Here is a 114,168-nt window from a genome sequence, read left to right on the forward strand (position 1 = left end):
GCTGGAATATTGCTAAAAGCGGCGTAAAACCAAACTCACTAAGTCAGTCTCCTTCATTTTGGAATTATTTTCAATGTTGACGCAAGGACATATTTGAAGTTAATTTGATGTTTTGATCATATGTGATATATTATGATTTATGTTTCGATCATACATTCATATATTGCGTTGTCACAGTTTAACCTGGTTCGTATTATATTCTTCATCATATTACTACATATTACTGTATTTTTTATGAGAGGAAATTTGATGTTAAGGGTTACCACAAGACGTCAAGGCCGCCATGTTGTGCGACAGCATGTACAGAATCCTTCATGGAGGCATCCGAAACAGCACGCCAGACGGTGGGAACACACGGAAGACCAATCAGTACTGATACAGTACGCCGACGTCTTAACAGCGGGAACCTCCATTTCCGTAGACCTTACCGTGGACCTATCCTCATCCCTCGTCATCGGTGTGAACGTCTACAGTTTGCCCTACAACACCAAAACTGGCGATACAGGCAATGGAGAACGGTTCTGTTAACAGATGAAATATAAACTGCAGATGGCAGATCAAGAATATGGCAATTTTGATAACTATTTATCACCTCAGTCTACTGAATCAGGTGGTTACTACTTCATCGGGACCCATACCCCTCTTTAAAGATTAACAGTTTAGCAAAGGTTTTTAATGAATTCAATTCATGGATTGTTATTTGTGAATGATGTTAACATTTCCAGTCGTGGAAAAAGTATGCATTCTATTGAAGATAAATGGCGTTTGGAGTTAAATTTTCAAAATCAAAAACTAACTGTATCCATTTTTATCGCAAATATAAACCTCACAAAGACCCAGACTTATGTTTAGATAACACACCTATATATTAAAGTGGTAAAAGAAGCGAAATTCTTGGTTGTAATTTTTTATGAGCACTTGCACTTTCGATCTCATATTAAATATTTTAAAATAAATGCCTGAAGGCCCTTGATTTGCTAAGTTATGTCTAATACAAAGTGGGGAGGTGATCAGAAAACCCTCCTCAAACTCTAGCGAGCACTTACACGCTCCAAACTGGATTATGGCGGAACCTGCAAAAGCATCCTTAAAGTTTTAGATTCTATCCACCATCAAGCTCTGAGACTTCTCCAATCGACAGTCTATACGTCGAGGCTGAGGAGCCATCCTTAAAACATCGCCGTATCAAATTATCTTTGCAGTATGTCCTCAAACCTTTTTCGAATCAGTCCAATCCTGCTTATGCTGTATGTTTAATCCTCTTCATGAGGATCTGTACAATAAACCGTTTCTTTCTGCTTCTAACATTGACCTAAATAATATATCTCCTTCCCGCCTGTTTTATTTTCCTCCTTGGCCACAAGTAGACTTAACACTGGCCACATTAAATAAATCTGAGTGAGTGAGTGAGTGAGAAATCTGAAACAAACGAATTACGATACAGACAAGAAGATAATCAATTAAGAAATAAATATAAACTTACAAATCCTTATTTACAGACGGATCTAAGGATGGTGGCGCGGTTGCTTGTGCCACTGTCATTGAATCCAGAACAATACCTTCTCTATGCCAGCTCTGTGTTTTCAGCTGAAGCAAATGCCATATTTACAGCATTAAAATATATTAATAAACACCCTGAACATAAACAATACATACTCTTTTCCGACTCTGTTTCGTGCCTTCAGGCTATAAAAAAATTTGTCTTCTCAACATCCACTTTTAATAGAAATTATTGAATTATATAATGATCTTGCTACTGGCCAATACGACATCGTCTTCTCTTGGTTACCCAGCCATGTTGGACTTTCTGGTAATACAAGGGCCGATTTTGCAGCTAAGGCAGCACTCAACAAATACGTGATACCACTTCTAATTCTATTCTCTGATTCTATAGCTATCATCAACTCTTACATCCGTGATCTGATGCAAAAAAAGTGAGGTGAGGTGAGGTGAGGTGAAATTGGGTTTTACGTCGTGCTTGAGAATATTTCGCTCATATGACGACGTGCATGCGTGTGTATGTGTATGTGCGGCTGCTTGTACTAGCCCAGAATGAAGCTGGTTTCATAGTGCTAGCCCACTGAGATACCATGCCGCAGTGAAGCATGAATACCCCACTCAGACACATTATACTGACTCCGAGCCGACCAGTCCTTGTTGTACCCATTAATGCCGAGCGCCAGGCAGGGACCAACAAGTACCATATTTTAACGTCTTTTGGTATGACGCGGTTGGGGATCGAACCGGGCGGACGCTCTAACAACTTCACCACGGAGGCGGTCGCAAAAGAAGTGGGTCACCCAAGTAGGTATCAATAAATTACATCAAATCAAGCCAACTATCGGTTATACCTACTTGGGTTGTCAGTCCAGATTTGAGGGGGTCATTTTGCGACGATGTCGCATTGGCCATACGCGATCTACACATGAATATTTAAAAGGTGAGGTTCCTCCGTTTTGTATCCCTTGTGATGAAAGAATCACGGTCAAGCATGTGCTGCTTGACTGTATTGATTTTTCCCTCACAAGGATGAGTATTTCAGTGTACTTTGTCTTTTTACTACTGTACATTTTAATTTAACCATTGTTTTTTTAAAGAAATGGAATTGTTGCATAAATTTGTATATGTTTTGTAAACAGATATATATTTTATAATTGATTAGTAGTTTAGATTGTCAACTGGGATTGTTCAGGGCTGTATCCTCAAAGGGGGTTTACTATACAAATATTGTCCTCCTGAGACGGTACGTAAGTCCCAAAACGTTCAAAGTAAATCTAAACTTTCTACCCCTTTACCCGCAGTATAGATGTCATTTTAATTTATGACTAGATTGTCAATACTTGCTAACATCTAAAGGGATGGTGTAAACCCAGCTAGGGTCAATGCAGGAAGCAGTTGTACTGTAAGTCCCCATGGTCCCTAGTATGGTGATCTACCTTCAGTTGTTGGCAATCCATAGCCTGCTTTTACATTGTCTTGTCATGTATAGTTAAAATGTTTTAGATTTAGTTACTAGTTTTAAATTCATATCTGTGATATTCTAGTTGTTTTATAGTCCTCTGCAGACAAGTAAATATATTCTCTAAATTTGTTTTTTTTATTCATTTGTAGATTTACAACTTTCTAAGTCACGATATGGCTAAAATACTGCCGATGTGAATTTAAATTGTAACTCACTCACTCACTCCTTGTTAATCACCGAGGACGGCTAATAGGAAAAAAACACTTACTTTAAACATTATCCTAACTTATAAAAATGTATGCAAGTTTATGTAATCGTTAATGTCAGACATTAGAGACATAAAATTTGGGTGATGTTTGTGTCGCATTTTCCTGTTGAATCGTAAAGGATCGCCACAATAGTTCCGGTTAGAAATGCAGTCTATTTATCTCGTCATTTATGACGTCTGAAGACGGCTTCTTGGAAAAGACCACTGTTCATTTGGTTGACCTTAATGATGCAACCACTGGCAAGGTTAACATGAAAGGTATCGTAAACATACCTACACAATCACTACCTTATATTAAACGACTACCTCTCAACATTTTGTTATTTACCATTTGAACGTTTTTATGTAAATCGAAAACATCAAACAATTTGTGTAATGTTTGTGTCCCTTTTCTTGTGGCTCATTAAGCTGAACCGTAATGGATCGCCACAATAGTTCTGCTTAGAAATGCAGTCTATTTATCTCTAATGTTCAGAAGTTAACAAAGTCGAGGTTACCCAGACCCACCAGTGGGACACGCAACACACTTTGTCCTTGGCCCAAAGTAGTAACAGGGCGTAGATATCGTGTAGAATCTCTCAGCAGCAGTAGAAGTGCCAGCCACAAAATTAGTATGACATCTTCCACCCGCCAGAAAATCTTGTCGCTTTGGAACTAGCCACAGAATGTCCAGGTTACTGGCAACAAACAAGGTTTACCCCCACTGCTTGTCTCACTCAGTCCACGTCTAAGATATGAGGACGTGGGTGACAAGTATTCAGATTGAGATTAACAGTATAATCTGCATGAGAATGGTGCAAACTGTAAATTTACTGTACATAAACAAACAAAGGGGCAGGGTTCAAAGCACGAGCTTGAACACGAACCTTGGAAAGTTATAAACTTTCGATATACATAGTGTAACTGAAATAGTACTATATTATGGTCAAAGAAAGCAGATATTTCCTTTAGATGAACATTGTTTTAAATATGTAGCTAAATATAACAATAAGTGTGGATAAGTCATCAGAGGAAGCAGCAAAGAGTGACAATGGCGAGTGACTTCATGCAACAACCATTCTCTTTCAACTCTGATCGATCATGTACGTTCTTTTAACCTTTGGTCGAATGAATACATAACTATTATTGTTAGTGGATGTACCCTCGGAGGGGGTTGTAGTAGCCAAAAATATTGAATGTTTGTAGTTTTAATTTATTGCGCCAAAATTCGTCAACAGCCGAGGGGATGATATAATTCCAGATAGGGACAATGCAGGTAGTAAAAGTAACGTAAGTCCCCATGGTCCCTAGCATGGTGATCTACCTTCAGTTGCTGGCGATTTATAGCCCGGTTTTATATTGTGTTGTTTTGAAATGATTAAGCATTTTACACTGAACTGAAACTAATTTTTGTTAATGTGTGATAATCTTGTTATACTGTCCCCCGCTGACAGGTTATTAAAAAGTATATAATAGTCTATATATTTATTTTTGTCGTCGCGATATGGTTGAAATATTGCCGATGTGACTCACTCACTTGCACATTTTGTTTCCTGAAGTTTGTGATGCATTTATTGCAGATTTTGCGTTTTTGGGGAGTACCAATATGAAAAGTCAAACAAAACGGGGATCGTGAGACTGGAACATAGCAAAACAAATTTGCTTGAGGTCCATTCTTGATTATTTACTGACCGCCTCCATATAGCTGGAATATTGCTGAGTGTGGCGTTAGATAACAAACCAATCCGTGTCCAGTGATCAACAGCATGAGCATCGATCTATGCAGTTGGGAAACGATGACATGTGCCAACCAAGTCAGCGAGCCTGACCACCCGATCCTGTTAGTCGCCCCTTCCGATAAACATGGGTTGCTGAAGATAAATTCTAATTCGGATCTTCAAATATTTTACGCATTGAAACAGATGTGGTAAAACTGCGTAACATTGCTGAACTACCATGGCCACCACCGCTCCCCGGTTGTCCGACAGTTTCTGACTGAGTGGACAGCACCCCGGCCGTGAGCTGGGGGAATTAGCCTTATCTGCCTTTCAAGTGGATAATAACCACAGCTACCCGAGATCAACCCTGTCATCTACACATCTATTTTGATACAGGTAATAAAAGGGAATGTACGAGGCGGGAGGAAATGTTGAAAATATTTTCACAGACGAATCAAAAACACCTGTCAAGAAATAAAAGTGTATACGCTTCAGTGGGATCGCCAGGTGGCACTGACACCAGGAATGTTTACGGTGATTTGTCGTATGGGTGTGGAATCCAGGATCAAGCTCAATAACACTTATCCTTTCTTCGCAAGCTTTTATCACGTATGTTCTATGATGTCCTGCAATTTGGAGGGCATGTCACCGATGGTTCGAATTTGATCATGTCGACATGACGAGTGAGTGCTTGAACCATTCGACATTTCGAGTACATTCTTTGTCCACTGTACGTACTACATGCCTTACAACAGATCGGGATTTTATTAATATCTGTTCCCTTTTATTTCAAAGTGAGTATATAATGTAAAACCTTATACTAATTATAAGCAATCGATCTATGTGAGTGAGTCAGTGAGTTTAGTTTTACGCCGCACTCAGCAATATTCCAGCTATATGACGGCGGTCTGTAAATAATCGAGCCTGGACCAGACAATCCAGTGATCAACAGCATGAGCCTCGATCCATGCAGTTGGGAAACGATGGCATGTGTCAACCAAATCAGCGAGCCTGATCACCCGATGTTAATCCCCTCATAGGACAAGCATGGGTTGCTGAAGATCAATTCTAACCCGGATCTTCACGGGTCTCAATCGATCTGTATTATGCTACGCTGCTTGAAACTACTTTTTGCCCCAAAGTTTATAATTGTCACGTGTTTAAGTCTTCTAAACTTCGGTGTTGCTTGATGTCTTCCTTTAATTGCATTTTATCATAAAAAAACCCAGAAACAGCCCAGTCTACACCAAAAGCCGCCATCATATACTCGTCTTATATCCATGAAAGCAGTACCTGTCCATTTATGATTGATGTGTCTCCCGTGACCACGGCCACCACCCCTGGCCGGTTGTCCGGTCGCCTGGACAGCGCCCCGGCCGTGAGCTGGGGGAATTAGCCTAATCTGCCTTTCAAGTGGGGCTATAACCCAGATACCCGAGATCAACCCTGTCAACTACACACATGCTATTTTGATACAGGTAATAAATGGGAATGTGCGAGACAGAGACGGAATGTGGACAATATTTTCACAGTCTAATCAAAACCAGTGGTCGGGAAATAAAAACATATACGCTTCAGTGGGATCGTCAGGTGGCGCTGAGACCTGAATGTTTACGGGATTTGTCGTGTGTTTGTGATATCTATGATCAAGCTCAATAGCACTTATCTTTTCCTTTCTAGCTTTGATCAAACGTGTTTTATCACAACCTCTGTCGATTGGGGCATATCACAAATGCTTCGCGTTCATTAATGTTTTTCATATATCAAATAGTGTTGCTTTGATGGGTTCAAACACAACAAAACCAGATTGTGTTTTTCACGGTCTCTGTTGTGGTGGTGTCAATCATTGCACACTCTACTCGGATTGTGTCCTGTCTGAAATTGGCAGGGATAATTCTATTGTGTATACCTATTCCACAGTTGCTTTCTGCTGGTTTTCATGGGTTGTTCTGGTCTAAATTGAAGAGAACGTTGGAATACCGTCTACGGACAAACTTTGGCTGTAAGAACGTAATGTGTTTTCTACACATCGAAATCGTAAAGACCAGTGCAACTCGCAACTGTGAAGATTATATTTGGGATATAATTGGTCATCACTAACCCATGCTTGTAGTAAGAGGCGACTAACGGGATCGGGTGGTCAGGCTTGCTGACTTGGTCGACACATTTCATCGTATCCCATTTGTGTACATATTCCATGCAGTTTCGTTGCTCGCTGCTGTTTTTCATGGGTTGTTCTGGTCTAAATTGAAAATACCAACAGAGAACGTTGGAATACCTATACACAAACATTGGCTGAACATAATTTTTCCGTTTTTCTACACATCGAAATCGTGAAACCTCGTGCAACTCGCGAAGATCCGGTTTAAAAATTGGTATTCACCAACCCATGCTTGTCGTAAGAGGCGACTAACGGGGGTCAGGCTTGCTGACTTGGTTGACACAATGTCATATCGTCGTAACCCCATTGCGTACACTGACACTCATGCTGTTGATCACTGGATTGTCTGGTCCATTGCTGAGTGCGACGTTAAACAACACACCCAGGATTGAGTATCACCGGATCCTACCAAGTCACACCTGGCTATGGATACCCTGAAGCCCAGCCCTGTTCCTTCCTGAGAATACACCAAACTTTACAGGTATTTTATGTGTCTTATTGTCTTGAATGTATGGTGAAGATTGCCGCCATATAGTGGAATATTGCTGATTAAACAACAAACAAACAAAATCTTTTTCATGAACAAGCCTTGTGACGTTCTTTGAGTGAGTGAGTAAGTGCTGATGGTTTTACACCATTAGCAATATTACAGCAGTACTCGTATCACGGCGAGGAGTGAGTAAGTGAGTTTGGTTTTACGCCGCTTCCAGCAATATCACGGCGGGGGACACCAGAAATGGGCTTCACACATTGTACCCATGTGGGGAATCGAACCCGGGTCCTCGGCGTGACGAGCGAACGCCTTAACCACTAGGCTACCCCATCGCCCCTATCACGGCGAGGAACACCAGAAATGGGCTTCACACATTGTACACATATGCAGAATCGAACCCGGGTCTTCTACGTGACGAGTGAACGCTTTACCCACAAGGCTACCCCACCGCCCCGCGACGCTTCTTCAAATCACTGTACTAGAAAGTACCGTACTCGATTCCCTTAAACATGTTTTATACAACAACAATTCCACTGTAAGTAACGTCCATGTCAACACCACGGCAAGACCATGGCAACCTGATATTTTGTACACCGGACATCACATTCCTCAGTGTTTTGTCATTCGCAGTTCAACACCTGCCGGGCGATTTGAGTCGACTTCAGCAAGGTCACGGCTAAATTGAAGGTACATTCATTGTCAATGATTCTCACATTTAATCTGTTATCGTCGTGAGATGAACTGTAAAGTGACTGTTATGGCTGTTTGTGAGTATTTAGGTAGACTGGGATACGACCCAGAGTATATTCTCTGTCATACCCATCGAGTTTATTGTGACACATTATACCTTGTTAACCGCCGAGAAAAGCCTTTGGCAGAAATACGTCATCTATCCCAATTTTAGAGGTTTTATTTTCAGATAGGATTTCGATAATTTTAACCTAGTTGTTGTTTCTTTTCCTAGTAATTCAGGACAATTTTTCATAAGGAAAATATTATTTGGCAAACAGGATAGGCATTACTTAAAATAAATCATTGTGAAGTCATCAGATTAGAATTTATTCCATGTCAACACTTAATACAACACTAACTCTACATGTAATTGTAAAATGGGTCGACAAAGGTAATTTAAGAAATTTCCTGGTAGCTGTTAATTCGAGCAAGAATTTGACTCACTCTCAAGTATATATCGGGCCTTCGGCGTGACGAGCGAACGCTTTAACCACTAGGCTACCCCACAGCTCCAGAAACAAAATAGGGATTCGAACTGGCAGCCATAGGTTTCTGATGTGCCCGTGGGAAGAGGTTTTCTTTAAGATAATTTTATAAACATCGCATTCTTATGGTAAAACCTTCCTCTTGTTTCAAGGACTTGCTCATAATTACATTTTCACTGAGTTGACAAACATTGTCCGGTTTTAACTATACATATGTGTCTGATCTTGCCAGAAATCCAAATCTTGCAAGTGTAATAAAAATGCCAGTGGTGAGCCTTCTGAATATGCGTGATAATTGTTACACAAATATATCTCGCATCTTCAAAATCTGATATTTTAAGTTGGCCGAAAGGGGGCATTATCCTGTCATTTGAGTATGATAATTAGATTAATGACCAAATAAAAACAGTGGTCAAACAATGAGACCTGTTTACAGGAGTCTTTTTAGTTTTGGGAGCAATTTTTGGTCGTCTCTTTAAATACTTTATTAGCACGCGCTTTGTGGCGGCCGGTCACACGTGACCTTTGATGTCAATACTTGTGTCAACATGCTTCATTAAAAGCTAAAGTTAATTTAGTTTTAGGTTCCAAAGTTATTAAATTTAGTCATACCTTTGTTGCCAGTATTTGTACAAATCAGTTCTACTCTCAAACTGCAAAAGCATCGTATTATATCTTGTTCAGATTTAATTTCAGATGTTCAGAGTCAGTATTTTGCATTCCTGCGAGGTCTTGTGATCAAAGTCGGGTCAACTTTTCATCCAAATCTCCTCAATAATGATACAAAACACCGTTGAGGAGGCAAAGATCTTTTCAAAAGTATCAAAGAGACCAATAATCCCCAATTTACTTTTCAATTCCACTTATCTAGAAGTAATACCCAGGTCGGACTTGATTATCTCTAACGCCATTCAGGGATGTCCCGTCATGCTACTGGACATCTACCTGAAGCTGTCGCCGCTGAACTGGGTTCTTGTCTCCTGACATCTATACTAAGAGAGCTTTTCGGTAGACCGCGCACAGCAATCAGAGACCTAGGTTACCGTAGGTTTCGCTCCCACAGGGCCCTGTCATCATGATTACCTCCAACAGGGTCATGTTAACACCGAGATCTCTATCGCAAAGCCTTCTGGGATTGTAAGTGAATTTTGACGGATATCGTCTGCTGCTTTGATCACGTGACTGTTAGAATTTTAGCCTGTAGCCATTTTGTGTCAATTGAGGAGCAAGATGCGCTTTGAAGTGACGGAGTGGTCTTCCCGTAGGCATTTAGAACACGACTTGTTGTGCAATTTGTCTGATGCATTTATAAATTATGATGAGAGATGCAAGGTCGGAGATTTGTAGTGTTGATGGTATCATTTAGATAGTTCAATGAAATCAATTACACAGTAACCGATAGTATCGGGTAGACAGTAACGTGGAATGTCCCGATTTTTAAGTTGTTCAGTGTGGATGTCGATACATGAGATGGTGGGGGAAATGACACCATACACGCCAGCATTAAAGTTTCGTGAAGTTAAATAAATGTGAACATAGACTCCAGTACAGTTTTCCTGTCTGGCATCAGACAACTAATGAGCTGTTGCTAATTCTTCTTAATAGACACGGAACGTCTAGGATAGAAATACAAAAATTGAACGATCTGTTTGAATGAAAGGCGATTTCATTCCACATCAGTTGAATACAGCTGCTGCTGCTGCTACTACTACCACTACAACTGCAAATACTAATAACTACTGCTGCTGCTACTAAGACTACAAACACTACTTCTACTACATTTACGAATACAAACACTTAATAAGTAATTGTTTTAGTATTTAATAGAAAATCGTAGTATAAGCGACATAGCACTTTTCCATAATCATAAGAAACTCTGGAATGTCCAACAACCTCTAAACCATCTTATTTTCCTTCCCGCCCATTGCTGTCTGTAATGCAAAAGCGCTAAATTACTAAATATTTCTTGCTCTTGTGTTCTGGTACCTGCAGTGAAGACAATGTGTAAACGCCTTGAGGCAATGCCAATAATAAATATACTATATATTATATAGTATGACCAGAAATTATTGAGAATTTTAGGAATATGTTTAATTGGATATCTAGTATAAACAACCTTGAAGCTATCAAGTGCTTGGTTTCATTCAAGAGAGACAACTCCGTTAACTTTTTCCATTAGTTTTTGAAGAGTTATCCCCCTTTGTTTACTTGCTAGCAGACGACATTTTCAGTGATCCTCAGTATGGATGATTTAGAGAAGAGGAAGTTGATTTTAGAGTATTATAACAAGGACATCAGATCAGCTAAAGTGATTTCAAGTAGAACAGGCATCCCTTTGTCCACTGTGTATCGTGTTTTGAAAAATATTGCAAATGGATATGGCATTGAGAACCAGGGAGGCGCAGGTAGGCCCAGAAAATTGACTGTCGGTGACAGGATTCTTGTTTCTAAAAACAAACGAAGTAGTTTAGAAAACTTAAGGCTGGATATGATTGAAAGAGGAACTGTGGCTGTCTGTAAGGAGACAATTAGAACTGAGCTGCATGCAATGGGTTGGCAGAAAAGTCGAGGAATTTCATCACCGATCATGAAACCTGAACAAAAGGAGCGAAGGTTGAACTGGTGCTTACAGCATAGAAATTTTAACTGGGACAATGTGATTTTCTCAGATGAAAGTTCTGTGTTGCTGTTTCCTAATACACTGAAATTCTGGACCAAACAAACTGAAAAACCTTTGTATCAGCGCCCAAAGTACAGTCCGAAATTTAACGTGTGGGGTGGCATATCTGTGTTAGGGGCAACGCCCCTCTGTGTATTTGAAGGGAATATGAACAGTGAGCGGTACACAGATATTGTCGAGGGACATTTACTTCCATCTGCTCACGAGTTCTATGGAAATGTTTGGATTTTCCTGCAAGACAACGACCCAAAACATCGTTCAAAGCATTCACAGGCCTGGTTTCGGACCCAAAATATGACATTATTAGATTGGCCAAGCTATAGCGCTGACCTAAATCCAATAGAAACTGTTTGGGTACTTATGAAGGAAAGTGTCAATAAGAAAATCTGACAAATATTGCTTAAATGAAAGAAGAGGTGGTCCGATATTGGGACAGCATGGACCACGACTTTCTAACTTCTTTGATCAGTAGTATGCCCCGCCGCATTGAAGCCTGCATTGCTGCCCATGGTGACTTGACAAAATACTAACTGTTCACCTGTCTTTGAATCTGGAGTTATGTTCTGCTAATATTCACATTTAATATGTGAGTAATGAGTGGAAAAAATATGAAAATTTACAATATTTAAATTCTCATTAATTTCTGGTTGTACTGTAAAATGGCTGCTCAATAGACACTGCACGTCTGAGTCCCATGAGATTCACAGAAGTTACGAACCTTTAAGATTTTACGACATATCCAAGTCACACATTAATGAGCTTTACAAGTATTGCAGAGCCTTTGAGCTTACCTACGACACATTCAAGACAAAAAGGTACATGCTTTACAAAACCCATCTTTTGACACCACCTCTTAGTCAAACAATCCACGTTTTGTTGAGAGACAGTTTAAGTCATAGCCCGAGGGAAGATGGAATTTATACAGAGAAATCCAGTCCATTTACATGTAATAAATGTGTTAATGTTTAAACGATTCATCCTGGCTTTTGGAGGTCACGAAAAGGTTGTTAAATCCTATCCCGAACATTTCCGTTGTCAGACAGTCCTTGCAAACACCTGTTGATGTTGGACTTTGGCCGCTATTAACGTCAAAACCGTGTGTGATAAGTCCCAGTTTAACGATTCACATGTCAAAATGATGTATCCCAAATGTTTTAAAGTCTTATAAAACCTGAGTTTATCTAGTTTGACGTGATGACGTCCTGCACATACTTTGAAGGCTTGTCTATTTAGTCATCCATGCATACACTGACGGAAGGGAACATTTGTAACTGCCATTTTATTGGTGTTTCTATAGACATATTCTATGCATACACCGCATGAAGTCGTTTAATTTCACAAACACAGTTTCTGAACTAGACCAAAGATAGTTGTTACGCAAGAACACGTGTCAAGTTAATACCTTTAATATTAAAGATATCTTTTTTCTACAGACATTTACCATGCATTTCATTTTAAACACATTAGCAGCTAAAATATAAATAATAGCGACAAAACCCTTTCCACATCCATAAGAGATTTCTACTAAAAGCAGAATAGATTGTACAGTTCTGACTGTACCATCAGAGTGAGTTATAATTCACTATCTCAATGATGATACCAAGATTTCGCTAAAGGATAAGAGTTGCCATTGCTTCAAACATCCAAGGCGACTCTGGTCGTGGTAATTTCACATATTGATTTATTACTTATGCCATACGTCATTACGTAATTCACATTTGACCTTTGTTCATTTTTATAATTATGAGTTGGAATAACTGTGCAATAACAGTTTTGATTTAGTGTCAACTCCACCTTGCCTTGACCTTTGACTGAATATTCAAGGTCGTCTTTCAGTGGTCACTCAGGCCCCAAGGGATCGAGTACCTTAGATCAAACGTCAAGCTGTCACACGGTAGACTTTAACGTTAAATAGTTTAAACTTTATAAAAAATGTATATATCTTTGCAAAATTCGTGGGTGAAGGCAATGAACTGTATCACCCATTCCGGGAACGTTACGCTGTTGTAACTTCGGGGGGGGGGGGGACAGGACATTCGATTTGGATCGATAGGTAATTGAAAAAATAAGCGTGTCCTACATTGGGCTCTTATGTTGTAAATGTTATGATCATTTATGTCTGCTGAGTATTCGGTTTAGATCAGAAACATCACTTGGAATATTAATGTTGTCAAAACGATTTTTATCATCGGTAGTAAAAACAAAACTTGTTCTTCTGTATTGTATTTCTTCTGACTTATGGATGTTTAAGGGCGACGAATAAGCAGAGCAAGCAAAGAAAATGTAAGAACATAATTATGTTAACCTTAAAAATTGGACTGTGGCATCATCTCCAGTTCGACAGTTGTTCCTGCTATGTAAGATTGGTTTATCCCATCCTGACTGGTCTATTAACATACTCTCGTTGTAGAACTGGAATATTGCACAGTGCAACAATGACAAACAAATAGACACAAAAAAAATATATGTGCCGAGTTTACAACATAAATATATTCGGAAAGATTAATAAAAGTACGGATTTCATACATAGAGGAGACTAAACGACCTTCCGTGTATACCAATTTTATTAAACGAGGTAATGATTTGGTATCAAAAATCTACTAAATCTTTCACGTGTTTGATAAAAATGGTATTTCCCGGAAGCGAGTTTAGTATTATGTTTATTACTCTCCAACATAAATTGATAGAAACTGCCTACAGTGTGATGACTCTCAGCTTTCCGCGAGTCAAGCAAGGTCTAATACCATTGCGACAGAGGCATTAGCATTGTGACGTCATAATTGTAACCATTATGACGTCATATGCCTAGCGGTATTACACGAGTGTAATATTGCCGTAAAAATATTATACTGCAGCATTTTCCACGGGCGTGTAATAAAATATGAATATTACGTGTAGTCAATTTTCCAGGCAAACGTAACAAATCACCTGCCTCTATAATCACAGATATAGTCCCATGGGGTTAATCCCCTAGTCACACCTCATATATCCTATCGTGCTGGGAGAGATTTGCCGCCTCGCGATTTGCTATAAGCCCTCTGTAAATAAGTATACACATTATAGCCGATCATGTTCACGTAATATCCGACCAGATTGCCAGATTCCATTGGCGTTGGCTGTGTGTCCAGTCTGTGCTAATCTCCGTGAAACAAGATTCGAAGTCAGTACACAGCCGCAGGAAATATTCCGCCATTTTATCGTGGCTCACATTTCGGGGTTCGAAAAGTGAACCCTCGTGATACTTACGTACAAAATATGCAACTCAAAAAAGGGTGTCAAGTCCACCTGGTTTTCACATTTTACTACGGTAATCTGTCATGCAGTTTAAGGATTCATTTTAGTAAAAGAAAATAACCGGATTGTCCTGAAATTCGTTTCAATTTTAGTAGTACGGTCACACACCGTTGTGTCGAACTCTGATATGTCGAATTTAAGCCCCCCCCCTAAAAACTCGGGAAAACCCAATCACTCAATAAAAACACGGATAACCCACTCACTCAATTAAAACACACGGATAACCCACTCACTCAATGAAAACACACGGATAACCCACTCACTCAATGAAAACACACGGATAACCCACTCACTCAATTAAAACACACGGATAACCCACTCACTCAATTAAAACACACGGATAACCCACTCACTCAATTAAAACACACGGATAACCCACTCACTCAATAAAACACACGGATAACCCACTCACTCAATGAAAACACACGGATTACCCACTCACTCAATGTAAACACACGGATAACCCACTCACTCAATTAAAACACACGGATAACCCACTCACTCAATGTAAACACACAGATAACCCACTCACTCAATTAAAACACACGGATAACCCACTCACTCAATTAAAACACACGGATAACCCACTCACTCAATGTAAACACACAGATAACCCACTCACTCAATTAAAACACACGGATAACCCACTCACTCAAAGTAAACACACGGATAACCCACTCACTCAATGTAAACACACGGATAACCCACTCACTCAATTAAAACACAAGGATAACCTACTGAATGAAAAAACTCAGATAACCATTCACTCAGTGAAACCCAAGGATAACCCACCCAGTGAAACCCTTCAGCACTCGTCAGATAACCCACTCACTAGATTACAACACACAGATAACCCACACATTCAAAGAAAACCCACAGATAACCCACACATTCAAAGAAAACCCACAGATAACCCACACATTCAATGAAAACCCGCAGCACTCGCCAGATAACCAACTCAAAGAAATCCACAGATAACCCACTCATTAATTGAAAATCCACGGAAAACCAACCAACGCAATGAAGACCCACAGATAACAGATAATTATTTACACTTATTGTGTGAAAACCATAACACTGTGCACCTATCACAAAATAGTGTAAACATATAAATTGAACTAGGATTGGTAAACAAGCCGTAATGGCTTATTTGAATACCTCTCCATTTCATTGATACATGAATAAAACAAATATTAAATAATAAAATATGGAAAATGATACGTTTGTTACGTTATATGAATGAATAGAATTTTATGCCGTTTTCATCAAAGTCCCATTCATTACACCCGGTGAGGGAAACCAGCTGAGAATCCTACCTGTCATTTTACCACAACCCGACATCCTGCAAAATCAGATACCTATAGAAAACATTTGCACGTCAGGTATAATACCTGTCATAGGTAACATAGGGCGTGAACAGAGTCAAGGCTACACGATACCTCGGGATGACATAGACAACCCTCTCACACAATATGCTGTATACACAGCCGTCGCGAAGGACTAGTCACAGCAGGCTCATGGGACACGTCCTTCTATACGTACATACACACCGCACGGATCAACTGTAATGACATATCCTGCTTTCAAACTATACTTTTTAAATTTATACTTGATGTAAACTCTTGTATAAAATCTTGATATGCTAAATTATGCAGGTGGTTCATTTTTTCTAGTCTACAATAGAAATATGATACACATAGAACGTTCTCACATACATCTCCAATAGAGTATAGCCATCATGAAAATAAACATTATGCCAATCGTTTTCTTCATGTCTTTCCCAACAGAGTAAATAAGTGTGACCTAGAATACGGGTTTTCACAAAGAAGCACGCCCCTCCCTGTCTCGGTCACCTCTGTAGAAGCACATCATGGACATATTATTATCTATGTGTGTGCAAGATAACCTCAGATTCAAAGATGGTATCCCTGTGTTTTCATCCCTCCAAAGAACCTTTATGTCCAGGTTCTGGTTTGACGGTTTATTATGCCAGCCCCAACTCTGTATTGCGTGCTTCTAGAATGAGTCATTTTAACAAAATGCTGTTTTAAAAGTCATGGTCTGACAAAAGGTATTGTGAAGTCTGGCCCTGAATGTGAATTCAATGATGGGGTTTAATAAGGTAGAAGACGAAAACATGAGGTTATATTGTGATGTGGAGAATATGGCAACGCTCCTTTGACAGTAAATTACCCGTGAAGTGTCACACTGACGGGGTGTATGGACGTTAATGATGCCGTGGTTGGAGGAGCGGTTGCTGGTGTCGGTGAAGATTGGACAAAGATTAAATGGGCTACAAACAACTAGATTCACGAAACCGAAGACTCGTTGACTTGTAAACTCCTAGACACACCGATGGAGTGTGGAAAATGGCACCAATTCAACTGCTTGTATGTCAAGACTATATAGAACCTATGTCACTTAATGGTTAAAGGAGCCAATAGTAGGGGCACGTTTAATTCAATACAGTCAATATTTGGGCTTGGATTCGTATCAACGAAACTGTTTAAAGCGAATACATACATGATGAGATGGTCATTGTGGCTTGTGATTTAGAGGAGAGTAGGCTTCAAAGGCCACTGTATGACTAGTGTGTGTGTAACAAGCAGGTGTTTTGCAATGAAGTGTTTTTAATAATGTGTGCAAACTGTGTCACATTCCATCACCATTATAGATGTTACGTAGGTCGAACTTTGATGTGTCGAACTATTGGTTGTCTCGAAATAAAGGCTTGGTCACCATTCTGCGTCTGTCGAACCTCGGGTACTCGAAGTTACGTAACTCACGGACTCACATGCATGCACACTCCCACGAACATACATACACACACACGTACATATACACATACAAACCCATCCATCCACCCATCCATCCATGCAATGCATACATACATACATCCCATATATCCATACATACATACATACATACATACATACATACATACATACATACATACATACATACATACATACATACATACATACATACATACATACATACATACATACATACATACATACATACATACACTCACAACCATCCCATTGCGTAGTTCGATTGTCATGCTGTTGATCACTGGATTATCTAGTCCAGACACGATCATCCACGTACCGTTTTCAGTCACCAACGACTACTCCCAACACGGTTTTCTGGAGGTAAAGGCTTGGTCCCTGGATATTAGCTTTTAGTCACTATTCTGCGACTGTGTCAACCTCGGATAACTCGAAGTACTTACGTAACTTTCGACATCATTCTTTGACTATATTAATACATACATGCATCCATACATCCATACATACATACATACACGCGCGCGCACACACACACACACACACACACACACACACACACACACACACTCATACACATATATACACTTGACCAAGTTTACAACACCTAGCCTGTAATGGTGCAGATGCGGCCTAAGCAGTGTTACTTTCACCTAATGGATCCATTCTGGTGATATTGACGTTCTGTTAACCAGAGAACCTACTTGTCTTAAGCCATCGTAACAACACACCCAGGATTGATTATCACCGGATCCTACCAAGTCACACCTTGCTATGAATATCCTGACACCCAGCCCTGTTCCTTCCTGAGTAAAGAGCAAAACTTTCATTTCATGTATTTTATTGCACTGATAACACTCACTGCCCTGTGTTCATGGATTAAACTACACGTCTCATTTATGTATGGTGTGGTTTCGAACCTGTTAGGATCATAACTCGTCACTCAAGACTAAGCACGATTATGGAACACCGTTGTGTCGAAGTTGAAGGAACCTACGTACATAGTTCGTATTATCCAAGGATCGACACAGCCGCATATAATGACCTAATAAGGAATACGCCGGGGTCCAGCCTTTAACTTCCAGACAACCGTGAGTCCGATATATCAAAGTTCAACACAAAAGTGTCGACTGTGTTCGTATAAAACAAATAGACAATGTAGTCGAAATGTCTTATTCAGTTGTTATTTTCAGAAGTGGATATTCACCCTCTTTAAGTGACAATTTCAATGCTTTGTTTTGTCTGTCTCACAGTCCCTGAACCGCAGTATTTTTCATCCGCCCATCCCTTTCTGCAGTGCTAATGCCCTAAATGAAGCAAGTTGAGATTTCCTGAGCTTCTGAATCTCCGTGGGGCTCCTTTTCAATTTAAAAGGTTTTGTTTGTTTCTGTCAAAATGATATATTATATTCAGAGACTGTGCGTTAGTCTATGTCTTATTTAAGGGACTCATTTGGACTACATTTTATCCATAGATCTCTAAGGAGAGTCATAAGGTGAACTAGTAATACACAAAAGAAGTTTTGAGTGACTGAGTGAAAATTGACAGTAATTATATAACAGATGCAATTATAGAGTTAATATCATGCAGACACATATTTTCATCATTTGTCATCTGCTGTATCTGGAGAAGGCGAAATCGTTGCTTCACACACTCATATTTTCAACCTGTATCGATTAAGTATATAGCATGAACAACAATTCACGTCATCCCGTTGAGGCAGGGTCTGTTTTCTCTAGGGAGACCCGTGAAGATCCGGGTTAGAATTTATCTCCAGCAACCCATGCTTGTCGTAAGAGGCGACTAACGGGATCGGGTGGTCAGGCTCGCTGACTTGGTTGACACATGTCATCGTATCCCAATTGCGTAGACCGATGTTGATCCCTCGATTGTTTGGTCCAGACTCGATTCTTTACAGACCGCCGCTATGTAGCTGGAATACACACTTACATATTTTCAACCTGTATCAGTGTCAAACATTCCCGTGGTGAACAACATGAGCAAAAATTCATGCCATGCCAGTCGAGCTAACACCCACTCTCTCCGGCCATGAGATGAAACCACACCTACCCTTTCTACCTTGTTCTTTCTACCCTTTCTATTCACATCATAAGCAATTGAAGCGGTTTGATAGTCTAGTGGTTAAAGCGTTTGCACATCACGCCGAAGACCCGGGTTCGATTCCCCACATGGGCACAATGTGTGAAGCCCATTTCGGTCCCCCGCCGTGATATTGCTGGAACATTGCTAAAAGCGGCGTAAAACTAAACTCACTCACACTCTACCCAGCGGGACTATCCACCTTGATGTATACTCGAACCCAGGGAAGTATATCCCACAGGGTATATGTCGTATAACGGGGAAGTCCCCTGACCTGTCATATGGTTAATGTGGCACGATCTGATTGACTCACTCATTTATATTCATATTCATTCAGTCATAGGCTGCGTACACAATGTATGTAAACCATTAACAAAACTGTTCGCTCTTTGATAGGCAAGATAAAGGTGAGTGGTACTATCATCTAAGGAATATATTTCACCTTCGTCACACAATCAGGATATCCCATGCTGTTTTCGGCTCTATCTGTTACTAGATAGAATCGGCATCGTGGGTTCTCAGAAGTGCTCCACACACAGACCCCATGGGGAATAAGGGCAATAGGTCTCTATTAAGTCAGGCTTGTAGTAATGGCCCTCTGCGTGGGAACGGACGGTTGATGCAACTAGTATTCTAGTGGATGGTAGGAGAATGGTTGGCTTGATGTGTCATTGGACCCTCACGACCTGACTGCCGATGTCGAACCCTGGTGTGCTAGGTACTGGTTATATTACCTTTAGCTGAGTGGTGTAATATTGAAGTACCGTTAAGAACTGGGTTGTGTTGCCTACTCCCTCAATAATTTGGGTTTTACGCCGCTTTCAGTTAAATGTCACGGTGGGGAACACACATTGTACTCATGTGTGGGTTCGAACTCGAGTCTTCGGCGTGACAAGCGAACTTTGTAAAAACTAGGTTACCCAACCGCCTCACTCACTTAGAAGCAACTTTGTTTACATATATATTCGGGCTAGAATTCTTCAGCAACCGATGTTTGTCGTAAGAGGCGGGATCGGGTGGTCAGGGTCACTGATGTTTACCATTGTATCCCAGTAGATCGATACCTGTGGTGTCAGTCATATAGCTGAAATATTGTTGTGTTAAAGAACAAACAATGAATTATGTATGCCGGGCAGGACAATTGACCCAAGTCCTTCAGTTATATCTACTCCTGAGACTGGATGGTATGGGTAGCACATTCATGGGAAGTTCTGTTGTACATAGAATACTACTGATAGGATGATATGTCGTGTATAGCATAGTGCTAATAGGATGATATGTCGTGTATAGCATAGTGCTAATAGGAAGATATGTTGTGTATAGCATAGTGCTAATAGGAAGATATGTTGTATATAGCATAGTGCTAATAGGAAGATATGTCGTGTATAGCATAGTGCTAATAGGAAGATATGTTGTGTATAGCATAGTGCTAATAGGAAGATATGTTGTGTATAGCATAGTGCTAATAGGAAGATATGTTGTGTATAGCATAGTGCTAATAGGAAGATATGTCGTGTATAGCATAGTGCTAATAGGAAGATATGTTGTGTATAGCATAGTGCTAATAGGAAGATATGTCGTGTATAGCATAGTGCTAATAGGAAGATATGTTGTGTATAGCATAGTGCTAATAGGAAGATATGTTGTGTATAGCATAGTGCTAATAGGAAGATATGTTGTGTGGGCATACTGCTAATAAGACGATATGTTGTGTGTGGCATACCGCTATTAAGACGATATGTCGTGTATAGCATACTGCTGGTAGGACAATATGTTGTGTATAGTTTACTGCTAATAAGACGATATGTCGTGTATAGCATACTGCTGGTAGGACGATATGTTGTGTACAGCATACTGCTATTAAGACAATATGTTGTGTACAGCATACTGCCAATAAGACAATATGTTGTGTATAGCATACTGCTATTAAGACAATATGTCGTGTACAGCATACTGCTAATAAGACGATATGTTGTGTGTGGCATACTGCTATTAAGACAATATGTTGTGTACAGCATACTGCTAATAAGACGATATGTTGTGTACAGCATACTGCTATTAAGACGATATGTTGTGTATAGCATACTGCTAATAAGACGATATGTTGTGTGTGGCATACTGCTAATAAGACAATATGTTGTGTTGGCATACTGCTAATAAGACAATATGTTGTGTTGGCATACTGCTATTAAGACAATATGTTGTGTATAGCATACTGCTAAAAGGACGATATAGCATACTGCTAATAAGACGATATGATATGTGTATAGCATACTGCTAATAAGACGATATGTTGTGTATAGCATACTGCTAATAAGACGATATGTTGTGTTGGCATACTGGTAATAAGACAATATGTTGTGTGTATGGCATACTGCTAATAAGACGATATGTTGTGTATAGCATACTGCTAATAAGACGATATGTTGTGTGTGGCATACTGCTAATAAGACGATATGTTGTGTTGGCATACTGCTAATAAGACAATATGTTGTGTTGGCATACTGCTATTAAGACAATATGTTGTGTATAGCATACTGCTAATAAGACGATATGTTGTGTATAGCATACTGCTAATAAGACGATATGTTGTGTTGGCATACTGGTAATAAGACAATATGTTGTGTATAGCATACTGCTAATAAGACGATATGTTGTGTATAGCATACTGCTAATAAGACGATATGTTGTGTTGGCATACTGGTAATAAGACAATATGTTGTGTACAGCATACTGCTAATAAGACAATATGTTGTGTACAGCATACTGCTAATAAGACGATATGTTGTGTGGGCATACTGGTAATAAGACGATATGTTGTGTACAGCATACTGCTAATAAGACGATATGTTGTGTGTGCATACTTCTTATTCGACGTTATGTTGTGTATAGCATACAGACGTCATGGGATGTCAGCATAGTTCCAACTAAAATTAAAATATAACTTGCATGATTATATTCTTATATAACAAAATGTGTGCATGATCAAGTTGACATATGTTTAACGGTTGCGTAAAACACAATTTATTTGAATATGTATAGACAAATACATTAATTCTTTCATCTTTGGATTGATTCATTTATTCATTCAACTTTTGATTGATTGACTGATTCAATTTTTGATTCATTCGTTGATTCATCGATTCGTTGATTCATTTATCAGTTCATTCATTCAGTCATTCATTCATTATAAAATTGATTTCATTCTGCAATTGACTTGCTTCCATTTTCAAAATAAAATCATCTCCAGACACGTCTCTGTTATATACGTTACAAACAACATTTGAAAACAAATCCAAGTTGAAATCTCGGTATTAAGTAAATCGTGTTTAAACGAGCTGCGGATTTATACTACATTAAACCCAACCCAAATACAGCCTGTGATATATGACTTGAGTCAGGACTCCACAGTCAAACCCCTAGCCTTGTAGCAGCGACACGTTCCCACCACGCTCGACTGGCCGACACACTCCGCTGACCACGACAACAACGCTATGGAATAAATTAATTTTATTAAATGGCAAATAACCCTCTTGAATAACAAGCGTCAACTCTGGCCACGAGGGCGACACACAGGGTAAGTCGTGAACTCCTTACAGTAATAATATTTCCCGTGTTCCATGCTTCCGTTTATTATTGGCCTACAGGATTAGCTGTACACGAGCGTTCACTTTCAGGTGAGATTTGTATGCGTTGTATAGCTGGGGGCAGTTGTTGACCACGGTTGGTTATGATACAGGTGTGGGACTACTGTTGGCGACGTTGCTAAACGGACGTATAGTCACGACGTTACTGTTGCGTGTATGTGTTTGAAGACATTTGATACCAGGAACGAATTGGGACATTGTAGGTAAGAGTCTATTGTCACGGTATGTGTGTATTGTGGTGTATTTGGGTCAGTGTTTCATCTTATAGGGTCCATGCAGAGCTGAATCAGTTTGTATCGTGTCCACTGGGGGAGAACTTTGGGAGAGCATCAGCGTTTTTACGATTTCAAGTCCAGCTGTGTTAGAGTATGTGTAAATCAGTGAAACCAAGAGAGACTGGGTTGTCTCGCCGTCAACACAAACGTCACGATCATGACGTAACATGACACCTACCCCCAACCTAGCCTGAATCTGCCCCCAAACCCACCCAAACCAAGTCTGAAACTATCACCAAACCTACATCATAATCTACCCCCAAATCTACCACAACACTGGACAAATAGATCCCCAAATCTTGCTTTATCCGTTATGCACACACCCCTCCCCTTTGAAGCAAAACACGACGCGCTTTGATCAATCTTGGTTTGCGTATAGTAAAGGATCCATTTCGAGATGTCCTATGGCTGTCCACTTTAAGATATGCCTCAAAATGAGTACAGTCATTTCCAGTATATGTTTTGAAATATCACCAACATGTATAATATTGTGAATTTACACAATTAAATCAGTATTTAGCCAGGAAAACTGAAAAAAACATGTGTTCAGCAATGTGTGTACCATGTTCGCATCAGGTTGTGTATGTCCTCATTAAATGGAGGAAACAGATGAAAACGTGGGTTTAGGAGGACGACGGTGTGTCGTGATGGATGTATTCAGGAAACAAGAAAGGCCTAGTCACGCCTGAGTTGGCGTCTGATTTATGTCCAGGTAAACACGATCTATCATACACACATTAAAACACCTTGGCAGATCTGGCGGGGCAGTTTACCTCCATTGAAACAATATCTGTCGTATGTTTTGATCATTGCCTTCTGGTAGAAAGAGAATTAAAGATACAGCATTAACGGAATGAATGAGTAGATGCAGGGAGGTGAGACTGTTTGGGAACAGCTGGGTAGGTTAGTCTGTATGTAGGTAGGTAGACAGATGGGTAGGTGTCTGGATGTAGAGAGGTAGACAGATGGGTGGGTGTCTGGATGTAGAGAGGTAGACAGATGGGTGGGTGTCTGGATGTAGAGAGGTAGACAGATGGGTGGGTGTCTGGATGTAGAGAGGTAGACAGATGGGTAGGTGTCTGGATGAAGGGAGGTAGACAGATGGATAGGTGTCTGTATGTAGGGAGGTAGACAGATGGGTAGATGTCTGGATGAAGGGAGGTAGACAGATGGGTGGGTGTCTGGATGAAGGGAGGTAGACAGATGGATAGGTGTCTGTAGAGGAGGTAGACAGATGGGAGTGTCTGGAGACAGACATGGATGGGTAGGTGTCTGGATGAGAGGAGGTAGACAGATATGTAGGGAGGTAGACAGATGGGTGGGTGTCTGGATGAAGGGAGGTAGACAGATGGGTGGGTGTCTGGATGAAGGGAGGTAGACAGATGGATAGGTGTCTGGATGAAGGGAGGTAGACAGATGGTAGGTGTCTGGATGTCTGGATGTCTGGATGAGGGAGGTAGACAGATGGGTAGATGTCTGGATGAAGGAGGTAGACAGATGGGTGGGTGTCTGGATGAAGGAGGTAGACAGATGGGTAGGTGTCTGGATGAAGGAGGTAGACAGATGTAGATGTAGGTGTCTGGATGATGTCTGGATGAAGGGGAGGTAGACAGATGGGTAGATGTCTGGATGAAGGGAGGTAGACAGATGGGTGGGTTTATCTGGTTAAATGGAGGTAAACAGATGGGTAGATGTCTGGATGAAGGGAGGTAGACAGATGGGTGGGTGTCTGGATGAAGGGAGGTAGACAGATGGGTGGGTGTCTGGATAAAGGGAGGTAGACAGATGGGTGGGTGTCTGGATGAAGGGAGGTAGACAGATGGGTAGATGTCTGGATGAAGGGAGGTAGACAGATGGGTGGGTGTCTGGATGAAGGGAGATAGACATATGGATAGGTGTCTGGATAAGGGAGGTAGACAGAAGGAGGCAGATGACGGTGGGTGAAGGGACGAAGGAGGTAGACAGATGGGTAGATGTCTGGATGAAGGGAGGTAGACAGATGGGTGGGTGTCTGGATGAAGGGAGGTAGACAGATGGGTGGGTGTCTGGATGAAGGGAGGTAGACAGATGGGTGGGTGTCTGGATGTAGGGAGGTAGACAGATGGATGGGTGTCTGGATGAAGGGAGGTAGACATATGGATAGGTGTCTGGATGAAGGGAGGTAGACAGATGGGTGGGTGTATCTGGTTAAAGGGAGGTAGACAGATGGGTAGATGTCTGGATGAAGGGAGGTAGACAGATGGGTAGGTGTCTGGATGTAGGGAGGTAGACAGATGGGTGGGTGTCTGGATGAAGGGAGGTAGACAGATGGATAGGTGTCTGTATGAAGGGAGGTAGACAGATGGGTGGGTGTCTGGATGAAGGGAGGTAGACAGATGGGTAGATGTCTGGATGAAGGGAGGTAGACAGATGGGTGGGTTTATCTGGTTAAATGGAGGTAAACAGATGGGTAGATGTCTGGATGAAGGAGGAGACAGACAGATGGGTAGGTGTCTGTATGTAGGGAGGTAGACAGATGGGTGGGTGTCTGTAGGGAGGAGCAGACAGATGGGTAGATGTCTGGATGAAGGAGAGTAGACAGATGGGTGGGTGTCTGGATGAAGGAGGTAGACAAGATGGATAGGTGTCTGTATGTAGGGAGGTAGACAGATGGGTAGGTGTCTGGATGTAGGGAGGTAGACAGATGGGTGGGTGTCTGTATGAGAAGGAGGTAGACAGATGGGTAGGTGTCTGGATGTAGAGAGTAGACAGATGGGTAGGTGTCTGGATGAAGGAGAGTAGACAGATGGGTAGATGTCTGGATGAAGGGAGAGTAGACAGATGGGTGGGTGTCTGGATGAAGGGAGGTAGACAGATGGATAGGTGTCTGGATGAAGGAGGTAGACAGATGGGTGGGTGTCTGGATGAAGGGAGGTAGACAGATGGGTGGGTGTCTGGATGAAGGGAGGTAGACAGATGGGTGGGTGTCTGGATGAAGGGAGGTAGACAGATGGGTGGGTGTCTGGATGAAGGGAGGTAGACATATGGATAGGTGTCTGGATGAAGGGAGGTAGACAGATGGGTGGGTGTCTGGATGAAGGGAGGTAGACATATGGATAGGTGTCTGGATAAAGGGAGAGTAGACAGATGGGTGGGTGTCTGGATGAAGGAGAGTAGACAGATGGGTAGATGTCTGGATGAAGGAGGTAGAACAGATGGGTAAGGTGTCTGGATGAAGGAGGTAGACAGATGGAGTAGGTGTCTGGATGGAAGGAGAGGTAGACAGATGGGTGTGGTGTCTGGATGAAGAGAGGTAGGCAGAGATGGTAGATGTCTGGATGAAGAGAGAGTAGAACAGATGGGTGGGTTTATCTGGTTAAATAAATGGAGTAAACAGATCGGTAGATGTCTGGATGAAGAGAGTAGACAGATGGGTGGGTGTCTGGATGAAGGAGGTAGACAGATGGGTGGGTGTCTGGATAAAGGGAGGTAGACAGATGGGTGGGTGTCTGGATGAAGGGAGGTAGACAGATGGGTAGATGTCTGGATGAAGGGAGGTAGACAGATGGGTGGGTGTCTGGATGAAGGGAGATAGACATATGGATAGGTGTCTGGATAAAGGGAGGTAGACAGATGGGTGGGTGTCTGGATGAAGGGAGGTAGACAGATGGGTAGATGTCTGGATGAAGGGAGGTAGACAGATGGGTGGGTGTCTGGATGAAGGGAGGTAGACAGATGGGTAGGTGTCTGGATGAAGGGAGGTAGACAGATGGGTGGGTGTCTGGATGTAGGGGAGGTAGACAGATGGATGGGTGTCTGGATGAAGGGAGGTAGACATATGGATAGGTGTCTGGATGAAGGGAGGTAGACAGATGGGTGGGTGTATCTGGTTAAAGGGAGGTAGACAGATGGGTAGATGTCTGGATGAAGGGAGGTAGACAGATGGGTAGGTGTCTGGATGTAGGGAGGTAGACAGATGGGTGGGTGTCTGGATGAAGGGAGGTAGACAGATGGATAGGTGTCTGTATGAAGGGAGGTAGACAGATGGGTGGGTGTCTGGATGAAGGGAGGTAGACAGATGGGTAGATGTCTGGATGAAGGGAGGTAGACAGATGGGTGGGTTTATCTGGTTAAATGGAGGTAAACAGATGGGTAGATGTCTGGATGAAGGGAGGTAGACAGATGGGTAGGTGTCTGTATGTAGGGAGGTAGACAGATGGGTGGGTGTCTGTAGGGAGGTAGACAGATGGGTAGATGTCTGGATGAAGGGAGGTAGACAGATGGGTGGGTGTCTGGATGAAGGGAGGTAGACAGATGGATAGGTGTCTGTATGTAGGGAGGTAGACAGATGGGTAGGTGTCTGGATGTAGGGAGGTAGACAGATGGGTGGGTGTCTGTATGAAGGGAGGTAGACAGATGGATAGGTGTCTGGATGTAGAGAGGTAGACAGATGGGTAGGTGTCTGGATGAAGGGAGGTAGACAGATGGGTAGATGTCTGGATGAAGGGAGGTAGACAGATGGGTGGGTGTCTGGATGAAGGGAGGTAGACAGATGGATAGGTGTCTGGATGAAGGGAGGTAGACAGATGGGTGGGTGTCTGGATGAAGGGAGGTAGACAGATGGGTGGGTGTCTGGATGAAGGGAGGTAGACAGATGGGTGGGTGTCTGGATGAAGGGAGGTAGACAGATGGATAGGTGTCTGTATGTAGGGAGGTAGACAGATGGGTGGGTGTCTGTAGGGAGGTAGACAGAGATGTGAGTGTATCTGGTTAAAGGGAGGTAGACAGATGGGTAGGTGTCTGTATGTAGGGAGGTAGACAGATGGATAGGTGTCTGGATGAAGGGAGGTAGACAGATGGGTAGATGTCTGTATGTAGGGAGGTAGACAGATGGATAGGTGTCTGGATGAAGGGAGGTAGACAGATGGGTGGGTGTCTGGATGAAGGGAGGTAGACAGATTGGTGGGTGTCTGGATGAAGAGGTAGACAGATGGTTGGGTGTCTGGATGAAGGGAGGTAGACAGATGGATAGGTGTCTGTATGTAGGGAGGTAGACAGATGGGTGGGTGTCTGGATGAAGGGAGGTAGACAGATGGATAGGTGTCTGGAGGGAGGTAGACATGGATGGGTAGAAAGTGTCTGGATGTAGGGAGGTAGACAGATGGGTGGGTGTCTGGATGAAGGGAGGTAGACAGATGGGTGGGTGTCTGGATGAAGGAGGTAGACAGATGGGTAGGTGTCTGGATGAAGGGAGGTAGACAGATGGGTGGGTGTCTGGATGAAGGGAGGTAGACAGATGGGTGGGTGTCTGGATGAAGGGAGGTAGTCAGATGGGTGGGTGTCTGCATGAAGGGAGGTAGACAGATGGGTGGGTGTCTGTAGGGAGGTAGACAGATGGGTGGGTGTCTGTAGGGAGGTAGACAGATGGGTGGGTGTCTGTAGGGAGGTAGACAGATGGGTGGGTGTATCTGGTTAAAGGGAGGTAGACAGATGGGTAGGTGTCTGTATGTAGGGAGGTAGACAGATGGGTGGGTGTATCTGGTTAAAGGGAGGTAGACAGATGGGTAGATGTCTGGATGAAGGGAGGTAGACAGATGGGTAGGTGTCTGTATGTAGGGAGGTAGACAGATGGGTGGGTGTCTGTAGGGAGGTAGACATATGGATAGGTGTCTGGATGAAGGGAGGTAGACAGATGGGTGGGTGTATCTGGTTAAAGGGAGGTAGACAGATGGGTAGATGTCTGGATGAAGGGAGGTAGACAGATGGGTAGGTGTCTGTATGTAGGGAGGTAGACAGATGGGTGGGTGTCTGTAGGGAGGTAGACAGATGGATAGGTGTCTGTATGTAGGGAGGTAGACAGATGGGTGGGTGTCTGTAGGGAGGTAGACAGATGGGTGGGTGTATCTGGTTAAAGGGAGGTAGACAGATGGGTAGGTGCGTCTGGATGTATTGAGGCAGGCAGATGGGTAGATGTGTCTGGATTTAGAGAGTTTAAAGAGAATGGACAGATGGGTAGGTGTTTCAGTCTGTATGGAGGTATACACATCTGTGTGTGGGTGCAGGAATGTACTTAATACAGCTTGATGGACAGTTATTGAGTTATCCGAGTGGACTGGTGCCTTTCCTTGTCCTGGAACTGAGCACATACAAAGAAATGCCATTAAACATTTATATGTGGAAGTTGGAAAATATTCCATCAATGCCAGATCACAATAAAGCAGCATTTTATTTACAGAAACATTGCTTAGGGCTGGTAATGTTGAAGGTTTTATAAGAGAATATCCCCGTATAGCCCTCATATGTCATATAATAACTGCAGTAACCGCCATGTGCCATACAATAAATAGCACAGACAACTCCCATTACATCCCAGACACGCCACTTCAGCTGTTTCAAGGTAATATCTATCTTGAAGTCCTCACATTGTGTAACATCGATGCTTTTTACCGACTGACACGCATTACACTGATCAACCAAGCTTGTCTTTCTTAAATTGTAAATAGTTACAGGCGAGTGGCACAATGTATCTATCTGTACATGTTTTTATTCCAACATGGTGTGTATAGTATCTTGTGATTGGTTGGTTTGTTGTTTGACGCTAATATAGTGAGTGAGTTTAGTTTTACGCCGCAATATTCCAGCTATATGGTGACGGTCTGTAAATAATCGAGTCTGAACCAGAAAATCCAGTGATCAACAACATGAGCATCGATCTACGCAATTGGGATACGATGACATGTGTCAACCACGTCAGCGAGCATGACCACACGATCCCGTTAGTCGCCTCTTACGACAAGCATGGATTGCTGAAGACCAATTCTAACCCGGATATTCACGGGTCCTAACTTGTGCTGTATCGTAACTATTCCCCATTTCTTAATGTAGGAAAGTCATCGTTATTATTTCTAACAGTCTCACCATGTGTCGTTTATGGTGTTAGACGTTTTGTGGCTTTCAATAGTTATGCATGTTTAAACGTGTCCCCTCTATATGAAACATGCAGCATATGTCACCATTACCTGGTTATTGACATTGCTGGAAGCGGTTTTGTTTTGCATATTATTACCGTCATCTTGTTTAAAAAAACAACTGATGTGATGATGATGATGATGATGATGATGATGATGATGATGATGATGATGGTGATTTTGATGATGATGATGATGATGAAAGTGGTGATTTTGGTGATGATAGCGGGGTTTTATGGTGTTTTTATGTCCATGATAGTGATGTTGATGATGATGAATGATATGTCGAAATGATGATGATGATGAAGATGAAAGTGATGATGATGATGATGATGATGATGATGATGATGATGATGATGATGATGATGATGATGAAGATGATGATGATTAACATCATTACACTGTGGTATGTGATATATTTCATATCCCCCTGTTTGTCCATGATATATGACCCAGTTCATTGTATCCCAACACACTGGACCTGACACCGATTAAGTCAGACCCGCCCTGGGTCTATGATCAGTCTAGATATCTATATTGATATCAGTATTAAACATCAACGAAGGAAATCCACACGGTAGTAACCAACCTGTCACATTTGGTTAATCTGAACATGTCACATTCGGTATGAAAAAGTCTGCGCCATGTTTTACAAATGCAGGTATAATTATGTGTATCTCTATACACTATGTGGTAAATTATTGTGACGGTAGTGTTTTTGGAAACGACGTCTGAAGGCCTTTTTAAATGTTTCAAAACTTTAAAGTAGGTGTATGGAGAAAATTTCGAAATTTGACGCACAGGAAAACAAAATTATTTCTGATGCAATTCTTTATTTAGTTTTGTATCATAATCATGTTCTTGTATTTGATAAGGGGAATATTTCCTTGCATTTGCATGTGTTTTGACGGGTCAGACGAGTGGGGCAGGATACGCTCACATTTTCTCGAACACCTGGTATCATCAGTAACCGACAGTGATTCCTAAACACGCTCTCATGATAAAGTCAGAATCGTACAATCGCTGCCAACGTAAAAGGCCCGTTACATATACAGCTATAATGCTGCTGAATGCGGCGTCAAACAAACACATACTGGTTTATTCAGAATTATACAATTGTAGATTTCTTATGAATGTAGAAAAGTTATTTACTTCATCAAAAAAACGGATAATTTACGGTTATTCATTCGACGTCCGTGTCAATAGAATGGGCGCCATGGTGAATATCTTGAAGTTCTTTCATAGAATTGACAACTTTAGAAGAGTTACAAAGATTGCATTTAACTGTAAGGCGTGTCACAAGCGTGTTACATCATCAACACGGTGAAAATCACACCCCGGCACCCAAACACTGCTACCCAGTGTACAGGATAAGTCTCCCCCGGGCTTCCCTTTCGAACCCTCCTGCGCTCTCTCACAGCACTACACAGGGGGCAGGCAGAGCGTCCCTCCCGAACCCTCCTACACTCTCTCACAGCGCTACACCGGGGGGCAGATTGACGGCGTGTACCTGTTGTCGGCTATCGATGTGGAGAAACAGGTTGTAGGGACGGGTTCACCTCGCTCCACGACCTGAATAACTCACCAGGCGGGAGACAGGGAAGAATCACCTTGACGATCAGGACAGGAGAATTGCGCATTTGTGCATATTGTGACCCCTTGTTACGATTTGTTTGAATTCGCTTATAACATGAACTCATGCTACGTGGTTTAAGAATGAATCTTATCAGAGCAGGTTATTTGTTACGGAAGATAACACCTGTCAATTTTCAGTAAACGATGAGTTATTGAGAAACTGAGACACTGTTTCTCTGCAATAAGGTTAGCATGTTTAAACTCTGAGCAGCAAGGTTACAAAGTGATCTTTGAAGATCGGCGGACATCATAAACTAGAGATAGCAAATTGCTAAGATAGTTGTGATCTAACATTGAACGTGATCGGGCGGAGATATTTTCCAGGTATATTCCCCCTTTGATGGTGGTTAAAGGGGGCTCAACGGGACGGTCAAGATTATTGTACTTTCTATAGCGACATACATGCGCGTGACTGCTTATAACTGTTCTGGACTTATGTCGGTTCCATAAGACTAGTCTACTGAGATATCATAATATAGTTTAGCTGCTAGCAAATTTAATGCAACATTAGGGCTGACTGCATCTTTTCCTGCTTGTTGTCGAGCATCAATCTTGAAATCAACAAATGCAAACTTTGAACGTGTTTTATATGAAGCACCAGGGGATCAACCACAGACCTTTCTCTCTCCTGGAAGAGGCTCTACCCACTACCCCACGGATGCGGTCCATCCACTGTGATGGATCTCATGTAGACGAGTTCTTGAAGAACAAAGATGACTCCTTGTCTGTGATGGTTATGTGGTACACATATAGTTTCCATGGTAAAGGGGCGGCGGGGTAGCCTAGTGGTCAAAGCGTTCGCTCGTCACACCGATGACCCGGGTTCGAATCCCCACATGGGTACAATGTGTGAAGCCCATTTATGGTGTTCCCCGCCGTGATGTTGCTGGAATATTGCTAAAAGCGGCGTAAATCCAAAAAAAGTCAGTCAGTCCATGGTAAAGTACACGACGACATGATACCCAGACCAATTTACTATTGTCACTAGGCAACCAGGGTCGGAGATAATCATATCCATAATTATTGATTTCATATGTTTTCGGATACTAATGACTAATTATGAATCCGATCTCCACTAACTACAGCGCAGTTTTATACGAAACACGCGTCGTGGAATTATATCGTGTTCTTGATTCCCGTATTTTAATCATATTCCTACTTTTATATGGAACCAGGATATTAAGACATTATTGAAATATCACTTAAGGCTTTACTCAAATATCACTTTTTGATAAGAAAACGTTTTTACTGGATTGGAACAGACGAATGACTCATTCTTAACAATGGCATAAATATACATCAGCTGTATGTACAAGGGTGAAATGGGGTTGTGTGGTAAGGTAGGTATTTTCAAGAGGGTGCTGAGTTCCATTCCCGCAGAATATTCTTGTAATTCAATCACTGGTTGCCCTCACGGTCGTGGTGCAAGTTATGACCGAGGTGTGTCTCTGACTAACTCTGTTGGCAGCCATTAGTAACTTGATCTATAATAGTAACAATACCCTATTGTCCCCCAGGTCGAGACCCATGGCTAATGACGAAGTTATATGCTATTACTGAAACAAGAGATTAGGATTATTGTTCATTAATCCTTATTCACAATGTTATGTCAGACGAGCGTGGTGTAGTAAATGTTGACCTTCTCCAACTTTCTTACAGTAAAAGATGGTTTAGGTTAAACCTCTGATCAGTGACAATTCTTCCATATTCTTTTGATCATTTCGAATCGTCACATATACAAGTACAGTTTATACCTAATCAACTTTATTTATATAAACAATAAAGTAATCATGCTAATTTCGAGTCAAACTCGCTTTTGTTATTAACGAACCGTTCAACAATGTAAAACAGCTGATTAGTCAGCTTAAGAGGAAACGAAGCTAATTAATATTCAAAGGGAGACAACTGCTATTAGACGGAATAGGAGCTCTCCCTATCGATGCCCACTGCGCTGATCTGATTGGCTGAACACCGGGTATTTGTTCAAAACACTGTTCGTGCGACCCCATGCTTTTTTACGTGACAATACTCCACGAAAGTTTTCATGGCTGCCAACTTGTTGAATGAGTATCACTCTGACATTATGTAGCCAGCAAGAGGATATGTTGGGACGATTTAAACGCTTGATTAATCACCAAGACTCTCACAGGGTAGCCGGAGTACTTGACCCAGTGAAAGTCCACAGTGAACAGGACTTAGACGTCTAAGACGTTGACAGCTGGAGCAAATCCGTGACTTGCATAGGATGTGAATAATCTCAGGAGAAATAACCAACATGACACACCTGATTTCCCAGTCTGACTACAGGATTTATCGCACAGTGAGATACAACCTTACAACCAGGACATATCGTTGAAGGTAAAAGATAAGGAACAGTGCCTGCTGATCATAAACCCGGTATTTATCATAGGTTGGAATGGGTATAAATATTTCGCCAGGTTACGATTATATTTACGGTCACCTTTCGGTATCAATATCACGTGTTGTCTCTGCTTAATGTGAGCTGTGTTTTACATTATTGATCTTATGACTGTGTAAATATATGTTGACATCCAAGAGGAATACGAGCAATGTTTCTGTATCCTTGTTTAGAGTGGCTCGTCCTTGGTGTGTGTTAACGTGTGTGACATGTTTTCATTGTTGTTCGAGTATTATTGAAGGTGTTAAGGGCTTTAGCTTAAGTGAATGCTTCTATTTACCTTTGACAAGTTTACGAGACCTTGTTATTTATGCTTCTTGATATTTAATTTTTATGATGCCACTGTATTATACATTGAGGGGAAATGTCAAACCTGTGTCCACATTGAAGCTGCCCAAGTTGTGTTGCTTTATTTTCGTATTTCGTTACTGGGGTATTGTACCGTAACAGGTTTGAGAGACCCCCTGCCTTGACATTGTATGATATTTCATCCTTCAGCAAGGCTTGCCTATGTAACTGTTACATGGGTCCCGAGCTGGTCACTAATGAACTCTCTCATATTTTCAGGCAAGGATTTACAGATCTCGGGAGAGTTTTTCTTGGCCTGCCACAGAAGCTTAAGGAAACGGTGAAATAGTGGACATTTTTCAGCCGCAAACGCTTGGCAAAACGACAGTCGCAACAATAGCTGAGTCTTATACTATTGAGATACGGATGTCTGCGTTTGTTCGACTGGGATACTCTGTGGCAGAGGCCAATCGTGACCTCTAGGTATTGAGCTGGCTTAACCCGAAAAAGGGAGGGAGCAAGGAGACCACCCCAGCCCCCTCCTCTTGGGAGTAATCAGGGCTATACTCTTCTACCTTTTCTTTTGGACACATACACGTCTGTTGCAAACACAGACGAACCGGGACCTATTTGCTTGATTGCCTGAAACTGAAATATTCTGCGGTGTTTCATCTGAATGGTTGCTTTGATGTGGACATACCTCGAGTGTCGATCTGTGGATTCCATGTGTTACTGAACGATTAGGAATACTCTCAAAATAATTACGTAACCTTTACATCTTTTGATGTCAGCTTAATTGGAACTTTATTCAATACTCAGGTACCTGTGAGAGACAGCAAAACACCGAATAACAGATTTTACTGTGAGAGAAGCTTCTGTGGATAGGCAGTGTGCTGCCAGTACATTAAACGCTACAACAGTTGTAAAGGATATCACGTATACCAGCGAGGGCGCTATCGGATTTACCTGTGAAGCCCAGGCGACTATGCATGAATGAGATGAAGTTTACTCAGGTATGTGTCCACAAAGACATTGATTTTTTTCAAAGAAACAAATTACATGCATTATTTTATACATGTGGTATAGACGTGAATTTTCTGAAAAAGCGTATATGCATTGCCTTTAATGACCATAATCTACCAAAGGTGATAGGGGTAATGCTAAATTATTACATATTGAGCCCCATTCATTAAAAGAGTTATATACTAGTCGAGAAAATAAAGAATGAGCCCCATTCATTAAAAGAGTTATATACTAGTCGAAATAAGTTAAAGAACATCCAGTATTTTGTGTAAATATAGTCTTTGTGATTACTGTTAACTTTTGTTATGTGAAAAGAATCCGGTGTTCTTGAACGTCTCTTGAGTGATATTTATCACGTATTCATGCACTAAACTGAGTATATATTATTGTCCAGGGTGCCGTTGTACAAAACAACCTTAGCGCTAAGATTACCTTAAGTGTATGTTAAGGTATGGGAGTTACGGTCACCTTAGCGCTAATTTAGCTTTGTACAACGGCACTCAGAACACCAGAACCCACCTTCCATTCCAGTCTATTCACATATGGGCTGGGTGGCATTGAGTCTACTATGTATCCGTACGTGTATTAATACTACCTAATAATACACGTGAGATTTCATCGAACATTTCTTTTTGTAATGTAAACGTTAGCTAGAAGCCTTTTACGTTCTGACTGAAAAAGGCTACCCATCTGCGGGCATGTAACGTATATAGAGTTTTGTCTAAGGGATTCAAATACATTTAACTCTACATGTAGACACAGCCAGTCCGTTCCAATATAACCGTGTGTTAACCACGCAGCCCTTTGACATGCTATGCCATTATAAACCTTTCTTGTAAAAAAGTTAAGACTCGTGTACTACGTCAAATGTTACACACAAAAAGGGCTGTTAGCGTATCATATTTACACATGCACGTTGTGTTACACTATATTGCCCGGTCATTTCAAGGTATGCTGTGACAAAACCGAAAGAATTGCAGTGTATGTACAAGGTCGTTGATGATGCTGTGTGTGGTGCTATGATATTGATGACGTTAACAGTCTCCCCTAGGATGAACCCCTTGACCATTGTCACCGAATCGTGAAGTATAAAACGTGCCTGATTCTTTGAATCATTTATGTGAAGGATTAGAAACACCGAACAAGGACAGTGGGCAGTATACGAACCATGACTGATGCCTGGGATATAGTGAATGTTTTGACCCATGGGTATTGGCGGTGTATGGTTCTGAACTTGAGTTAGTGGGTGAGTTTAGTTTTACGCTGCACTCAGCAATATTCCAGCTATATGGCGGTGGTCTGTAAATAGACAGACAATCTACAATCCAGTGATCAACAGCATGAGCATCGATCTGCGCAATTTGGAACCGATGACATGTGTCAACCAAGCCAGCGAGCCTGACCACCCGATCCCGTTAGTCGCCTCTTACGACAAGCATGGGTTACTGAAGGCTCATTCTAACCCGGACCTTCACGGGTTCTGAACTTGAGGTTATGGACAGAAGAAAACTAAAAACCAGAACAACACAGTATCTGCTGTTAACTGAGCTAAAGATGGGGAGAAAAGGATTTAATATTTGTCATAAAACACTTGGGGTTAAATGTTTCATTTACTGACAAATTGTACGTACCTGCCATTACAGTCTGGTTGGTCACAACTATGATGTGTGTTTAGTGACGTGGGTTGTGGGTAAATTAATAACTTTCTTTCACGTATCAGGTAAATTTACGAATAACAGGAGTTAGATGAAGGTCGCCACATTTACTTGCCGTGTATACTTAGCATTCAAATCAAAACGCATCATGTTGTGTTTGATGTAATTTTAATTTGTCTGCAATATAATAGATAACTTTTACAAGAACTTTGACATTTCTTATCATTATGACTGTCGAATGTAAATATGAATGTAAATAAACTATAAGTCACAATTCATCATGTATGCATATCCAAATGTTTGAATGATATATGCAAGTACATGTATGCATATCCGAAGGTAAACATCACTCAGTGGTACACCCATGAATTCTTAGGCTCACTAGAACACTTGAACAATGACCAATCTTGAACACTATGACCAATCTTAGGCTCACTAGAACACTCATGACCATTCTTAGGTATTACTCATGACCAATCTTAGGTAAACACCACTGACCAATCTTGGTACACCAATGAACTATTCTTAGGCTCACTAAAACACTCATGAACCATTTTAGGCTCACTAGAACACTCTCACTAGGCTCAATTTTACTCACTAGAACACTCATGAACAATTTTAGGCTCACTAGAACACTCATGACCAATCTTAGGCTCACTAGAACACTCATGACCAATCTTAGGCTCACTAGAACACTCATGACCAATCTTAGGCACTAGAACTCACTCATGAACAATCTTAGGCTCACTAGAACACTCATGAACAATCTTAGGCTCACTAGAACACTCATGATGAACTTAGGCTCACTAGAACACTCTAGACCAACTTAGGCTCACTAGAACACCTCATGAACATTCTTAGGCTCACTAGCGGAACATTCTTAGGCCCATAGAACACTCATATTCTTAGGCTCACTAGCTCACTAGACCAACTTACTAGAACACCATGACCAATCTTAGGGCTCACTCAGAACACTATGAACATTCTTAGGCTCACTAGAACACTCATGAGCTCACCAGAACACTCATGAACAATTTTAGTTTAGTTTTACGCCGCACTTAGGCTCAGCAATATTCCAGCTATATGGCGGCTTAGGCTCACTAGAACACTAGAACACCCATGACATTATTAGGCTCACTTGAACACATTAGAATGTGTAAGATTTATCATAACATATGATCGTGAATATCGTTAGACCAACACAAAATATCTGAACACTTTGATATTTGATATGATATATTTACTCATTATGTTCAGGTGCAAACGTATAGCATAAATTTGTAGGGTATGTGAAAACTTGAATCTTATATTACCATCAGAATATGTATATATAACTAATCATGAATTCAACATACACGAAGCCTTGGGATACACTCCTGAATCCCTGACCTAGCCCCAAACTCTTGCCGTTCCCACGACAGCCCAGCATAAGGCTTTCAGAGGGAAATGCACTGTACAATCTCCCTCATTGCATTCGCACCGTCCTCCGTGACAATAGCGAGCCACACCGCAGCTTGGGGAACTAATAAAACACTTCAATAGGGTAGCAAACCTCAAAGGCTGGACAAATAGCTTTCCTATTCATAAGTCTCATGCTGGGACTCAATATTAATAGGTAGTAAATGTGCTTGTCTGGCAGTACATATCGCTGCATACCGCTTTAACAGAAGCTTCAGAAACAACTGACACATTCTTTGTGAGCTATGTTGATCCGTTGAGGTTCGTCTATAAACATAAGTATCTATACGTGTGTGTGTTTGTGTGTGTTTTTTGTGTGTGTGTGTGTGTGTGTGTGTGTGTGCGCGCGCGCTCGCGGGCGGCTACCTGTGTGAGTGCGTGTGTGCGTGTGTGTGTATAATGATGATGTTAGATTGATAAACGTTTTTCATTTTTTTATGAAGGAGTAAGGATATACTCCTAAACGTTGTGCTCCTCATAATAAAGATGTCGACATCCATAAAAACTCTCTTCTTTACTGTTAACGCTTTTGCAAGCAGTTTGCAATCAATGTCCTCGTCGTCCGCACTGACTCCTATCCTGTGTCTGTACGCTAAACCTGGAGTCTTCACTGTTACGTGATCGATGCATATACTTTTCACCGATATTAACATTTCCATAGCTATTTTGCCCTGAATACCAAAAAGAATCCGTTTCTCAGGATAGTCAAAACTCAGTACTCTTTAACACTGACAGAATTTATTTAGGCCCCACAGAATCAGTTCCTGGGAATATTTTAGACTGTTTATTCTCTGGAATTGGTGTTTTAAATTTGCGGAGATATATTACACAGGATAGGGACAAATGTTGAAATTGAAAATAACATTGTGTCAAATATTTGTAATAATTCCAAAGTAGCACATAATTTTCGTTCACTAGAATTATTTGTTGTGTACAAATGTGGTTTAATGGCCTATAGTGTTGTCATTAAACTGACGACAGCATTATTGGTCTGGCCGTCAGAAAAAACGAAAAATCAAGAAGCAGAAAATAATCAACATGGGTTGTTGACAGAGGCCATTTTGAAATGAGCACAGAGAGAGGTTAAGTCAACAGAATGTCAGATATTAACACCCTTTGATGGCAAGCATAAATCCAGTGTGATAATCAAATGAGATTAATGTCAATATTTACTTTGTCAGCAAGATGGACTCCTAGACTGAGAAGGAATTAGGCACGTTGATGTTAGTATGGTGATAATACGTAAGGCTTATATGAAGATGGAAAGTTTAGCAAGTAGGAAGAATGACATGCCTACCTAAAGCATCCGCTATCATATTTGATTTCACACATATCAAAACAATTTATCCTACTGACTCAAGACCCAGATCACGATGTGGCTGACGAATATCTAAGTATCCTAACGAATATCTAAAAGTCAGGGTTGATGGAGCACTGTATGATCCGATGATGCAATACTGAGTTTGTAGTGAGTGAGTTTGTTTGGTTTTACGCAGCCTTTAACAATATTCCAGCACTATCACAGCAAGGGGCACCAGAAATGGGCTTCACACATTGTACCCATGTGGGGACTGAATTTGTAGAAAGATAATTGCAATCATCAACTTCACTGAATGTTTCGAAAATTATACACGATTCACACTTTTTAAATCCAGTTTTGAATTACATATGTAATTAAACATCTATTTTGTTTGTTGCTTTAAGATATCAATATGCCAGGGTGTTATGTATTATGTCACAACCCCAGTGTCGGCGATGAAATGTAGTTTTAATTATTTTAATGTATTTTAGCTGATGTGAGAAAATCTGTATGTGACATTTCTCAGCAATTGACAATACAATGTCATAGTTAACTGCCTGACTCTTCCACGATGACCAGTCAGTCTCATGTCAAAGACGTTAAAATATGGTACTTGTTGGTCCCTGCCTGGCCCTCGGCATTAATGGGTATAACAAGGACTAGTCGGCTCGGAGTCAGTATAATGTGTCTGAGTGGGGTATTCATGCTTCACTGCGGCATGGTATCTCAGTGGGCTAGCACTATAAAACCAGCTTCAGTCTGGGCTAGTACAAGCAGCCGCACCTACACATACACACGCATGCACGTCGTCATATGAGCGAAATATTCTCCAGCGCGACGTTAAACCCAATTTCGCCTCACCTCATGAGGTGTATGACTAACATGCATTCCTAATTATGCTGCCGGTGACTTCACGACGTTAATATCTCGGTTACATAACGACACAACGACGACGCCTGGCGTCTTGTCAAGGCTGAAGATGGAGTGTGCGATATCCTTCAGCGTTGCATCCACAGTGTTGGGTTTTTTGTCATTTGCGTCGAGAATATTTTTAAAAAGTAAGGCCAGTGTTCCGATGTGTTAAGCTAGGTGGTACCGTCAAGTAGATATAGGCACGCTATATAACATATAAATATTTGTATGTATGTAGCATACAGAAGAACCGTCAAAACAGAAATCAAAATGGCATTTAGTCACGATGATTTGAAAGCATAGCAAATTATCTGAAAGTTCATCAATAATATATATATGAGAGCATGGAATTGAGGCATGCATGCGTACACCCCATACGAATATATATAACATTAACTTTGTATGAAGCAAAACTATTACAAACACGTGTTTGATATACGTGTACGTGTTTGATATAAGTGATTATGTTTCTAGTCCATAGAAGTCATACACTCTTTCTTGAATATCTTCTTTCTATAAGAATCACGAAATTGTTCAAAGGTTTTATTCATTTCAATAACACTTTTAACTTTTGAACACACGTCCAGGTGTATTTCAGGTGTGTTCAATCAGTCATCAAGGACTCTGTTCACTCAGGTGTAAGTAGTGTCTTAGACCTTCTCTTCATTTCTATAAGGAATAGACTTGCCCACTGGCCAAATACCTCGTTCGGTTCTCTCAGTTGTCCATGCACAAAGGATACAATGGAGTTTCGCTCTGTCGTGTTAGGAATCTGGGACTTGGATTGTCAGAGTTGCGTTGACTTAATCTTTGGAATCCATAAATCCTGTCCAGTGTTTCTTGTTGTTTGGATTCAGCTTATGAATTCCTACGTTGTAGCACACAACAATCGGAACTCGTGCCTCAAATTTGGAAGTCATATTTTTCGTTGTTGTTGGACTTTGTAGAGGACAGCACGTATCTGTATACTCACTCACAAAAGAAACTATGCATCTGCCTTTATCAAATCATATCAACCATATTAATGTTTTAGGGTTGGTAACGATATGCATTAACATGACACGCTGTAACAGGTATTCACAATATCCCCTGTAGCAGGTATTCACATTTTTATCAAAGGAGGTAAAAAGGGAAAAACAAGTTCTATGGATAAAAAAGAAATTGATATTGCAGTTTAGGCTAGCCATCCACTGACATGTTAAGATATTTGTCGGTGTTATGTGATTATAAGATGCATCAAAATGTGAGTGAATCTAGTTTTACGCCGCTTTCAGCAATATTCCAGCGGAATACACCAGAAATGGGCGACACACACTGTCAACACGCGAGGGACCAAACCCGGGTCTTCGGTGTGACGAGCGAACGCTTGAACCACTAGGCTACCAAACGTGCATCTTATATAGTTTTCACAAATGCGCAGTGCAAATGTACTTTGAGTTATATCTGTCATGTGCAAAATGAAATGTATGTTTGAGAATACCATTGTTAAGTTTCAGACAAGGCGGAGTTCTATGCCCTTGTTACTTTAGTGACGTGTCACGCCTAAACAAAACCCTAGAAGTGTATTACACTTTGGGGGTAAAATATCAAATGTACGCGGTAATTCGGCCTCTGGATGAATTTAAAGTCAATACTGGGTTTTTTTAAATGAATATCAACGTGTTTGCTATCAGATTTTGCTTCTAGAATGCAGGCCTGCTCTAACCGAGTCCTTGGATGTGAGCCCGACAGCTGGACCCACATTACTCAACACATACCAAGCCGATCAATTGCAGTCGTGTCGCTTCCGCATATTAAAATAATTTCTAACAATATGACTTGTAATCATAACACCGTTTTGTTTGTTCGACCCCAAATGTAAAATTCGAAGATTGACGCTGACGTAAATCCAGCATAGTTCAAGGTAGCTTCATTTATGAAATGTCGTCAAAAATCGAATGTTGAAGGAAAAGGAAATCAAGTTATGCGGGGTCAGCTTACAGAGCTTCCTCGAAATACGTCGACAAATATTTAACCGCAAATTATATATTTACAATAATTTGATAAAGTTGTGTAGTTCGAAGGTTTGTTTAGATTGAAATAAGTTTATCTAAGTCGGCCATGAAGGATATATAGTTCCTGTGGGAGAATATGGTCTTAACTTATCAACACATTGCTTTGGGACAATGATAAACCATTTAAAGTCACCATTTTTCAACTACTATAACAAGAAACAACTGTTGTAAAGTGTGTAAAATTGTAAAATAATCATTCCTGTGATTTCAGTCTTTTAAAACATTTTCTGCTTATTTGCATTAGTGAAAAGAAGTAAAACGTGTCTTTGATATTGTGAAAAATGTTTAGGAACATCTAAAATTATCTTTGTTAATATTTTTGCTTGCAAAGCAACACTTTTTTATTTTCTGTTTACACATAGCAATATCGATCGCCAAAACGCAGCAATATTCAAGCAGTATTTACATCCATTTCACATGTGGAATGATTCTATAGGGTATAAAGAGAGCCTAGAAGACATGATCTGATACACAAGTACGAGAAATATGCCACGATTACAAATTTAATTATGCAACCCTGGAAACATTTTCTCCAACCAGATGAAACGTATGTGTGTTGTATATGGTTGTGTGATACAGTGGGATATCTGATATCATGGAAGTGATATTTGTTGAATAACAAAAGTATGACTTCCTATTTTGACAGACCTGGTGCAAACTGTCGTTGTCAAGGTACCATCCCAACAAGAATCTGATCTGAATGGCCGTTCTATGTCTATGGTAACGCTAATATGACAATCGGATATCGGGAGATTACACTACAAGGCGCACAGAAATTTTGTAAAAAGCGTTGGAGAAGTTTTAACTTTATGTGACAGTTCTTCTTCTTATTCTTATACTTCTTCTTCTTCTTCTGGAATATTGCTAAAAGCAATGTAAAACCACACTCGCTTCTCCTGACATCTTCTTTTCTTCTAGCTGGTAGAAGTAGTAGCCTTGGCAGCAGCAGTTGCAGTAGCAGCAGCAACAGCAACATCAGCAGTGTTTGTAGCTGCAGCATGGAACAGTACTAAAGAGCGTAGTAGCAGCAGCATTAGTAGAAGTAGCAGCAGTATGTCCCAGCAACAGTAGTAGCAGGAGCTTTGGCAGCAGTAGCAACAGTAACTATACTACCCATCAAAATTTAGACTCACTAGTGCAAATGTAGCCACTTACTTCAGTCAGCTGTTCTAAACTAGATTTTGCAAAATATTCCATACTGTTTAAAGGTACTGTTTACACATGAACTGATGTATTGTAAAACAAATTCGTAACGTTGAAAAGATTATTGTCATGAGTTCAATAAATGATGAAACTCAGTGAAAATTGGCGAATTCTTACAAAACTTTACACCAAAACGCAGCTGTTCACATGCACGATATTTGCACATGCTTTTCAGCAATTTGATGCATGATGCTCGTGCAATTCATCTGCATAAGGTTTGCAGTTGGTTCCTCCAAATTAGGGGAGAATTCATCTTCGATGGAACCACATATATATACATAACGTATAGTGAGTGCTTTGAGTGAGTCTAAACTTTTGATGGATAGTATATATACAGTGACTCATATGTTATTATAATCCGTTCAAAGCCTGATCAAACCAAGTTCATGTGCAATCCACAAAACTGACTTTAGAATAAAGTTTTAGACCGTATTACATAACAGCGCGGTCTTCACCACCCCACCTAACACCAGGTCTCCAACTACCCTCACCCACCTCTCACCAACAACCTGTGCACTAGCTACCATGGAGACAGCCACTGCATTATGTAAGGGTCTCCTTTGCTTCAGTGGAGAACCTCCTCCTGTGTTAGAATACAATAGCTAACACCTGATACAACGTCAGGCATAACAATACTGTAATGGCAAGACACGGCTAATTACAGGTGCGAACAGGTGATTTGTTACCACTCACTTGAGAGGATTAAATACGTTTAGGAATCAGGGTTTAAGGAAGTCTGAATGTCTGCTTAAAAGATGATTGTATGGAGGTGTGTTGGTCTAGATTGAAGGAACGTTACTGCATAACCCGTAACATATTGAACCATTGGCGCATGAACCATTGTATACATATTTACGGTAATCATATTTAATCATATTTATGCCTAATTATATCTATATCGTACGTTATTACAGAAACTAATACCGAAGATATTGGTATCAATACGAAATTAAAAGGCTTAGTAATTTTCCTGTTGTGTGTGATATTTCTAAAAGATATACTGAGAGAAACAAATAAAGGATCACAGGGAAATTGAAGCGTTCCTTTATTATTTTCCAGTTTTCATCAGCACAGTGCTATTCAAAGCTGGTGATAAAAACTGCAAAATATTAAAGGAACCCTTGAATTTTCCTGTGATCCCTTATTTGTTTCTCTCAGTATATATCATAAGTTTTCTTCCCATCCTTTCTCATCTGAATACTCAAGGGTAAATCAATGGTTCGACCAACTCCAGCCCCATCCCTTCCCTTGTCCTCTATACACGAATATAATTACCCATAATACGTTGGATCCTTATATATCGTAGTAATCCCATGGGTAGTGTTGGCTGGTGGCTTTAGGCGTGGTGTATTATTACTGATGAGTTACTGATCTGTCCAATATGTCACTGTCTTCACAACACAAGGTGACAAGAGTCCAGACCACTCCCGAGGAATGACTGATTACTTCATAGCACATGTTTATGGTACACACATATCACGTAAACAGCATTAAGGAGATCAAATATATTTCCGTCCTGCTCGTTGAAAAGAGTCACATCAACGTCAAGGATAGTATCTTACACTGTTCCATAAACTGTATAAAAGTATTCGTGTGACTTTTGTTCGCCCATAAGATCAGTTTGATATTTATTTTTTCCAATAACAATTATATGCAGAATACCATCATCGACAGCATTTACATTCTTTTTAAAAATGTATATTATTTCATAATGATACGTAAAAGGACAATGTAAATTAAGGGATTTATACAATCTTCCTGATAGTCTGGAAGTCATATCATTGTCCTAATCCTATCACCATCCCTGTTCTGGAGAGCAATGGATCAACCAGGAAAATTGTAAAACCGCGAATCCTGTCCATGAACCGCCGGAATATGTATCTAATGATTTGATAACATTTTCACCTACTTCAGTTTCCTTGTCAACATTTAAGAATTTCACTCCCAAACTTCCATTCATCCATACGGCATGTTACTATGGCACAGTCCAGTCACAAACCGTCGGTTCAATGACCGCAGTGAACCCTGACTCAACATCAGAGATTTAGAAACAATGTGAGAACAAGAGGATTTCTCTTCTAATCCGATTGTATGGAGATATCAGGCAAACACAAGTGTTGGACACAGGTAGGTGAGAACAAAGCAAGATTTGAGTGGAACAAACATTATTGCGAGTGCGATGGTCACTTCCTTCACTGGACTCAACTGGACCTTGGCCATTCGGGTTCTTTTAGGCTACCTGGGGGATTATCGATCTTAGAAGCAAAACTTTAAAACTTCCTTTGTTCGGAAGATTTCTTAAGATAAGGCATAAGGAATTTTATATTCCTTTCAGTTCTTTTGTCTCATGACTTAAACCTTAAGATTTCAAATAGTTTGCATGGTTCCGATAGTTTTGTGTCCAGGGGTTGTACTTCCATAAACATTTTTATAATTGTATTTAATGTAGGAATAACCATCCAACCTTTTCGTTGCTATCGCATGACTCAGAAGTATGCACGTTCCTGATGACGCCTAAAGAAAAATGTATGATGTAATCATCTGCACTTATTGGCATATGTTAGGAACTCGTGGCTGCAAACATGCCCTTTCGCACATGTTCTTTTAAAACTAGTCCCTTTCTGAAAAGAACCAATTTAATAATCTGAAATGCATGAACATGTAGTGTATTCGTACATATCATGAAAAACTGGGTGGTACTTCATCAGTGCTCATGTGTGTATAATGTTATCGGTTTATTTCATATTCTATCGTATGTTTTCACCTATTAAATACCTTTCAATTTTATCAACTTTTGCTTGTTTACCTAAAGATGTAGTCACAATCAGGTCGTGATTTATTTGCTGATAATGTCAACAGTTAGAGAAGGCCTAAATTCCTCGGTAAAATATTTCATTGAAAACATGCCTTTGCAGCATGCTGTCGACGAGTGTGTCCCATTGTCTTAGCGGTCAACATTTTATCAGGTGCGTGATCTTAGATCTGAGATAGACTAAAGCACCTCCTCGAATAACAAGTGTCCTTGTCGTATTTTATTCAGTCTTACTAAGGAATTTGTATTTGAAAATATTGGTATGTTTCTCTTTGTTGTTTCGTCAGGGTCTACTCAGTTTCCATGCTTTTCCTTTGTCATGAACACTCGGTTATTGCGAGCGTATTTCAAAGAGCGTCATACGATTCTTCTCTAAAGTTGTTTGATCAAGGTTCAACATTGACGGCCTCATTAGAGCTTTAAGGAAGATGTATAAGGTTAGGCGTGTGGGTGATATTCTCAACTTTGACTCTATGTGATAAAAAATATATCCGATGTATTTCCCTACTGTATTATGAATCACATGTTTCCTGTGGGGTTATTTTTCAGGTAAACACTTGACTTGCCTTTTCATGCGTTTATGACGTGTAGGCTTGGTAGGATATGCTCTCTTATTTTGGGAACACCTGTGTTGGATACAAACAGTAAACTTGTGGAAGATATTATACAAATGGATCTCTAAAAATCAGTGATGATGAACACCAGTTCGCGAAAAGGGTAAGCGTGTCCCAGTTTCCAAAAATACGAACCATTAAACATATCATGCTCTATAAGGGAAATAGGTTATATTACATAATAAATACTCTTACAGAGATATTCTCAGGTGATAAAGAGTGAGTGAGTTAAGCTTTACGCCGCACTCAGCAATATCCAAGCTATATGGCGGCGGTCTGTAAATAATCGAGTCTGGAGTAGACAATCAAGTGATCAATCAGGTAATAAAGAAATGTAAAAGTATATATTAATAAATATATACTATGACGAATATTTGGCCATTTAGGCAAACTGTCTTGCCAATCTGTTAAGCTAACCTGCAAATGCATGTTTAGTCTGAACTGAGATGATGTATTGGAAACTAGCATACCTTTATACCGATATATCAGCTTTGTTTTCACCTGTTGTGTCATTTGTCATTGTTGTGCAGCGAACACATGCTTGAACACTCTGTCAATTATGCCGCTATTGAAAAAGAAGACGAATGTCCTCGCACTGTAGCCTATTATGAGGTGGTTAGTATTTTGTGTCAGCCCTACAAGTTACACCCATTGTTACAAGAAAGTGTTAAATAGAGTACTTAACAGAAAGGTTATTAGGGGCCCCTCGACCCATAAACTCTTCACAGTAACCCCCAACCTGCAATTAGCGGCACCTTATCGGACTCGTAAAGTATTCCTGGGTACTGACTGTTTAAACATTAGATTCCAGCAAATGAACTAAGATAAGGGTAACGAGCACAGAGTGACTATTCGTACCAGTCGTCTGAAATTTGAAACCAGAAGTTTGATCGTAGGATACTAAGGCGATTTGTTGACTGTTGATAAATGTTCCAGACTTAAAACGTTTCAACTGCACAATTGGTTCAATCAGGGATAATCTACAACAGGGATAGGTCACTCGTTATATAGTCTCCCTGGTTCAATCAAAGAAGGAGTCCAACAAGGAAATGTACTAACACCTACCATTTTAGCCGTTACACATTCCATTTACACAAAATTTTATTGCCGTGTTTTAATTATATATATGTACCTTAGTCTTATATTTGAAATTGTGTCTTCCCATTTGTTAGGCAGCCAGTTGTTAGACAACAAACTTTTCAGCTGAATGCACAGCGAAGTAATTACCAGTTACCTTAGATAGATAATGGAATAATCCATGCAAAAAGATAACATAACATAAAATAATAGATAGCGAGCAAAAATATATTTGTCAGGCTTTGTATATCCACACATGTACAAACACTTAATTTCTTCACGTTTAATGTGCTTGGTATATATTTGCTTTTACCGATTTATGTATTTCCAATTATATATATTTCATCGAAGATAACCTGATACTGGACAATGAACTTTAGCATGTGTACTAGTGTAGACAGTTCACAGTGCCAAACCTTGTCTCCATTTCCGCGCTAAGCTTCTGAGGTTATCAGGATTCGAGTCTCCTAATTAGTGCTCAGTGGCATTTCCAAGGCACCACGGTGCTGAGCAGTGTGGCTTCAGTATAGCTCCAATAGATTACATTTGCTCACAGCATAGCGCAGCCTAGAGAAGAGGTGCCAAGATTGACTAAACACACGGAACACCGTGATTCCCTAGAAGTGGGTCCACTCTCTTTTGTTGGCTTATCAAACTCATTTTGTTAGTGTATTGAGAGGTAAACTAGCTGTATGTAGTCGGGAAACAGTGGGGAAACTCAAACACACTCTGGTTTTTGTTTGAGGACACTTCTTGATTTCCGCTTGCGTAATCATGTTCTGTATTATAGCGTTGCAGTGCTAGTGGTCAACATTTGATACATGCCGATTCTTTTGTTTTAAAATGGGATTTGTCACGTAGTCAAAAATATTAGTTATGAAAAAATATGCACGAATGGTCAAAAGTTCATTTGGACTTTTGTAATGTCCTGAATGATCTTCATATATTCATGGTCCCGTGAATCTCTTAACATAAGTCAAACTGATCGTCAATTCATATTTAGAAAAGTAAACCAATGAAGTATCGATTCAAGTGAATAGAAACCTTATATTTGGAGACCTAGAGATGCATGTATACACCTCTTCTTGCTGCATTGGTGTGTAATGTTATTTTGTCATTAAAGACAGTCACAGCTATATTTGTCCTTGACACCAAACGCAATTTGTTTCTGAAGATAAAGACTGGAAATATTTGTTTTGCATTGAATTTCTGTATTTTGCACACTGATTTACAATTTATTTCTTATACAAATGTATTCACTAATAATGCACAGGCTGTAAGTGAACAAATTATGACTTAAAAATAACTCTTTTTCTCCGTTTTAAACTATGTAAATGTATGGTCCTATGAGGGTTCTACTAGGCACTATGACCACACTGTGATACTGAGGTTGGTTTTGGGGTTTTTTTTTGGCTTTTTGGGGGTTATATATTTTTTTAATTCTTTCCCATAGTTACATATATACAAACATATTATTGCAACAGAAGTGAGTATGGTTTTACGCCCCTCTCCGGAACACTCTAGCAATATCATGTAGGGGGATACTAGAAATGGGTCCCACAGACAGTACCCCTGGGATAGAACCCGGCGTGACGAGCCAAAGCCTTACCGACTAGGCTACTCTGCCGCAACAGTAACAAGAGCAATATACAAGTAAGATAGGTTGACACATACTAGCTTCTAAAGGGCGGTTGAACAGTCATTGATTGAGAAATGGGATGAAAGGAAACCATTGTTTTTTTTAATTTTCTACATCATTGATTCTTTTAGAAATGTTTTTTTCTGCAAATATGATAAATTCTAAGGTTGATACTGAGGTTGATTCAATATGTATGCATTACCAACAACTTAGGAGGTATCATTGTAAGCTTAGCTTGGTATATTTCGGATCAGGAACTATGAAGATTAATACCCTTGGTGATCATGACACAACTGACTGCCACGAATACAGGTTACTTGACTGGTTAAATACTTACTTTAACGGTAGTAGTAACGTCGAATGTACTGTACCCAACAAACAAGACAACAATGTTGTAAATAAGTTCACCTGACCTTCCACAGCACAAACCATGTACAACAACCTAAACAACAGCCCATACCCATACGGGTTATTAACATATTCAACGATTTAACCAAAGTGCTCTTGAGCAATTAATATGTACACACATGTATAATAATACCCGTCTAGTTCAGGTGCTACAGCTCTTTCTTTCCCTTGGGAATCGTGTCACATTTGAACCTTCTGACCGCGGATCTTCACTCAAGCGAAAAAATGTTTCTAGCAGTGGGTTGTTATTTTTTCTCTGCCATTTTGGCCAATTATATACAGGGCCTCAGCCGTTTGGAGCTCCGTGCACCTCGTGCTGCATTAGAGTACCCTTCATTATTGTTTACTGGCTACACTTTGCTGGTTTTGTTATGTGTTTTGTAATGTGTTCGTTATGTTTTTAATGCAACTTCTGTGACAGTAATAGCTTTCACATTTGATCATGGCTTTGGGTGAAGTTGATCTTGATGAAGTAGCAAGAATTAGCTCTGAAACGTCGTATAAAGAAGAAAAAGGAATGTTATCCGTAAAAATGTCATGTATTCGTGGCTCTGAGTCGTCGCCATTAGACAGTCTTTCATGTACCAATATTACCGTAGAGAAACTTAATGTATTACACATCGTCTTTTATATGTCGACTGGTTTCTAGTCAAGACAATAGCTATCCTGTATGAGACACAACCTTACGTTTCCGGGTCGCTTCATTTATCATGAAAATGCGGCGTAAAACAAAACTCACTCACTTATTTATCATGTACGTGAGTGTGATGATGTACGTGGACGACATCGGCGCCATTCTACGCGGATATCCTCCCTCCAGGTAATCCTGTGTCCATACGTGTATTAAGGCGTTTATGGTTCAGAACAGATTTTCTAAGAAACGTAACGCCCTGATTAACACAGGATCAGAAGGGATTCCGCTGTGGCTTGGTGGTATTAGGGCTTGTAATCAACTTGATATGACATTCAACTAAAATATACTTTACTGGACAAGTTGCGAAGACCCACTGGAACAATTTGACATGTTGTATGTTCACAGGTAAACCTTTAGTTGTTCAAATAGTAAATATGTTTTCGTCACTTGCAACAATATTCTAGCTATAACATGGCGAGAATATTCCAGGTGAGGTGAGGTGAAACTGGGTTTAACGTCGTGCTTGAGAATATTTCGCTCATATGACGACGTGCATGCGTGTGTGTATGTGTATGTGCGGCTGCTTGTACTAGCCCAGACTGAAGCTGGTTTTATAGTGCTAGCCCACTGAGATACCAAGCCGCAGTGAAGCATGAATACCCCACTCAGACACATTATTCTGACTCCGAGCCGACCAGTCCTTGTTGTACCCATTAATGCCGAGCGCCAGGCAGGGACCAACAAGTACCATATTTTAACGTCTTTTGGTATGACGCGGTCGGGGATCGAACCCGCGACCTTCCGCTCTCCGGGCGGACGCTCTAACCACTACACCACGGAGGCGGTCCGGATACTCCAGGAGTCGTATAGAATGTTTAAAAGTGTTTATGGTTGCGAAAGCTATGTAAGTATGCAAATGTCACGCTCCTATCGATCTGCCCTTTCCAAGTTTAGATCCGGACGGCACCTCTAAAGTTGGAAACAGGCAGATATTCAAATATGAATGTAAATGAAAGGGTGTGTTTTCAATGTAGTGATAAGATTGAGGATGAACGCCATGTACTGTTGGAATGTCCGCTGTACGATGATCTACGTGAAAGTTTATATGGCCATATGTGTTTCAGCTATCCCAACTTCCTAGATTTATGTGAGAATGATAAAAATGATTTTACTATTTAAAGAACATGTTTATTTTACAGACAAAACCTGCGTTTATATACTTCAAAGAAGAAAACATCTTTTATACGGCTAATTTCATATTGTTACTTTTATTATATAAGCCACTTCTATGTAATAGTCTATCATAACCCTTAAAGGGTGGCTCATTTTATGTATATGTGTGTATATATCTGTACTTTTACATGAGGTGAGACTTAAATACAATATCTGTCTGTCTATGCTACACTGTATCCAGGCGCATGGCGTGACGAGATGACGCTTTAACAACCAGGATTTAAGGTGAAATGACGTGATACCTGTCACACACTCAGGATGCTTTGGCTTACATAGACTAACAACTAGTCTCTGAAATGAACATATTTTACAGGAAAAAAACAGTTCCTAAATTATAACCATGAAATATAATGAAAAGGAGCCCAGAGACTTGCATGGGCTTTCTTGCATAAATTTGTTTCAGGTTCTGTATGACAAACCAAGACTTACAGTGACCCGCGGATAACGTTGTGATCGCGTAACTTGTGAGACTAAAGACCTGGGTTCGATTTCTCATTCTTTGTAATGTTCGAAACCATTCATTTTCTTCTCGTCAAGATATTACGGATAATAATACCCGTGTATGTAAAAAACAGACAAAAACATAATCATAACAGATATCCATTATCCACCGTATGATTCCGACAATATCATATATATGTACATAAGAATCACAATCAATTATTGATGATCCTGCCCAATCAGTGCCATCGGCCACAAACACATGCAAATGCAGGTCAATTGTTCACATGAAGAAATGCGGTCAAAATAGGGAACAGTATCTGACATTACTTTTGTGATGCGTCAGTTTGGAAATACAGTGAAACCTGTCTAAACCGGCACCCCACGGGACCGAAATAAAATGCCGGTTTAGACGGTTACGATCATTTTCCAACATGGCTGCCATTTACACTCGTCAGTCTCTTTATCTCTATAGTATAGTGTACCGAGAGGAGTGTATTGGATTAAGGGACCTTGATTGTACTGCTCATACCCATGTCGGCTTAGAGCGTTTGATTCACCGCGCAATCACTACTTCCTGATTATCTAGCATGCCAAGAGAATTAATTAGAGTATTGGATTATGAGTCCTAGATTAGACCCCTCATACACATGCCGGTTTAGACAGCGTTAATGACAGTTATAGTTGCTTGTTTGGACCGGAAAGTCGTGCCGGAATACGGAACAGACAGGTGCCGGTGTTGGCAGGTTTTACTGTGTCCCCTTTTGGGTCTACCATAAAACGTCTTGAAAAGTATAAGGGGGTCTTGAATGTTGTCACCCTGGTCGAATAACTTTCGTCGTGTGACTCTTTTTGACACCCTGTAATTACCCGCTGTATCTAAAAAGCTGTGAAATATAGACACAAAGGGCAAGGATGTAAAGGTTGGTCAAAAAGGGAAACTGATTGTTGGAAAGTTAAAGCCATCCGGTCTTGACGGAGCAGTATTGGAATTATGTTAGAATAGCGGCATACAACTCACTAATTAACGCATGTACGTTTTATTTGTTGTTTCCCCCGCACTCAGCAATATTCCAGCTATGTGGCGGAGGTCTGTAAATAAGCAATTTGGATTTTATCCTGGTCTGTAGAATGATGGTGAAGTACTATATCCATTAAAACAAGTGTCACGATGAGCTATGAACGATTTCAAAGTATAGCTTGTCAAGGAGACTTGAACTATACCATCACGGGGGTGGCAATTTGAGCAGGATCTGAACATTCAGGACATACAATTGGTGAGCGAGTGGGTGAGTTTAGTTTTACGCATCGATCTACACAATTGGGTTACGATGACACGTATCAACCAAGTCAGCAAGCCTGACCACCTGATCCCTCTAGTCGCCTCTTACGACAAGCATGGTTGCTGAAGACCAATTCTAACCCAGATCTACGTCTAAATGTTGAATATGTTTAAAACTTTAACACATCTACGTTTAAGTTATAAATATACCAACTTTAAGCAAGCACGAAGATTCTGCATGACTACACTGGCTTGTTGCATTACCACATTCCTCGAGATTGCACATCTCATCTTTTCTATTATGCCTAAAATCAAGCCTGCAGTATCAGATGTTACTATAGAAACACGTAGTCTCTGAAACGATCCATCCACAAAATCATATGTGCAACAATGTAATGTTAGGCCTATGAATGTGCCCACTCATCTGTTGGGCTATATGAAATTAAATGAGGTGATCAGGTGCGTTGATAATGTCTTGAGTCAAACCACACCATAATGGTATAACCTACATTATCCATGTTTTTTATAAACATCACTTCAATGGTGCTGAGGCTGCCATGTTGCTACTCCAGTGAGCCTGTTGTATAGAACCGATCACCTTTCAGTCTTAATGATGTGAATCAGATTGAAACGACCCGCACATCGTCTCACTTCAATCCACATTTTGGTTTCTGTGTGGAGCTGAATGGCGCTGTAAACCCATCGCTTGAGAAGGTTCCTTAAGCTGACTATTCTTACCAGAGGCTAAACTGTTTCACAATCATTTTAGTGGTGGATGTTTATGAATACCTTTTGAAGATGGAGATGGTGAGGATTTTATAACTTTTGGGATGAGTATCATGAATTAAGAAGCGGTGACATCATTTGACTGTGGGTCTACGACGTTGACACGGAGATGCGTTCTCGACGTATGAATCACCAGCGTTAACAATGTACAGATGTTGAAGAACAGTTCAAGTTGTTTCAACGTGTGAGTCACTCGGGGTATTTTACTGGAATGATGGGTGATGTTTAAGCCTTGTGTTTACGCGTAACCATTCAAGGCTGCCTAGGTTATTTCTTTGACATAAACATAACCACCGTCATTTGAAGTCAACAATTATTGTGATTTGAGTCAGGGAGATATTTAACCCAGCTTTTAAAATGATCTTAGTTCTCCTCGTGTAAGTTTCGGGTGGGTGGAGGGAAGAAGATCGCTATCACATCGGCTCAAATGTGGGATTCTAATCTACTAACAGCGGAACCTGGTACAACAAGGGGACGCGACTCTACTCGGTGCTTCCCGTTTGACTGATTGGTACCTGTGGTCCTTTTCATAATGTATTCAACCGCCGTATGTACTGCACATGGAGATATAAGCTTTTATCGTTTGACTTGAACAATAACCTACCTACACCAGGAAATGATCTGGTTTCGTTTCGAATGAAAACAAATCATAGAGACTCTAATTAATAACACATATAGGGCTAAATTCTCTCCCTCTGTACATAAAGCAGTCTCCCACATTGGAAACTTTCAAAATTAAGTTGAAGACTTTCTTTTTTTCCAAAGCCTATCCCTAAAATCAATCTTTCTGTCATCAATTTCAATGTATACTTATTTTACTATTTTATCCTCTGTATGCATTGTATGTATGCTAGGGGCGGTGGGGTAGCCTAGTGGTTAAAGCGTTGGCTCGTCTCGCCGAAGACCCGGGTTCGATTCCCCACATGGGTACAATGTGTTAAGCCCATTTCTGGTGTCCCCCGCCGTGATATTGCTTGAATATTGCTAAAAACGGCGTAAAACTAAACTCAGTCAGTCAGTCAGTTGTATGTATGCTTTTATGTAGCGCCTTGAGCATGTATCAGTGGGTGGAAAATGGCGCGCTAAAAATATCAATTATTATTATTATTATTATTATTAAATACCGTCTGAAGATCAAAGTATCACTGATGGCCTGTTCTCTATGGTATTAACAACACTAATGTCGGATCAGTAAACAGAGCTATTTAAAACTTTTAAAAACTTATGAGACATAGCCTTTTTTTACCTAAATTTAACTATCTTAACCAGGTTTCTGTCTTGGATATAGCTTTGTTATGTCTGTAGATCATCTCATTTAACAGTATTATAGGCACGGTATATATGATATAATACTTCACGTCTCATTATTCTACAAAAGCATTTGTTGTAAAACATTGGACATCAAAGACACAGACATGTCGTTAAGAAGCTCAATATCTGCCAGTCGTCAACCAAACATGACACTGGGGTGACACTATGACGTAACGGCAGACAGTGGTGTAATGTGACTGTACGTCTTTGATGCGTATGGTTAAAGTTAAGCCCCTGCTGAGAATTGATATTTCATTGTCGTAATATACTGAGAACGATTTAGATGGTGATGTTTATGGTGTGTTGTAGATACAGTTAACTTAAGTCCTATCGACAAACACTTAGTCTCTGAAAATATACATAAAGGCATTGTATAGATGTCAACTTTATGATATATATATATATAGAGAGAGAGGCATGAATTGTATGGATGTCAACTTTATGATATATATATATATATATATATAGAGAGAGAGAGAGAGAGAGAGAGAGAGAGACAGGCATGAATTGATGGATGTCAACTTTATGATATATAAATATATATATATATATAGAGAGAGAGAGAGAGGCATGAATTGATGGATGTCAACTTTATGATATATAAATATATATATATATATATATAGAGAGAGAGAGAGAGAGAGAGAGAGAGAGAGAGAGAGAGAGAGAGAGAGAGAGAGAGAGAGAGAGAGAGAGAGAGAGAGAGAGAGGCTTGAATTGTATGGATGTCAACTTCTTTATTGTGATGGACCACGTCGTTTCCAAGTATAGACTTACTCCTTCATCACGGAGTGAAGTAATGTCGATGCGACGTAAAGTTTTAAGTCACTTAAGATTGTTACTGTCCTATATAACCGCCAAGGCTAACTGAAATAACGAAGTTAAATATGACGAAACCCTGTCTGTTACGAAACATCGATTATGACGAAGCAGGGCATTATGCAATCATTGTGTAAAATGTCTTATTTCCCGTATGTCATAAATGTTCTGTGGTTATTTATCCAACGGCAAACAGCTTCAACCAACTTACAACAGGAACGCTCTATTACTGTCATACCATTGTCCATCATGTTGGTCAAGATTTTGGGAATGAGGGTACGAGGGGCAGAATTCTGTGATCGTGGATCCCAATCAACAATTACTTCATTTTCATTTCAAATTTAAATGGAGTTTTTGTTCCTGCCAGAATTATATATTTTCAGAGACTAAGCGTTTGTCGATAAGACACATCCTAAAATCACCATCTAAACCGTTCCAGTAATCTCAATATATTATGACAATGAAATATCAACTAACCTCAGATATGATTCGTTGTTGTGCTGGTAAAATGTCCATGCATGTTTTGAAATATGAATTCAAATTCAAGAAGCATGACCATAACAAACACCAGATTATAGTTTGACAAGCCTTTGGATATATTTATGACGGGTGCCACCGGTGGGGCAGGATACGTTCACCATTTCGCGAACACCTGGTATCATCACTATTTGACAGTGATTCATAAACACATGCTCTGTCATGTCATAATGTCAATCACTGGATTGCCTGGTCCAGATTCGATTGTTTGCAGATCGCAGCTGTAATGCTGCTGAATGCGGCGTCATTCAAACACATACTCATAATATAGTCACAATTGTACAGTCGTCTCTTTAGCAGATTTCTTACGTATGTGGAAAGGGATTTGTCGTTTCTCTTAACGGACAGGTGAGGTGAGGTGTAATTGGGTTTAACGTCGTGCTTGAGAATATTTCGCTCATATGACGTCGTGCATGCATGTGTATGTGTATGTGTATGTGTGGCTGCTTGTACTAGCCCAGACTTAAGCTGGTTTTATAGTGCTAGCCCACTGAGATACCATGCTGCAGTGAAGCATGAATACCCCACTCAGACACATTATACTGACTCCGAGCCGACCAGTCCTTGTTGTACCCATTAATGCCGAGCGCCAGGCAGGGACCAACAAGTACCATATTTTAACGTCTTTTGGTATGACGCGGTCGGGGATCGAACCCGCGACCTTCCGCTCTCCGGGCGGACGCTCTAACCACTACACCACGGAGGCGGTCTTATTTACGGACAGAAGATGAACAACCTGTGCCAATATTGCCACTCAAAATGAATTATTTACCTTCGCCCGTCAGTATAGATAGGAATGGTATACATGTTTTCCTTTTAAGTTCTAACGAAATCTCTTTTTTCCAAGCAGTATGGTGAAGCTTACGCAACCACGCCATCAATATTGTTCTAAGAGACGACAGCTTTACATATGGATAACGGACTTCACCGGACTTGTAACAGAACCATTTATTTTCCTGTGTTTATTTCCAGACCAAAGACATCAAAACACATAAGCATGCTACCTGAGTATATTGGTGTATACGTGAGGCAGTACCGTTCAATGTCACAGAGTAACATGCCAATTGGCATTGCTATTTAAATGCTGCCCAAATAGTTAAAAATACTTCCAATCCATGGGATTACGGCATTAAGAAGAGATGTCTTCATTTAAACATTGTGACATTGGTTGTATTTCCACGACCAACAAGAGACTATCTGAACTACAAGGGCGTCGAATCCCCTCCATACAAGTGAGTGTGACAAGGTAGTATCAGGGACAGCCCTGCAGATTTGATTGCTTAAGGGATTAATGGGGCATTTGTATGTATTTGGACAGAGACAGGGCCAATTGTCGTTACGTGCTCGCTTCAATCCTGATTCTGAAAGTCTCCAAAATACAATACTTTCAAAAAGGTTTTCGTAAATGTAGGAACTGTTAGATGAAAACACGCAGATAATTATTTAAATAATAAACCTATAATGTTAATAGAATATGTAAGCCATCGTTCTTTGGTCATTGGTATCAATTTTATGCAGATAATTATTTAAATAATAAACCGATAATGTTAATAGAATATGTAAGCCATCGTTCTTTGGTCATTGGTATCAATTTTATGCAGATAATTATTTAAATAATAAACCGGTAATGTTAATAGAATATATAAGCCATCGTTCTTTGGTCATTGGTATCAATTTTATGCAGATAATTGTTCAAATAATAAACCGATAATGTTAATAGAATATGTAAGCCATCGTTTTTTGGTCATTAATTGGTATCAATTATGTTCTGTTACTTTGCTTGAAGATCCGGGTTAGAATTGGTTTTCAGTAACCCATGCTTGTCGTAAGAGGCGACTAACGGGATCGGGTGGTCAGGCTCGCTGACTTGGTCGACACGTGTCATCGGTTCCCAATTGCGTAGATCGATGCTCATGCGTTTGATCAGTGGACTGTCTGGTCCAGACTTGATTATTTACAGACCGCCACCATAAAGCTGTAATACTGCTCAGTGCGGTGTTAAACAACCAAACAAAATAGTTAAGACATTATTGTTATTTAGGACAAATAACACAAAATGATAATGTACACGTGTATGCTACATATAAGTAACTGATTTTTTTTAAACAAATAGTTTTAACTGAAATTTTGGAGGTGTATGTCAAACAGCTGAATTCGTCTGGAAAATGTTCATACAAAGTGTTCTTATATGTCCTCACCAACGATTGCTCTAAAGTTTAAGTTTCCGTGACAATGCGGCCTTGCCTTCGTGTGCATATCCTGATCAATCAATCAATCAAGATTGCAGTAAGATCAGCCGATCAGCTGGGAATCAGCTGGTCAGACATTAGCGTTAAGCCCAGGGCCTAGATTTTCGAAGCTCTCTTAGCGCTAAGATAGTCGTAAGTTAATGTTAATGTATGGCACTAGACTAACAACTAGTCTCTGAAATGAACATATTTTACTGAAAAAAGTTCATAGTAAAAATTTATATATAATGAAAAGGAGCCCTGAGACTTTCTTCATTTTCTGAAGCTGAGGAAATCTAGACTTGCCACATTTTCTAGACTTGCGTGGGCTTTCTTGGATATATTTGCTTCAGGGTCTGTACGACAGACTAGTATGGCACTTACGACTCTTAGCGCTAAGAGAGCTTCGAAAATCTAGGCCCAGCCTTCCTGTTCCGTGTTGCTCTTGTCAATACGTCTTAACACCTGTCTGGGGACAGACAACGATGCTCCCTGGTTCATATTCAACAGGTGCTAATTGGATGTAGTGTTTGTTAGGAGGTCGAGTGTATTTTTCAATGTTTGAATGGCTTTGTTTTCCTTATCATCTATTATGAATCTGTGATACTTATGTAGAGTTATGTTGGGCACATTTGTATTAGGTCAATTTGGACTTGTAGTGCACCTTCCTGTGTTTTAGGTGAACACATGACCAGCCTTTGCATCCGTTTATGACGGTTGCCACCGATAGGGCAGAACCCGCTCACCTTTACGCTAACATCTGGTATCAACTAGTCTGTCTCAAAGTCCTTGAACCGCAGTATTTTTCACACTGCCTAGCCCTCCCTGCAGTGCTAAATCGCTAAATGAAGCGAGTCTAGATTTCCCCAGGTTCTGAAGCTCCCAACTCACTGGGGCTTCTTTTCAATTTAAATGGGTTTCATTTGTTGCTATCAAAATTATATATATTCAGGGACTAAGCGTTAATCTAGGAATCAATCGAATCCAGGACAAAATCCACCCTGACAAAATCCACCCCAAAATTGCAGCCTAGGACAAAATCCACCCCTAATAAATTCCACCCTAAGAAAAAAAACACTAATGACATGTTTAGTCACAGAAATGAATTTTATTCATATCAGTCATTCATAATTGATAACAAAAACAAACAAAATACATATGTAAGCACATTTTGGCATATATAAATATGACAATTGCACATTTTCACATTTCACATTTATGAATCATTCATGCATCAATACATATATAAATATAACAACAGCATATATTTTCACACATTCAGACATATCTATGACTAAACATCTTGCCACATTTCAACAACGAGTCTACTTAATGATACATGAAAGAGGATTAAGTACTGATCAAAATGTGACAAATGGAGAAACCTTTAATGTTTGAAACAACATCTAGGACCAACAGCCAATTAGGAAAACGTAAATGCTATATAAACAATGTTTGCAATGCTTGAGAAAAACATAACTTTTAACAATAGCAATTTGAGAAGGGTGGATTTTGTCCATTTTTTTGTTAAGAAGAGGTGGATTTTTTCCGGGGTGGCAATTTTGGGGTGGATTTTGTCCGGTCACCGAATCAATCATCACTATTTCAGTGTTGACATGATATAGCCTAAATCGTACAATCGACTTTACTCTTGGCAGAGGCTTCATGTGAATGTTGAAAGGGTTCTGTCGCAGTTATTTATGGGTTATCATCAATCAGTCAACTTTAGCGCTGGTATCCCCGTGAAGATCCGTGCCAAATCAAATGTTTATTGTGTGGAAGGCCAGAGATCCAGATATATAACGTGCATACAATAGTCATATTTTAAACAAATAGATAATATATCAGATTTTAAATCGCGATAATTTGTGGTTGCCATACAATATAATGTGGTAACTTGTACTCAAGGTCGAACTAAATATTTACTTTGAATGTATTGCTTACAAAAGTCTTATAAAGATGGACACATGATGGTTACAGATCTTCGACATTGTCTAAGGTACGATACATATGTATGCTTTCAGATTTTGGAATTTCCTAAAGTCTCCTTGTAACAATATTAAACCTTGAGCATCCAATTCTGGCACCAGCAAGGTCGGTAGCAAATGTACACAAGGTCGAATCTGTTCAATGTTTATTGTATATCAGACTTATGTTGAAACGTATATAACATTCAAATTTAAAACTAGAAAACATATCTGTCCATTTTTCTGTAAAATGTTAAATGTTATTGGTGATGCTTGAAGACAAATAAGCGTCCATTTAAACAATCTTCAACAAAAGCGTATGCATTTATACATGCAATAGAATATTTAGTACAACACAAACACAGACACATTCCTGTGTACCATGGCATGGGCAGTCCCGACAACGAGTATTGTTGATAACAGTTTCTTTAGGACCTTATACATACACACCCTTTCAGGGTTTCTTCTTCTCCTCCTTCTCGTCTTCTTCTCCCTCCTTCTTCTTTCCATCTCCTTCTCTTGTCTTCTCCACCTCCTCCTGCCCACTTCCTCTTTCTTCTACTGACCCGGGAAGGTCCGGGCTGGAATGAACCTTCAGTAACCCATGCTTGTCGTAAGAGGCGACTAACGGGATCGGGTGGTCAGGCTCGCTGACTTGGTTGACACATGTCATCTGTTCCTAATTGCGCAGATCGATGCTCACGCTGTTGATCACTGGATTGTCTAGTCCAGATTCGCATATTTACAGAACAGCGCCATATGGCTGGAATATTGCTGAGTGCGGCGTAAAACTAAACTCACTCACACGTCTTCTAGTCTTCCTTCCTTCTCTTCTTACCCCTCCTTCACCTCCTACTCTTCTTCCTCTCCTTCACCTCCTACTCTTCTTCCTCCTACGCCTTTCTTTTCTTTTCTCCTCTTTTCTCTTCGTCTCCTCTTCCTCTCCTCTTCTTCTGCTCTTCCCCTCAATCCTACACCTCCTTCTTCCTCCTCATACACCTCCTTCTTCCTCCTCCTCTTTCCGTTCTTGCCCATGAAATTTGTTCAGCATGGCGACGTTAACTTGTCGCATCAACTGAGAAGCGTGTCCCTTGTATACATCTGACACTCAAAGCAAGGACACTGACTGTCCATCACAAGGCCCAGACTCTTGTCAACTGTTGTCAGGTTAACGTCTCCAGATAACATCTCCTACCTGAGACACTTTCCACTCAGTCACGCTTCCCAGGTGTCAAGTTTCCCAGGTGTCACGCTTCCCAGGTGTCAAGTTTCCTTTGTGTTTTGACCCCAGTATGATAGGTGCCCTGGCGTTATTAACCCCAGACTTTAATGTGTCATCTCGGCACATCCTCCCCATGATGGGGGGTCAGTCTGAGTGATGGTCAAGTGGAACGTGGATCTTGACATGAGAGGTGTGGAGGACGTGTAACTGGAATGTGTTTTGACGCCTACATGTGTACTTACCGTCTTTTTGATTTCGTTGATTGAGTGGACATGTTGAGTGGCTCCATATGCCAGTTCTTCAATCTAATGTGCCCTCATTGCCTGAACAGTCACTCGTATGGTATCCATTAACCTATTGATGTTCTCAGTGATAGCGATTTATAAGTGATCTTTGGGGGTGTTAGAATCTCACAAGTGTTTCCCACCCGTGGGCATATATGATATGAGTATGCATTTAGATATGTCCATATGATGTGACATGTATTATATGGATATGCACTGAGATATGTCCATTTAGATAGGACATGTATTATATGAACAAACATTGAAATATGTCCATATAATACCCACGTGTTAAATGTTATTCTATAATATGGCATTCTGGAACGTTCTTAAATGGTTGTAACCAAATTCGCCATGACTCTATAATATTTGGAATATATTCTAGCATAAGTAATATATTAAACCACAACTCAACATGTATACCCAACTCAGACATAGTATACTGATCCGAGCCAACCAATCCTTGTGTTAGCCTCTTTATGCCAAGCACAAGGCAGGGTAACAATAAGTACCGTGGTTTAACGTCTTGGGGATCAAACCACCGACCTTCCACTCACCTGGCAGACGCTTAGTCCACTAGAGCACGGAGTATGGTATTACATGCACGGGGTATGGTGTTACATGTACGGGGTATGGTGTTACATGCACGGGGTATGGTATTACATGCACGGGGTATGGTATTACATGCACGGGGTATGGTATTACATGCACGGAGTATGGTGTTACATGCACGGGGTATGGTATTACATGCACGGGGTATGGTATTACATGCACGGAGTATGGTATTACATGCACGGAGTATGGTATTACATGCACGGAGTATGGTATTACATGCACGGAGTATGGTATTACATGCACGGAGTATGGTATTACATGCACGGGGTATGCACGGGGTATGGTATTACATGCACGGGGTATGGTGTTACATGCACGGGGTATGGTATTACATGCACGGAGTATGGTATTACATGCACGGGGTATGGTATTACATGCACGGAGTATGGTATTACATGCACGGGGTATGGTATTACATGCACGGAGTATGGTATTACATGCACGGAGTATGGTATTACATGCACGGAGTATGGTATTACATGCACGGAGTATGGTATTACATGCACGGAGTATGGTATTACATGCACGGAGTATGGTATTACATGCACGGAGTATGGTGTTACATGCACGGAGTATGGTATTACATGCACGGAGTATGGTATTACATGCACGGAGTATGGTATTACATGCACGGAGTATGGTATTACATGCACGGAGTATGGTATTACATGCACGGAGTATAGTATTACATGCACGGGGTATGGTATTACATGCACGGAGTATGGTATTACATTAAGAACAATATCAGCAATACTACTATCTGCATGACGTTACTCCTTTTTTAAATTAAACTCAGCAATCAAAATGAAAACTGTAAGCACACTGAACATGAGACTGTCATACAGACCCTGAAACAAATATATCCAAGAAAACCCGTGCAAGTCTAGAACATGTGGCAAGTCTGGATTTCCATAGTTTCTGGAAGAAAGTCTCTCTGATGCTTTTCATAATATTTTATTATTATAATTTAGGAACTGTTTTTTTTCTGTGAAATATGTTCATTTCAGAGACTAGATGTTAGTCTAACTGAACATTATATCAAGTTAAAAGACAACACCGCGAATAAACAAACAAACATCTTACATAATCAACAAAGAACCTGTCGAGAGATGATAAATCTTCTCCAAGCTGTTCAGAAGCACCTGAACTCTCCTTAAGCAGCAGGTCTTGTCGTTTAGCCCTTCGGTAAACTTAATGTAGGACGCCCTTCCCATAGACGAATGGCCATCTATAGGGTAAGGGCAAACAGTCACATAAGCATCGGACATTAGGCATGTTTTCAATATGTTAAAAGTGCCGACCCGACTTTGTAGTAAAATAGTCTCCTACTTTTGGGTATAGGTGTTAGCACAAGGAGATGTCCCAGCCCGTTGTATATTCAGTGATTACCATTTGGATGTTTGTTAAATGTAAATATTCCGGTTTTTACCACGCTTGTTGCGATAGTTTGAAATAATTCACGGACTATTTATAGACTTAAGTATACAATAACACCATTTTGAATAGCTTGTCATAGAAAGATTTCTTTGGCCATATCAACGAGGACAGGAATATGTATTGCTGATATAACTCATACTTTTACTGGAGGTCACGATGTAATGTACTACCACAAAGTCACATGTATTAACGTGGAAATTCATTGGTGTGGCCCTCTTTATTTGACCCGAGAAGATCTGGGTTAGAACTGATCTTCAGTAACACATGCATGTCGTAAGAGGCGACTAACGGGATCGGGTGGTCAGGCTCTCTGACTGGGTTGACACATGTCATCGTATGAACATATGTTGTAGTTAAAAAAACTAAGGAAGTGCAACGGACATCATATTAGTAACTGATATACCACTTCCAAGTGGTGTACACAGTTGAAAAACGTTTTGACAGAATGAACTAAATCTTCATCATCCAAGAAAATCCGTTTTTAGAGTTGTTTAGAATCCACATTGTATGTTTTGTTTGTGAATGTAAAGCAAGTCCCACTGTAATTCCATTAAATATCATTGTTATATAATTAGTCTTTCAGATTTGTATTTGGTGGTACATTTGAATGACCAAACAAAATATCTGTTTTTATCACGGATTTTTAGGGAGCTTCTCATGCAGGCTCAAGGTCTTAACGTCAAATAAATAGTTAACAATGCTGATGCGTGTTTTTGGTACATTTCTGCTGAGTATTATATGATATGTTTTCTGAAAAGAGAACCTCCGAACTTTTCTATTATCAACATCTGGCACATGAGGCTTATTCCAGCACTGTACCAGCCTCGTATCCCCCGGACGTTTGTGATCAGTGACTGGAGAGAGATGGAACCTGATTATCGCAATCTTGTCTGGGTGACCAATCTCAATCAGGCTGCCACTGTCACAATGTCGGTTACGAATCCACCTTTAACGAATATTGTTGTATTCCAGGGGATGGCGATGGACGTGTCAATCACGGTGATGTTGTGGATGCTGTTGGCGTTGTCAGTCGCCTCCGGTTTGACTGTATATGGTACGTGTATAGAACATTCTAGTGTGAAGCTATTCAGTGATGCTACTGCTCGACGTCACGGTTTCAGAACAGTGAATGAATATTTCAGTTGCTTCCCGTCAGTTTAGTAAGGTTTAACATACAGCAGGGAAAGACCTGGGGTAGAATGGGTCTTTACCAACCTATGCTTGTCGTAAGAGGCGACTAACGGGATCGGGAGGTGAGGTTCGCTGACTTGGTTGATATATGTCAGTGAATCCCAAATATTGCGTAGATCGATGCTCATGATGTTGATCACTGGATTGTCTGGTTCAGACTCGCATATTTACAGACCGCCGCCATACAGCTGGAATATTGCTGAGTGCGGCGTAAAACAACAAACCAACCAACAACCACGTGAGCAAATAGTGTGGAACCGGGATTCGAACCCACAATAAGCATACAAGACTAATTGGCCTGCAGATAGGCACCTTGACTTTGTTCCAGAACGACAGAGTTTGCGTTCACTTTTTATGTTAATATTGCATCAATATTCAGAAATTGCTTCCTTCAGCTGAGATATCTACCGTATGGCTAATAATAAATGACATTTGTTTATTCTTACAGAGGCGTGTGTAGCCATGCCTAGTGGACAATCTGAGATATTTGTGGATGTCCAAGAGAGTGCAACTGTTGGTATGTACCGTAATTTATTTTATACATTTACAGTGACGTAACAACAGGCATTTTCATATGCAAACGTATTTTATATTTATGTGTCTGTATTATATCTATACCGATAAACAGAAAATGCCCATCCCGTATTCATATTAAATTTGTACCGACAAATGGATTGTGCCCATCCCGCGCCTATGTTATATCTCTACCGATAAATTAAATGCTCTGAAGATCCGCGTTAGAATTGATCTGCAGAAACCCATGTTTGTAGTAAGAGGCGATTAAGTGGATCGGGTGGTCAGGCTCACTGACTTGGTTGACAAATGTCATCGTATCCCAGTTGAGTAGATCGATGCTCATTTTGTTGATCAATGGATTGTCTGGTCTAGACTCGATTATTTACAGACCACCGCCATATAGCCGGAATAATAGTGCGGCGTAAAACAACTAACACAAACAAAGCTCATGAATACAATTAATGCGTGTCCTGCTCTCATATTGACTGAATGTTGCTAAAAGCAGGCTGAGTACAACACGTGTCATTGTATCCCAACTACGTAGATCAGTGTTCAGTATATCAATCACTCGATTGTCTGGTTCAATCAGAACTTGTTGTTATTGGTACAGGTTCTGTGGTAAAGAAGATGCAGTACAACGCCAGCACTGATGAGGTCCTGGTGACGGGGGTTGCTAACACCTACTTCGACTACAATGACACAAGTCAGGAGATATTCCTCATTAAGAAACTGGATGCTGACACTGGTGAAGAAACTGAGAGGTTGGAACTGAAGTGTCAGTTGGCTACGTCTCCACAACCGAAGGTAAGAACTACCTACAAAACTGCTACCAGACTGAGTACTGAGTCATTGTACTTAAGTGATTGAAACAGATCACAACTGCTTTTGAAAAGGTATATACGAAGGGGTTAAAAAGGTATACCGTGTTTACATTTTAATGGAATAGTGAAAATAGTATAAAAACCGCTGATAAAATTGATTTAGCCTTATCAAATTCAAGCAACAGTTTGTTAAAAGTACGTGGCTGCGGAATTTTGTGTAAAATAACTGATGGTTGATGGGTAAAATAAACTGGTTCAATGGGGTAAGAAATGAATTTTCAACTACAACAAGCTTAAATTCATGATACAATCAACTGAGAGGTTTAGTTTCTTTTGGTTCTCAGTTTATTATTTGGGTTTTGAACCGTGCACAAAGCTTTAAATCATAACCGTCGAGGCAAGATAATAATCTGTCTGCCGAAACAGATTCTGTTGGGTGTAGAGATTAGAGGGGTTTTTTTTCTCTATAATATTGTTAAAATATGTTCAAGCTTGGTGTGGTATACCACAATGTAAGTATACCACACTGTGACTATACCACAATGTAGGTATACCACGCTGTGACTATACCTCAATGTATGTATACCACGCTGTGACTATACCTCAATGTAAGTATACCATGCTGTGACTATACAACAATGTCAGTATACCACGCTGTGACTATACCACAATGTAAGTATACCACACTGACTATACCTCAATGTCAGTATACCACGCTGTGACTATACCTCAATGTAAGTATACCACACTGTGACTATACCACTATGTAAGTATACCACACTGACTATACCACAATGTAAGTATACCACGCTGTGACTATACCACAATGTAATTATACAACACTGTGACTATACCTCAATGGAAGTATATCACGCTGTGACTATACCACAATGTAAGTATACCACACTGTGACTATACCTCAATGTAGGTATACCACACTGTGACTATACCACTATGTAAGTATACCACACTGTGACTATATCACAATGTAAGTATACCACACTGTGACTATACCACAATGTAAGTATACCACACTGTGACTATATGTAAGTATACAGCGCTATAGGCACTATGCCTGAATGTAAGTATACCACAATGTGAGTATACCACTGTAAAGGAACTATACAATCCTATTCCAGCTTACCATCGCAATAACCATGCTGATCAAAGACTTCAACGACCACCCTCCAGTGTTTGACAAGGACAATTACTACATAAACGTCAGCGAGGTATGGTAATTCCAATACAATAGAAACTAACTTATCCGCACACGCGCACCCACATACACACACTTCCTTACTGATGATGTCTTGGAGTTTTGCCTCTGTTTATCATCTGAAGGATTGCTACCCTTTGTCTTTCTTTTTAAAAAAATTCTTTGAGTTTCGTAAACAATTTGGCTTCTGTTTATCATCTCAAGGATTGCTGCTACCTTTTTATCTTTCCTGTTTATATTTCCTTGGAGTTGCGTAGACAATTTCGTTTCTTTTCATCATCTCAAGGATTGCTACCTTTTGTCTTTTATATTGATAATTTCTTGGAGTTTCGAAAACAGTTTGGTTTCTGTTTATCATCTCAATGATTGCTACCTTTTGTCTTTTATATTGATAATTTCTTGGAGTTTCGTAAACAGTTTGGTTTCTGTTTATCATCTCAAGGATTGCTACCTTTTGTCTTTTATATTGATAATTTCTTGGAGTTTCGTAAACAGTTTGGTTTCTGTTCATCATCTCAAGGATTGCTACCTTTTTTCTTTTATATTGATAATTTCTTGGAGTTTCGTAAACAGTTTGGTTTCTGTTTATCATCTCAAGGATTGCTACCTTTTGTCTTTTATATTGATAATTTCTTGGAGTTTCGTAAACAGTTTGGTTTCTGTTTATCATCTCAAGGATTGCTACCTTTTGTCTTTTATATTGATAATTTCTTGGAGTTTCGTAAACAGTTTGGTTTCTGTTTATCATCTCAAGGATTGCTACCTTTTGTCTTTTATATTGATAATTTCTTAGTTTCGTAAACAGTTTGGTTTCTGTTTATCATGTCAAGGATTGCTACCTTTGTCTTTTATATTGATAATTTCTTGGAGTTTCGTATACAGTTTGGTTTCTGTTTATCATCTCAAGGATTGCTACCTTTTGTCTTTTATATTGATAATTTCTTGGAGTTTCGTAAGCAGTTTGGTTTCTGTTTATCATCTCAAGGATTGCTACCTTTTGTCTTTCTCATTAATAAATTCTTGAAGTTTCGTAAACAGTTTGGTTTCTGTTTATCATGTCAAGGATTGCTACCTTTGTCTTTTATATTGATAATTTCTTGGAGTTTCGTAAACAATTTGGCTTGTATTTATCATCTGAAGGATTGGAGTTTGATCAGGTTATTACGCTAGTTCTCGAACAAGTCATACATTCATTATCAACATAATCATATGTGTAACTACATATAATGCATTTCACATTGCAATTAGTAGTCACTGACAGGAAATGAAAAAGAATACAAACAAGACAATAATTCCCATCTTACTTCTGTAGACTGATGATTGTACTTACTGTTCCAGATCGAGCCAAATGGAACCGTTATTCCAACGCCAGCTTCTGCCACTGACAGGGATGCTGATAAAAATTCCAACGGGCGTATCTACTACAGCATCCCAGAGATGTACTCGGTCTGTATACAGCAAACATTCTCCGTGCTTTCTGTAATGTTGTATAATGCAAACAACTGAAAATAGTCTCGAAACATCTTTCACAAATAATCAGTCTCAAAACATATTTCGTTGGCCGTAAAAGGTAAATCACAATTAATTTTTCATTTTACGTTTAATCTAGTTTCCAACATAAACTGCGATAAAAGTTTAAAGTCAATCTCCATTGCCTGCCGAAATGTATTTATTTAAGCGGCAGTAGGGTAGCCTTGGGGTTAAAGTGTTCGCTCGTCACGCCGAAGACCCAGGTTCGATTCCCCACATTTCTGGTGTCCCCTACCGTGATATTGCTGGAATATTGCTAAAAGCGGTGTAAAACTAAACTCATTCACTACTTCATTAAATCATACTTAATTTCAGTTCAGTCAAGTTCAGTCAAGTTCCAACATAAATATTATAAACAAAACTGTATATGCTAGGATCACTGAAAATCAGTAATGAAATCAGGTGTTCGTGAAAACTAAAGACATCCTATTTTACGACATCTATATAAAGGCATTATGATCATCGCATGCCGCCAACACCTACTGGAGACAATACGGTTTTTTTCTGTTTGTGGTAGACTGGTGATCCAAACTTAAGTCTTCATAAACAAAAGCTAGGGTTTCTATTCTTACAATGGTTTTGAAAAAAAGCGATGATATTTCTTTGGTTGTCACTAATTTCGTTAATTCACTCATGTAAAAAAGTAAATTTCTTAACATGTTGTTTGCATTCTCTTCACAGTCATACTTCGAAATTAAAAATCCACTTCGGACTTCCCTTACACTCATCAGCCCGTTGGATTATGAAACAACCCCCAACATGACGATACAAGTAACAGCAATGGTGAGTAAAGCATTGTCGGTGCTAATATGTTATGAGTGTCACACATGAAAACCCTATTTCTAAATAAATATAACATCCCCTTAACCTATTCCTTTAAAGGACCCACGAAGATCCGTGTTAGAATTGATCGTCAGTTACCAATGCTTGTCGTAAGAGGCGACTAACGGGATCGGGTGGTCAGGCTCGCTGCCCTGGTTGGCACATGTCATCGTATCCCAATTGTGTAAATCGATGCTCATGCTGCTGATCACTGGATTGTCTGGTCCAGGCCCAATTATTTACAGACCGCTGCCATATAGCTGGAATATTGATAAAACTAAACTCACTCACTATTCCTTAATAGTGCGTAACACATTTTCATTTTGTGTTTTATAATAGGACCAGCCCACAGGTGGGGCGACCCAGATGACGGCAACAGCAACGCTACACATCAGCGTTATCGACATGGATGATCTCCCACCTGCTTTTGACGAACCTTCATATGTAGGAACTGTCCCGGAACTGTCACCAAAGGTACGAGGTCTAAACTGAAATATGTCGGATGTTTTAGTATAAATTTCTTTAATTGCCATATATGTGTGGCTACAAGCACTCAGTTCAATTGTCAAGGGGTTAGCCTCAGGAAGGGCATCCTCTCTAGTTTCGTGAACACCCGGTGTCGCTAGTTTCGTGAACACATGGTGCATTGTCTTACTGAGTACAGGGTTTTGAGTGAGTGAATTTAGTTTTACGCCGCCTTTAGTAATGTTCCAGCAATATCACGGCGGAGGACACCAGAAATGGGCTTCACACATTGTACCCATGTGGGGAATCGAACCTGATGTTTTAGCGCGACGAGCGAACGCTTTAACCAATAGGCTACCCCACCGCCCCTCAGGATTTTGAATACGTTGGATATAAGAAATTGAATACCCAGTAGGACTGACACTTGCCATTACGTGTACGTCACAAGCAGATAATCCGGTGACTGACATCATGAGTACCGATTCACGACATGAGTACATGCAATCAACAAAGTCACTGTGCTTGACCCTCCGATTCTCTAACAAGCACCTGTTACTTGGGGCCTATTTTATCACCCGGATATGTTCACTAATCTGGTTTTAATCTTAAAAAAAAATTATTAATTTTTTTTTTTCATGAAAAATAAAGTCTTCCATCATAACATTCGTTACATAATGACACATACAAATACATGAATATAATCATGGTTTTGATATTACTTGTATTATAATGGCGGGTTGTCATTTGTTTTCAAGGGTACAATAGTGAATGTTACTAAGCCAATCTCAGCCCGAGACCAAGACGTTACAATCAACGCCCCCCTCCGGTATTCAATCAAGAAAGGTGAGATTGTCACTGTCGCTTGTGATTTAAAGAAGAGTGTGCTTCAAAGTTGGTTGGTTTGTTGTTTAACGCCGCACTCAACAATATTCCAGCTATGTGGCGGTCGTCTGCAAATAATCAAGCGTGTACCAGACAATCCTGTGATCAACAGTATGCGCATCGATCCACGCAAATGGGATACTATGACATGTGTCAACCAAGTCAGCGAGCCTGTCCACACGATCCCGTGACTCGCCTCTTATGACAAATATGGGTTACTGAAGTTCAATTTTAATCCGGACCTTCACGGGTTACGCTTCAAAGACCATTGCATAACTAGTATTTGTGTAACAAGCAGGTGTTTTGCAATGTAGTGTTTTTAATAATGTGTGCAAACTGTGTCACATTCCATCACCGTTATTAATGTTATGTTTGGTCGATCTTCTATGTGTGGAACTAGCGGTTGTCTCGAAGTAAAGTCCCTGGATATTAGTTGTAGTCACTATTCTGTGTCTATGTCGACCTCGGATAACTCGAAGTACTTACGTAACTTCGACACCATTCTTTGACAATATTAATACAGGCAAACATACATACACACATACATACATACATACATACATACATACATACATACATACATACATACATACATACATACATACATACATACATACATACATACATACATACATACATACATACATACATACATACACACGCGCGCACACACACATATATACATACACACGCACGCACGCACGCACACCCACCCACACACATACATACATATACACATACATACACACACACACACACACGCACGCACGCACGCACGCATGCACGCACGCGAAAGTGTAATCCCAAGCCTAACATGTGTACAACTGACCACTTTCTAATTGACATTGTGTATTCATATCCCATTCCAGCCACCAACGACTACTTCAAGATTGACCCTAACACAGCAGTGCTGTCCGTCAACAACCCGCCCCCTGCCCAGGAGTTCTCCATCATGATCGAGGTAGGTCTTTACAATACATACACACATCAGTCAGTTAAACCGGATAGTATAGTGGTTTACGTGCTCGCTGTTCATGCGAATGTCCGAGTTCGATTCCCTACAAGTTTTCAAAATGAGGAGCTAATTTCTTGAGCCCTACCACGTGTGATATTACTGGAACACCACAAAAAACCGGCGTAAGACTATACTCACTCAACGTATGAGTCGTTTAAAGTTATTTTAACCAGGTAGACTAATGCTTCACTGGAATTTGTTTATATGGATGCAACGAAGACCGATTTACAAGGACAACGTATGTTAAAACAGGGATAATCTACAACAATTATCCAAAATTATAATACGGAGACTTCTTTACATGATAAGTTACTGAAACGTTATGGGCCGAACTTTGATGGAGTGGGTTGCTAAGTATTACAACACTTACCCCTGAAAGCTCTGCAGAGGTGTTGAAAAGGAGCACCACTGAGCTGTGAAAGACTCTGAACCAGAGGAAAATTGCTTCGCTTAGGGCTTTGCATTGCAGAAAGGTATGGACGGCAGAGGAAATAATGTGGTTCAGAGACTCAGACAGACTAGAAAGATTTTCCCTTGGGGCGTCAACTGTACATCATCGGTAACTGAAAGTTCAGTGGACCTCGTGTGTTTTAACAGTGGAAAAGATGCTTCTGTTATAATAACGAGACCTATTTGTTTGTTTCAGGCGACTCAAGTTGACAACTCGTTCAGGACGGATACAACCTTCATGAAAATAGTTGTATCCGCTATCAACAGCAAGCCCCCTGTGTTCCAACAGCAAGCCTACACAGCCAACGTACCCGAGAGTCTGCCCCTGGGTTCCACCATTGTGACCGTCACTGCCACAGACTCGGACTTTGTACGTAATCCCAATCTATCAGTCACTGTCGCTTACTTATATTTTTCTCTTTATTTGCTTTTTTTCTTTTGTTTTCTTTTGGGGTTTTTTTTAAATTAATTTTGGACTTACTCGTAAGACTCACTCTCTCATCTTTATAAGGCGTTATTGTTTTCTTGTCCTTCAGGGCTCTAGACTACGGTATTACTTTGCCAAGGAGGAAAACGTGTTCACAATCAACGGAGACAGGTGAGGAGATATAGAACATCTATAAACGTATCATTTTAACTATTAAACCTGAATAATTGCATTTGTGTCTCTTAGTACAAGATATTGTTTATACAAGCACCTACAAGCAATTTATGTTATAGTCATTTAAATCCCATCTTACTGGGTACCCATTTGCTGCTTGGGAAACAGAGCCAAATTCACTTACCTTGCGACACCACCTGTTGAATATGTGAATGCCCTGAGTACAAAGCTGGGGGCCTTTCACGAAGCAACCTTTACTAAGGTTAACCTAAACTCCCATTCTTTAACACTGCACTAAGGTTACCTTAGTGACTTACGATCACCTTAGTGCTTTGTGAAAGGAGGCCCAGGACTAAATCCAAAGAATACACTTACAAGGTTATATTTTGAGGCGACAAATACACTGTTTTGAAAGATAGGAACACGTTCCAAGAACCGCTAATCTGGACACGGCAGTGCTTGGACGTCTGCAGGTACCAATCTTATGTCCTGAATGTCAACAGAACAGATCCTGCTCAAATTGCATCCCCCCCCCCCCCCCAACACACACACACACACACACCCTAGTGGTATATATGCCAAATCTACTTCTACGAGCTTTGCTTCGAAATCATCCAAAGCTTACCGTTACTCTTTTTTAATGGATGAAGCTTTTCACCATCACTCCACAGACCAGGATAAAATCACAATTTGTCTGTAGTACAGTGTCATGTTACACAGAGAAACATTGTTGTCTTATCACTGATGTATATATTGCAGCGGTGTTATGCAGCTGAGACAAGCCTTGGACTACGAACGAGAAACTGGGTATTCTATCCTCGTGGTGGTCACTGATGGACAGTTTGTAAGTATCTTCTTTCTTGGAGAAATCGATATACGCTTGTAGTCTTGCAACATTGGCTCGGCCTTGTTGGGTGATAGCATCGTTGAGCACTGTACACGCTGCGATATTTGCAAAACACCTGTCGAATAACCGTGTTGCTTGATCCAGCCATGGACATAGAACACGGTTAACACAAATCATATTCTTGAAAATTGGATTTCACGGAAAACTTACAAACTTTATCAGAACGTCTGCAGACTGAAACCAGTCACCGACAACACTACAAACGTAAATGTCCAACACATTCAGTTATAATACCTGTATCAAATATATCACAGTCGAATCATTTCATCTTTGGTCCAATTCAGCCACCAAACAAACATACGTATTTTGGCTTCATAGCGTGCTATGTATACTCCCAAGATTAGATCATCTCTTTCTTGCTTGAGTTTCCAAGACACAAAACTAAAGTAGTTTAACATTATTTCGAAATGACCATACATGTGAGGCAACCGATCTATCGTTATTGTTTGATGGGCATTCTAGAAATTGGTGAATCAGTAATGAAGCATGGGACTTTATGGAAACCATCGTCATGTTTCTTGCATAGAGCGACGTTTCGTCTGTAGGGTTGTAGGTTATTACACCGTTTCACGCTCAAAGTGAAAAGCTTGAAAACCGTTTTAAGAACCGACACCGAAACGTCGCTCTATGCAATAAACAACGCTGTCCATAAAGTCGTATTATTGTTCCCCCGTGGTACAATGCATGCAACCAAGTTCTTCAGACTCCTCGGTGGCACAATGAATCTCAGTCTATGTTGTTTCTGCAATGATCAAAATGAGATTGTTTGTCATGTGTACTGGGAATGTCAGGAGACACAAACGTTTTGGAAAAACCTACAAATTTGGCATAACAATATATAACCTCATCCATTGCTATTATCAAAACATATGGTATGGTTTGGTACTCTACATCATAATATATTACTAAATCACATCATCATTGCAGCAAAAAGACACATCTACGTATGCAGTATTAAAAATACGCATCCAAACATAACTCTATTTATAAAAACTTTGAAAGAAATATTCTTTGTGGAAAACCATATATGCAAAAAAAATAATAATATAGAACATTTGAATCATAAATGGGGCCTTCTCTTCCCAGTATTTTGATGACTTTAAAATGTATCCATATTTATCTGATATCATATTTCTCTTTTATTGACTTATATATGTGTATTAACATGACATTGGCATAATACCTGTACATCATATATCTGTCTGTACATCACTTTTGTACAGATGACATTGTAATCTTGGGAACCAATAAATAAAAAAACCAAAAGGTTCTTCAGACTCCTCTGTGGCACAATGAATCTCATTTCTTGAGACATTTTATTTTCATTTATCCGTCGTAATGTTTATACAACTATACGGTTAATTGGTATGTGTGAGGGTAGGCGATGACAGTATCAGCACGTTGTTGTATGTTGTCCTGCTGTTACAGAACACAACAACGACAGTGACGGTGTCGGTGTCTGACGTTAACGACAACAACCCTGTCTTCACACAGAAAGAGATCACAGTTGAGAGAGAAAGAGTCACGGATGAATTAATAACGACAGTCGAGGTATGTATGTTGAAAATAGCATATATTGCAGGAACGAACTAATTTGATAGCATTGCTCCATTTAAATTTATTAAAGCTACTGTTTGTTACTTCTTGATAGTTCCATGGTTCTTTGAAACTTCATAATAACGGTGCATCTTGCATAGCGACAGTGCACTTTACACTGCAACACTAAAAATGAACTTCGTATATGAATAGTGATAACAAACTTATAGGAACTGCAATGTCCATTTCCGAAAAAGTTTATATATACACCTGCAAGTGACCACCTGCAAGTGACCACCTGCAAGTGATTTCCGCAGGTGTATAAGCAATAATTCATAAAAAATGAATCCAGGTAGTTCCTTTTGCCAAAACTACTTTATCTGCACAAAGTCTTTGGCCTTTCAAAGGCTCTTCAGGTGTACAAATATCTGGACTCATCTTTTAAATATATTTCTGTCTGTCTCTGTGTGTGCGCGCGTGTCTATAGTGTGTGTGTGTAGTTTGTGTGTTAGTGTATTGTATGTGATAGTGTGTAAGTGTGTACTTTGTGTATGTCAGTGTTCAGTGTGTCCTGCATGCAGTGTGTGTGTGCGTGCGTGCGTGCGTGCGTGCGTGTGTGTGTGTGTGTGTGTGTGTGTGTGTGTGTGTGTGTGTGTGTCTGTTTGTTATAGATACATAACCGTTAGTGTAACTTAATTTGTCGATGTTGTATAACCTCACAGCCTATCCATATTCCAAACCAAGGACATATCGTCATTCTTATATCGAACTGATATGTAAATCTCTGAGTGTTTACTACCAATTGTATTATTTATTTCAGGCAGTGGATTACGACTATAACACTGTGCTAAGTTTCTCCCTGGCGAGTCACACAAGGTACGCCATTTTGCATATTTCACTGGTTGTGCCCCCCTGTAACCTTCACTTCATTAAAAGGGGCGGTGGGGTAGCCTAGTGGTTAAGGCGTTCGCTCGTCACGCCAAAGACCCGGGTTCGATTCCCCACATGGGTACAATGTGTTAAGCCCATTTCTGGTGTCCCCCGCCGTGATATTGCTGGAATATTGCTAAAAGCGGCGTAAAACCAAACTCACTCACTCACTCACTTCATTAAATGTTTAACAATTATACTTTTATTATTTAGAATTGTGTGATTACAATGATATACAAACAAACGCACATTACAGGCTGAGGTTTAGAATGATTCTAATGGAAATACTTCATTGATGATTATTATTAATGTTTTAATTATGGCGTAATAATGAAATGTTTGGTGTATCGTGAGGGGATATATTTGTGCTCTGACGTAAATGTCTGCGCATATATGAAAGTAGGACAGACATGTCACATACACGATCTATTTTCATTTTAATGTCGAGAGGGTCAGGTTATCCTGTTCTTGTTTTGAATACAAACTGCACTCAACCCTCGTGTCACAATTGTGTATAATATTCAAAGTATTCCCACACAAACTCTACTTTTAGAAGTGTTAAGTTTTGCCACTTCTCCTGAAAGAACAGACAAAAGCCATAAAACCATCATGACTCTTTCCGTGGAAGATTATTCTATTAGCTTCTGACGAAAAATCAACTTTTTTTCCAAATCCGTCAGTGACTTCAAATACATGGCAACGAAGTCTCGATGTCTCGCCAATCCTACGAGCAAGATACCCAACGTCCAGCTGAATGCAAAATAACATTCCCACATTGCAAAGGCCCAATGCTTAAGTCCAGTCTCCGTCGGGCTGAATCCTCCATTGTTATGTGAAGCCGGATCGATCAAATGTGTGTGCAAACAAGTGTCAAATACCCTACCAGGTTTCAAGCAGTGTTAGCAAACAGGGCCACCTCTTTTATCAAATACAAGACAATAGAGAAACATTCACTATGCATGGGTCTTTTATCATTTATTACGGAGTGAAATTAAAGGAATGGTATTGTCAACCAAAATTGGCGACATCAGACAACGAACTAAATATTTCGATGATCAAAGTCAAATTTGGAATTATATATGCTGATTCTCCACGTGGGCAATATTTAACTAGAAAATTCACGGATGATTGATAAAAAAGGTTTTTAACAGCCGACCAGACTTCTATGAAATTTGATGATTAGAGGCACGTTGTTGAAAGGTGGTGATGCTGTTTTAACGTTTAGCCATTTGTTAATATTGTTTTATTTGTTTCATGTTTAAAAGGAAACGTTCGGTGCAATATGTTATGTTAGAATTGAAGAACTGTTCTATGTTTTCTTTCTGTTTCATTTTCCCTTCCCTATTTGTTGATATTAGACCTCTTTGACACTTCATCAAACGTTTGAACGTGAATTCAGTTTCGTGTTAATATAGACGTGATGTTAAAAGAAAGATTGTTTAGGAATGGTGCGGAGGAAAATAGTTATGAAATATTCGTCCTTAAAACTACATCCTCATCAGACGGATATATTCTTTTACACAAACGTGAATAGAAACCAGAAACAGTTACGCATTTTATGTATAACAATGACAAGGATCATATTAACATAACATTCATCTCCCAGTGAGGTTGTAGCTGCCATGTTGTTTTGCCTCCATTCCTTTCTTCGTTCTACTTTCAACGAAAGTGGCATCATTTTTAGTTTATAGTGAATTGTGTGACAGTTACTCTTACTCTCATACAATACACTAAGTCATCACTGATTTTCAGTCATTGTGCCAGTGTTGGATAATCAGTCATTTATGTGAATATACAAGCATCGGAAGTTTACTAAAAATCAACGTGTAATTGACTTAATTGGACGGAAATGTGCACAGCTATAGCTTCTATCATACTCAGTCGCATTATTGTATTCTTCTATTATTGTTTTTTTCCATATGACTGTGACTTCTTAATCTTTCTTCAGATAATCATTATCATTTCTTTCACCTAATTGATAACCTTATTTCTTTGAGAGGCATTTTAGAAGTTGTAGAGACGAAGGAAAACCAGGTTCTATGGATAGGCAACTTCTTTGTCGCAATGGATGCGGAGTGCCGGTTTAGGTACTAACACCGTCAGCGAGACTTGTCATCACTTGACTGGATAACTCTGTTAGTATCTTCACCGTCACGCCGCAGTCATTGCAATAAAGAAGTTGACTATCCATTGATCTTGGATTTCCTTGATAACCTTATTGTCATTTTAGCATGCATCGATCTTGAGGAATGACCCAATACAAAACATGTAGTACACGGAGATGATGTTGTCATGTGTGTCTAGAGAGTAGCAATCAAGATCATTCAGTGTAGTCAGTTTATGAAATAAGCCAAAAGCCAAAAGACATCAGGGCTGGTAACTTCAAAATGTTACCAGCACCAAATGGATTTAACCAGACCAGACACCAAGATACGTATGGAACATCTAAAAGTTTTACCAGACCATCGGGCTGGCTAGTTGTAAATCTAGACCGTCCGTCAGAAATCTAGCCCGTCTCGGGCGGTCGGACGGGCCTTATTTCATACACTGGTGTAGTCCATAGAATCCACTTAGCTGTGAACTCACTCAAACTGTTTCTTATTCACAAAATATGCATCAGTTTGCACTGACCATTGAACTCGTTAACCCAAAGTAAAGTAACAATACGTAACATACAACGTACAAGGCTTCAACCAACACAGGACAGGAATCTGTCAAAACAAATGTACGTAGTATAGTTTTTTTAAAGTAATCTTATAAAATGCAACTCGATATCCTCAACATTACCACAAATCCCCCCATAGTGGCAGCTCCTTGCTACAGCAGGAGCTGGAATACCTGTCGCGATTGAACCAAACATTGTGTTGTTGTTTCATCTGTTTGCGTAAGACCGAAAGGCATGGCGTTTTGCCCGTCAGGCGGATTTATTCAAACTTGAAGGAGGGGATCATCTTACTCACAAAGCTTCGCTTTTTCTCCCCTTTAATGCCTTTTGAATGGCGGGCAACGGAAATCACTATCTATTTTAACGCTGAAGAACCTGGTGTAAATTTGTCAAGTAAGACGGCCCCAAATCTTGGTCAATTTTGGCACCCGTGAATAAGCCCTCCTCTATCTCCTGCTCGACTGTTGGTGCTCTTCCGCATTCCCGTGCTGGGGGAGAGTATGTTTGACAGGTAGGTGCGACATTCTGGTCAATGTTGGGACAATCACCATCTAAACACCTTTTGGAAATATACGTGGGCGTTTGTTTCTTACATCGGAAACACAAACGGTTTATCTTGATATACCGAGATCATGTCGTGTGTCTTTTTTGTCCAACATAACATCACCACCTTAGCGTGGAAGGGCTTATGCTATTTTTATTTTTGTATTTGTATCCGAAAATCAATCGATGTTTTATCCATAGTTTGTGCTTCTTTTTCGATAATGATGCAATGATGTGCAATCCTAACACATTGGTATCTCATATATGAGATGTACTATGGATTTCACAAACCATCTCGTGATATTAAGAGCTGTTTATGTTACTAATACGATTAGATTTGTAGCGCTTACACTTAAAATGACCAAATCTCAACGCCATTCAGAAAATTATAATTTCATGTGATTAGAATGATCCAATGCATTCCATCAAAATTAAGATCAGTAATCAACCACTATAAACCATGCCTTCTAAAATTGGCAATAAAAGCGCCAAAACCATTTTTATATTTATAGGAAATCTCTGCTGAAAGTAGAGTCGATTGCACGAGTCTTGCCTTTTCATTAGCATGTGTTTAGGAATCACTATCGAATTGTGATGATACCAAGTGTTCCCGAACAGGTGAACGTACTCTTCCCCAAATGTCACAAACACACGCAAAGACCGGCAATGTTTCACCTGAAACTGATGATACTACAGAATAACATTGAACACCTGTGTTGTAACTGAAAAACAGAAAACTCTTGAAGTTTAAAACGAAATTTGTCATTTTACAGAAATCAGTGCATATTAACAAAGCATGCATTATTCATTCGGAGCCACTAACAGCAGTGAGGTGATAGTCTTACATGTATGAAAAACACCTGTTACAAGAACATTTGAAATTGGATTCATTCCATTAAAAAGTAAAATCCAATGAGATCCCTAATAACACCTCTGTTGTCAACTTGACAATACAAACGTTGAAAGTTTAACTCCAATGAAACATTCAATTGATAAAGCCTCTAGAAGTTTAAACGAAAAGTTAAAAAATGTGTTAGAAAAAACCTGCATACAACCAGTGTCGACCACATTCCATTCAAAAAGTATGATTCATTCAAAGACCCAATAAAGCCTTTATTTTCATATTTACAAATACAAAACAATGATAGTCTAACACCAATGAAAGTGTGTCTTTTCGCCTAGTGTATGCACGTCTCACAATCGTGTTACGAAGAGGGCACCTGCCTATACACACAGACAATTACCGTATTTGTCCACACAGCGGCTGACGAGGAATTACCCGTGTTGGTGCCAGGCAGAGTGTATCGATACTGTCCACTTCCTAAATATGACAGCCGGTCGTCAGGTCCTATTCCGTTCCCAGACCCTGCAGAACTTATTTCCCCAACTTGACTCTCGAATGACTGAGCAAGTCTGGATTGAATTAGCTTTAAGAATTGTTCTTGGAGATTTTTAATTATTTTTGGAATTTTTTTTGGGGTCGATAAAATATTTTTAGAAAAGATGGATTTTTTTACTGAATGTCAGTCGATGAAGGTCCAATTAGCCGAGTGTGTTATATACAACACTACACAGAACCGAATCGTTGCATTACCTGTTTTGTTTCTTTCATATTCTTTTTCTCTTTTTTTTTTCTGTGCGAGAGGGATTAGGGCTAAGGACAGTTTAGGGACTGGTCGTTATTCTGAAGAGTGGTCGGGTTGATGTGTTTCTGCAGAAATGTACACACCGAGGAACAGACAGCAGCTAGACTATGGTTTGAATGTACACTGAAAACTATCCCTACGAGAGATTTTTTGTTACCATGCTGATTATTGCTTCACTCAGCAACATTCCAGCTATATGATGGCGGTCTGTAGGTCTGGACCAGACAATCTAATGATTGATGCATCAACTAAATCAGCGAGCCTGACGGCCCAATCCCGTCAGTCGTCTCTTACAAACCACAGACTCTTCACTGTGTGGTACGGACCTGAATTGTCCGGAAAGTGATCATTTCTGACCTTGTTACAATTTACGTCGTAACAGACCTCTTATCGCTGGGTCCCGGCTAACGAAGTTTCTCTGAGGCGACAACTGAGCCACGTCCTCAACAATGTTAGTCCTCAAAAATAGACTCTCTGACACACTTCATATGTATCTACAGATTCTCTGACACACTTCATATGTATCTACAGATTCTCTGACACACTTCATATGTATCTACAGATTCTCTGACACACTTCATATGTATCTACAGATTCTCTGACACACTTCATATGTATCTACAGATTCTCTGACACACTTCATATGTATCTACAGATTCTCTGACACACTTCATATGTATCTACAGATTCGGCAAGTTCCATATTATGACCTGATTTCAGTATCACAACATCAGTATCAACGCCATTCAAACCACAACATTAGAATCCCCATTCACCACTGAACGTACTTAACAATCACACTCAGATAGATATATACTCATGCCAATAATGGTTGTAACCCCCTTCAATTTTTTTAATTAGAGAGGGGGTGGGGGTGTGAGGTGTGTGTGGGGTTGGGGTAGGGAGGGGGTGACAACCATTATTGGCATGAGTATATATAAGTATATATGGATGACAACTTCTTTTATTCTAGAGCACGACGTTTCATTCTCAGTTGAAAACGATACAAGAACCTGTATTGAAACGTCGTGCTCTAGAATAAAAGAAGTCATCCACATATCCTTGTTCTGTCTTACTTCCAGCTTCTAATATGCCACTCAGGGCAGTAATCACACTCAGGTACCGTGATGTCATCGGAAACATATTCGTCTATCATATCATATATTCTGGACTACTGCTGTGTAGACCGCCTCCGTGGTGTAGTGGTTAGAGCGTCCGCCCGGAGAGCGGAAGGTCGCGGGTTCGATCACCGACCGCGTCATACCAAAAGACGTTAAAATATGGTACTTGTTCAGAGGCCCAGATAAGCTGCGTATCAGGGTAAAATACGCATAGAAAATTTCCAATTACGCATTGAAAAATAATTGTTGCGTACCAATTACGCATTTAAAATGTTAGATACGCAAAAGGTTTAAAACAAATGCGTACGGAATATATTTATAAAAATCGCTTGCGTAATGACAAAGACATCGATTGCTATCAAGTTGTACTGTTAGTATAGGACAAGTGTTGTACTGTCAGTATAGGATGAGTGATTTTTTATGAAATCATTTCCATTATATTTAAGTTGGTTTTGATTAGGTATGACATAAGGTAGAACATACCTGCTTAGTAAACTTACTCAGTCACATAATACTTAGGTGAGTACAATGACTGAAATACGCACATATTTGAAAGCAGTGGGTAACGGAAAATGAAATACCCACTCAACATTGATAATACCCACTCCAAAAAAAAATACAGTGGGTACAGTACCCACATGAGCTAAATCTTATCTGGAGCTCTGCTTGTTGGTCCCTGCCTGGCGCTCAGCATTAATGGGTAGAAGGACTGGTCAGCTCGGAGTCAGTATAATGTGTCTGAGTGGGGTATTCATGCTTAACTGCGGCATGGTATCTCAGTGGGCTAGCACTATAAAACCAGCTTCAATCTGGGCTAGTACAAGCAGCCGCACATACACATACACACGCATGCACGTCGTCATATGAGCGAAATATTCTCAAGCACGACGTTAAACCCAGTTTCACCTCACCTCACCTTAGGAGTGACAAGTGAACGCTTTAACCACAAGGCTATCCCACCTGAGTGACTTTAGCAGGTTAAGACAAGATTTTCTCCATATGTGACATGAATATTACAGTTTCTTGATAACACATCAGACAATTCATGCTGTAAGTACTTCATTACAAGAAGAGAAGTGTTTATGTGCTCGTGTCCTTTGCCTTCAGTTTCCTACTCAGGGAAATGCCATGTCGGCCTTTAAACCAATTTCACCTCACCTCACCTCACCTCACCTCACCTCACCCCACTGCTGTGTAGCGACCAACAACGAGCAGGTACTTGTTTTATGTAGGTCGTGTGGGTGACGGGTTCGGCCCGAGGGGCAGGGCATGTCTGTCATTTCCGCAGGGCGCCAAGTGCCGTCGCTGTTGTTTAGGTGATCCATTCATGGGATTTTCTCCGCTGTTTCACCTTCCATGACCAAAGGATTCTTTTCAGACGGATAGTTGTATCTGACTGTTCTCTGGCATTCACGTTTTATATTTCAAAACAACGCCTAAAAACATTTTCCCTGTAAACATTCTAAGGTAAACAAAGGCAGTTATTTATATGTCCGAGCTTTTTCTATCACTCCTATGTAAATGTAGCATGCCTTAGCTCTACCAAACACATAATTACGAAACAATACGTTAGCCTCGCCGTGTAGGTGCGTATGTGTGATGGGGAGATGACTCGCCCCGCCATGTGGGCTCCTGTCTGACTTAGGGCTACAGGGACACAACCAGTAATTACAGTCAGTGTGGTGGGCGATCGCACCTTTGTCATCCGTCTCAGGAATGTTGACAACTGAATTATCGTGTACGCTTGGTCTGTCAAAATTGGTCTGAGAGAAAACTCGGTGTCACCACATTCTGCTATATCGTGTCACATGTCCAGTGACTGTAGAATCCGCGCAGACTCTTCATAACGGTTAACCAGTGACATGGTGTTTGAAGCACATCTAAAGCATCTCGTCCAATCAGCGATCGCTATTGGACCCTACTTTTGCCTGATTGGTTTACATTTCAGTTTATGCACGTGATGCACGTTCGTGTTATGCCCAATGTGAAAAAGATTGGGATTAAGGTGGGGAAGCGAGTGAATGTTCTTCTCCGTCGATAGGCGATGTATTGTGCTGATATCACGGCGGTGTAGATAACCGAGACTGGAAAGTTAAACGAGTGGTTGATAGCAAGATCAAAGTTACAGAAGTTAACAAGTCGATCCTATTCCCGTCATCCTGGGCCCGGTTGTTCAAAACTCGGTTATCTTTTAACCTTTAACCAGCCGTTAAGTACATTTAACTGACTGTTACCTAATAACAGAGGGTTATCTTGTTGTTCAAAACTTTTAACAGGCTGTTAACGTGACGTTAAGTTAACACACCTTAGGACCTCCGCTAACTTTTTAACAGTGTGGTTAACTCGCAAATGGCGTTCATGGCTAACGCTGCTTTCATGAGGCCAGTTCAGCAAAGAAAGGATAGGGTGTATCGTGGACTGGACTTCGATATTGGAAATTATTCTGACGAAGAGTTACATACGAAACTGTATCGATGCACATCATAGGAACTAAAATACATGTCGTACAAGAACATGATGCCTACGTTTCATCTTGTGTAAAGGTTTATATATGTTTTACTACACTAAATGTGTGAATTTCTTCTGTAAATATTATTCAAACAAACACTTTCAAAGAATCAAACACGTACACCCTATACCCACGAATGACATGATATTGAACAAGACTAAATGTAGATAATTAAATTAGTTTCATGAAAAAATATCCGAATGATTACATTATGATACTGAAAGTGTAATCGGCGACCTTCACCTCAGAGAAATTGCAGATTATGTACAACAATGTTGACGTATGACCACACTACCGTTGATATTTCTTAAAAAATGGCGGCTGACATGGGTTTTGCGAGGACCCTTCCCTTGATTCAGGCATCGTTTGTACATAAATATGAGATGTAAGTAAACAGAATGATTCTGACTATCTGTGTATTGTTACATGTTTTTATCGTTTTCATTTTAAGAAAGAGAAGAAGCGGCCAGAAATGCCGATTATTACCGTTGTCGTTCTGCGTGATTTTGCGTCAGTCACGACGTCACGCTGCACAGAAACTTAATTGACAGTTTCGTATAAATTTATATCACATTCCTGTATTGTATCTATTTTTAATTTCCTATTTCTTGCTACTATGCTCTTTCGTTGCAAATGGGTGTCTGAAAATTTGAGAAAATGCTACACAGTATAAAGTCTGAAATTTTCTTTGTTTACATTTCAAACAGGTGTTGTCTTTCGAGCACAGCATTGTTTCCACCGCCAATATCTTTCGTTTCAGTTTATCTAGACACTTGGTATTGGTGACAAAGACCAGTTGTAATTAGATTCTAAAATGTATGAGGAATTCAGTAGGGCTGGGACGAGTAGGAAAAAATGGAATCGAGTACCCGGATATGTAAGAAATACATTCGGGTCAACCTCTGAATATTCAATCACGATTTGACAGAGACTATTATAGAAAACTTGAAAAAGTGGCAATAAGACATTAAAACTGACCTCAAGCTATTGAATTTACGTCTGTTTAACCAATATAGAGAGTAACACCATTACTTACATTCCTCGTTATAACAACGAACGAAACGTTCCTGCTGCTACTGTAACTTAACTACTCACTGCTCATGCACAGTTAAATTACAGTCATTAAAACTATGCTCCATTAATCGGACAATACCAATGATGTAAAAACCCGTGAATTTCCGGGTTAGAATATTGATCTTCAGTAACCCATGCTTGTCGTAAGAGGCGACGAACGGGATCGGGTGGTCAAACTCGCTGACTTGGTTGACACATGTCATCGTATCCCAATAGCACACATCGATGCTCATGTTGTTGATCACTGGATTGTCTGGTCCAGACTCGATTATTTACAGACCGCCGCCATATAGCTGGAATATTGCTGAGTGTGGCGTAAAACTAAACTCAGTCACTCACTCACTCATTGATGTAAATGTGTGTTATGTCAAAAACGAAAAAGACAAGCTATTGTCTGCCCTTGTCATTACAGAGCTCTCTCCCGTTCCGGGTACCCGATTCCTAGAAATAGGACTCGATTCTAGCTGTACCCGACCCGGATTCGAGTACCGTAGTACCCGTCCCAGCCTTAGAATTCAGTGATGCATTTGTCGCAGCTGAATATGAAATATATGTGATGTAATTGGCAACTCAATACCGGCCTTCGCGAAACGTTGTGAGTTGTGAGTGATATGCAGGCCTACTTCGTAGTCACTTTGATTAAATGTTATATTTGAATATCGAAACCTTTTTGTCACAGCGAACACAACACTATCTCTTGTCATTTTACACGATAATGTTTGGAATTTTAAACATATTTTATAACAATATCTGAATGCTAATGTTATACACTGATGTATTTTATATAAGGAATACAATGGTACAATAGTATTTCTCTGCCGAATCGTTGCAGCGTCCTATAATACACTTATGAAATATAATACATGTTTTCCGTCCTTGAAGACATTGAAAAGAACTATCTATGCATTTTCAATAGTCCCTTGTGAATTGAACTAAATGGAGGTTCATCTGATCAATGAGTATCGAGGAAATTATGTTCATCTACTACAGCGTTCTATAATATACTTATGAAATATGATACATGTTTTCCGACCTTGAAGTCATTAAAAAGAAGTATGCATTTTCTGCAGTCACTTGTGAATTGAACTAAATGAAGGTTCATCTGATTAATGAGTATCGAGGAAATTATGTTCATCTATACATTAGACGCAGCTTCATGTTTTTCAAGACATCTTTCCGGAATATGCGTCTGCGAAGGCGTTCAGATAATGACGATATTGCACAGTTTTATTCATGCGATTCCTGTCAACAGTAAGGTCGAATAATAAATCGATTTTATTCAGCAGTGTTGGCCCTGGGGCCTATAGTACAATTACAGTTTGATTACTTGCACGTGGTGCTAGTAACATATTAAGTTTCTCACAACATTATATTATTTTGATGTTAAAAGATTTCACAACATCTGTATTGTGTGTTCATACATTTGGCAATGTTTTTACATTACAATTTTGACTTGGCAAATAATTAATAAATGACATTGATAGCATCTTAATGACTTTGCCATACAGTCATGACAATTTAAGGAGTGAAAAGTGAGCGATAGGTCTTGTGGGAATTCAAAGATTCATTAAGACTGTAGCCGTCTAAGCGTAACTCCTGTGTGTAATATTTGTAAATATTCTATCCACTGAAAACATGCTTCTACTATTAATATTACATGTATTTTCATGGATTCATTATATTTTATCTATAGCTGTGCTATAGTTTCTCATTAAAATGTCTTTTCTGTTGTCGGAATTGAAGTAAGTCCCACACAGAACAGGGATCATATGTCTTTGAAATATATATGCAAACGTCTGGAACCTTGTGTTCCAATACAAGCGTTCGTAGAGCTACGACATTCGCATGCCTATGATAAACTATAGAGTTGGTCTCAACCATTGACTGGATTACATTCTCATCGTCAGCAGAGAAATTTCGACTTCTCTTTTTCCTTGGGGTGCAGGCGACATTTCGCGATTCCATTTTTGGTAATCCGGAAGTAAACAGAAAACGGAATTGTGGGATATATGAAAGCTAACCAGTGACGTTAACCACACTATTAAACTTTGACGGCGACGTTAGCTAACGGCATGACTAACCATGTTTTGAACAACGCATATTTAACGTTCGGTTACCTAACGGCCGGTTAAGGATTTAACCGGCCGTTAGGAGTTAACCGGCGGTTAAGATAACCGAGTATTGAACAACCGGGCCCTGGACGACAGGGTTTCAGTTAGATATAAAAAATACAAACAGCACGTTCCAGGGGCACATGACAGGATTTGCTGACACTGCGCGAACACCGGGTGTCCTGACTGTTTACACACAGTACAATGTTAGGGATACTGGGGATCTAACCTGCTAGTTCTAGCCATAGTAGATAACTGTATACTTTTCCTGGAGTTGATATTTTAGTGATTTTCAGCATCATTTTTATTGTGTTCAATTTATTGTAAAACAAAAGATATTTTCTGCAAAACTGCTGATACGGCGTTAAACAAAACTCACTAACGGTTTCCTGTTTCTCTAACCCGTGAAGATCCGGGTTAGAATTGATCTTCAGCAACCCATGCTTGTCGTAAGAGGCGACTAACAGGATCGGGTGGTCAGGCTCGCTGACTTGGTTGACACATGTCATCGGTTTCCAATTGCGCAGATCGATGCTCATGCTCTTGATCACTGGATTGTCTGGTCCAGACTCGATTATTTACAAACCGCCGCCATATAGCTGGAATATTGCTGAGTGCGGCGTAAAATTAAACTCACTCACTCACCTGTTTCACTAAGCTGTTAGAATTCTACCGCCTGGAGGATAGACCCCATGAACATTGAAGTTATGACGCTTGTGCTTTAAAAGCATGCACGGGGTATTTGGAAGCTGATGTCCTCATTATTATAATGGGGATGAACAAAATACCAGGTTTGAGTCAGGCAGCTCGAATGGGCTGGGGTGTCGCCAACGTGTAATTACAGACGTGCACGACGTGACAACTGCTGCGTCACGTCACGGTCCACGGTCCACAGTCTACGTCAAAGCACCTCGGCCCATGTCAATCGAAATGAGAACAACCATAGCTCACAGGCATGACTGGGCAGGTTTCCTTCAGCCCTCTTCAATGTGATATCCTTGTAATGAGTAGATACTGAGCCTCTCCATCAGATTAGGGACACGGTCGACCAGTCACGTATGGCGCGGGAATTCATTGCAGAGTTGCTTCCCTTTATCACCCCCCCAGAAACTTATCGGTGCTCGACTCTCACTTCACCCCGATTGTTACAAGGTCGTCTAGAACATACCTAAGCTCTTTGGTTTCACCGAAGTAGTAAAGTTTGAATTACTTCAGGCTTTCCTCCACCATTAAGCTGACAAGCTGTCGTATAACTGGAATAAAGTTCAAAGGGTCTGAGAATTAAAATCACGTGGATATTGATTCCCTGACCTGGGTATGTCAGCGCTTAGGGCATGCTTATGTGTGGAGGCTCTCGTCAAATTCATATCAATGACTTTATAATGATATTTCTTGTTTGTTTGTTTGTTTGGGGAGTGCGACATTAAACAACAAACCAAAACAAACAGTTGTTAGTATTCCATATACGGAACTAAAAACCCTCAGGAATCATCAATATTTTGTGTAGGACTGGGTTTCTTTGAAGGTTTACCGTATACAGAAATATTGCACGATACCTAAACCTTACAGCATGTCATACGTATCAGGGCCTACCAGCTGAATTTCCATAAAACAACAACATAATAATAATAATAGTCCATTTATATTGCGCGTTTATCCATGCAAATTGCATGCTCAAAGCGCTGACATATTACCCCTGGTCAACGAGTACAGAACACTCCATGTGGAGAATACAACCGGTCGCCTGTCAGGCGCTCAAGGTTCAAATTCAGACTACCATCGTATCATACCAGGTACCCAATTTTACTGCTGGGTGGACAGAGGCAATTTTGAACAAACTCACTTGCCTAAGGTGAGACCACATGCGTCACATGTGCTTCGTTGTGGGGCAGGACTGAAGTCCTAGAAACTGGAATCAAGCTGCCAAACACGGTCACCAATCCGAGGACTGTCCGCGCCCAACGTTGCTTAACTTCAACTGAATGTGACCTGAGCTCTACGCACAGGACCACACACCGCCAGAGACATGGCAAAAAACGAATTGTTCTGTACAGAGGAAACAGTTGAATGCCTTGAAGCAGTGACTGCCAAGATTCTTTCTCTAAATAGAATTCCAGGTTGAAAAATAAAATGATCGGTCCCTAAAGCCATGCTTCATATTGTCATTTCATCAAGCAAACTATGGCACACGTAAACCCTCTTAATCCAGGCAGGGTTATGTAACTGAATTGGCTGTTCCTAGATCAACCGATCGTTGGTTCAAATCCAACATTCAAATGAAACAAGTCTAGATTTTCCCGGGATCTGAATGTCCCCCGCTAACTGTGGCTCCTCTTCAATTCCATCAATACTATACTCATGCCAATAATGGTTGTCAACCCCAACCCCACCTCACACCCCCACCCCACACCCCCTCTCTAATTTAAAAATTGGAGGGGGTGACAACCATTATTGGCATGAGTATATATTTATAGACTAAGCGTTAGTCTAGTTTATGATACTTCATGGTTTATCCAAATTACCACATACACCTTCTACCTAGGTGAAGGTTAACGCCAGCAGCAGCCATGACGCATCTTACCCGTCCATTCTTGTATACTTGCAACTATACCTTAATAACTTATTTCATGTACATTTCCAGCCTATTCGCCATTAACGCACAAGGAGAGCTCCGAATATCGGCCGATAAAGACAACCTAACGGAAAACCAATACGACGTGGTTGTCATAGTAACAGACAATGGCGTTCCTTCCCGTCAATCTTCAGCGGTAGTGAAGGTCAAGTTCCCTCCACAGAGTCCAACCATCGGGAACGTGACGATGCAGGAAGGTGGAAGCGACGTCGTCTCCATCTGCCTCGGCGTCGTCGCCGCGACTCTCCTCATCATTGTCATCATCCTAACAGTCTACATTGTTAGACGGTACGTTTTCAAAAGCAAAGTCCGCCATTTCATCTAATACTCCGTCAAAATACTGCTAAGTGTACGAAAATAATGGCAAAACGTACATATACTACTAAAAGGAAGTAAAGAATACATGATTCTTTCATATTACCATTGTTAATCTGTCATTTAGTTCGCAAAATATGTAAAGTGCATACGATTCTTTCGTGGTGTGATAGATTAACTATAGTATTATATATACTGAAGTGTTTTACAAAATGTACGTCCACTGCGCCTCATGTTCCTCCCATGATTGACGTCGTTTTGCCAACCAAGGTGTTTATACATTGTCAACACAAATAATAAGAACAATGATCATAATAATCATAATAATTATTTCTTGGTTTGTTTTCGAGATGTTATTGTCGAACAGAAAAAGCGATTGACTTTACGGTACGTTTTAATTAAGATGTCATGTTCCGATAGCAAATGTGTCAGTCATTACGTTCAGCTGCTCTGTCCTACATATCGCTACTAATATTCCAGCCTTTCTCTGTTCAGAAGACTACAGAGCACGGAACAGCTGGACAAGGCCAAGAACCGCAGCTCCCTCGACCCACGTGGCATTATGTTCAAGAAGCACCCCGGCTCAAGAGCCCCGTCCCGGGTAGCCATCGACTTCGCCAACGAGGAGTCCACAGACGGAGGCACGACACTAGCAGAGAACCCGTTTACCCTGGATGGCAACAGTAACTATGGTTACATGCATAGCGACGAGTCCGAGAATGACAGAGACGTTGACGAGATTCAGATCGAGACTGCTGTAATTCCCTACAGAAATGTGGGCAAATTTTCTTCCAATGGACCAGTATTTCCTAATATGGAAGATGAGGATGGGCTACCTATTAACGATCACTCGTATCACAACAGCTCCCTCAGCACGTTCAAGGATTCTAACGACAGTCTCCATAGCGACAGCACGAGCAGTAAAAAGGGACTTATGAAAAATATGAATGGCATCGGGACAAAGTCTCTTCCGAATAAAAAGTTGTCCTGGGCGGGGAATGGCGAGATGCCGTCAAATAAATCACTGGTAAGTAATAGATAAAGTATGGGATGACCATTTGATATTGTCTGAAGTTAGAGTAGGAGCTGACAACTTTATATGCTGGTTGTTTGGGTAGGAGTGGGTGAATCGTGGCTTCATTGTTTTGTTTTTTTAAACATTACTGTTCCTAAATTTGTTGAAAATATAGAATAACTGGATGGATGATGGAGGCTTTGCTTTTTTAAACAATAATCCTAGCTGACATGGTTGACACATGTCATCGTATCCCAATTATTTGATCGATGTTCATGCTTCTGATCACTGGATTGTCTGGTCCAGACTTGATTATTACAGATCGCCGCTATATAGCTGGAATATTGCAGAGTGCGGCGTAAATATCAAACAAACAAACAAAACATTTTCTCTACCCGAAATTGTTCCACAAAGCAACAAAATACATTAACATTGGTGGTTGACAATTCCAGGCGATTCCAGTTCAAATTTCTGCTTTTGTTGTAATCACCTCAGATTCCTTAGGAGTGAGAGCTAACCGACGAATCGGCATAGGTCCTAAGGAGAAATCCCCGTCCGTTTCTGTCTGCAATAGTTTAACCGTTAGAGAAGTGTTCTGTAAATGCACCATTACTAATATTTGGTTTCTACTTACAGAATAGTCTGGATCATGACCCGGGCATTTCGCCGATTGACGAGAAGCCAGAAATAACGGTATACTTCTGAACAATGATGTATTATTGTGTGTAACCTTGACCTTCGTGAGGGACTCACGGATATGTTCATGTTCACGTGCAATTCATGGATGTGAGGACCCAGCGGTGACACGTGATATTGTACAACCACCAGCTTATGTCCAGACAGTTGACAGTATTGCTACAGGACACAGGACAACTGGATGATATACCTTCTTCCAAGTGCTGGTTTTGTTGTTGCGGTAAACTGAGGACAACTGATGTCAGGTCATTATAGATACATGCTGATGGCCAATGTTGGTATTGAAGTCAGACTGATCAGTGATTCGCAGAAAGATGTCTTGGATCTTTAACTGGACTGCTGACGTATTCGTGTAAAGTGAGTGAGTGTGGTTTTATGCCGTTTTCAGCAATATTCCAGCAATATCACGGCAGGTGACACCAGAAATGGGCACCACACATTGTACCCACGTGGGGAATCGAACCTGGGTCTTCAGCGTGACGAGCAGACGTTATTTGTGTGAAGGACAGCTGAATGAAAGTTGTAGGATAATTTCAAAGGAAAAAGGTCTTTCGTCCTCAAGAATAGAGCGAATCAGTTCATCTTCAAAACATCTGGTTGACGAAGTATCTAACCTGCTGACAGGTTCGTTTCAAGGAATACAACGAGCTGATTCACTTACAGAGCAGCTGATTGGCCCTTTGTCATGACTGCTGATTGGTTCGTTACCAGGATTTCCTTTTTGTTTTGGTTTGTGATTGAACGGTTTTCAGTGCAGCTGATTCCTTCTGGTACCGAAGGGTGATTGTAAGTGTTTCCTGTTGGTTAAAGAATAGCAATACGAACGTTCTGATCTCTTCAACTGGGGAAACTCTTCGTGAAAGCCTTCAGTGACCTCCCTTGTTCTTATGGACCATGTGACAAAGCCAAATTTCCGGGATTTGAGTGTATCACCAGAACGTCAAGGCCGATATAAACCAGGCGCCTCTTGAACAGATACTCCCCTAACGTCATTATACAAGACAAATTTAGAAATGTTTAGAAAATTTTACTTTTAAATTTCATGTTAGCATTTGTTATTTCAACAGAACAATGGCTAGGACAAATCAACTGATTAGGTAACTAATGAAATCATGTGGATTGACAGTGCCATCAAGTGAGTGAGTGAATGAGTATGGTTTTATGCCGCTTTTAGCAATATTCTAGCAACATCGCGGCAAGGGACACCGGAAATATATCCATATGTGGGGTGTCTCGAATCCGGGCCTTAGGCGTGACGAGCTAACACTTCATCCACAGGACTACCCGACACCTCTGTCACTGACAGAATATTCTATAAAGCATCAATTAAAAGAAGACTCGAGATTATACCAATACAAAGTACTAGAATCTGTACTTTACTGGCAAAGTACTAGAATGTGTACTTTACTGGCAAAGTACTAGAATCTGTACTTTACTGACAAAGTACTAGAATCTGTACTTTACTGACAAAGTACTAGAATCTGTACTTTACTGACAAAGTACTAGAATCTGTACTTTACTGGAAAAGTACTAGAATCTGTACTTTACTGACAAAGTACTAGAATCTGTACTTTACTGGAAAAGTACTAGAATCTGTACTTTACTGACAAAGTACTAGAATCTGTACTTTACTGACAAAGTACTAGAATCTGTACTTTACTGACAAAGTACTAAAATTGTACTTTACTGAAAAAGTACTAGAATATGTACTTTATCGAGTAAGCGAAAATTAACATGTTATGTTACCAGACCGCCAAACTTTTCTAGATTTCCACGATTTCCAGGTTTCCGTATGTCAGAGCTCGCTGTACGACAGAGCACCACGTGTTTGCAAGGATTAGAAGGAACGTAGTGTTGCAATATACAAGTGCTTCGATGTATCAAATAATACAGATTAATAATTATGCATCCAGTTAAATGAATTGGTCTCAAAATTCTGAACTGATTATTGTACTAAGTTGCGCAATAGGACGGGACCCAGTCAACAGGAAACGAGACTGTTGTGTAATCAATGTTTTGACTTGAAGGATCCATGTGAATGGGAGTACAACTTACATCGCCTGGACCTATATACTGGACCCTGTCATCAGACCCTCAATCACGCGTCGCCCGCCCAGCCCCACCCTTATGTACCACCTTGTACCGAGATACTTCCTAACAAACGTGCCTTAATCAGAATGAAGCATTCGCGTCTATCTTGCCCAATGTGTATCATTCACGTCAGCATAATTCATGCATCATGGCGCTCTGTATCCGAAATATGTATAATATATTCATCCAGCGTCATGTGCACGCTTCTGTACATAGCCAACATAATTTCATTAACCAAAGATTGTGGTGATATTTTGTATGATACATACACGACACTAATCAAAATGCATCATGGGATCATTATACTAAGATATCTTAGTACGACTGTTAACACGTGTTAAGACATCCTTAATACTCAGACCGATTTGTCGTAACTTTCCATTCTATCCAATTATCGTATCCAAGAAAAGGAAAGTTTCCAATTTTCGTTCCATGAAATAATGGTCATTTATGTATTCACAAAGTTACAACGTTCCTGAAAATGCTACATTCATTTTTGTTAACGATTAACGAAATTAATTCTAAAGCAACATGATCAGGACAGCCAACAATGAAGATTTCAAATTATCAATGTAAGAAATCATTTGAAGAATTCTATCGTTGATAATTGTTTGACCATAAATCTGTTAACATCGGCGGGATGCATGTTCCGCTTATCATCCTCCATATACTCTTTCAGCATGTATATATTTCTAACACTTGTTTATATGATCTGACCTAGTATTTCAGCCGTACATTCATATGATCGTTTATACGAGTATAAGCATTGTGATCCTACAGACGATACTCCAAATGTGATTTCACGAGAAGATATTTCTTGGGAAATAAAGTCTTTCCACAACGACTCATCGTCGGCACCCTTTGTTCTTATCAGTACTAAGTGAGTGAGTATGGTTTTACGCTGCTTTTAGCAATATTCCAGCAATATCACTGCGGGGGACACCTGAAATGGGCTTCACGCATTGTACCCATGTGGGGAATCGAACCCGGGTCTACAGCGTGACGATTGAACGCTTCAACCACTAGGCTACCCCACCCAGCGTTATTGCCTGAAGTTTCAGATATTTGCAGGCCCTTGTTGCCTTCAGTAAATTATCTGTCAATTTTTGTTTTTACTGGAATCTTTCCCATAATTATTTTTCTTTATTAACGTTCGGGAATCATCCATGATCCATCATGTTACGAATACTAGACAGTTTCACTTCCTGGTACTTCAGCCTGGTTCCCTGGGTCTGTTGCGCCTGCGTTAACGCTCAGTGTCGGAGCGTTAGCGCAGGCGCAACAGACCCAGGGAACAAGGCTGCTGGTACTTCAGCACTTTGCGCATAGGAATGTCAACACCAGTCTTAACAAGTAAATTCAAACCTCTCTCCACCATAAGCTTCGCTAATTGACTTTGTAGAAACCGTGTGAAACTGTGTACAGTGTAGTCTATTTTGTTTTTATTGGTTGGACTTAAAGAAAAGAGCCTGCAGATTTCATTCAGGGAATGTAGATTTTAAAGCCTGCTGGCGGCCGCAGGCCCTGATGGTCAACTGGCAAATTCAATCAACCTTTATTTCCGTTTTAATGAGGCCACAGGCCTTTAGTACATGAAACATACATACATTTATATTCGCCCGAGTAGTAACTTTTACATTTTTTCAAATATTATTATTTATATGGAATATAAACATTGATAAATGATAAAATGTTTGTACTTGTTAGTAATGATATAACTGTAATAACGTTTGGATATCTATAAAAAGATTCGGTAAATATTTTCTTCTAAGGTCTAAGTACGGCGGACAACAAGAAGGAAATGGTACTCATCCTCGACAGTAATTAAAACACATAGTTGGCATAGTCTCTCTTGTCGATTAATATTAGTATAGCGTCCAGTTTCTATAAATAAATCATGAGATGAACATCAAAAACGTGATAATGCAACTGGGAACTTCTTTACTGTTATCTACTGAGAGGTACCAGGGGCGGTGGGGTAGCCTAATGGTTAAATCGTCGGCTCGTCACGCTGACGACCCGGGTTCGAATCCCCACATGGGCACAATGTGTGAAGCCCATTTATGGTGTCCCCTGCCGTGATATTGCTGGAATATTGCTAAAAGCGGCGTAAAACCCAACTCACTCACTGAGAGGTACCATTCCAAACTTATTTGCTCTTTAAAAATTTTGTAATAGAAACATTTGTTTGATAGAGTCAGCGATTCAAACCAACTGCAAACACTGCCCCCTACTGCTCCTCTCAGTACCGACTGTAGTCTCTCGTACAGACCCTGAAGCAAATATATCCAAGAAAGCCCACACAAGTCTAGAAAACGTGGCAAGTCTAGATTTCCTCAGCTTCAGGGCTCCTTTTCATTATATATTTTTTTTATTTACTATGAACTTTTTTCAGTAAAATATGTTCATTTCAGAGACTAGTTGTTAGTCTATACTGACTGTAAACCCTGTCTGCAGCCATGGTGGCCCAGCCGAGATACTTCACACCTCCAGGCTAGCTTCCTGGATACTGTCTGTTGTATAAGTTTAAAATCCAGATTCGGATTTCGAGTTTGTCTGCTAAAGCTCGTGGGTTACATGATCTGGTTCATTATTTATAATGCGCCATATCGCATCCTACGGCATGTTCTAAGCCTACAGTATTACGGCGGTCAGTGGGTACGTGGTTTTCAATCTCAACTCCTAAGTGCAGACAGACAGATTGTTTATTTGAGTCTCACCTTGAACATACAATATTTACAGACGAAGCATACACTGAATAAAAGGTAATGCACAAGCAATTCCATTAGGGATTATGACTGACTGACTGAGTTTAGTTTTACGCCGCTGTTAGCAATATTCCAGCAACATCACGGCGGGGGACACCAGAAATGGGCTTCACACATTGTGCCCATGTGGGGATTCGAACCCGGGTCTTCGGCGTGACGAGCCAACGATTTAACCATTAGGCTACCCCACCGCCCCTAGGGATTATGAGATACTTACACATACATATATATTCAGATAAAAGGCCAATATAATACTGTTAAAAAGTAATAGGTTATAAGAGGCCCATCATTTGTATAAAAACCACTTCCGTCTTTGAAGAATACTAAAACAGGTTTTGGCACAGAGATCAGTTCATTTTGACTAAAAAGCATTGAAAACCTGCGTGAGGTTGGTGAGGTGAAATGCCATAGGGACATATATGTCCTTCCCCTTCAACCCTCAATTTCAAGTCCAATAAAAATCAAAATATCCCACGCACACAAATACACTTCACAGTTTCGAATTCTGCGGGAAATTTACTGTTTCTTGATACCATCCACTATAATTTTCGACAAAGCTCAAGTGCTGAAAATGACCTTTCAAAATAGGCTTCATCGAAAATGTCTCCATTTTTGACACAGTACGAAATCGCGATTCACAGCGTTATGTGCTGTATGATTTGAAATGTAAAAATCGGATAATTACTGGGAGTATGGAATTCAAAAATAACATATTCATGATCACTGATATCAGTTTTACATGAAATCGCTAATTATAATTCTGAAACGTTGCCGATGAATCTAGAATCGGTTGGGATGTTTTCGAAAATGCACTTACACGAACGCCGTAGAGCGCTCCAGCCATATTGGATAGTGTTTACAATATCACGTTTCGCGAAGGCCGGTATTGAGACGCCTATTACATCACGTATATTTCATATTCAGCTTCGAAAAATGCATCACTGAATTCCCCATACATCTTAGAATCAAATTGCAACTGGTCTGTGTCACCAATACCAACTGTCTAGATAAAATGAGACGAAACATTTTGGGTGTGAAAACGAACGCTGAGCTTGAAAGACTGCGCTTGTCTGAAATGTAAACAAAGCCAAATTCCGATTTTACACTGCGTAGCATTTTCTGAAATTTTTCAACATTCATCCGTCTATTCATTGCTTGCAAAGGCTCAATACCTTTGGAATATGCATGGAAAGAGTATCGTAGCAAGCAATGGAAAATTATAAATAGATACAATGCAATGATTTGATAATTCATAAGAAATTGTCAAAGTTTCCGTGCAGCGTGACGCGATGACTGACGCAAAATCACGCAGAACGACAACGGTAATTATCTGCATTTCTGGCTTTTTCTCTTACTTATAGTGAAAACGATAAAAACATATAACAATACACAGATAGTCAGAATCATTCTGATTACTTACATCTCATATTTATGTATAAGCGATCCCTGAATCAGTGGAAGGGTCCTCGCAAAATCCTGTGTACCCTTGTCAGCAAAGCCGCCATTTTGTAAGAAATCGGTCAGCGGTAGTGATGTCATACGTCAACATTGTTCTACATATTAGGCAATTTCTTTGAGGTGAAGGTCGGTTAAACAAGAGTAAACACAATCGCCCAATCCTTCCGATTACACTGTCAGTATTATAGTGTATATTTTGCGTAAAGTTCAGATACTTTTTCATGAAACTAACTTCAGTATCTACATTTAGCCTCGTTCAATATCATATCATACGTGCATATAGGGTTTACGGTGTTTTATTCTTTGAAAGTTTTTGATTGTTTGAATCATATTTACATAAGAAATTGATATATTTAGTGCAATACACCATATTCTAAACCTTTACACAAGTGTTAGAAGATCAAACGTAGCCATAACTGCACCTACTTTAGTTCCTATGATGTACAATATTCAATTTATTTGGACTAATATTGCAATTTCATATGAACAGGTTAATGAACGGTGATTTAATTCAACCTTATATGTAAAACTGATAATATTAATGAAAATGATTTATATATGGTATGAAATGTATATGCACACATATTTAAAGGAATTGTCTTGTTCATTGCATAATTTTGTGTCGTTTTATAGACAAAAGAATGATGCATATTGATCGGCCAGGTGCGCGTTTGTTGGAAACGTTTTATGATTCGCTATCATTGTTTTCGATAACATAATCAATTCATATTCGATTAAATAATATTGTGATGACAGGATATCAAACTCTAACTACATTTATCGGAAAATTGTTGAAAAATATATATACCATCTCATGTGTTAATTCGGACAAATCTTACATCCATATTCTAATATATAGTTCCATATATAAAAAGATATCTTTTTGCATCTTTCATTGCATACGTATGAAGAGAAATAGCTACATAATCATAAACAAACAAAATTCTTATCCCAAACAAAATATTCGAGTGTTGTGAAATATTATTTTTATTTACTTTAAATTGATGCCAAACAGGTGCGCGTGTTGTTCACAATAAGATACGCTGTCAAACCGTCTAATTGTTGATATATTCAGGACACTATTTAAATGGAAAAGTCAGTCATTTTATGTTTTGTCTAAAGAGTGTTAAATTCTGACGTAAAAGCCGAGACCTTTTATACAATTAATGGAAATTAGGTGAGATATATATACTAATCAGCATACCAATGTCGTCTTTTTCCGACGTCGCAAAATGCATAAAACAAGCAATGACGTCAACTAACATGTTGTATTATTTTCAGCAATTTCATTACATTTGAAGATATGGCTAGTATTCTGGTAATAACGATGCAAAATCTACACAAACAGGAGAATATGGGAATCTAAGAACTAACTTATATATCGGATAGGGCCATCCAAATCGCTATTACGAGCTTTCACATGTAATACGTTGTCATTTTTCTTGTAAATTGTGAAACTACCAAACTGCATCCGCTCACATTGGGGAACTTTGAATTGGAATAGTTTGGTACACTATGAACATAAAATAACGCAAATATAGCGTCCGTATCCACAACAAATTCTCTCCAAGTGATTTGAGTTACATTGACCTAGTGTTAAGCATAACGGAGTTATGCCTCCTTATCATTATACGTGTATGACCTCTCTGTCGTCGTTTGACGTCATAGAATAAAATCCATTTTTGACATTTATTGCGAGTCATTTTTAATGTTGAGCGTATAACGTTATGCACAAGCACATAAACCCAATTCATATACACTTATGTCGTTCAAATATCAGGCTGTATTTTCTTCGCTGACACTTTCCGTAAAGATGCCACATTAAATAAATCGTAGCACAGTGCTTTTATCGGTGCGCGATAAAAAGCTGAGAAATTTACTGTTTTTTAACGCATAACATAACATTTAGCAGTGTCTATTTCTCAAACCGCCAAGGTAGTTGCACTTATATTTATACCAACGGATAGGACATTTAATATTCTACATTTCTGTGTAATTGTATAGCCGTACGTAGATCCAGGACCACGCGGGCGCAATTCTCGCACAACGTTCACTTTTCAAACCGTATGAAAATGTGCGCCTGAAATAAAACTCGGCATCAAGGGGGGTTAACGTCGTACTTAAGAATATTTTGTTCATATGACGACCTACATGCGTGTGTATGTGTATGTGTATGTGTATGTGTATGTGTATGTGTGACTGATGGTACTAGCCCAGACTTAAGCTGGTTTTATAGTGCTAGCTCACTGAGATACCATGCCGCAGTGAAGCATGAATACCCCACTCAGACACATTATACTGACTCCGAGCTGACCAGTCCTTGCTGTACCCATTAATGCCGAGCGCCAGGCAGGGACCAACAAGTACCATATTTTAACGTCTTTTGGTGTGACGCGGCCGGCGATCGAACCCGCGACCTTCCACTCTCCGGGCTAACCACTACACCACTTAGGCGGTTTGAAAACAAGCATGTGTATGTGGGTGTAACAGTCACTGTTGAGTAAATGCGGCATGGTTCGACCTGTAACTTGCCTCAGCAGACACAACATGTGTTGTATGCTTCAGTGTGGCTTAGGAACGAAGGAACTCTATGCAGCTTCTACCCGGTACAGCGTTGCTCAGCTTCATCTGATTTCCTCACCTTGGGATTATTATAGACATGTCGATGTGCCACCCATACAGCTGTGGCGGACACGTCATGGTCTGGCGGACATACTGACCAACATGGCGTTAAGCAGAATCATACTGACTGACTGACTGACTGAGTTTGGTTTCACGCCGCTGTTAGCAATATTCCAGCAACATCACGGCGGGGGACACCAGAAATGGGCTTCACACATTGTACCCATGTGGGGATTCGAACCCGGGTCTTCGGCGTGACGAGCCAACGCTTTAACCACTAGGCTACCCCACGGTCCAGCAGAATCATAAACCTGCGCTCGGACTATCAACTGTGATGCTGTATTTAAATCAACTTACCATTGCACCCTTACAAAAACTGAATATAGGTGAGCGAGTGCGGTCGGCTGGCGTGGTGTGTGGGTGTGCTTGCCTGCGTGTGTGCCTGTGCGTTTGTGCGTGCGGGTGTACGAGCTTGCATGTTCACAACGGTCCACAAAGAGATTTTAGCTTACGCTACAAAGCTCGTATCGCTGTCGGACCTGACAGCAGAGTCTATAGAACAATTCATAGACGCAAAATGTCCGGTCGTGGCCGAAGTGCAGAATCTGTACAAGGAAGGGAAGCCTTATGTTTTTGGTCTAACACAGATTTCAGTTTGGGAACGTGCAACAAAGAACACAGTCTGGTTCCCTGGGTCCGTTGCGCCCAGGGAACCAGGCTGCAAAGAACTGGCATAAAGTCGTTTATAAATCATTTACATTCGGACAACTACCTTAACTCTCCACAAGGGAAATAAGGACATATTGGCATGCCGCATAGTCCGTAGAGATTCCGCTGAGGATACATTTACCGAGTCTGACCTCCAAAGACTCGTCTCTTCCAAGCAAAGGTTCCAGGAAACAAATCCGAGTATCCGAGCTAAGACTGTGTTTTTGAAAGACCCAGGGCCTAGATTTTCGAAGCTCTCTTAGCGCTAAGATAGTCATAAGTTAATGTTAATGTAGGGCACTTACGACTATCTTAGCGCTAAGAGGGCTTTGAAAAATTCGACCCTGTTGTTCATTCATCTTTAAACAAACTTTACAGAGAACTTAGTTCAACCACGCTATGTGACGTCATAAATCTGTGGAGTAGCTAGTACTGTGACGTCACGTTACGACAACGTCACAATGGACGTCGCTGGGGTAACTTGCCACACACGTCTTATTACCGTGTCGCACGTCTCTGAGAAGTTCGGACTTTATTTGGATTAATTTTACGTCCGATCATTTCACACAGTGATACACAATGTACATAAACAGCGAGCGGAAGAAAAGGGTTCATTGGGATGTGAGCATCACAGACATTAATGATAGGTAAGTTCAAACCATGACACGCATTGGTCTGTTCGCAGCCAACATTCTTAGTAATTATTTGGCGTAGGGATCCGACTACTCAAATGTTCACAGGTGTGGACTTTGATTGTTGAAACTATTCTTCTGGGACGGTACGTTTGCCTGCGAGGCAGGATTAAATCACTACCCCTAAATTTCACTCTTGGGAGGGTCCGTCCTAGGATAGAATCACTCTAGAGTGATATAATCCACTCCAATTATTCAAGGATCGAATTACTCCCCTCTCAAGGTCAAACACTCCTTTCAGGATGAAATTAATGTCCTTAAGGATAACATCACTCTCTGGTAAACAAAATCTATTTTATGCTTTTGGAAATAGTGAAATAGAAGTGTGGTACAACAGGCCACATTACATGTAATTATCAACAGGGGTGTTACCATCGTATTGTGTCTATATATGGTGTGGATGGGAGTAGTATTCATATGTTGACGAATCATATTTTCCTTATAAGAAATACATTGCTGCAAACGGGGTTCTTTTTCAAATAACCTTTGCAAAACGAATGCAGTTCCCGAAAGAGAAAAGTGATACTAGTCGCCTATTTTCTCAAATCAATTCATCGTAAATAACTTTATACAATGTATATGTACGTTTATCTGGATTAATGTCATAGATATCATTATCAAAGTAGTACGCCACGGTATTATATAGTTGTAGGAAGCAATAACACAGAAACTTGATGAGCATTGAATATTAATGTATGTTAAGATTATACTTAAAAAGATGGGGGTAGATACATAGGATACTTTGAAATAGTTTGAAAAACAGTTCGGAGTAGTAGCCATTGATAACAAGGATCGGAAGTGAGGTGAGGTGAAATTGGGTTTAACGTCGTGCTTGAGAATATTTCGCTCATACGTGCATGCGTGTGTATGTGTATGTGCGACTGCTTGTACTAGCCCAGACTGAAGCTGGTTTTATAGTGCTAGCTCACTGAGATACCATGCCGCAGTGAAGCATGAATACCCCACTCAGACACATCATACTGACTCCGAGCCGACCAGTCCTTGTTGTACCCATTAATGCCGAGCGCCAGACAGGGACCAACAAGTACCATATTTTAACGTCTTTTGGTATGACGCGGTCGGGGATCGAACCCGCGACCTTCCGCTCTCCAGGCGGACGCTCTACCCACTACACCACGGAGGCGGTCAGGATCGGAAGTGCAGTTACCAAGTATCACCATATTGTTAATCATAACCAATCGTAATCGATGACTAGTGGCCATATATAGTATGACCAGAAATTATTGAGAATTTTAGGAATATGTTTAATTGGATTTCTAGTATAAACAACCTTGACCAGCTATCAAGTGCCTGGTTTCATTCAAGAGAGACAACTCCGTTAATCCTTTATCATTAGTTTGTGAAGAGTTACCCCCCTTTGTTTACTTGCTAGCAGACGACATTTTCAGTGATCCACAGTATAGATGATTTAGAGAAGAGGAAGTTGATCTTAGAGTATTATAACAAGGACATCAGACAGCTAAAGTGATTTCAAGTAGAACAGGCATCCCTTTGTCCACTGGTTATCGTGTTTTGAAAAATATTGCAAATGGATATGGCAATGAGCACCAGGGAGGCACAGGTAGGCCCAGAAAATTGACAGGCGGCGGCTTGGTATTCTTGTTTCTAAAAACAAACGAAGGGGTTTAGAAAATTTAAGGCTGGATATGATTGATAGAGGAACTGTGGCTGTCTGTAAGAAGACAATTAGAACTGAGCTGCATGCAATGGGTTGACAGAAAAGTCGAGGAATTCCATCACCGATCATGAAACATGAACAAAAGGAGCGAAGGTTGAACTGGTGCTTACAGAATAGAAATTGTAACTGGGACAATGTGATTTTCTCAGATGAAAGTTCTGTGTGGCTGTTTCCTAATACACTGAAATTCTGGACCAAACAAACTGAAAAACCTTTTGTATCAGCGCCCAAAGTACAGTCCGAAATGTAACGAGTGGGGTGGCATATCTGTGTTAGGGGCAACGCCCCTCTGTGTATTTGAAGGGAATATGAACAGTGAGTGGTACACAGATATTCTCGAGGGACATGTACTTCCATCTGCTCACGTGTTCTATGGAATTTCTTTGATTTTCCAGCATGACAACGACCCAAAACATCGTTCAAAGCATTCACAGGCCTGGTTTCGGACCCAAAATATGACATTATTAGATTGGCCATGTTATAGCCCTGAGCTAAATCCAATAGAAAATGTTTGGGGACTTATGAAGGAAAGTGCTAATAAGAAAAATCTGACAAATATTGCTGAAATGAAAGAAGAGGTGGTCCGATATTGGGACAGCATGGACCACGACTTTCTAACTTCTTTGATCAGCAGTATGCCCCGCCGCTTTGAAGCCTGCATTGCTGCCGATAGTGACTTGACAAAGTACTAACTGTTCACCTGTCTTTGAATCTGGAGTTATGTTCTGGTAATATTCACATTTAATACGTGAGTAATGAGTGAAATTTTTTTTAAAATTACAATCTTTAAATTCTCAATAATTTCTGGTTGTACTGTACAAATATCCATTCTCTCAAATGTGTTTCATTACTACCTTCTTGTAATATTCAGTGCATATTTTATCGCGCATATTCATTACAGCTTTTGAACAAGTTAATGGCTTTTCCTAAATCATGAGGTATAAATTTTCAACCTGTATACGTACATGTATAATCACTAGCAAGGTTTGGATAAGTAACAAGTTCGGTTGGGACGGTGATTAGGTTGTATATATCTTGTCCATATTATATATACAGGAAGTATAATGGGAGTGATTCTACCCTGGGGGTGGTTTCATCCTGCAAATGGGGAGGAGTGATATGATCCTGGCGGGAGTGATTTGATCCTGTGCAGTGACCAGATCCTTCTACAGCTGTCTCTTCTAATGTAAAGCTCTTTGGAAATCTTGACACCCAACTTTATAATCATAAAGGGGAAGAACCCCCAACGCCTAGTTGTAAAAATATTGAATAAAATCTATTTCAACTTAATTTAGAACGTCTCATTTTCACCTAAACGTTTCACCATGGTGTCGTTGTTCAAAGTTCAAAGCGATCTTGGTGCTAAGGTGGTCGTAACTCCCAAACCCAGACTTAAGAAAATGTAGGCGATTTTTCGGTGATTATTTACTACAAGTGATTACATAAGGTACGCGGCCGCCTCCGCGGTGTAGTGGTTAGAGCGTCCGCCCGGAGAGCGGAAGGTCGCGGGTTCGATCCCCGACCGCGTCATACCAAAAGACGTTAAAATATGGTACTTGTTGGTTCCTGCCTGGCGCTCGGCATTAATGGGTACAACAAGGACTGGTCGGCTCGGAGTCAGTATAATGTGTTTGAGTGGGGTATTCATGCTTCACTGCGGCATGGTATCTCAGCGAGCTAGCACTATAAAACCAGCTTAAGTCTGGGCTAGTACAAGCAGCCGCACATACACATACACACGCATGCACGTCGTCTCAAGCACGACGTTAAACCCAATTTCACCTCACCTCACCTTACATTAGGTACGCATCCGTTCAAGTATTTACGGCACACCAACATTCCCAAAAAGATATTCTGAATTATTTTGCCCATTCCTGACGACACTACAACCAAATCTAACTTTTTGTAGAATCCGACCATCTGATACTCCTCCCGATCCGCCCAAAAGCAAGAAACGAAAGTCAAGACCGACGGTTTTAAAAGATTTTCAAACGGCCAAAGAAAAGGTTGTAGAACTAATTTACAAAAGCAGATGTTTACAACTTGAGTGTTACCAGCTGACAGCGGATTTTCCCAAAATTGAAGGCGATTTCATCATAATACAAAAGCTTCCTCTCAAATAAAAGAACTGCTAGGAAGAGGCGAGCCACCATTCACGCGCAAGTCGCTCTTTTAGTGTTGACGGAGTTATCTCCCCGTGTATTGCACCCAGGCGAGACGCTCGCGCTCGATGTTGAGCAATTTCTGCTGGCAGACGGGTAAGAGTACTGAGACAACTTCAGAAAATGCTTTATTACTGAAAGTCAGTTCTCCATGTGATCAAAATAAACTTGTCTTGTATATCACACTCATTCTCAATAAATCGTTGCATTACTGTCGCCGACAGTTTTCTTTTAAATTTATGGCTATGAACTTGTTATCGTATGTTTTATAAAAGCACAACAACTTCATGATTCCATGCAACATAAGTTAGATTTTCCTTGTTGTCTTCAAACTTTTCAAATTTGCTTTTAATGACCAATTTTGTAATGTACGTTACTGTCGCCAGGCAACATTGAACGCTTTTGCAGATTTCTAAAATCGTGTTCACATTAATAACTCATATGACTGAGGTGAATACATTTTCCCTAATATATAAAGAATCATTTATATTCATGGGAGGCTCCAGTGAAAGCTGATACTTCATTTTATTACACTCCATACCTGTGTCGCTTGGTTTTTCATAAAACAACTAAACATATATGAATAAGGAAAATGCTCTCATTTGAATGACAAAAAAAGACTGTTAAATGTTGGAATAATATTGCCTTGTGAATGATAAAACCGTAAATAAGACCATTATATAGCAAAACATCACCGTAATGAAAATATTGGACATCAAAAGTGAAAATCTTAAGGGTTATGGATAAGAATGCAATGTACGTTACCTACCACATACCAGGAAAACAAAGTTGTACATTTTGCACACTATGTGGTTTCAATGTGTTAGAATGTGAAAGTCATGAACAGTGTAAATTTGAATAAAATAGCATCTGCAATTTTGTGTTTTGTTACTTATTCTGAATATTCGTAATGAACGTTACTGTAATGTACGTTACTGATAAATACGAAACTGCGGAGAAACACGGATTTATGCTGTAACAGCTTTGCTTCTGACATGTGATCAGACGACGCCATTTTCTCACGTCACGTTGGCGTCGAATGAAGGTTGAAAGATCAACATTTATGAAGTTGCAAGCACTCCAAGTAAGTTTGAATTGTGGTGTATTTTGTGGGAGTTAAAGAATAGTAACATATATCCACATTTTAACGAACGTGAACGTTTTTTGATACATAACAGACGGGTAAATATACATAAATATATGAAAGTTGTCATTTGTTAACAAACACTCCATGTTCAATTGCTAACTACAGGGAAATGTACGTTACCGATGGTAACGTACATTACCAAAATCTTATCAGCTAAAACATCATGAAATGGAATAGTTTTCTTGATTGTTAAGCAAATTACTCATAGTGATGTTAAAGGTTAAAAGCATGTTTTGTGTTGAAATCACGTTTGTCAAAAATATTTGAATTTACTGATGAATTGTGATGAATGAAAAGTGCTCTAGAAAACAAATGCTCAGAATTATTAATGTAGGTTGTTAAAGTGATAAAATGTGATTAAAACGACAATGGTTATAGTAATTTCGGAATTGTAATTCAAGGCAAGTATAATTTTAATAAGAATTAGCTCCACTATTGTCTAATTATGTTCTACCTTTGGAACAGTAGTCATCACAGCGATGGTAACGTACATTTCTACACAGGTAACGTACATTTCTCTTGCATTAACTCATGTTTTATTTTCGTTATTTCACAGAAATGACAAAGACACGTGCTGAAATCCAAAAAGCCTATAGAGAAAGACAAAAAGAAAAGAAAGGTGAAGCATATCTTGCTAAGGAAAGACAAAGAAGAATGAGATATTACGTACCAAGTTCAGAATTGACAACTAAAGAAAAACGTAAAAGAAACAAAGAAAACAGAGAAAGAGTGCAGAGGTTTAGAAACAGAACGAAGGCAGAGGCAGTTCAAGCAGCAGCTGTCCTTTCGCCAAGTGATACCAGTGGATATGATACTGTGGATAACATCGGGTCTCCAAGCAATGAGCAGAATTGCATGATTGTTAGAATGAACTTTCAGACATCTAGACGGGCTGGAACAAGGCGTCGAATTAGCCGTGCACTTGCTAAAGCTCACAAGACAATTTCACAGTTGAGAATAAGGAATCTTACCCTTACCAGAAGGTACAAGACCATTCAAAAACGGCGTGAGCGAATGCGTTCTAAAATGGTATCCTCGTCAAACTCACCTCGAAGTAGAACAGAACATGATCTGAGACTTGCCGGAATGTCTAAGGTGCAAGGAAAGAAAGTTAGAAGACAGTTGCTGCTTGGAAATGCTCTTCTTAGCGAAATAGAACAAGCTAAAACAGAAGTTGGTAGAACTAAGAACAAAGAAAAGGCTCTTCACAGTTTAATATGTGGAAAGATCATTAAGAAGTACCGTGGCTTATCTTGGCTGGCTGCTCGTACAGGGATGAATCGAAATAAGCTTTCACTTTCAGGAAAGAAATGGACCTCAGTACCAAAACAGAAACGGTCACGAACACAGATGAAGTATAGAGAAGAAGTGATGGCATTCTTTGAGAGAGATGACAATAGCCGTCTACAACCTGGCAAAGCTGATGCGAAATCCGACAACAATGGTGTGAAGATCCAGACACGTGTTCTGACAGACTATCTTGGAAACTTACATTGCAAATTTCTGTCGGAAAATCTAGGCTTACTTCTATCTCGTGCCACATTTTGTAGAATGAGGCCCAAACACATTCTGACAACACATTTCATTAGCAGGAGTTCTTGTCTATGCACCAAGCATCAGAATATGGCTCTTCTCCTGAAGACCCTTAGACGAGAGGGTGTAAATGTATCTGCAAACCCTGATACATTTATCAAGACACAGAGTATCAGTGATGAGGAGCTTGCATCACTCCCTGCAATGGTGTTGGTAGGACAATGGAAGAGAGTTGAGATAACAGAGAAAGATCGCAAGAAGAGCGTGATGAGAATAGTAGAATCGGTAATGGAGAAGACCAAGCTAATCCCGCAGCTATCTTCACAAGTGGATGATTTCAAAGGGCATGTTGAAAGAATTCAGACTCAGTATGAACAAATTCGGCGATTGAAAGAACATCTCCCTCAACACGACATGGTCGTACAGATGGACTTCGCCGAGAACTACAGCTGTAAGAGTGTAGAGGAAATTCAGAGCGCATACTGGAACCAGTCCAGTGTAACCTTGCATCCTGTTGTAGCCTACTATAAGCAGGACGACAAACTCCACCATCAAAGCTTTGTTGTAGTATCGGATGATCTGTCACATACTGCAGCTGCAGTGCACGCATTCCTGAAGGTCATCATTCATAAACTCAAAATTCTGGATCCAGAATTGAAGACTATTCATTACTGGACTGATGGACCGACAAGTCAATACCGCAACAAGCAAATGTTCTTCACGACCGCAAACCATCTTGAGATGTTTGGGACAAATGCACGTTGGAATTACTTTGAAGTAGGGCACGGCAAGGGGCCGTGCGATGGACTCGGAGGAACCACAAAGAGAATGGCAGATGAAGCTGTGAGAAGTGGACGAGCAGTTATACAGGATGCAATGGATTTCATGAAATGGGCTGAAAACTCAACAATGAAAGATGTTCAGTTTCTGTATGTCTCTTCAACAGACTGTCAAAGGGAACAGGCTGTACTAGCTGCAAGACCAGTGAAGGTCCTCAAAGGAACATTTGCTGTTCATTCTGTCACAGGTCTCGGTAACTCTACAGTAGCAGTCCGTAACGTCAGTTGCTACTGTGAGATCTGTTTGGATGGAGACATATGTTCATCCTGGAGAAAGGAATGCCTCGCGACGGGTGCTGTTCAAAAGAATGCAGTGGAGACTCAGAGGAATGATGCAGAGAGGAATGCAGCAGAGTCAAGGGCACCCGTGATCACCCAGTCTCTGCACTGTGAGTTCAGCATTGACGACTTCGTTGGTGCAGTGTATGATCAAATTTGGTATGTTGGAAAGGTCTTAACCATCGATGACGAAGATGGAGAGATGGAGATCAGCTTTCTCCAAAGAAAGAAGAATATGTTTCAATGGCCAAACAGAGAGGATGTCATTTGGGTTTCAAAGGACGATATCCTCTGCAAAATTGATGCCCCGGTTCCTAGTGGCAAATCAAAGAGAATGCTGAAGATAAGGGAGTCAGATTCTACCCTCATAACATCCACTTTTGAGGCAAGATTTGCATCAATGTAATGTACGTTACACAGACAGTAAGGCATAGCTGCTTGTTGTCTTCGTCAAGGTTTGAGACATTCATTTGTTTACCGTTGTTGTTCTGGAATAGTTATTATCCTGTTCATCAGAAATAACGCACCAAAAGTGGTTTGTGAAAGTAAATGCAAGTGGAGCATTTTGATGAAATGTACGTTACATAAACATGTCATGTTCTTTGTTACATGTTCAAACATTTACAATGTTCAATTTGAATGAAAAGGACTATTTTGTTTTAGTTTAATCAATATGGGTAGGTATCATTCACCAAATACATTTTTGAAAGTTATGAGTTTTAGTAGTAATGTACGTTACTGATTACATTGGTTTGGAAAATGAAAGTTGCATTTGTTTAGAAAAGGTGATTGACCTTTGACCATTGTCATTAAAGACACAAATGGTTTTCCAATACAGGACAACGAATTTGGTTTGATGCAACCCTTCGTTATTTCTTAAGCAAAAAACATGCATTAAGGTTTTATTAAATGGAAATGAAAAAATGTGTCAATAAAACACACATGATTTCAACTGATCTTGGCGTTTTTCATACACCTCATGTTGTTTTGAAAATCATTTCTCTTGTGTTTTGTACATATGTGATAATAAGAAACACCATTTCCAAAGGTGTATGTATAAAAAGAATAGTTAAAAAGCACAAATCCTTCAATAGGAACCCAAATCACGTACATTTCAGGAGAAGTTTATGTGGTATTT

General features: G+C 40.1%; 1 protein-coding gene across 7 annotated transcripts; it reads left to right on the top strand.

The window, feature by feature from the left end:
• The first annotated feature begins 23,079 nt into the window (after nucleotides 1–23,079).
• LOC124261741 (protocadherin gamma-A1-like) lies at nucleotides 23,080–95,989 on the top strand. 7 transcript variants are annotated; one of them, XM_046696096.1, is made up of 20 exons: nucleotides 23,080–23,238; nucleotides 23,401–23,511; nucleotides 35,152–35,885; nucleotides 66,796–66,877; nucleotides 67,463–67,531; nucleotides 68,141–68,334; nucleotides 69,491–69,580; nucleotides 70,906–71,013; nucleotides 71,779–71,880; nucleotides 72,259–72,393; nucleotides 73,140–73,227; nucleotides 74,136–74,227; nucleotides 74,928–75,101; nucleotides 75,268–75,329; nucleotides 76,092–76,176; nucleotides 77,668–77,790; nucleotides 78,596–78,651; nucleotides 93,016–93,294; nucleotides 93,802–94,348; nucleotides 94,973–95,989. In XM_046696096.1, the coding sequence occupies exons 3-20, from the start codon at nucleotides 35,862–35,864 to the stop codon at nucleotides 95,039–95,041; spliced, it is 2,379 nt and encodes a 792-aa protein (XP_046552052.1). In that variant the 5' UTR covers nucleotides 23,080–23,238; nucleotides 23,401–23,511; nucleotides 35,152–35,861; the 3' UTR covers nucleotides 95,042–95,989. The 7 variants fall into 7 exon arrangements, with proteins under 7 accessions (XP_046552052.1, XP_046552050.1, XP_046552053.1 ...); XM_046696094.1 differs by lacking the exon at nucleotides 23,401–23,511; XM_046696097.1 differs by lacking the exons at nucleotides 23,080–23,238; nucleotides 23,401–23,511 and adding an exon at nucleotides 23,251–23,338.
• Nucleotides 95,990–114,168: the final 18,179 nt, after the last annotated feature.

This window comes from Haliotis rubra, unplaced genomic scaffold, assembly GCF_003918875.1.
Source record: "Haliotis rubra isolate DU_JTF1 unplaced genomic scaffold, ASM391887v1 Scf807, whole genome shotgun sequence".
Lineage (NCBI taxonomy): Eukaryota > Metazoa > Mollusca > Gastropoda > Lepetellida > Haliotidae > Haliotis > Haliotis rubra.

Excerpts from the sequence above, each read along its gene's own strand:
- LOC124261741 (XM_046696096.1), top strand. The coding sequence starts at position 35,862 with ATGAATGAGATGAAGTTTACTCAG. Across the intron at positions 71,881-72,258 it reads CGATACAAGTAACAGCAATG|GACCAGCCCACAGGTGGGGC; the intron begins GTGAGTAAAGCA and ends GTTTTATAATAG. Across the intron at positions 78,652-93,015 it reads TCCCTGGCGAGTCACACAAG|CCTATTCGCCATTAACGCAC; the intron begins GTACGCCATTTT and ends GTACATTTCCAG.